Source organism: Arvicola amphibius, chromosome 17, assembly GCF_903992535.2.
Source record: "Arvicola amphibius chromosome 17, mArvAmp1.2, whole genome shotgun sequence".
Lineage (NCBI taxonomy): Eukaryota > Metazoa > Chordata > Mammalia > Rodentia > Cricetidae > Arvicola > Arvicola amphibius.
Genome location: NC_052063.2, coordinates 42,390,372 through 42,534,550, shown reverse-complemented (window position 1 = coordinate 42,534,550; position 144,179 = coordinate 42,390,372). Strand labels below are relative to the sequence as shown.

The following is a 144,179-nucleotide window of genomic DNA, read 5'->3' as shown; positions in this document are numbered from 1 at the left end:
TGCATTTGAAGAAAATGAAATCTAAAAACAGATAAACAGTATTTCACTTCTAAAAATGATAAAGATAACTGAACACTTAGTTATACTGACTTTGAAACAGAGTAGGTTTCTCCTGGTAGGGAGAATGCCATTAATAAGAGAATGCATGACTTTGTCCCATGTAAAATGTTAACTGCTGAGTGCTCTAAGCTGACACATGGAGTTACAGTCAATAGCCTGTGTCTCAAACATCTGAGCTGATTAACTGTGTCAACCAAGACTGAACATATCTGCATGGGAGAGTTCACTAATTGGAAAATGGATACTTAGAAGTTCAAGTTCTCCTCCCTAAACTATACACCCACTGGTGTCTGTCTTCATTCACATGAAAGAAAATAATGTATGATGGGAAATTATACAGAAATTCACACACTGTGCCCCAACAGGTCCTTCTTTGTTATGGAAACCACTGCAGTCCATGGTATTAAACTTCAGTCTAATATCTAGCTATTGTCCAGTGTGTTTAACCCTGCAGTGTACACAGTACATTGTTCCTACTCTTCTGGTCTGAGGGAGAAGCCTTGCTCCACACACAAATCCTTTTATTGTTATGCCAATGGATGCCCCACGATATGGCTCAAATTGGTAATTTCAGAGCTCTGTGGTGCAGCAAGGGTAATGCCCTGTGGGGCTACAGACAGGGTACAAGTCCACATCAATCAGTATAGGGGACATTGACTCTAAATTGCTTTTCTAAGAGCTGAAAAATGGAGCTGTTCTAAAATTATTATACTTTCATGGCACACAGATTGTGACCCTGTAATGGCAACTTCAGCAGCATATTAAAGGTCTTTGATGGGGAAGTGGGTCTTTTGGCTGGTTGTAAATCATGGTTGTCTCATTTGTTATAAAAATGTACCTTAATGGCTGATTAATACTTGTGAACAAACACTTGAATCTCATTTTGCATAATACTTATCTTTGGGGTATCTGGGATGATGTCCTTACTTAAATTCTACTTTGTGTGACTTAATGTCTCCTAAAAACTGGTAAATCCTTATACCACTAATTATATAATCAATCATTATACCATTAATTCTACATCACAGGTTAGCAGCAGAGTGATAATCTACACAGAAGAAACCTTTTAAAAGCTCACCAAAATTAACTACAGATGGATCCTAAACCTAAATGTTGAAAGTGCAGAACTTCTGAAGACCGAGAAGAGACCAGTAGTCTCCGAGTATGGAATATTTGGTGATCTCTCCACAGGCGACAACATAAGCAATACAGGCACCAACATTTGCGGCTCCCAAAGCTCTGCTCTGTGCAGACACAGCACGGGCCTTGAAGTTAATCAGAGGCTGCCAGCAATGATCACTTAGAACTACTTAGGATGAGGCAGGACGATGCAGGAACACAATAAACACTGTGTCTGTACACCGGCTCCCACCCAGGCAGGAGAGGACCCACCACACCAGCCGTGAGCCTCAGCAGGCTGCTCCATCTAGTTTCAGGACAGTGACCCCTTACCCACCAAGCCCAGGCACTCCTCTGCACGTGGGGACAGCAACCCCACCCCCACTCCCGCATACAAAGGCGGGCCACTCCTCCCCGCCTGGAGACATTGGTCCCTTATTCACCTTGGCCCACCATTACTCCTGTCTGTGGAGAGCAAACCCTCACTCACCATGGAGAAGCTACCGAGCTGACATGCTCTCTCCCAACTGCCCATGGCGCAGTGTAGAAGCGAAACTGATTTCTTCCAGAAGCTCTAAATTGAAGCGCTAAACCGGAAGCACTAAGCCGGAAGCCTGGCTCACAGATGAACCCTCCCATTTGGCTGGTGGGTCTGCTAGAGGCTCTGATTGGATAGTGAGGTCTGAATGACAGAACCTAGTGAGCTGAAGGGACACAGCACAGCATTCCCAGCACTGGCTACTAATTATAATTCAACAGCAAGTCTCTTGCTAATGTAAATCGATTTTAAAAGGAAGTATACAAATTTAGAAAGAGCCTAATTAGACAATGTTCCACAAGTGGAGCGTTGGGTAACTCAAGCACATCATAAACGATGTCCACAGTTGTGTTGTAACTGATAACCACAGTTTCCGCCCTTCTGTGAAAATTCCTAGGATCTGAGGATAGGAAACAACCCTTTCCCAAAGGCCCTGGCCCTACACATTTACCAGCTATCCCATGCGTATTCCCAAGATTAGAGACAGAGCTGTTATTGCTCTATACATCAGGGCCTTGGAGAAACCTCCCAAAGCCTAGGCAGGTTGCCAAAGTCAGAGAAGCCTGGTAGCAAGTGTCTTCTAGAAGTTCTGCACTTAGCATTTGATGTTTAGGTGTAAGATCCGTTGGGAGTTAATTTGTGGAAGTTGTAAATGGCATCTCATGTACTGCATAGTACTACAATACTCAGTCGCAATGTACAAGAGTACAATTGGTGATATTAAGGATTGACCAATGCTTAGGAGAGAGTAAGTCACACAGAGTAGAATTTAGCTGAGGGAGTGCTGCCTCTGAAATACCCCAGAACACAAGGAGTATGCTAATCAGGACTATTAGACATTTGGATGCTAAGATGTAAATGTTTATTTACCCTTTGTGTATACATGTATATAGTGATAACAGCAAATGAGATGCTCACCCATAGAAAGGATAGAGTCTACCTGTGTAACTCTCTAGAATAAGCTGGAGCATCATCGTTTTAAGAGGGATTTCTTAGTTGTGTTGTACTGGATGCTGTAAATATCAATTCCATGATATTTTGTTATGCATTTGCTGTTTCTTGGTATCAACTACATACATTAAAACCCAAAAGAATGATTATAGTAGTGATGCCATGTATCATATAAATAATGTCTTGTGTTTTATGTAAAGTTTAGTTGAACAGTTTATACCTAGGAAATACTAATTTATTACATTATTATATACAGTTTCTATTCAGTTTTCTTTTATTTGTAGTTGCTCAGCACTACCTGAAGGCAAACAATTGGTACCTTCGTGTGATAACCTGGGACTGCTTTCAAAGGATGACCACCACCAGGTTTGCTGACTGTTAATATTCATCATGAAAGAAAGTATCCCCTCCATCAGAGTACACAGCCTCTTTTCCAGGCAACTGTATGCAATTCATCCCTAATGACATGTGACCTTGTGGTTTTAGGAATGAGGTAGAGTACATAGCCTGGGAAAGACTTGGCAGGCTGTACATTCTGTGTATGCAGCTATGAGAAAGCTATCTTTAAAAGTGGGAATTTACCTTGAGTGCTATCAGGCTGACATACTATGTCCACTGAGAACTGTACTGTAATGGAGAGTATATGGGCAGTGGAAGTGTAGAGAGAAGGTAAGCTCCACATATGCATTGTATATACTGGATGGAGACATGCCTGTGTGGCTGCTTTTGGGTATCTTACTTAGAGCTTCTATTGTTGTGAAAAGACACCATGACCACAGCAACACTTATAAAGGAAAACATTTGATTGAGGCTGACTTACAGCTTCAGAGGATTTAGTCCATTATCATCATGGCAGAAAGCATGGTGGATGCAAGCAGAAATGGTGCTGGAGAAAACGCTGAGAGTTCTACTTCCAGATCAGCAGGCAGCAGAAAGTGACTATGAAATACTTCAACAAGTCCACACCTCCTAATAATGCCACTCTCCACGGGACATTGGGGGACATTTTGATTCAAACAACCACAGAATCAAAACCCTTATAAATACCTTTTCAACCAGGCTCAATAAGTAACTCAATAAACTCACTGTTTCCTCAGAATGGATCTTGGTGAAATTGTACTTTGTATCTTTATTGGGGATTATTGTTATAGGATAGAAATTGCTTCCTCCTACTTCACAGGGGAGAAAATTCTCACAACAGATCATAAACATATTTGTTAATGTTCCTACTTATCATGGGATTAGAAAAAAAAGGAAGCAATACATAAAAAACATGTTAGAAGAATATAAATGTGTAAATGACCATAGTAAAAAAGGACTTAGATGTATGAACATGATTATGACTAGATGGCTACAGGAAAAGAAGACTGGAAAGGTTTTACAAGCTATGAAGATCTAAGTTGTTTAAGGTACATAAGAATGAGACTTAGGGATCATATATTTATTAAAGTTTGCAAGGTCAGATTCCAACTATGCCAAACAAAGTTTATTGAGTTGTGTCTGATTCTTGAAGTATTATAAAGTAGTTAAAAGTACAAAGCTAGTATAAAACTGATCTTCTAAGTGTTTAATAATCATTCTTAGAAGCTATTCTAATGTCACTAGGCAGAACAAAAGACGGAATATCTCTCATTTCTATACAAGAACTATACAAGCCTATAAACAAAGGCAATTTATTGATCATTTATTGTCCTGTTCATGGAGGACATGGATAACCCAATCAATGAATTTGATTCATTATCAAGTCTACAAAAGAAAGATCGATGTGGGAAAGATTTCTTCAAGGCTTCAAAGGAAGCCACAGTACATAAAGCAAAGCTTTTTTCTTATCCTCACATTGATGGACAACTCATGATAGAGAGACTTGAAGAATCTGAGATTCCTTCCAAGCACAAGTGATCTCTAAAGACTAGCTGCTCAACTTGCCTTGACAACACAGAAAGAAAGATTAATTTTTGCCACCTGCATTGGTCTTCAGTACTTAAAAAGAAATTGTAATCAAAGTATAAGTGGATTGGTAACAACACAAGGGTTCACACTCCACAGACATTAGATGTAAGTCTACATGAGATGTTAGTTAGATAGCAAATCTCAGTAATATTTTCTTGATAAAAAGATTCTGTACAAATGTGAGACATCAGACCTTGGCTCCTAGAGCACCTACACACAGGAAAGAAGGACAGACCCATAGTTGTTTTAACCTACAAATAAAATGATGATAAATACCTCTCCTCTCCCTATCCAGAAGCCACATGGGAAGGGCATCATGCTGACTTTTGGCTGATGAAACGGGTATAAAAGGGTGTGACAGTTGGTTGTGGAATCATCACTCTGGAGACCAACTCTAGAACTTTTAAGTTCCTTTTAAGGAAACTTCTAACAGATGGAAGCTACTTTGAGTCCATCAAGAATGTCTTACAGATTTTGGATATGTTAGTGCTTCCCAGACAAAAGTACATCTTTCCAGACAACTCTGTCTACATCTGAGAGTTTGGTCTTTACGAGAGGCCCAAATTCAGCTGAAATAAACCAGAACAGTCATTGCCCCAATCCCATAATAGTAGTTAGTGTTACCTCTTCAGAGGAAGGTGGGATAAGAACTGGAGGTAGAAATCAAATATACAATTTAGGAGAAAAAAACACAACTCTCATGGCTCCCTATTGGCTCCATCGTGACTCACAATCTACTTCCCACTGGTGTTCCTGATTGCTAGGCTTGCCCGGAGTACCTCAATAGCTAGAATTGCACAGCTGAGCATCAAGAAAGTAGCAGTTCCCCTACTAGATGAACAGAAATCAAATGACTAAGCCAACACAGCACTTCCCAGCTCTGCCATTCTACCCTAGGTGAACACAGGGCTCTAGTATGGAAAATTGGTATTTTAGTAGAAACTCTTTCAGTCTCTCAGAGCACTTCCTGTTCCCCTTCCAAAAAATGGCATCCCTTGCATGTGTGTTCCATTACTGAATCACTGATCAGTATTCCCTCATAGCTCAGATATTCTGAAGCCAAACCTAGGTCACATTAAACCAGCAAACCTTGATAAAGGAAAATACATGATTTTTCTGATTTCTGGAAAGTCTTAGAGGCAAGAAAGTGATGATGTAAATGATGTAATTATAATCCACAAAATTAATCTAAAAAAGTGGAATAGGTTTATGGTCATGTGCTCCAAAGTTTATTAAAGGTATCTGCCACCACACCTTCAATAGTAGATATTTATAAGCCTCTCAACTTGAGTGTTGGTATTTGAAATAAGAATATGAGGAATCACCTACAAAGACATTTTAGCCAATAAACAAAAAGTCTTTCACAGATTAACAGCAAGAAAAAAAAAACAAAACCTAAGTAAATAGAGAAGCAAATAACTAATTCTTGGAAACATTATGCTGTGTATAGTAAACTTGAAGCATAAAATGAATACAATTCAATGACAATTTTCAACAATTTGTAACAGAAAAGCTGATTACAAAGTTACATTCATAGTGGAAACACAAGGAGTGATCAATGACATTATGAAAAAATAATTATGAAAAATAATTTAATATCTGCTTGCTATCACAAGGATTGTATCAGAAGATACAGATTCTACCCTATCTACATCCCCAACACCATGAACACCTGAGAAACCTTGGTAGCTCCTTTTGTCCCTTAGAAATAAACATCACTGAATCATGTCATTGTGGCTGGTGAGAGCAGAAAGTTAGAAGCATTCTAACTATGTATTGCCAAAAGATAATAAACATCACCATAGTACTACCAGATTTTAAAATATCTGAAATATTTATAAGAAAAACTTAAAAGTGTAATGCAATATTCAGAAATTCTAAAAACCATATCATCAGTTTTCCAATCTGTCTTCCCACTACACACCAAAAGCATGCCCCTGCGTGTACACTGGACAAATGATATTACAAGCATAATATCCTACCATACTAGAGCTGCAGAGTCTCCCTCTTCCCAGGAAATACATACTCAGGGAGGCTCAGAGGACAAGGAGCACTGGCCAGGTCACTACACAGACCAACAGAACCATAGCCTGACTCATGGTCCATCAAGATCCCAGCAGAAATGACAGCTCAACAGACCTTCTCTGAACACCCTGTACTCACCATGGCATAGCTTGTGGTCTTCCTTACAAGTCATTACAAGAGAAGCAGAGAAGAATCCTGGAATGAACAACCTGTAAGCTAGCACACACTATTATTTCTGCTTGCTAGGCCTTCCCAGAGTCCCTCACTGGCTAATACTACCCTGCCGGGACTAAGAATATTATCAGCTCCCATAATGGGTGATCAGAGATCAAATTACTCAGATATCACAGAACTTTCTATTCTGCCCTTCAAGCCCAGTAGACAGGGCCTTAGTCCAGAAAGTTTGTATTTTAGTAGAGATTCCTCCACTTTCATAGAGCATATCTGTTACTCATCCAAAGCCCAGGGTCCTTTGTGTACACATGACATTACATACTCAATGTGCAGTGCAGCCAACACATCACCTTCATACATGGAAAATCCTGCAGCCAAACACAGGTCACATTCACAACTGTTGTTAAATTAAAGCGGGCAATGAATTAGAAGACACTGATGGGCCATGGTAGGGCTTGAGGACCGAAAAGAGAATGTAGATATGATATAGTTATAATCTCAAGAAATTATTTTGAAAAGTTGAAACAGTATTAATGGCCATGTGCTCCAGAAACTAGGGATTTGTATTAGAGCACATCAAAGATATCTCATACTTTTACCTCAGGGTATATATCTAAAACCAGTAAAATAACAGTCCTGTTAGGCAGGCCCACAACATTTCACTCTGATCTATTTTGGTTGAGCTATTGTAAGTATAGTTTCTTGATTGCCTTGTCTGTGGACACCAAGAAATGACCATCAAGACACTTATGGAGCATCTAAAATTGATTACCAAGTTCCACATTGCTAATCTCAGCTACTGTTGAAGTAGGAAAGTTCTCAACCAGTGTCCTATCTCTCCCTTTCTGCACTGTAATTCTAACAGCTTCAAGCTTTGGTTATGCACTCAATTCTTGCAGATCCCTCTTCATCTATAATCACACACTAAAAGTCAGAGAGACTGGAGGTCACTCATTAGCTGATTTATTTTTCCTTCTCATTAACCAGTCAAAGCCCAGTCCTGAAATCTACCCAGCACTGGGCAGCAGAGACAGGATTATGTGTTTAAAGAAATTCTCAAGTTACATAGCATGAGGAAGCAATATTACAAACTCATAGTCTCCCAAGCAAGGATGGCAGAGCCTACCCCACACTCAGCAAAGATAAGAGGCCAAGGGCCACTACCCAGGTCACCACAAAGAACAACAGAACCTATCTGGCTCATGGCTCATCCCTGTTGAAGCAGATCTGACAGCTCAGCCAACCTGTCTTTCCTGGTCTGAGGACAGTGGCTGTTACATTCACCATAGCTATCACCATACACAAAACTCAATTACAAATGGATTAAAGACCTCAATATAAATCCTCAACATAAATCCGACCACATTGAACAAGATAGATGTGGGAAGTAGATTGCAACACATGAGCACAGGAAACCACTTCCTACGTATAACCCCAGTAGCACAGACAACAAGAGCAACAGTGAATAAATGGGACATCATGAAGCTGAGAAGCTTCTGTAAAGCAAAGGACACTCTCATTAAGACAAAAAGGCCTCCTACTGAATGGGAGATCTTCACCAACCATGCATCAGAAAGAGGTCTGATCTCCCAAATAGATAAAGAACTCAAGAAACTGGACGTGAAAATTCTAGTTCTGGCCATGGCTTATGGTCATCCTTACAGCTCCTTAGAGCAAAACAAGAGAATCCTGAAAGAACCTGTAAAGTACCTCCTATTGGTGCTCCAGATTGCCAACCAGAGTCCCTCATTAGCTAGGACAACCCAGCTAGGATTCAAGACATTAGCAGTTACCCTACAGGATGAGCAGAGATCAAATGTCTCAGAAGGCAAAAATCTTCCGGGTTTGTCCTTCCACACTATGGTCAGACAAGATCATAATCATGGAATTTAAAGTTTAGTAAAATCTTCTATCTCCCAGAGCACTTTCTGTTCCTCCTCCAAACAAATGGGTCCTATCTGTACATATTCCATTATACACTCATGACCCCTTGAGCAGCATGTTAGAGGTCTTTGACTGGGAAGTGGGTGTTTTGGCTGGTTGTAAATCATGGTTGTCTCATTTGTTATAGGAATATACCTTAATGGCTTATTAATCCTGGTGAACAAACATTTGCAACTGATGATACTAATCTCTAACAGACATGTTTAGATTACTACTTATCTTTGGGGACTTTGGGATGCAGCCCTCCCTCACTTAAATTCTACTTGGTGTGACATAATGTCTCCTAAGAACTGGTAAATTCTTATACTATTAATTCTATTATCAATTATGCTCTCCTACTTCACAGTTTAGCAGTGGAGTGATACTCTACACAAGAGAAACCATTTACGAGCTCCACAAAATTAACTACAGAAGGATCCTAAAACTAAATGTTAAAAGTGCAGAATTTCTGAAGATACTGGAGAGACCTGTAGTCTCCAAGTTTGGAAAATTTGGTGATCTCTCTCCACATGCAACAACATAAGCACTACAGGCACCACCATTTGCAGCTCCCAACGCACTGCTCTGTGCAGAAACAGCCCAGGCAGTGAAGTTATTCAGAGGCTGCCAGCAGGGTGTTGCAAGGATCACTTAGGACTACTTAGGACAAGGCAGGAACACACTAACCTCTGTGTTAGTCCACTGGCTACAACCCAGTCAGGGGAGGATGTACCACACAGGCCACAAGCCTCAGCAGGCCACTCTACCTAGTTTGGGGTAGTGGACCCTCACCCATGAAGCCCAGCCACTGCTCTGCACGTGGGGAGAGCAGCCACGTGCACCAAGGCCGGCCACCCCTACCCACCCGAGGACATTGGCCCCTTACTCACCTTGACCCACAGCTCCTCCCATCTGTAGAGAGCAACCACTTATTCACCAAGGTGCAGCTGCCGTGCTGACAAACTCTCTCCACACAAGGGAGCCCAAGGTGCAGTGCATGAAAGAGACAGTGATTTCTTCAGGAAGCACTGAACCGGAAGCCTTGCTCCCGGATGAACCCTCCCATTTGACCGGTGGAGGCTCTGATTGGATATTGAGGTCTGAGTGTCAGAACCAGGTGAGCAGAAGAAATATAGCACAGTGTTCCCAGCACTGGCTGCTAATCTAAAGACAGACAAATCCCAGATTGGCTTGAGATATAAGTAAAATTCAACAGCAAGTGTCTTGCTAATGTAAATCAATGGGTTTGGTTTTAAAAGAAAGTATATAAATTCAGAAAGAGGCTAATCAGACAATGTTGCACAAGAGGAAATTTGGGTAAATCAAGAACATTATAAACAAAGTCCACAGTGGCGTTGCAACTGATAGCCACAGGTTTTTTTTTTTTTTTTTTTTTTTTTTTTTTTGGTTTTTCGAGACAGGGTTTCTTCTGTAGCTTTTGGAGATTGTCCCAGAACTAGCTCTTGTAGCCCAGGTTGGCCTCGAACTCACAGAGATCCGCCTGCCTCTGCCTCCCAAGTGCTGGGATTAAAGGCGTGTACCACCGCAGCACGGCTCTGATAACCACAGTTTTTACCCTTCTGTGAAAAGTCATGGATTCTGAGGATCTGAAACAACCCTTTTCCACAGGTCCTTGCCCCACATCTTTACAAGCTCTCCCAAGCATATTTCTGAGATTAGAGACAGAAATCTGTTGTTGCTCTATACATCAGGGCCTTAGAGAAACCTCCCAAAGCCTAGGCAGGTTGCCAAAGTCAGAGAGACATAGTTTCAAGTATTTCATAGAAGTTCTGCACTTAGCATTTGACATTTAGGTATAAGGTCCATTTGGAGTAATTTGTGGAAGTTGTAAATGGCATTTCATGTACCATGCAGTACTCATAGAATTGGTGACATAAAGGACTGACCAATGCTTAGGAGAGAGTAAAGCCACACCAAGTAGAATTTAACTGAGGGAGGGCTGCCTCTGAAATACCCCCAAAGACAAGTAGTATGTTAATCAGGACTATTAGAGATTTAGATGTTAACATGTAAATGTTTATTTACCTTTTGTGTATACATGTCTGTAGTGAAAACAGAAAATGAGATGCTCACCCATAGAAAGGATAGAGAGTCTGCCTGTGTTAATCTCTACAGAAAGCTGGAGCATCATAGTTTTAAGAGGGATTTCTTAGTTGTGTTGTACTGGATACTGTAAACATCAATTCCATGATATTTTGTTAGATATTTGCTGTTTCTTGGTATCAACTACATACTTACATTAAAATTCAAAAGCATGGTTATAGTAGTGATGCCATGTATCATATGAATAATGTCTTGTGTTTTATCTAAGGTTTAGTTGAACAGTTTGTACCTAGGAAATACTATTTTATTACATTATCTTATACAGTTTCTATTCAGTTTTGTTTTATTTGTTGTTGCTCACAATATCTTAAGAAAAACAATTGGCACTTTTCCATGATCACCAGTGGCTGCTTACAAAGGATGACCACCACCAGGTTTGCTGACTGTTGATATTCCATCATAAAAGAAAGTATCCCCTCCATCTGAGTACACAGCTTTTTTTCCAGGCAACTATATCCAATTCATCCCTAATGACATGTGACCTTGTGGTTTTAGGAATGAGCTAGAGTACATAGCCAGGAAAAGAATTGGGTAAATGTAAATTCTGTGTATGCAGCTATGAGAAAGCCATCTTTAAAAGTGGGAATTTACCTTGAGTGCTATCAGGCTTACATACTATGTCCACTGAGAAATGTATTGTAATGGAGAGTATATAAACAATCAGAGTGATCAATGAGATTATAAAAAAATATTATACAGATTGATATAAAAAGACTTCCTGCTGGAAAGTGGTGGTGTACATCTTTAATCCCAGCACTTGGGAGGCAGACACAGGCAGATCTCTGTGAGTTCAAAACCAGAAAAAAACCAAAACTAAAAAAAAATAACTTACAAAAAAGGTATAACAATCAAGAATGTGAACAATATTTAAGATAAATATTTAGAAAAATGGAATAATTTAAAATCTGCTTCCTGTCACAAGGATTATAGCAAAAGATATAGATTCTGCTGTATCTACCTGCCCAACACAATGCATACCTGCCCAACACCATTGAGGGTTATTTCCAGGTCCCAGCTGTTACAAATAATGCTGCTATGAACATAGTTGAACAAATGCTTTTGTATATGATTGGGCATCTCTTGGGTATATTCCCAAGAATTGTATTGCTGGATCCTGAGGTAGGTTGACTCCCAGTTTTCTGAGAAACAGTCATAATGATTTCCAAAGTGGTTGCACAAGTTTGCATTCCCATCAGCAATGGATGAGTGTTCCCCTTACTCCACATCCTCTCCAGCATAAGCTATCATTGATGTTTTTGATTTTAGCCATTCTGACAGGTATCTGATGGTATCTCAGAGTTGTTTTGATTTGCATTTCCCTGATAGCTAAGGAAGTTTAACGTGTCCTTAAGTACCTTTTGGCCATTTGAATTCTCTGTTTAGTTCAGTACCCCATTATTTAAATTGAGTTATTTAGAATTTTAATGTCCAGTTTCTTGAGTTCTTTATATATTTTGGAAATGAGTCCTTTGACTGATGTGAGGTTGGTGAAGATCTTCTCCCATTCTGTAGGTTGGGTTCTTGTCTTATTGACTGTGTCCTTTGCTTTACAGAAGCTTCTCAGTTTCAGGAGGTACCATTTATTCATTGTTGCAGCTTCCTTGGTTTTATAGGGCCTTTGGGAGGCCAGTCGTGGAAGAAGGGGTGCATCTCTAATGGCCTGAATCCTCGGGACCTATGCAGTCCTGTAGAAACCAGACTTGAAAGAGGGAGGTGACTGCCCTGTCATGACTCCCCAGGAACTGTCCAGCCCTGGTAAGGCCTGTCGTGGTAAGGGGGTATACCTTATCTGGCTTGGCCTGTCCTGGTGAGGCCAACTGTGTAACAGAGGGCACAGCTTCCAGGGGCTTGCATGCCCTATAGAGACCTGCTGTGGAAGAGGGGATTGAGCATTCATGAACTTGCAGCCCAGGGCATGGCTGGTCTAGGGAGTGCCGGCCATGGAAGAGGTGTGCAGCTTACCCCACCTGGCTTTCCAGGGCCTGTCCTGTCTTGGGGATGTCAGCTGCAGAAGAGGAAGCACACCTTCCCCAGCTTTGTGGGCCCCATGGAGACTTGCTGTGGAAGAGAGGGCAGCTTCAACTGACTTGCAGGCCCCAGGGCACAGTAATGGAAAATAGGTTTCAGAAAAATCATGGGAGAAGGGGAACAACTTACATGGCCTTGCACCCCAGGACATGGCTGGCCCAAAGGATGCTAACCATGGAAGATGGGGCACAGCTCACATGGTCTGGCTTCTTTGTTTAGGCTGGTACTTGGGAGGCCAGCCATGGTAGTATGGTTGTGGCTTAAATGGCCAGAGAACCCCACACAGAATTGCCAGGCCTGATGAGGCTGCGGATGCGGGGGAGACACAGCATCTACGGCCTGGTTCACCAGGGCCTGTCCTGTACTAGGGAATTCAGCCATAGAGGGGGCACAGATTCTGTAAACTGTCTCCTCAGGGTCTGTCCTGTCTCAGGAGAAAAGCCATAGAAGAGGTAGCACAGTTTCCCTCTCCTGGCAGGCACTGGGGAGGCTAGCCATGGAAGATGTGTTAGGCCAACCATGAAAAAGGGGGCAGCTTTCATTGCTTGGTACCCCAAGGAATGATTGGCCCGGGGAAGTCAGCCATGGAAGAAGGTCAAGAAGGTCACAACATTGCAGGCCTGGCTCCACAGGGCTTGTGCAGCATGTCAGAAGCCAGCTATAGAAGAGGGACTCAAGATGTCCCAGCCTAGTTCACGAGAATTTGCACAGCCCTCGGAAGGCCAGTTGTGGAAAAGGAGGCTATGGAAGAGATGGTGCAGCTTTCAAATGCCTGCAGGCTGTGAGGAGCTTAGTAGTGGAAGAGGGGGCTCAGGCCATTCATGGAAGAGCAGATGCAGATTCCATGGCATTGAAGCCCAGGGCATTGCCAGCAGAGGTGATGTCAGCCATGGAAAGGGTGGGAACAGCTGACCGAGCTTGGCTCCCAAGGTTTGTGTGACCCTGTGAAGGTCAACTGTGGTAGAGGGAAGCACAGATTTCCAAACCTGGTCCCCTAGTGCATGGCTGGCCCTGGGGAAGCCAGCAGAGGGAGAGGGATCACAGCTTAACTGGCCTAGAATTCCAGGGCACAGCTAGCCCTGGTGAGTCCATCCATGAAAGAGGAGTCCACAGCTTCCCCAACCTGGTTATCCAGAGCCTGTCCTGCCCCACAGAGGACAGCCATGGAAGAGTGGGGTGCAGCTTCTCCTGCCTGGCTCCCTAGTAACTGGCTTGTCCCGGGAGGTCAGCCATCAAAAAGAGGGCACAGTTTCTTGGACTTGCCAGGAGGCTACCTGTGGATGAAGAGGCACAGCTTCCCCAATTTTAAATTTCCTGATGATGCCAGTAATGGAAGAGGGGGTACAGGCCTGCCATGGAAGAGGAGTACAGCTGCCATGGCCTAGATACCCAAGGCTTGTCCAACCTTTCGGAGGTGAGCTGAGCAAGAGGGGGTGCATCTTCACTGGCCTAAATCCCCAGAGTCTGTGTGTCCTGTGTAGCTCATCTATGGAAGACAGGTCATAGATTTCCCAGCAGGACTTGCTAGGGACTGTCTGGTCCCGGGAAAACCATAGGGTGTGGTTCAGCTGATATGGCATGGTATCCCAGGGGTTGGTCGATCCAGGTAAGGCCAGCTGTGAAAGAGGTGGGCACAGTTTTCCCCTGTCTCACTCTCCAGGGCATGTCCTGTCTTAGGGAGGCCCACCATGGAAGAGGCCATGCACCTTCACCAGCTTGGCAGGCCCTGTGGAGGCAAGCATTGGAAGAAGGGGTGCAGTGTCCATGCCCTGTTCCCCAGGGATTTGTCTGGCCTTGTGAAGACCCGTCATGGAATGTGAAGTAAAGCTTCCCCCAAAGGGTTCCTCAGGGCCTCTCTGGACAGGCAGAGACTATCCTTGGAAGAGGCTGCGGCCTGATGCCCTGAAGAAGCTAGTCATGGAAGAGCAGGGTACAACATCCCTCGTCTGGCTTCCCAAGACCTGTCTTGCCCTGCTGACCCCAGACACAGTAGAGGGGGGTGCAGGTGCCCCAGCATGGCACCTCAGGGCCTGTTAGGCACTGCAGATTTGTCGACATTGGGGGCACAGTTTTCCCAGCCAGGCTCCCCATCACTGTCTGCTTTTGAGGAGAGCAGCTGTTGAAGAGGGTGGTACTGCTTCCCTGGCCTGAATCCCTACAGTCTGTTCAGTGCCACAGAGGCTATCCATGGTAGATCGGGCTGCAGCCTCACTGGCCTGGCTCTCCAGGGCCTGTCCTTTCCTGTGGAGGCCATCTGTAGATGAAGTGAGCCCAATGTTCCCAGCCTGGTTCCCCAGAGCCTGACTAATCCTGAGGAGGCCTGCCAAGGAAAAGCAGGGTAGAGCTCCCCCTGTTTGCCTCCACAGAGCTTGTCCAGGCCTGCTGAGGCCAGCCACAAAAGAGGGGCATGCAGCTTTTACAGCCTGGCACTACAGGCAGTGGCTGGCCCCTGGGGAGGCCATCCATGAAAGAGTGGCTCAGCTTCTCAGGCCTAGCACCCGAGGGCCTGCTGTTCTGGAGAGAACAGCCATGGAAGAGGGATGAAAATACACAGCCTGGCAGGCACTATGGAGGATAGACATGGACAGGTGGAGGCAGATTTACCAAGCTTGCAGATGCTGGCTTGGCCAGTTGTGGAAGAGGGGGCACAGGTCAGCCAAGGAAAAGGGAGTACAGCTTATACAGCCTGGCAGCCCAGGGCCTAGCCTGTCATGGGGAGGCCAGGACACAGCTTCTCCAGCATAGATCCCCAGGGCCTCTACAGTCTTTTAGGGGCCAGCTATGGAAGACGGTGGCACAGCTTTCTCTACCTGGCTCCCCATAGTGTGTGCCACTGCAGTAGCCAGCTGCGGAAGACGGTAGTGCAGCATCTGGATCCCTAGGGCCAATCCTGCCCTGAGAGGACCAGCTGAGGAAGAGGGGAGTACAGTGTCCCTAGCCTGGCTCCCCAGAGCATGGCTGGACCTGGGGAAGCCAGCTGGTAAGAAGGGTTGCTACGTACATGGCCTGGCCCCAGGCAATGGCCGGCCCTAATGGGGACAATGAGTAAAATGGAGACACAACTTCCCTGGCCTGGCTCCCCAGGGCCTGCACTTTCCTGGAGAGGCCAGTCATGGAAGAGGTTGGCACAGTCTTTGGGTTAGTTGCTATTAATTTCTCCCCAAAAATTAGCACAAATTCCCTGCCATTGTTTATTGTATTCCCACAACTTTTTTATTTCCTCAGTAGTAAAAGGCACTATAATTTCTGCTGAGTCTATACCTTCTATTTGACAAAGTCGCAGTTTACCTGTTATAATTAATTCAGAGACTTTTTCCACATAAGTTTTTAATTTTTACTAGGTTTATGAGGTATAAATATCCACTCTAAAATAACATCTTCCCTCTGCAGTAAAATCCCTGTAGGAGAAATTATGGAAGGTAGTATGACTAGAATGCAACTAAGATTTGGGTTCAACTTATCCACATGTGCCTCCTGTAATTTTTCCTCAATCATTGTCAGTACCTTGTTGACAGCTCTTACATCTGTCACCATTCTCCATTTACCAGATTTCTTTTTTACAACAAACATAGGAGAATTCCAAGGGCTGGTTGATTCTTCAATATGCTGAGCACCAAGTTGCTCTTGTACCAGCTGTTCTAATGCCTGTAATTTATCTTCAGCTAGATGCCTTTTCAGATGTCCTAATTTACCACAATTAAAATACCTGGCAGTTTGATGTCTCCTCATTGCTTTGGAAATTGCTTCTACCCAAGATTCATAATTATAGCTAAACATCTCAACATTCATTGTATGCTGAATCCATTCATCTATAGGTGCTGATCTAGAACTTAAAGGCCCAATTATCTTTTTGCATTCTATGTTTGCATTTTCAAATGCCAGATATTCAAGAAGTATTTGTCTAGCTTCTGGGTCTGTTACCTTTATATCTAGAGCCTTAATCTTTTCAAAAAAATCAGTAAAGGGGTCTCTCTGTCCCTGCCTAACCCTGGTATATGATTTGACCCTTCTTCCTGGATCTTGTATTCTATTCCAAGCATTCAAGGCTGCTTTGTGATGTACTTCTTCGTCATAAAGAGCTTGGACCTATAGAATGACATATGCTCCCACACAAAGAATTTGATCTTGAGAAACCTCCACACCTTTTGCTCTTCCTTCCCATTCCATATGTTTGGATTCTTCTCTGAAATAAATTCCAAATATCAAGGAAGGTCCATTGTCTAAAACTGCAGACACTAACTGAAAGAAATCATGGGGGTAAGCTCTGACATTAGAAGCCCAAGTCCTTATCATTTCCATAAAAATGCAGAATGCAAGCCATAAATAATGACAGCTTGCTTAATTTCTTTTAGATCATTCATTCCTACTGGCATCCATCTAGCTTCTTTGACTCCCTTTGAGCCTTTAGAAGTTGACGCTTTGTCAGAATAAATTATAGAGTATGTCATTAGAACACTGGGTAAGCCAGTTCTAATAGCTGGTGATGGCATTGTATCCTGTCCTTGTGCCTTTTTACTCTGCTCACCAGCTTCAATAATTTCTTCAATCATTTCAAATCTTTTTATCATTCTCTCTCTTAAATCCTGAATCTCCTTAGCTGCATATGTTTCTAGTGATTTCACTAAGGTATCAATTTTTTGGTTCCCATCCTGCATCTGTGATTCCAAGGCTTTAATTTTTTCCTTCAAAGATAGCATGTCTTCCTTAAACTTTGCTTGTATATCATGTAGATTCCCATCCTGGAGGGACATTCTTTGTGTTACCTTATAAAAACTTTGTGATAACGTCTGAATGTCAAATTCAACAGCCTGAACCCTTTCGAGTATCTTCCTAGTACCCTTGGTTATGGAGTCAGTTTTGTCTATCATAGTATCCACTTGTTCAGATAACCTCTGATTTTCAATCATCTTAATCCTTTCAGCTAGACGTTCATTATTAGTCTGTAAAGATTGTATCGTTCTTAGGAGTGCCATATTCTTCCTTAATGATAGAATATAGAAAAGAAAACCAAACCTAATAACCAGTAAATTGAGCTATCCTCATAGTCATATAAGCCTCGCATGATATAATCCATTGTATTAGTAAAGAAAGCAGTAAAAGTTGTGTTGGAAATGAAAACTGCCATATTACCTATTATCCAGCAGGTGGCGCTGTTGCAGAGTCATGACTAGAACCACTGCAAAGGTGATGGAAACGGGTCCTGTTTCAGTGTCTGCCTTAGTATTTGTTTAAAAATGGGAAATATGAGTTGCTCAACAAAGTAAATGTAATTAAATCAATTCCATACACAGAACCAGAAACCCAGAATCCAAGGGTAGAGAAGAGCAACTGGGAAGCTGTGTATGCCTCCACGTGACAGTCACCCCAAGGGGTTGCAGCTTTTGGCAACTGCTTGTACTCTAATTTGCACCACATAAGGGCTGCACTGCAGGGGAGATTTAAAAACGACCCAGAGAAGAGCACACCAGGCGGGCAGAGACTGTCCAGGCTTGTGGAGTCCGGGAGGTGTGGAGTTTAAATCCACGTGGGGAGGCAAATGATAGGGTGTATGGGGACTTGAAGCAAATCTGAGGCATGTAAAGAGAAAATATAAAGAATTGCAGAAAGAAAAGCCACTATGTGATAGTTTATATTGAACTGCTGGCTCCACGCACAGGGCACAGGCCGCAGCTGAGGGAGGGCTCGTGCCAAGCTGAGCTGGAGGCAGGCAGCCGACTGGGGAGAAGAAGGGGTCCTAAAACCAAACATTTGGGAGTCAGATGAAGGCATAAGTCGCAAACAATCCCATACCAGTTTAGAATTATGATTAATAGAATGGTTATTTATTTAAGTGGGAAAAACTTAAAGATCACTGTCCCAGAAGACAGCCCTCTGCGCAATCAGGAAGGGAGCCTAATTGGAAGTAGAGCCAGAAGCCAGAGAGCGAGTGAAGGGCAGTTGCTGCTTTTTTAAAGAGAGAGAGACCACACCCCAATGGGCTGGTATCTCAGCAGCTATTGGCTGAAGGAGCAGAAGGAGCTCCCGCAACAGTTCCCCAGTTGTCAGTCAAGAGCCAGTGAGCTACCACTATCTTGGGTCAACTATTTCTGTGGGTTTCTATAAATTCAAACATATACTTGGTAACAAAGCAAATCTCAACAGATTAAAAAAATTGAAATAACCACATGTCTTATCATGTGGTTATTTCAATTTTTCTTTTAGGTACTTTAGATAAGGATTTTTCTATATTGTTGATATTCTACAAAAAAGCAACTCTTTAAACCTTTGGTTTAAAGTTGGAATTCAACAATACTAATTGCAAAAATCCCACAAACTGGAAATTGAACAATTCTCAATAGAAATAAAGGAAGACTTCCTAGAATTTGATCAAAATGAATGCACAACATACCCAATTCTTTGAGATTCTTTGAAAGCAGTACTAACAGGAAAACTCTTAGCAATAAGTGCCTACATAAAGAACCTGAAAAATCTCACACTAGCATCTTAACAGCACACTAGAAAACTGTAGAATGAAAACAACAAACTCACACAGGAGAAGATGGCAGGGAATAATCAAATTGAGGACTGAAATCAAAAAATAGAAACAAAGAAAACAATATAAAGAGTCAGTGGGACAAAGAGTTGCTTTTTTGTAGAATATCAACAATATAGAAAAACCCTTATCTAAAGTACCTAAAAGAAAAATAGAGAATATCCCAATTAACAAAATCAGAAATGAGAAGGGGGACATAACATCAGACACTGAGGAAATCCAGAGAATCATCAGATCATACTTCAAAAACCTGTACTCCACAGAACTGGAAAATATAAAGGAAATGGACAATTTTCTTTTGTGTTATTTTTATTGATTTTTATTGAGCTCTAAATTTCTCTATGCTCCCCTCCTTGCCTCTCCCCTCCCCCTTTCAACTCTCCCCCAAGGTCCTCATGCTCCCAATTTACTCAGGAGATCTTGTCTTTTTCTACTTCCCATGTAGATTAGATCTATGTAAGTCTCTCTTAGTGTCCTCATTGTTGTCTAAATTCTCTGGGATTGTAGTTTGTAAGCTGGCTTTCTTTGCTTTATGGTTAAAAACCACCTAGGAGTGACTACATATGATAACTGTCTTTCTGTGGCTGGGTTACCTCACTCAAAATAATATTTTCTAGCTCCATCCATTTTCCTGCAAAATTCAAGATAAGGTTTAAAGCAAGTAAAAGAGCTAGTTCTGTTTGTAGACCTTACTTACACCACTTACCAATCTTCAATACAAATGGTTAAGAGCTAGCTAATTACCTTGAAGCATCTAAGTTCAACATTAGGAGAGACAGGGGCAGATTCGACATAATTATTACACCTAATGAAACCATTGGTAACTGTAATTTTAATATTGTCAGAACCAAACTCAAATGTTCTGTCTTTTAGGCCTAATCCAATTTGGTTTCTAAATTATTATTAGCTATTATGTAAGATCAAATTGAGTAATTGGTCAAGGGAAGTCTTAGCAGGGAGATAGATCTCAAGAGATTTTAATAAGCAGACATTCACTTGCCAGACATCTTCCAAGACTTCAGTGAAAATTCATTAGCATATTAAGTAACATGATTGATACAAATAGAATTTTTAGACTAATGCAGAATTTTTAGGCTGATACAGAAAGTCAGTGTTAACGTGATGAGTGTGGCGACCATGGAGTGTTGCCCTTGACGAGAAGGAAACAGCATCTTGGATATGCAAAGGATTAGAATACGAACCACAATATCACTAACAGAAATGAGATATTAGCATATTCTTGAGGCAATTAAAGCAAAACCTCAGTGGTTTCTATCCTTCAAAGATATGACTGAAATAAAAGCAGACATCACTTTTCTGAGGTTAGAATTGCATAAAACCATATTAACACATGAGTTCTCCAGAATCCATTATCTGGTAATTGCAGCATAATGAGCATAAAATCACCAACCTCACCTAGATAATGTCGGTTCCCTATGCTAACAGAATATTAAGTAGAAGTCTTCATGAAGAGGTACAGCCAGACATGCTGAGAAATGACACAGGTCCCAAAGGCACAAAGATGAAAAGAACAAACCTAAGAATAATTAGGGTAGAAGGAGAAGAAATACAACTCAAAGGCGCAGAAAACATATTCAACAAAATTATAGAAGAAAACTTTCCCAACCTAAAAAAGGATATTCCTATGAAGGTACAAGAAGCCTACAGAACAAAGAAAGAATATTAAGAGCTGCAAAAGAAAAAGGTCAAGTAACATATAAATGAATACCTATCAGAATTATAACTGAATTCACAATGGAAACCATGAAAGCCAGAAGGTCTTGGATAGATGTGCTGCAGACTACTGTACCCAGCAAAGCTTTCATTCACCATTGATGGAGAAAACATGATATTCAATGACAAAAACATATTTAAACAATATGTATCTACAAACCCAGCCTTACAGAAAGTACTAGAAGGAAAACTACAACTCAAGGAAGCTAACTATAGCCACAATAACACAGGTATCTGATAACACCTCACCAGAATAACCTAAGTAAGGGAAACACAGAAACACCACTACCAAAAGATAACCAGAGCTAACAACCACTGATCATTAATATCGCTTAATATCAATGGTCTTAATTCACCTATAAAAAGACATAGGCTAAGAGAATGGATACGTAAGCAGGATCCAGCATTCTGCTCTTTACAAGAAACACACCTCAACCTCAAAGACAGATACTACCTCAGAGTAGAGTTAGAAAAAGGTTTTATAATCAACTGGACCTAAACAACAAGCAGGTGTGACTATTCTAACACAATTGATTTCAAACTAAAATTAATCAGAAGAGATGGAGAAGGAAATTTTATTTTTTATTTATTTTTATTTTTTGTTTAGTAATTTTTAAAAAATTTTTATTAAAAATTTCCACCTCCCCCTTTTGTCCAGGTGGCATCCCTGGGCTGCCAGGAATCCCTGATCCTGTGCAGTGGAGTTCCATCTGGATTGGTAAGTGAGTGCGACCCTGGGGCAACTTGCCCTGGAAGAGAGCACAGACCCTCTCGCCCAGCTCCTGCTGCAGGCTTGTCTTTGTTTCTCCTGTACTAAGGCCATCCACCCAAAGGAATCAGACTCTGGCCTCCAGGCAGGTCTGAGGATTCCTGTAAGGGAGTGCGGGCTTCTTCAGATTGTGCCACAAGGAATAGCTCCTTCTCTGGCACTGAGGAGATCCAATCAGATTCAGTCACAGCAAAATTGGTCTAAGACACTAAGCACCTCCCTGCTCCATTTGAAGGAAGAGATGGGCAGGCGCCAATGCAAGAACTCCTCCAACAACATGAAAGGCAACATGACATCACCAGAATCCAGACATCCTGAAACAACAAGAATTGAACACCCTACTCCAGAAGATATAGAAGAAACCGACTTTAAACAGTACTTTATGACAATAAAAAAATAAAGCTTGTATGCCACAAAATTGGAAAATGTGAAAGAAATGAACTATTTTTAGATAAGTACCATATACCGAAATTAAATCAAGACTAGGAGAACAATTAAAATAGATCTGTAAGTAGAGAAGAATTAGAAGCTGTCATCAAAAACCTCCCTACCAAAAATAGCCCAGGACCAGATGGTTTCAATGCAGAATTCTAGCAGAACTTCCAAGAAGAGATAGTACCTATACTCCTTAATGTGTTTCACAAAATAGAAACAGAAGGGTCATTGTTAAACTCTTTTTATGAAGCTACAGTTACTCTGATACAAAAAACACACAATGCCTCAAACAAGAAAGAGAATTACAGACCAATCTCACTCATGAACATCGATGCAAAAATTCTCAATAAAATCCAAATACACAACAAAAAAACATTATCCATCATGATCAAGTAGGCTGCATCCCAGTGAGGCAGGGCTGGTTCTATATATGAAAATCTATCAATGTAATCCATCATATAAATAAACTGAAGGAAAAAACTGTATGATCATTTCATTAGATGCTCAAAAAGCATTTGACAAAATTCAACACTCCTTTATGATAAAGGTCTTAAGAGACTAGGGATACAAGGTTCATACCTAAATATAATAAAATCAATATACACCAAGCTGACAGCTAACATCAAATTAAATGGAGAGAAACTTAAAGCCATTCCACTAAAATCAGGAACAAGACAAGGCTGTCCACTGTCTCCATACCTCTTCAATATAGTGCTTGAAGTTCTAGCAATAGCAATAAGACAACATAAGGAAATCAAGAGGATTCGAATTGGAAAGGAAGGAGTCAAACTTTCGTTATTTGCAGATGATGTGATAGTGTACATAAGCGACCCCAAAAACTCTACCAAAGAACTCCTACAGCTGATAAACACCTTTAGTAATATGGCTGGATACAAGATCAACTCCAAAAAATCAGTTGTTCTCTTATACACAAAGAATAAAGAAGCAGAGAAGAAAATCAGAGAAACATCACCTTTCATGATAACCACAAATAGCATAAAGTATCTTGGGGCAACTCTAACCAAGGAAGTGAAAGATCTATTTGACAAGAACTTTAAGTCTTTGAAGAAAGAAGTTGAAGAGGACACCAGAAAATGGAAGGATCTCCCATGCTCTTGGATGGGTAGAATCAACATAGTAAAAATGGCAAATCTACCAAAGACAATCTATAGATTCAATATAATCCCCATCAAAATCCCAACAAAATTCTTCACAGACCTTGAGAGAACAATAATCAACTTCATATAGAAAAACAAAAAACCTAGGATAGCTAAAACAATCCTATATAATAAATGTACTTCCAGAGGCATTACCATCCCTGACTTCAAACTCTGTTACAGAGCTACAGTAATGAAAACAGCCTAGTATTGGCATAAAAACAGAGATGTTGACCAATGGAATTGAATTGAAGACCTGGACAATAATCCACAAACCTATGAATACCTGATTTTTGACAAAGGAGATAAAATTATACAATGAAAGAAAGAAAGCATCTTTAACAAGTGGTGCTGGCATAACTGGAGAAGAATGAAAATAGATCCATATCTATCACCATGCACAAAACTCAAGTACAAATGGGTTAAAGACCTCAATAAAAATCTGACCACACTGAACCTGATAGAAGGGAAAGTGGGAAATAGTCTACAACATATGGGCATAGGAGACCACTTCCTACATAGAACCCCAGTAGCACAGATAATAAGGGCAACATTGAATAAATGGTACAAACTGAGAAGCTTCTGTAAAGCAAAGGACTCTGTCATTAAGACAAAAAGGCAGCTTACTGAATGGGAGATCTTCACCAACCCTGCAACAGACAAAGGACTGACCTTCAAAATATATAAAGAACTCAAGAAACTAGACATTAAAACTCTAATTAACCCAATTAAAAAATGGGGTACTGAACTGAACAGAGAATTCTCAACAAAAGAAGTCCAAATGGCCAAAAGACACTTAAGGTCATGTTCAACCTCCTTAGCAATCAGGGAAATGCAAATCAAAACAACTTTGAGATACCATCTTACACCTGCCAGAATGGCTAAAATCAAAAACACCAATGATACCCTATACTGGAGAGGATGTGGAGTAAGAGGAATACTCATCCATTGTTGGTGGGAATGCAAACTTGTGCAACCACTTTGGAAAGCAGTGTGGCAGTTTCTCAGAAAACTGGGAGTCAACCTACCTCAGGATCCAGCAGTTACACTCTTGGGAATATACCAAAGAGATACTCAATCATACTATAAAAGCATTTGTTCAACTATGTTCATAGCAGCACTATTTGTAATAGCCAGAACCTGGAAACAACCTAGGTGACCCTCAATAGAAGAATGGATAAAGAAGGTGTTTCTACTCAGCAGTAAAAAACAGTGACATCTTGAATTTTGCATGCAAATGGATAGAAATAGAAAATACTTTACTGAGTGAGATAACCCAGACTTAAAAAGATGAATATGGTATGTAATGTACTCACTCATAAGTGGATTCTAGCCATAAACAAAGAACATTGAGCCTATAATTCGTGATCCTAGAGAAGCTAAATATGGTGAACCCAAAGAAAAACATATATTTATCCTTCTGGATATTGGAATAGACAAGATCGCAGGACAAAAGTGGGGAGCATGGTGGTGTGAGTGGAGTGAGGAGAAGGGGAGAAGGGGAGAGAAGGGGAAGGGGAGGATTGGGGAGGGCTTGGGAGAATGGGATGATTGAGATGGAGGAAGAGTGGATATGGGAGTAGGGAAGAAGATATCTTAATCAAGGGAGCCTTTTTAGGATTGACAAGAAACTTGGCTGTAGAGCAGTTTCCAGGTGTCCAAGGAGATGTTCCCAGCTAGGTCCTTGGGCAGCAGAGGGAGGGTGCCTGAACTGGCCTTCTCCCATAGCCACACTGATGGATATCTTGCATATCACCATAGAACCTTCATCCGGCAATGGATGGAGATGGAGACAGAGACCCACATTGGAGCACTGGACTGAGTTCCCAAGATCTATATGAAGAGCAGAAGGAGGGAGAACATGAGAAAGAAAGTCAGGACCGGGAGGGGTGCGTCCACCCACTGAGACGGTGGGCCTGATCTAATGGGAGCTCACCAAGGCCAGCCAGACTGGGACTAAACGAGCATGTGATCAGACTGGACTCTATGAATGTGGCTGACAATGAGGGCTGACTGAGAAGCCAATGATAATGGCACCGGTTTTTGATTCTACTGCATGTACTGGCTTTTTGGGAGCCTAGTCTGTTTGGATGCACACATTCCTTGACCTGGATGGAGGGGGGAGGGCCTTGGACTTCCCACAGGGCAGGGAACCCTGACTGCTCTTTGGACTGGAGAGGGAGGGGAAAGGGGAGAGTGGGAGGGAAATGGGAGGAGGGAAGAAGGTGGAAATTTTTAATAAATAAATAAATTTTAAAAAATAAAAAATAAACTTTGATGTTTCTAATGCACTTTAAAATGCCTCAGAAAACCATTATAGATACAGAGAGTGAGTGGGACAAATAGAAAGAAAGTGACGGCAGCAAATGCTTGAACAGCACACAGGGAATGGCTGTCACTGTAGCAATGGGTTCATGTCTGCATGATTGAAGGATGTCATCATATGAGAATTACTTGTCAAGGGTCTATTAGAGACAAGGCAGACTGATCAGCTTGCTTTTGAATTCCTGAAAATGTTCAGCTGGTTATGTATATAGATGAAGGCTATGTGTGTGTGTGAAGATGTAGGTATATGCCACGTATAGATGAGGATGTAGACAATGGCTATGTGTAGTTGATAGAAGTGCTGGCTGCGAATAGGTGAGACCATAAGCCCTAGTAAGAGTACCACGTTGATTTTCCCAATACATAAACAATTTTGCCACAGAGACAACATATGAGAGTAAACACAGACAAGATTTGCATTGAAATTGTTTAATGGGTATTTGTAATTTTTCACAATGCACTTAGTTTTGCCGATCCAAACTCATCAGTCTCAGAGTTAGCTGATATGCTTGAAGTTGCTTTAAGAAAGTTAAGAGCTAGCACAGTAACTAATCTGTCTGGAAGACCTCATGATCAGCAAGAGGAATGGGAACATTCTCTCAAGAATTAAAACAGACCGACACATGAGTTGAGAACTTACTTTTAAGCAGTATAAGTGGCCAAATCTAAGAAAATGTTTTTGAAAGGTCACACATTTCATTACAATTTTCTGAGCTGAGGCAGTCTCAGCTCTATCCACACAGAGTTCTGTTCCCTTAAAAACCCACCTTGCCACACACTGTGGTTGTTCTAGCTGTCTGGGTGCTGAGATCACACACAAGCCTGGGAACTCACGCAGCTGCCATTTCACCCAAGATCAACTTGTCTCCTTAAGATTTGTTGTGTGTGAATCCAACAAGGGAGAGATGAAGATTAAGTTAGAAGAAACTACATGTGAGTGACTTCATCTGTGAAGAACTGATAAAGATGTGTATGACTATTGAAGTGTTAGACCACTGTCACCAGCATCTGCTGCATTGGTTAATGAAAAAAATGGAGGTTTTTATTAAAACAGTGAACACATTAGTCAGCATTAAGCCTCTTGGGAAACAGTCTCCATTTTGCTCTTGATTCTTTTCAAAGGCTGCTTATATGAGGGGAAACCAAGAAAGTGTGACCTTTCCTGTAACTACTTCTAGAGCAAGAAAGAGACAGAATGAGCTGAAGTGGAAGCACACGGCAGTTACAATCTGCAGTTCCGAAGATACTGGGTGAGATCTCGGTTTCGACAGTAGTTTTTCCATGCCACCCTGTGGAGGAAAGTGAGACGGGAGAATGGTTAAACTTGTCTCCTCTGTCATACATATTCTTAAAACTTGGGGGGAGAAATAGTGTAAAAGTGTCACTAATGGAGATTGGGTGCTGGACCAAGATCTGGTATGAAACACAGGCTACAGCTACACCAAAAACTGCTGGTGGAGCTATGTCTACATGAAAGTGTGATCCTCTCCAAGCCCTGAGCAGAGCCCAGTGTCCTCACTGTCAATGTAATATCATGTGCAAAAAGCAGTTAACTGATCTACAAATAGTCGGAGGCCTAACAAGGATATTGTCATCTGTGGAATTCTCACAATCTGGAGAAATTCCCTAATACTAATGATGTAGAGAAAGACCCCAGCTGTACCTGCAGTGCTCAGAATGACACTTGGGTCTCAGAAAGACTCGCTGCATAGAACAACAGAACCAGCAGTTTCCCCTTCCAAAGTTCCTACATACCATGCTCTAATGCCTTGTGGATCTCTCACAACCCTCTTTGCACATTGTATGGCTTGAGTGATGTCATCCTGGAGCAAAGCTGAAAGACAAGGGTAAGGAATGACAAGAACTGTTATAGAACCCATTTTAGTTCAGATCCATCCAGCTTTCTTCTGTGACAAGGAGCAGTGAATACAAGGAATTGATTTCCAAGTGTTCATGCATCTGTGATTACTGGGGACAGATTCTCTTGATTCTATTCTGTTGAAATGGTGTAAGTTATTTTATTTCTCATTTATGAAGTCCCTCGGGGTTGGGATATACTTGAGAGGTAAAGTGTTCTTGGGATTCCAGCACTGATAAAAAGTAGAGAACACATTGTAGTAATGAGCATGAATTGACACGGAGGCTGTGGTACTTCAGCTAACGTGAGAGAAGTTCCTCTTCCTTCTCACACTGAAAAAAAAACCTCACTGGAACTGTCACCTAGGCATACCAGTGAAAATTTATCCTAAAAAAAAACAGAGGCTGGCTCAGTGACTAAGAGTCTGGATGCTCTTCCAGACGACTTGATTCCCAGCACACACATGGCAGCTCTCTGGTGTCTGTAACTCCAGTTCCAGGAAATGGGAGCCCTCTTCTGGCTTCCACAAGTACTGGGCACACAAGTGGTACACAATCATATATGCAGGCAAAACACACACTCACATAAATGAATACTTTAAGAAAGGAAACAATGCACAAGCTTTGTGTGAATAAAGCTCTTCCTAGGGATTTATAACCAGTAAAATAAAAGGAGCCAGGTGTTCTAAGACTCAAGACTAAAGTGTGTTTTCAACATAGAGAATATTGCTACTGCAATTTTGTTTGCAGTTTAAGATGAGAATTCAGGCCAGTACTTGTTACCATGGATGTAGTTTGAGTAATAACCATTTTATGAAGCTAGACAAGTATAATTTAATTTGTTTCAAAAAATGTAAAAATCTGTCTGTATTTTTGTGTGAATACATATGTGCACAATATAACTTCACTTGCACCTACAGCACAGACCTGTAGTCTAGAAGAGTGTTGTCCAAAGGTTTCCAGTTACATCAACTCTCTAAACACTTAAGTGGGGAATGATATTCTAGTCCCTTTCAATGACTGTAGATGAGTGGACAAATGCCTTTAAAAGTAGGCAAAAGCCGGGCGGTGGTGGCACACTCCTTTAATCCCAGCACTCGAGAGGCAGAGGCAGGCGGATCTCTGTGAGTTCGAGACCAGCCTGGTCTACAAGAGCTAGTTCCAGGACAGGCTCCAAAGCCACAGAGAAACCCTGTCTCGAAAAACCAAAAAAAAAATAAAAAAATAAAAAAAATAAAAGTAGGCAAAATAGGCTACAAAAATGTTCCACAATCTCTTTTCTCTTGAAAATGTTAACAACCAGGTTTAACAAAGTAGGAATTAATAGATCATCGCTTAGAGTGCTTGACTAAAATGTAACAAGTCTTGAGTTCACTCACCTCACTGGAACAACACAGCAACATCAACCAATTTTATTCATGCACTAAAAATTGCATATTACTTCTATCATGATATGAGTTCAAGTCCTACCATCCCAGACTTCAATCCTGATATGAACCTTGTTTGTTCATTTTTTGAAAAAATAAGTTTCAAGCTTGCTCCAATACTGAGGGGACCTGGGAGCCAGCCAGCAGGGAGTTTTCCTGTGGCTGGGCTACCCCTCAACCCACCCGGCCCCCACACCCTCCTGTTGGCCTGCAAGCTCAGTGGAACCCTGAAACACAGCTTGCTCCAATGCTGAGGGGACCCGGGAGGTATGTCAATAGCCACAGGGCTGGACAGCCAGATGTTCCTTGCTCTGGGACCTCTTGAGTGAAACGAAACCCAGGGGTCCCTTCCCAACTCCCTCGGCTTTTCTAGCCAGCCAGCAGGGAGTTTTCCTGCGCCTGAGCTACCTCTCAACCCACCCGGCCCCCACACCTGCCTGTTGGCCTGCAAGCTCAGTGGAACCCTGAAACACAGCTTGCTCCAATACTGAGGGGACCTAAGAGACAGCCCAGCAAGGATTGGACCAAGAGGCCAAGACACTGCTGGTCACATTTGAAGGAAGAGATAGGCAGGTTCCAATGCAAGAAATCCTCCAACATCCTAAAAAGCAACATGGTAACACCAGAACCCAGCAGGCACACAAAGGAAGACTTGATCATCCTAACACAGAAGTATAAGAAAATGACTTTAAACATAACTTTATGAAAATGATGGAGACCTTTAAAGAGGAAGTGAAAAACTACCTTAAAGAAATGGAAGAAAAGACAAACAAAAAGTTGGAAGAAATAAATAAATTCCTCAAAAAAAAAAAAAAAGAAAAAGAAAAAACAATGAACCAGATGAAGGAAACAGTTCAAGACATGAAGACTGAAATAGAGGTAATGAAGAAAACACAGATTGAGGGAAATCTAGATACAAAAAATCTGGGTAAATAAACAGGAACTACAGAGACAAGTAAAACCTACAGAATACAAGAGATAGAAGAAAGAATCTCGGGCGCTGAAGATATTATAGAGGAAACAGACTCATTGATTAAATAAAACATTAAAACCTACAAATTCTTAACACAAAACTTTCAGGAAATCTGGGACACCATGAAAAGACCAAACCTAAGAATAACAGGAGCAGAAGAAGGAAAAAAATTACAGCTCAAAGGAACAAAAATTATATTCAACAAAATTATAGAATAAAACTTTCCCAACCTAAAGAAGGATATTCCTATGAAGGTACAGGAAACTTACAGAACACCAAATAGACTGGACCAAAAAAAAAAATCCCTCACCATATAATAATCAAAACACAAAACATACAGAATAAAGAAAGAATATTAAGAGCTGCAAAGGAAAAAGGTCAAGAAACATATAAAGGTAAACCTATCAGAATTACACCTGACTTCTCAGTGGAAACCATGAAAGCCAGAAGGTCCTGGATAGATGTGCAGCATACACTAAGAAACTACAGATGCAAACCCAGACTACTATACCCAGCAAACGTTTTATTTACCATCGATGGAGAAAACAAGATATTCCATGGAAAAAATAGATTTAAACAATACCTATCCACAAATCCAGCCTTACAGAAAGTACTAGAATGAAAACCCCTAACCCAAGGAAGCTAACTACACCCATAATAACACAGACTTCTGATAAACCCCCCAATCAACATAACCCAAAGAAAAGAAACACACAAACACTACTACTGAAAAATAACCGGAGTTAACAACTACTGGTCATGAATATCACTTAATATCAATGGACTCAATTCACCTATAAAAAGACACAGGCTAAGAGAATGGATATGAAAACAGGATCCAGCCTTCTGCTGTTTACAAGAAACACACCTCAACCTCAAAGATAGACACTACCTCAGAGTAAAGAATTGGGAAAGAGCCGGGCGGTGGTGGCGCACGCCTTTAATCCCAGCACTCGGGAGGCAGAGGCAGGCGGATCTCTGTGAGTTCGAGACCAGCCTGGTCTACAAGAGCTAGTTCCAGGACAGGCTCCAAAGCCACAAAGAGACCCTGTCTCGAAAAAACCAAAAAAAAAAAAAAAAAAAAAAAAAAAAAAAAAAAAAAAAAAAAGAATTGGGAAAGATTTTCAAATCAAATGGACCTAAGAAACAAGCCAGTGTGGCTATTATAATCTCTAAAAGAAAATTGATTTCAAACTAAAATAAATCAGAAGAGATGGAGAAGGACACTTTATGCTCATAACAGGAACAATTCATCAAGATGAAGTCTCAATCCGGAACATCTATGCCCCTAATACATGAGCAACCACATATGTAAAAGAAACATTACTAAAACTTAAATCATTCATCAAACCCCACACACTAATAGTAAAATGTTTCAACACTTCTCTCTCACCAATAGACAGGTTGACTATACAGAAACCTAACAGAGAAATAAGAGAACTAACAGATGTAATGAATCAAATGGACTTAACAGACATCTATAAAACATTCCACCCAAAAAGAAAAGAATATACCTTCTTCTCAGCATCTCATGGAACCTTCTCTAAAATTGATCACATACTCAGTAACAAAGCAAACCTCCAGAGATAGCAAAAAAAAATTGGATTATTAACCCCCCCGCCCGTGTCTTATCAGATCACCATGGGAGTAAAGTTGAATTTAACACAATACTACTCCCAGAAAGCCGACAAATCGCATGGAAACTGGATCAAGAAAAAGAAAGAAAGAAATAAAGAAATAAGAAGAAGACGAAAAGAAAGAGAAGAAGAGAGAGAGAGAGCGAGAGAGAAGAAGAGAGTAAGGCATAATGAAGAACAGAAAGAAAGAATGTCCGTAAATGTCCTGACACGGCATGAAGGAACTACGGACGGAATGAAGAAAGACCGAAACTAAAAGAAAGAAAGAAAGAAAGAAAGAAATTAAAGTCTTCCATGAATACAACGAAAATGAATGCACAACATATCTAAACCTAAGGGACACTATGGAAGCAGTGATAAGAGGAAAGTTCATAGCACTAAGTGCCCACATAAAGGAAAAAGAGAAAGCTCACATTAGCAACTTAACAGCACACCTGAAAACTCTAGAAAAAAATAGAAGCAGACTCACGCAGGAGGAGTAGAAGACAGGAAATAATCAAATTGAGGGCTAAAATCAACAATATAGAAACACAGAAAACAATGCAAAGAATCAATGAAACAAAGAGCTGGTTCTTTGAAAAAAAATCAACAAGAGTGATAATCCCCTATCCAAACTAATCAAAAGGCCAAGCAGTTTCTTTATTAATTAACCAGTGAAAGTAACACATAGACACTCCTCCATCATATTAGAGTAATACTTTCATGTGTATATGTTAGAAATGTTTATAATAAAATTTATTCTGTCAACAATGACTTACAACAATATCTATAACTACTCCTAAGTAAACAGTCAGAAAGGAAATATTCGGGACAAACACCAATAAAGCCACTTACAATTAATGAGTACATATTTCAGAAACTTTCATTAGTTACAAAATGACAACTTTTGTGTGTTTATTTTTATTAATTTTAATTATGTGTCTGTTTACTGGTGAGTGCATGTGAGAGTACAGGTCAAACAACTCCCATCCATTTTTAATGATGCCAACTCTTTATTTTTTAATTTTTTATTAATTTAACATGTGTGTCTCTGTGTGGTGATATATGTGCCAGTGAACCTGTACATGTGTGTATGTGTATGTAGAAGTCAGAGTAAAGTCCCAGGAACTGTTCCCTAGACAGTCCACATTGTTTCTGAGATAGAATCTGCCCTTGGAACTGGCTTATGCTAGTTGGCCAGTGAGCCCCATGGTTCTGCCTGTCTTGGACTCCCCAGGCCTGGTCTTACAAATGCATGTCATCAAACTCAGCTTTTATTTGGGTGCTGAGGGTTAAACCTAGGCTTAGGGGACTCTTCTGTCTAAGCTGTCTTCCCAGGCACTATGTATTTTGTTTATTCATTCAGTGATTTTGGAGGCAGAACCCAGGGCCCTCTGAGTGGTAGGCACGGTATTCTATCACCAAGCTATGCCCTAAGACTAATGTCTTCCTTGGCTAATCTTTATATGCACAGAGGGCTGTGGAGGTATACAGCAGGTGACAACTAGTTTTCAGCAGGTTGACCCACCAGATGAATGACTCTCTGATGGGGAGTGCCACCTGGTAAGACCATGGAATTACTGACTGTAAATGACCACTTGTTCCTGTCTGTAAGTTCTCTCATGTGCCACTTCATTTCTTCCCTAACAACTGCTACGGATGTTTTCCCACTGCTTGTGTTTATCTCATGTAAATATTCCATCTATTGGGCACACATATAGCTGTGTATGGTTTTATCTCAGGAAGATAATTTCTGCTTAAACTGTATAGTTCTGATGAATAGAAGTAACACTAGGATAGTTTCCATTATTCATACTGACATAGGAGAGAAATGTGGAAGATGAAGATGAAGCCTGAGGAAGTGTGAGGGAGTGGAGAGTGGGTGAATGATGTAGAAGTGTGTGTGTGTGTGTGTGTGTGTGTGTGTGTGTGTGTGTGTGAACGCCAGAAAGAGCTGTGTGGAAGAGCTGTGTCTGGGAGCTGTGTAAAGTGCTGCCTGTTGAGAAGTATGGCCATGTAGGAGAGAGATGTATGATGTATATATGTATGTATGTAAAGAGATATGTAGCTATATGTAAAAAATGTAGCTCTATGAAGAGAATTATTTAAGATGAAGCAAAAGAGAAAGCTGCCATCAGAAAGCATATGCTTCCTTATTTACCCCTCATCTAGAAAAGTCTAGCCCTTGACACATACATGAATTTTTGCATACCCTGGGTGCTGACCAGAGGCTGGATCCCCCAGTTAGCAATAGATGTGCTTAACAATGACTTTCTAACAGTCAAGACAGTCTCCCAGGCTCCTGATGTTTCCATCAGTGTGTCTCCTGCACAGAATCTCTGCTCTTGCACATAAGAGCAGGTGGGTTGTTCCCTATCCCCCTAACCCTGCCCTGTCTTACCACTGCAGGGTATCCCACAGGCGTTCACTGCTCTCGGGGTTTTGCCATCATTGCACCAGTATCGGCTATTGATCTGAAATATCCCATAGTCAGTGCTTTGGTCTTTGGGGTTGTAGTTTGTAGCTCGTGTGTTATAGTTACTCTCATGCTGAGCCAGGCACACCCCTAAGGGAAAAAAAAGAATATTGATCAATAAGCAACAACAGCAAATGATTCATATTGGATACCAAAATTAGCTCCTTGAGATGGCTGTATTTTACAAGTGATTTATTTTATAAATAAAATCATATGATTAAGTTATAAACCATGCTACCACTAGTTCAGGCCAGGTCTGGCTGTATTACTCACGGTAGTCTCTGGCTTCAAGTTATTGTTACGCCTCTGCATTTCAAGTAGGTGTAACTGCTATACCTAGTCAGCATGTGATTTTCAAGTATCCCAAAGAGAATCTCTTTGAGGACAAATCAATTTGCACTGAGAATAAACAGGATAAGTACTTTTAAAATATCCAAACGGATGAAGCAGTCACAGTGGTGTTCACTTTTATTCCCAGCAGTTGGTAGTCAGAGTTGAGTCTATGTGAGATTGACACCAGCCTGGTTTACATAGCAAGATCTGACTATGCTCCCTGCTCCCCAAAATAAAATAGCTACTTCTTTCACTGCTTTTCCCTCCCCCATCTTTCAATACACCTCTGCCTCAAATAAAAACACAAATAGTAGTTAGGTGGATTTCATAGATTAATATAGTTATAATTAACATGTTTATAATTAATATATTTATATGATTAATTCTAAATTAGTATTAATGTTCATATTAAATTATAAATTATAAATTAATATTCATATTAAATTATAAATTAAGCCGGGCGGTGGTGGCACACGCCTTTAATCCCAGCACTCGGGAGGCAGAGGCAGGCGGATCTCTGTGAGTTTGAGGCCAGCCTGGTCTACAAGACCTAGTTCCAGGACAGGCTCCAAAGCCACAGAGAAACCCTGTCTCGAAAAACCAAAAAAAATTATAAATTAATATTAAATATATAAGCTATTAGAAAAATGAGGATTTCCTCAGAGAGATGTTCTAATAACAAGGTGAATTTCATGTTAAGATAGAATTCTTTTTTTCTTTCTGTGTCACTAAGTATCCTACTTTTGCACAGAACAAGCAATCTCCTGCCTCAGTGTCCCATTGCTTGGACTCCAGGAGTGTGTATCTTCACAAATGGCTGGTGAGAATATTGAAAGCAAGAGCATTAGACTAGGAAGGGTTATTCTGCAATTCCATCCATCCATCCACCCATTCATTCACACATACATACATCCACTCATACATCTGTCTGTTCACTTGTTCAGGGACAATTAGTTATTGAGTAGCAGCTGCCTTAATTGAATCTGAAAAGCACTCTCATTACAATGATGTAGAGGGAGTAAGTCATGAACAACTTTTCCTCATCTCTGTCTTCCATTGTACAGAATGAAAGGCCATCCCATAATGAAGAAGCATATTAAGTCATTTATGTTCTGATTCATCAGACCTCATTTCAGCAGCAACTAGGAAATCAGATCCTCTGCCCTATAAAGGAAGTTCAAAATTTTTGAAAAGTTTTCTTTCAAAAGGTTCATACCATAGTAAGAGCAATGAAGACAGATACCAGTCACCCCAGGCTCTGAGAACTCAAGTTCTGAATGAGCGAGTCCTCCCACCTTTTCTCAGCCCCCTGTGCACTATTGAGTCTGTAGCAACTGGAAAACCCAGTGTCACTCCAAGAGCACCTCAGGTCCTATCACCTTAGCCTAGCACAGGTGTCCCTTGCATGTCCTCACCCCAGTATCTCTGATGAAAATGACAAACACTTTAGTTTTTAATCAAACCAAGTCAAATACACAAGATTCTAAAAGCTTATGGGCTCCAGTTCCCACTCTGCCCACTCATTGCTTCCTTATACCTGTTCTGTAGGGGTTGCTTATCTAAGAAGAAACTTACAGTTTGCCAGGCTAACTCCCCTGTAGCCATCCATTCCATTTCTTTTCAGAGTTCTAGCGAACTCACAGCGTTCATAGACCTTAGCCTGGACAGTGACAGAAAGCAAGAGGAACCCCAGGGTGAGGAGAGTCTTCATGTTGACCTAGAAGCTGGATCTGCTGCAGGCTGACTAAAGAAAGCAAGCCTGGTATTTAAGCATCCTCCAGGTTCCTCCTTTCTCCTGCAGCTGTGGTCTCTAACTTTTGAGCTATGTGTAAAGCAGGAAGTTCCTACAATTCTGCCAGTTTCAGTATTTGACCTTCTTTTCCCACAAGTTTGATAAGAGATGTTCTGGGGGCCTAGGAATAAGTGCACAGTACTTATTTTAAAGTGCTTAAATTTGTAGCTCTTTAAGGTTAAAGAGGTAGTTCTGCTTCTGAATGAGGACTTTTTCTTCAATTTTATTATGAAGCTACACAACAAAAAGAAAAAAGACACAACTAATATTTACAGTTAAAAACCAGCAACTACTTTTCACTAACATTCCATCATATCAAATTATAGTTTGTGCATCCACCATTCTGCATGTTTACTTGAGTCATTTTATTTGTATGTTTCCCCCAAATGGACCTGCTTCCTGTAGCTGTTCTCTAGAAAGCTACATCATGTGACATCGCATTGCTTAGCCAGTTTCTACTCTAGAATGTTTTCATTGATGTTGTTCATTTTGTGTTACTATTATAGGTGAGGCTCCTATTAACATTGTTCCTAGCTCCTTTTACACCATGCCTCTCCTCTCCATGTTAAATCATAAAGGGTCACCATAAGCAATAGCACTTCAAAACTCAAGTGGAGGGGCTGGAGAGATGGCTCAGAGGTTAAGAGCACTGACTGTTCTTCCAGAGGTCCTGAGTTCAATTCCCAGCAAGCACATGGTAGCTCACAGCCATCTGTAATGAGATCTGGTGCCCTCTTCTGGCATGCAAGCATACATGGAAGGAATGTTGTATACATAATAAATAAATAAAATATTAAAAAAAAAACTCAAGTGGAACCAAACACATAAATCTAATGGCTTGTAACCTTTAAATGAGATCATCTGGGGAGACTGCTGGTATTTTTCAAATGTTTTATTTGCTGTTACAGAAAAGACAACAATAAAAATTTTCCCATCTTTAATTATTATTTTTATTTTATATGTATATTTATTTTTACCTGCATGCATGTCTGTATACTCCAAGTGTGTCTGGTCTTATGGAGGCCAGAAAAGGATGTCAGATCCCTGGAGTGGAGTTACAGTGAAGTTACAGACAGTCGTGGGCCACCATATGGGTTCTGGAAATTAAACCTGGATCCTCTGAAAGATCCAGTTACTGATCTTACTGAGTTATTTCTCCAGACTCTTTGGGCATCCTTAAATATGACACTATCAGAAAGCAAACACATTGGGCCCTGGATATGTACTGGAGAACAGATTCCGTGTCACACACAGTCATCCTAATTTTCATCAGTGGCAATTACTGTGCTGGACATGCAGAGAGCCCCTTATTATGTGTTTGTTATCCTTAGCCAAAGCGAATGTCCTGATCTAATGTGTCTATTACAAAGGGAAGTGGTTTCCTAAATATAACACCAGTAGCACAGACACTGAGAGAAAAAATTAATAAATGGGACCTCCTGAAACGGAAAAGCTTCTGTAAAGCAAAGGACACAGTCAACAAGACAAAATGACAGCCTACAGAATGGGAAAATATCTTCACCAACCCCACATCAGGCAGAGGTCTGATCTCCAAAATATACAAAGAACTCAAGAAATTGGTTATCAAAAGAACAAATAATCCAAAAAAAAGAACAAATAATCCAATAAAAAAATGGAGTACAGACCTAAACATAGAACTCTCAACAGAAAAATCTAAAATGGCTGAAAGACACTTAAGGAGATGCTCAATATCATCAGAGAAATGCAAATCAAAACAACTCTGAGATCCCATCTTACACCTGTAAGAATGGCCAAGATCAAAAACACTGATGACAACTTATGCTGGAGAGGTTGTGGGGTAAAGGGAACACTCCTGCATTACTGGTGAGAGTGCAAGCTTGTACAGCCCCTTTGGATGTCAGTGTGGCGATTTCTCAGAAAATTAGGAAACAACCTTCCTCAAGACCCAGTAATACCACTTTTGGGTATATATCCAAAGAATGCTCAATCGTGCCATAAGGACATGTGCTCAACTATGTTCATAGCAGCACTTTTTGTCATAGCCAGAACCTGGAAACAACCTAAATGCCCCTTGACCAACGAATGGATAAGGAAAATGTGGTACATTTACACAATGGAGTACTACACAGCAGAAAAAAATGACATCTTGAAATTTGCAAGCAAATGGATGGAACTAGAAAATATCATTTTGAGTGAGGTAACCCAGAGCCAGAAAGACAAATATCATATGTACTCACTCATGAGTGGATTTTAAACATAAAGCAAAGAAAACCAGCCTACAAATCATAATCCCAGAGAACCTAGACAACGATGAGGACTCTAAGATATATGGATCTAATCTACAAGGGAGGTAGAAAAAGACAAGATCTGAGTAAATTGGGAGCATGGGGACCTTGGGAGAGGACTGAAGGGGAGGGAAGAGGCAGGGAGGGGAGAAGAGAAAAATGTAGAGCTCAAAAAAATCAATAAAAAAAGAAAGGGAAGTTGTGGTGTTAAAGTATTTGTCCTGTGCTAGGAGATATGGATAGTGACAAGATTTAATCTTACCGTATTATTCCCTTAAGATAATAGGCTGAGCGAGAAATTTAAAAATAAAATAGCAAACAAAATAGCATAATTTCTGGGCAGGATTTGTTCTTAGAGAAATTTGATGTATACTACATGTTTTATTCAGTAAGCTATATAAATTTTGTCATCTTAAACAGGTGGCAATAGTTCCCAGGTTTTTGTCATATTGCAATGAACTATTACTTACTTATTTCTTTTTTGTTAGGTTTGTTTGTTTGTTTGTTTGTTTGTTTGTTTTAGAGAAGGCCATGTTGTGTAGTCCTGGTTGACTGAGTTTGTAGGAATACTCTTGCCTCTGTCTCTAAGTACTGAGATTATGAACATTTCCACAACACCCAACACAGCTTCCTTTTGCTTATCCTTGGCTCACAATCTATTTAGCTTTCTTGTGATCAAAAGTAGAAGAAAATTAATCCCTTATGCCAAGTGAGGGTGGGGATGGGGGACTTCAGGCCTAGAAAAAGGAATCCATGAGATTCTCTCTAACTTTTGACTGATGTCTAAAATGCAAATCAACTGTAAAATGCAAGAATTTGCCACAATTTATGATGTTTCTAAAGAATGTCCAGGGGGTGGGAGGATGGAAACACAGTTCTGACTTGCCCTCTTGCAAATTCCATTGAATGTTGACTAAAGATTCTTTAAAGCATACGACAGGTGGAGCCAACTTCTTTCTCTACCACATACTTTTGATGCTGAGGTGGGAATTTATTGGAGCACAGGCATTGGAGAGCAGCCTCAGAACCACAGTGAGACACCTTCTCAAAAAACAAACAAAGAGGCTGGAGAAAAGGCTCGTCAGTCAAAAACATTGACTGTTCTTATAGATGTCCCAGGTTCAGTTCCTAACACCCATATAGTGACTCAGAACCATATCGAACTCCAGTGCAGGGGATCTGACACCTTCTTCTGGCCTCCACAAGACCAGGTACACACGTGGTTCACAGACACACATGTAGGCAAAACATCCATACACACAAAAAATGAAAAAATATTTTTAAGTCTGTAAGTCAACAAGGGCAATGGAAGCAGAGAAGGTAAGAGCACAGATGAGGGAAAAGCTCAACAGTTTGTATCAAGATAGAAAGATGGTAGTCTAGAAGGCAGGGAAGCTGACACCCAAGTGTGCGGAAAGGGGAGTCACAGAAAATCAAGGCTGGTTGGCAGTCTCTATGCAGAGCAGTTAAACCTGCAGGAGAGCGGATCGTTGACTCTTCAGTCTGCAGAGATAGGCAGGAAGTCATCCTTTGAGATGATGAGCTGTGGTCTAAAATGTAAACTGGTAATACAGTACTGCCTGGTATTTGGGAGGTATTTTTTTTCAACCCAAGCACTTACAAAGAAAAGGAGAAGAAATAGAAAAGGGGAGGGAGGTGAGTCACAAGAAAAAGGCAGATGCTAAGTGAGGAAATTAAATAAAAGTCTACATTCTAGGCCCAAATCATTCTCTCACCCACTTCCTTGGAACTGAGACAAGTCTTCACTCCAACCCAAGTTATTCTGGAACTCACTATGCAGTTCACTCTAGGTACCTCAGCCCCACCTGTCCTGGGATTACACGTGAGCCAAGCCCCTCACACTGAATCAACCCTTTCTGAGTTTCAGGCACCTTGATTTCTGTCTGACACAATGATCTCCTAGGCAGAAACCTGTAGGATCTGAAGAAGCACAAAAGACCTGCTGTTGCTAACATTCAGGCACATAATGAAATAGCAGGTTGGGCACACCCCGGCTACAAACTGTTTACAGTCTACAGAACTCATCAGTGGATGGAAGCCAGAGCCTGAAAGAACAAAGCAGAAAAGAGAGACTAAATAGCGGTTCTCAACCCATGAGTTGTGACCCCTTTGGGGGGGCGGGTCATATATCAGATATCCTGCATATCAGATATTTACATTACAATCCATAACAGAAGCAAAATTACAGCTATTAAGTAGTAGCAAAATAATTTATGGTTGCAGTCATCACAATATGAGGAACTGTATTAAAGGGTCACAGCATTGGAAAGGCTGAGAACCACTGGAAGAGGCACAAAATAAAATAAAATAGGAATTACAATGAATGCTTCGACGATCAGAGAAAACATCACATGCATGGAACAAGCAAAGGTGATGTAATAAAGAAATAATCAGAAAATGAAATATAAATTACATATCTGATCATATTTAGAATGAGATTTGAACTGGAAGGGAATCCCGTGAATAAACTGCTTCTCTGCAAATCACATTCTGGTTCTATAACTAGGTTCCCAATGCCCTACCAACAATGCTAGGTGTTTGAGTATCTTGTAACACTGTTTCCTCAATCTTATTTTGTACTAGCAGCAAATAATTAAAATTTCTTTGGACCACTACATAAGGACATGGGGGAAAAAACTATGGACATGAGGAAAAAGCTACACAAAAAGCAAACAACTTTTTTAAATCCTTGATGTGGTAAATCAAGATCACCTGTGATGCAGAGTGTAGACTTTGGTACACATTTGTCAAAAGAGCAGAAACAATGTCACAGAGCTACATCCATTAGTTGCTGAGGTGCTCAAGAGACCACAGGTGGGCAGCTGCATAGGTGGATGGATGCTAAAAGGTCCTTTCTCCATTGAAGACCTATCCTTCCTCTGACTGAACAACAGTTTGTGACACAGCACCCCTACTCTCTTTGGGTCAGATTTGCTTCCTGCCTCATCAAAGCTTGACCACAGCCCATATACGGCATTTAAATGGCATCATGAGTTACATGGGTAGAGAGGAAATGGCACTCAATCCAGATCTCTGTATTTTTATTAAAAGATTAATGATCACTTTCTGACTTTCTAGTCATCAATAATTGCAATTGAAACTGCTCTCACTGAAAGTTAGATGAAGATGCTGGAGAGCCAGGTCCTCTAATGCAGATTGTGGGCATCACTACATTTAATGCTGGCTGTCATCTGGATGGTGTTGCCTTTTGAATCAGGCTCGCTGTGACTCTGAAGAAAGTACATTATTCAACATATTCTAGAGGACCAAACAAAGAAAGAGAAGTGATTATCCTGCACTGCTAATGCTGAGCTACAGTTTTGAGCTCGGAAGCTGTTGTGTGGAAGCACCATGCTTGGTCAGTTAGCCTGAAAAAAGAGCAGTAGCCTAGTAAGATTCTACTGTGCACCGAACCCCCAGACCTCAGAATTTATTGTTGTCACTGCAGCTGCCACTGCTGTCTCGCGCTCTCTGCCCATTTTCTCATTTCCTATGCTCTTCCATGCCTGCTCTGCTGAGGACAACAATTAGCAGTTTGAAGCTCACCCACATGCCCTCAGAATGAAGTGTCCTTTCCTATTCTCTTCAGCAGCATTTTGAGTGTTTTTATTGCATTTTTGCCTGTAACTGTCTTTCTTACTGGTCTTAAGAGAGTACAAGTCACGCATGTTCCTGCGGAGCTGTGGCTGGGTGGTCAGTGTTGTGAAAGGAGCCATGTGGAAAAGGCAGGGAGGAGATGGCATGCACATCTAAAGGAACCACCAAAATCAGTTTCAAAAGAAAAGGCATTTCTGTGCAAGAGATACGGGATGTTAAGACACTTCTGTAGATATGTTTGAAACGGGAAAACAGTCTTGGGAAAAGTGACCTTGGTTTTAAGCTCTTAACTAGCTTTTAACAGTCTTCTATATTGGGTGTCTTTGCGTGTTTGCAGTCTAACACCCTCAGTTGGCAATGTTGGTCCCAAGGTGTTTAACCAGCAACTCCAATTGCCTAGGCAAGCCATTTACTTGTTCCTCAGAAACCAGGAAGGTTTTGCCTTTGTAGAGTTTATAGGATAATGATGTGGTGTAAACAGCTCTCATGTGTGAATTGTCCAGTTAGCTCCAGTGTCTGTTTGGGAATGGACAGAATGATACTCTGGTGGGGGAAGTTCCCTCTACGACCTACATAACAAGTACCCCAATGAGAGACATGTGGAAATTTAGGTAGACTGGGACTGAAGGACAGTGGAAGGACTGGAGAACATGGGGTTTGATTCCTACCACCCACATGGTCTCTCACAGCCATCTGTAGTTCCTGTCCCACAGGATTCGATGCCCTATTCTGTGTGCACATGCTTCACATACATACATACATTCACACAGGCAATACATTCATACACATAAAAAAGACCATGGCAAGAGAAGGCTGGGGAAGGCATTGAAAGCAGTACAGGGTAGCTATTGAACAGCAAGGAAGATGATATTGAAGGGCAGGCCCAGACCTAAGTGCTTAACCACCAAAGCAATGGAATCTACAATTTAACCCCAAAGACAAGCAGGAACTATTTATGAGTACTAGCCTGGAGAGTAACAGACTCAAAATCTTTTTCTAAAACCCATGTTAGATTGGGCCCTAAGAGAGCTGCTGTACATGCACCATATCTGGGTGCCAGAGCATACTGGGTGTCTGGGTAGGAGTAAGAAGCCGCAAGAGGTATTTCTGAGAGTGTAGATTCAAGAGTTGGTCACTGTCTAGACTGTGTAGCTATAAATGAAAAAGAAATAATGTTCACTTTTACTTATCAAATGTTCCAAGCTTTAAAGTTCTCACAAAAGTCATAGGCATGAATATCCACTTTACAGATGAATAACAGATGTACTGCATGGCAAAGTAGGTAGCCAGGAAAACGCAGTAAGTGGCTTGGATTTAGAGTCAGGCAAGTTCATTCCTCTTTTATATCCACTACAGTACCTTGTAAAATTTAATTAAAAGGAGAATAAAGTCTTTCTGGACTCAATTCTAACCCTTGACACATTGTAAGGTGTCCGTCTATCCACTCCAATTCTCACCCTACACACTGTAAGGTGTCCGTCTATCTACCCCAGTTCTCACTCTACACACTGTAAGGTATCCGTCTATCCACCCCAATTCTCACTCTACACACTGTAAGGTATCCGTCTATCCACCCCAGTTCTCACCCTACACACTGTAAGGTGTCCATCTATCTACCCCAGTTCTCACCCTACACACTGTAAGGTGTCCGTCTATCCACCCCAGTTCTCACCCTACACACTGTAAGGTGTCCGTCTATCTACCCCAATTCTCACTCTACACACTGTAAGGTATCCGTCTATCCACCCCAGTTCTCACCCTACACACTGTAAGGTGTCCATCTATCCACCCCAATTCTCACTCTACACACTGTAAGGTATCCGTCTATCCACCCCAGTTCTCACCCTACACACTGTAAGGTGTCCGTCTATCCACCCCAGTTCTCACCCTACATACTGTAAAGTGTCCGTCTATACACCCCAGTTCTCACCCAACACACGCACACACACACACACACACACACACACACACACATATACATATATATATATATATATGCAGAACTTATGCTCATATGTATATGAACATGAGTTTTCAGGCTGAAAAGCTGGCTCTGTAGTTAAGTGTAATTGCCTCTTTTGCATAAGAACAGGGTTCAATTCTCTAATTCAATTCCCTAATGCTCCTAAGAATCTGCAGCGCAGCTGTGAACAGGCATCCCAGCTGCTGGTCAGCCTTTTGTACGAACACTTTCCCAGTTCTCATTGTTTCTGTTATCTTAAGCTTTCAGGACCAATGTACATAGAAGGCTTCCTCTTTGTACATTATAAGCAGATGTTTTCTTCCTACTTTAGCTATAAAATCGCGCCCTGGGTTTACACAATGACTGGGGATTCCACATTAAGAAATATAATTGGGAAATTATACTGCAATCTCTTAAGTACGTTTTCAAACATGTTATGAAATTCAGTCTTGTTCCCATTTTTGCTTCCTGTTTTCAAGGTTTCATTTCTGTATTAAGCGTGATCTTTGCATTTGAGGTTCCATAAACTGTTTCCATTTGTGTCTATGCAACAGCATACTTGTTAAATTCGCTTTCACTTAACTAGAGATTGTTTATTTCAACTTCTGAGCTGTAATAACAGTACAGACTGTTGGGAAGGTTGAACAAACTGTCACAAACTTAACAACAAACTGCTTTAATAGCTTTTCTTTTCTCCTTTCCTTGGTCCTGGGGATCAAATCCAGGGTTTTTGGATCCCTGTTCTACCACAGAGCCTCAGCCCAAATATGTATGTATTCATATAACAGAAAATGGCCCCCTCCTCCCTTTCTACAACACTCTTACTTTGAACAATAGTAATGGTAATTTAAGGTTGCCTTTGTTTTCAAGTCCCCATACATGCAGGTGTATTTCCCTTTGCTCTCATCCCTCAGTCCTTTGTTGGCAAGCAATCTCCCATTGCCCTCTACCCTCACTTCTAAGATATACAGATGGTCACTCTAGACCACCTTACTCCTCTCTCTCTGTCTCTCCTCTAGCTCTTGGAGGTGTCTGGATGTTGTCATGGGACACTCTACCTCTTAGTCAAGTAGAAATTGAACTCTGGAACACAGCACCATTTATACATGAAAAATGTATTTTGGAAGACAAAATGGTTTTTATTAGAGGTAAGGAAATACATATAGCAGGCATACAGAGAGAAAAAACCCTCTGGAAAACAAAGTGGGAATTTGGGAAGCCAAAGCCCATCCTCTTCTTGAGAGCTGTTTTGTTTGTTTGGTTTTTTTTTGTTTGTTTTAAGTCTTTGAGGGGATTTAACCCTAAGTTAGAGTTAGTTGGTTAGAAGAAAGTCCATAAGGTCTTTGTTTCAAGCTACTGGTTTTTGTCTCGGGTCAGAAGAGGAAGGAAGAAATCAGTCATCTTGAAAGTTCACCATCTTTATTACCTAGTCATGGCCCCTTTCCCTATCTGTCTGTCTATCAGGGAATCTGTCTAACTTATTTTCTCCTCTCAGAGGTCAACCTAACCATTGAAGGTGTGGGGTAGCTCTAGTTGTTTCCAAGCTGGCAAAGATGGTGATATACAAGGGGTAGCAGTTAGAATGCCTCAGAGGATAGCCAATCTAATGAGCAACAAAAAAGATAAAATTTAACAGATGGCAAAGATCCAGGATGTGAGATCACCCTGTGATGGTAACATGGATCCTTGAAGTAGGTTATGTGAGGTAGGAAGTATCTGTAACCCACAAAAAATGAGGCTCTTAGCACTTCTATAATTTCTGCTGAGAGTGTAGAAAATAGATGTGGCAGTTTGGGCCTTATCAGAGGAAAAGAACAAGCAAGAAAACCATCCAAGGAGCTCTCGGCAGGCTTTGTCACTGCTGCCTTCGCTCTACACCCTGAAGGAGACCATTTGACATGGGATTCCCCTCTGTATGCTGTGAATACCATTGGTTAATAAAGAAACTTTCTTGAGCCTATAGCAAAGCAGGGCAGAACAGAGCTAGGCAGGAAAAACTAAACTAAATGCTGAGAGAAGGAAGGTGGAGTTTGGAGAAGCCATGTAGCCACGCCAGAGACAGATGTTGGAATTTTATCTGGTAAGCCACAACCATGTGGTGATACACAGATTAATAGAAATGGGTTAAATTAAGATGTAAGAGTTAGCCAATAAGAATCTAAAGCTAATGGGCCAACCAGTAATTTAAATAATATAGTTTCTATGTGATTATTTTGGGAGTCTGGGCGGCCAGGAAACAAACAAACAGCCTTCCTCACAACAGCCGTTAGTTTGGCTACAGAGCGTAAGACTTTTCACTGGCCAGTGTAAGTTCAGTTGACCACAGACTCTCCTCCATCACAACCTCAGGGGGAACATAAAGAGATGAAGACAGTGAGAAAAACTCTTCAACGTGTTGATTAACATAAGTCCTATTTAAGGTGATGTGTAACCATATTGCTGGCTGGACCATAACCAGAACTCTGTAGAAGTATAAGGTCAGAGAAATGGGTGTTTAAGTTTTGGGTGACATAAGTTTTGTTTGTTAAGTCAGACTGTAACTGTGAAAATAGCTGTTTGTTAGATCAGAGTCATGTACATAGAGCAAATGAGCCCCCTGGTTATAGTGCCTCTGCCTGTGTAGCAGACACAATGCCCAGTGAGGGTGAACACTAGGGCAGACCTGGTGAAGTCCAGATTCTATTCACTGAGGTCACAACCAGACAACACAAAACTAAAACAGAAAACAAACCCATAAGATTTTTCATCAGTTTCTCAGAGATACCACTCAGGTAATCCTGAATAATTTTCCCAAGTCTGTGAGTTTGACACCGAGTGTCTGGCAGCCCCCTTAAATCAGGCAATGAACACAGACAGTTAGGATTCAGGTCACATTACACATTACTCTTCCAGCAAAAGAGTAATTCAGAGTTTATAAAATATATTTTTTTAGTCAAGAATGAATTCATAGCCGGGCGGTGGTGGCGCACGCCTTTAATCCCAGCACTCGGGAGGCAGAGACAGGCGGATCTCTGAGTTCGAGGCCAGCCTGGTCTACAAGAGCTAGTTCCAGGACAGGCTCTAGAAACTACAGGGAAACCCTGTCTCGAAAAACCAAAAAAAAAAAAAAAAAAAAAAAAAAAAAAAAAAAAAAAAAAAAAAAAAGAATGAATTCATTAGTGGGAAATAATTTTTCAATACCATCTTACATGGTTAAGTATAATGTCTGAGCACTCCAGTCCTTGAACCGAGAAAAGAAATTGTATTGATCATTTTAACCCTGACTATACTTTCCTACTGGCTGTTTAAGACCATGTAGTGACCATAAGCAATAACTTTCTTTTCTGTGTCAAACAAGCTTAAGATGGAATAATCAGAGGTTATGGGCTTGGGAGGAACCTCTGATTCCTCTGCCCTCTTCTGACAAGGGCCTTGCTTAACCATTGCTTCCTTACCCTTTTCAGCGTGCGCGCGTGTGTGCGCGCGCGCGCGCGCGAGTGGGTGTGTGTGTGTGTGTGTGTGGGTGTGGGTGTGTGTGTGTGTGTGTGTGTATTATTTTGTCCCCCAAGACAGGGTTTCTCTGTGTAGTCCTGGCTGTCCTGGAACTCGCCGTGTAGACCAGGCTGGCCTCAAACTCAGAGATCTGACTGTCTCTGCCTCCGGAGTACTGGGATTAAAGGTGAGCACCACCACTGCCAAGCCTAGACTACATATCTTATTTTTTCCTCAGGACTATACAGCCACATGCAACTAGTGCAGAATTGCATACTAGCTGGGAGGAATGTGGGTGGACACTCTGGCAGAGATCCACTGACCTCTCCTATGAAAGAACACTTGGAGTCAGCAAGCTCAGCTGAACAGATGTTTTTGAAAGTAGGTGCTCATGAAAATGGCAGCTGCTCAGCTTGGGAGGTGGTGCTGTGCCAAACCTTCTTAATAAGATAAAGTTGAATCCAAGCTACATATAGAGTTAAAAAAATTAGGATTACATATATTTTTAATTATGAGACCTTTTGTTATAAGTCTCAAGTACCCCAATGCCCCTTGATGGTACTTTTACATCTCTTTTTTTTTTTTTTTTTGCTTGTGGTTTCACAAGACCTCAGAATTAAAAAAAAAAATAGAAAGTGTTTGGCACATTATCAAATTTCCTCGAAGGAATACTGCAAATAAGAAAAGGCAGAAAAGAAAACACATACATAGAACGAAAAATCATTACATATTTATCTTGTACTCACAGTTTTAGATAATATAAAACACCCCTCTTTGTTTTAACTATGATAGATTAGTGTACAGACCATGGTTAGAAAAGTCATTTTCTTCCCTTTTACTGCGATCTTGAAATCTATCAAGGGTGGAACCCAAAACAAGAATTGCTGACTCCCCTAATTCTCAAAGATTGAGAAATAATTTATTTTACATTTTATGGTTTGTACTGCCTGTGGAAAAATCTACTGCAGCCATGCTTTGGTCTGCTCATGGCATGATCTATTGTAGCCATGTTTTTGCTTTGAATGGGGATAGAGAAAAACAGCCGATCTACATGTACAAGCTCCACTAGAAACCAACTCAAGAAGCCTGTTTGAACTATTACATCAGAATTACTGGCTGAGGGCCTTTTAGGCAGAAACTCCTCTCCAAGGATGAGCTCCTATTAGCCATTTTATTGTTGTTGCTGTTGTTTTTTGTTTGTTTGTTTTTACCATAGACATTTTTATATCATTTTTATATATGAGAAAAGCAATAGTATACTGTGTTGGAATAGCTCAATTACCACTCGCTGTCCTTGAGGGTACAATGACTTTACCCTTGGGGTGTTTTGTTCTCCTTTTCCTTGCCACAGAGTCAGGGGCCAGCCTGACCCAGGACAGGAATTTTGAGGATGTTTTGAGACAAACATGCTTGAGATTGAAGTGGGAGGCCCAAATCCCATCTCAGAACCAGAGCCAGCTTCGGTGAGTTTAAACAGCACAGGAAAATTTGCCAATATAACACAAGAAAATATTTGCTTCTCTGTAAATCTGAAGTCAGTCACTTATGCCCGACAGGAAACTTGTGTTGCGTGCTATAACAAGTGGCTGTATTCACCAGCATGGAATTTTCCCATGAGTCTTACCTGCGGGGTCTCGCTTTGGAAAAGGAAATTGACAAGAGACACAACAGCACTTTGTTTTCTTTTAGAGTACTATAGTAAGCATTTATTTTAAAAGGCTATCCTGTGGTTTCTTCAAACTTGGTAAGGACATGGGTGTATGGCAGTCTGCCCTCATGAACAAACTGACAGAGGTATCTGCCTTTACCAGGGTCTAACTTGGGATCCCTTCCTGACTAGTCTGGAAAATCAACTGCTTGAAAACCTATTCTCACAAACATTGTGTGTTTGCGAATAGAGGCAGACATCCAAAATCTGGAAAGTACAGTCCCTCTACACAAAAGGGGGTGGTGCTTTGTTTTTATTTCCTTGGAGTAAGAAGAGCAAGGGTATTCAGAGCGCCAAAGCTTTTGAGAGTCCCAGAGATCAGATTACATTCTCAGGGATTCCTGTAGTCAAAATTTTTAAGGACATGATTTTTTTTAATTTGGCATCAGCGTTTGTTGGATCCTATATATTCATCCTGCAGTTTTTTTTTTTTTTTTTTTTTTTTTTTTTTTTTTTTTTTTTTTTTTAGCACATTCTGGATGGTCTTGAGGGTAAAGAAAAATTGAGACATAAGGATTTTCCCTCTTGGTTACAGAAAGGCTTCATGGGTTGAGAAAAAGCCTAAAGTTTTCTTCCTAAATTTTTAGGGGTTTAACTTGCTCCATCTGTCCAAGAGACAAGCCAGCAGGGACTCTGAAGAAAGCTTCTCTACCTATCTGTAATGCAAAACCAAAGGTGCAGCCAGTATTCAGAGCAGGTGTCTCCTAGGTAACCTAAGAGGTTGTCGGATTGTCCCAAACACCATAGCATCAGTTTCCAGTGTGGGACTAATTTGTGCTTACCCATGCCTGCAGGCCAGGAATATATTGAACATATATTAGCTCCCTCTTAACATAAGGTTAAGATCATAGTGAGAAGCGCCTGCAGATAGAACTTCTCCTTTTCCTGGAAGCAACACAGTGGCTCAAGGTCCTGTTTGTGGTGATTTAACTAAAGTACCTCCTGCCTCATGCAGAGGGGTACAGGAGGACATCAGCATATCCCAGAGCTTGAACAAGTGATAGACAAGGAGAGCCTCCAGGGCCAACGTGAGCCCTGAAAGCCTCTGGATGGAATATAAGGATGGTAGGGTTCCTCCAGGTGAAATAGAAAGGGGGAAAGCTCCTCTGCCTAAGGGTTTCCCTGATCATTTGTTTGTTCTTAATCCATAGCTCTGTATTATGCCTTGTTGTTATTGTTCAGACAGGAAGAGAGCATGATACACACCTGTGGTCATTTTTTTTATTTAAAGAGGGCTATAGATTCTAGATTGAGAGCTCTCTCTGCAATTCACCACATGTAGACTGGGTTTAAATCCCTGGAATCTAGAGAACAGTAAACATAGAAAGCAACATTTAAAGCTCCCTCTGTAGTTGGTTTTTTTTCCCTTACTTTTTGCTGTTTGGGAAGGTGTGGGGAGCACCACCCACCTACCAAATAAACACATGGAGACTTATCATTACTTACAAATGCCTGGCTGTTGCTAGACAGCTTTTTAAAAAATTATCCCTTCTACCTTTGCCTCTAGACTTTTATCTTTCTTTATTCTACATACCTTTCTTTACTTCTTACTCCATGGCTAGCTGTGTTGCTGGTGGCTAGACCCTAGAGTCCTCCTCTCCTCCTTTTCTCCCTCCTCACTCTTCTCTCTTCCCTATTTATTCGTTTCTGTTCTCTCTGCCCACCAGCCCTGCCTATTTCTCTTTCCTACCTAGTTATTGGTTGTTCTGCTCTTTATTAGAACAAGCAGGTATTTCAGGCAGGCAAAGTAATACAGCTTCACAGAGTTAAACAGATGTAACATAAAAGAATACAATACATTTTGCATCATTAAACAAATATTCCACAGCATAAACAAATGTAACACATCTTCAACTAATATTTCACAACATCCCTCTGTTACTGTAACTGCAAGGCAAAAGCAAGGGTACCCTGAATGCCAAGGGACTGGGGCAAAGGATTATGGCGGCAGGGGAGGGATAATTTTCTTTCTCAGGTAGAGGCACCAGGTAGAAAGAACATGCACTAAGACCTAGCAGAAATTTTTACCCAGCCTCTTACCCAAGCAGGCTGATCCTGTCTTAGCTACAACAGTCCCCATTGGGATCTACGCCTTACCAACAGTCATGCCTGGGCCACCACAGATCTCAAAGGATTAGTTCCCTTTGTTAGTAGGCCAGTGTTGGTGGCACATGACTGGGAAAACCCTCAGATCTGTCTCCTCTAAAAACCAGAAAATATAGCATATAAAACAATGTGTCAAAATTAAAACACAACTAAAAAATTGAAAGAAAAAACACCTTGGACATCTTGCGTTGCCTCCTTAGTCTAATATAAAAAAGGGTACAGTAATCCCCAGAAGACTCAGTGGGACCTGAATGATTTTGTCTGCTTATTTGTTTGGTTTTTTGTTTTTTGTCTGTTTGTTTGTTTTTCAAGACAGGGTTTCTCTGTACAACAGTCCTGGCTGTCCTAAAACTCGCTTTATAGACTAGGCTGGCCTCAAATTCACTGAGATCCACCTGCCTCTGCCTTCTAAGTGCTGGGATTAAAGGTATGCACTGACATTTTTTTTCATAATGCAGGCAAATGGATGGAGCTAGAAAACATCATATTGATGGTCAGGAGATCTTGTCTTTTTTTTACTTCCCATGTAGATTAGCTCTATGTAAGTCTCTCTTGGGGTCCTCATTGTTGTCTAGGTTCTCTGGGATTGTGATTTGTAGGCTGGTTTTCTTTGCTTTATGTCTAAGAGCCACTCATGAGTGAGTACATGTAATATTTGTCTTTCTGGGTCTGGGTTACCTCACTTAATATAATGTTTTCTAGCTCCATCCATTTGCCTGAAAATTTCAAGATGTCATTATTTTTTCTTCTGTGTAGTACTCCATTGTGTAAATGTACCACATTTTCCTTATCCATTCTTTGGTTGAGGGGCATTTAAGTTGTTTCCAGGTTCTGGCTATGACAAACAATGCTTCTATGAATATAGTTAAGCACATGTCCTTGTGGTACAATCCTTTCGGTATGCTCTATTGGGTCTTGAGGTAGGTTGTTTCCTAATTTTCTGAGAATTCACCATACTGATATCCAAAGGGGCTGTACCAGTTTGCACTCCCACCAGCAATGGAGAAGTGTTCCCTTTACCCCACATCCTCTCTAGCATAAATTGTCATCAAAACTAACTTTTAATACAGAGAAAGGGATAAACAAGATTCGGTAGGCAGATTGGTGTCTTAATAATAGTGCAATGCAGGAAACTATGATGATCAGGGAGCCCTCTGCATCTGAACTGCTTTCATCGGGAAAGACTTTTAAACAAGGAATGAAAGCCCATCCCAGCCTGACTTATGAGACTGTGGGATACAAGAACATCTGAGATCAGTCTGCACATTGTGGAACCAGAGAACTTAAGTAATAAAACTACTCATTCCTTCTTAAGACAAAGGTTTGTCATAGCCTGAGGTAATATAATCCCATTATGGACACTTGGTTATGATCAGCTAAGAGCCCCATGAATATCAAGATCAGAAGATAAGACAAAGAAAAGTTCAAGAAAAGGGTGTGAGAAAGTTGGTGTTTGACATCCAGTTCACCCAGGAGACTTAAGAAAGGCAGATGCAGGGCTGGAGAGATGGCTCAGTGGTTAAGAGCACTGACTGTTCTTCCAGAGGACCTGAGTTCAATTCCCAGCAACCATATGGTGGCTCACAACCATCTGTAATGAGATCTGGCGCCCTCTTCTGGCATGCAGGCACACATGCAGTCAGAATATTGTATACATAATAAATAAAGAAAAGAAAAGAAAGGAAAAGAAAAGAAAAGAAAGGCAGATGCAGCAAGAACCTTGGGACCAGTGCAGGGGTGTAATGGCTTTGCTGAACCCCACACTGGGTGTGATATTACAAGACAGGAGCAGCTTTGGTGGATCCAAACTACTTAGACTAGCATATAAATTGGGGTTTCAAAGTGCAACATCACTCAAGAGAAGGTGAACAAAAGAAAAAGAAGATGGCTCCTATTCAAGTCACCAGAAAGGAAAAGCAGCAAGATCTGTGCTGAGCTAAAGCTCTTCAGGAAAATTTTTAACAAAAAACCAGAATGGTGTGGGACCATCGTCTATATTCTGTCAATTATATTTTAAATAAACGCTGATTGGCCAGCAACCAGACAGGAAGTAGAGGCAGGTCAAGGAGGAGACTTCCCGAAAGAGGGAAGCCCGTTCCTCTGCAGTCCTGACCAGCCACAGAAGAAGCAAGATGTGACTGCCTTGTACTGAGCCATGTGGCTAACATAGACAAAAATAATGGGATAATATACATTATAAGAGCAAAACGAAGCCTGAGCTAATGGGCCAATCAGTTTATATTTAATGTAGACCTCTGTGTGATTTTCTTTGGGACTTAATGGCTGTGGAAACCGGGCAGGACAGAAATCTCAGTCAACACCAGAGTACTAGTGAGCTTGAAAATCTGAGCAACAATTCACAGATGGTACAGATAAAACTACAAATGAGTGAGAAAAGGCTTGTCTACACATGGGCAGTTATTTCCCCAGCTAAAGAGAATACTACAGAGTATACCCTGTACCTTTTCTCTTGAATGAAAGTATGCTGGGGCTGCACATTGTCCGACCTAGGGCCCTTTCAGCTGTTGCATGTGATTGGCAGAAATGGCCATGATGCCTTCAACTGAGAAGTCAGCTCCAGGGGGAGGCACAGCCAGTGAGAGTGTAGCCTTGCTTTTCCTTGGGTCTGAGCCAGGGTGAGCATTGCAAACCAGCCCCTGCTAAGACCACTAGGGTGGAGAAATGCACCGTGGCCTCACAGCAGCAGCAGCAGCAGCAGCAGCAGCAGCAGCAGCAGCAGCAGCAGCAGCAGCAGCAGCAGCACTCCAGGATGAGGGTAGAGACTCACAGAGGATGACTAGACTACAGAGGGCTGTATGGTGCAGTGTTTTCTCTAAGCATACCACTGTACCCAACAGTGCTCTTTTGAGGAAACAACTGATAGACATGATGGGACTTTTTTTATGCTGTATGAATTTGCTAACATGTTTTTTTTAGTATCCCCTTAACCACCCAAGATCAATTAAAATGTACTGTAATGGATGAGGATGGACCTTTGGAAATTCTGTATGGTTTCATTACAGAGTGCTAAATCTAGAGTGTCTTGCAAATTAGAAAATGCATCTTGAAGAATGGTAAAATGTTAAGGAATTTAGATACATCTCCCCCCACGTGTGTGTTTGCATGAGTATCTCTCTCTCTCTCTCTCTCTCTCTGTGTGTGTGTGTGTGTGTATGTGTGTGTGTGTGTGTGTGTGTGTGTGTGTGTATTAATGCATTTCCAGGAAGCATAAGGTTGCTGGGCGATAACCTCATTATTTCCCTATGAGTTGTTGGCCAGGGAGCCTTTTGAGACCACATAAACCACAAGGCCCACTGCAACTGCTGTTGGTAAACCAGAACTAGATAACCCTGGAGACACTGCATGCTTTGGCTACAGGTCAGGGGAAACTCAGGCTGGCTCAGTTGGAGGTTCTCTCCTGTTGGTCACTTTCATAGTGTTGGAAGGCACTATGTTGCTGGTGAGGATAGTCACCAGCAGTCCTGCTTGGCTATGTGCTACAGTACCAAGAAGCTGGACAAGAGCTGTTAAGGGTACAACCAACTGCTTTCCAATTAGACTTAAGGCCTACCACACAGGAGGAAATTAACAGTCTAGGGCTGTGGAAGTCATGGGCCCTAATGGGGAAGTAACTGGATATAATGTGGATGCAATGTGGCTGTCAAATTGTCTTCTAAAACATGTGTGCTTACTCCCAGTTTCACTCTTGGTCATGTAGGGAAACTTCCCTTCTGCAGCGAGTAGTGTACTGAAGAGGCTCATTAGACTATTACAATGGCATAATGTTGTAATGTTCAGCTGTAAGAGGAAGAAATTACCCTCCGTGGCTCAGAAAACATTACAGAAGAGGGAATGGAAAGGATGTAAATGAATGTGTTGTGCTTTTCCTCTCCTGCAGGGACACTCACAAGGATCACTAAGTGAAGGAAACATACAAGGATCAGGAAGCTCTTGAAACTGGTAAGATTCACGAGGCTGCTCACCAGTGCTATAAAAACAATGTCTAGGGAAAGAATTCTCGAGCTAACCAAGCTGCCAGCAAGATGTGGTCCAGGATGAAACTTTCCTAAATTGTCGCCCATGCTGATGTGGGCTTTCTGGTGATGCAACAGCCCTTTGAGTCACCTGCTCCTGTAAGAAATCCCTCACTTGCCCCAGCCCTTAGAAGGCAGAGGCAAGAAGTTCTCAGTGAGTTAGTTGCCAGCCTGGTTTGCAAGTTTCCGAACAGCTAGGGATGCACAGAGGGAACCCTGGCCCCAAACAAAAGAGAAGAGAGAGAGAGAGAGGAGAGAGAGGAGAGAGAGAGAGGGAGGAGAGAAGGGAGAGAGAGGAAGAAGAGGAAGGGAGAGAGAGAAGAGAGAGAAACCCTCCTGTGTGATCCATAATAAATCCAATAAAATCACTAGTTTACTGAGATAGACGTGGGTAGAAGTGCTTGACGGTCTCTCCTTCAGTGTCTCTGAGGTGAAAGGAACAATTTGTTGGTATCTTTCCAGGAAAAAAAGGCACTAATAATACTTCGTTCAGATACTATCGATTGCCTATAGCTACGTGTGTTTGTAAACTCATTTTAAATGGTATTGGCATAACAAAGACAAAATTGTTCTTTGTTCAATTTCTCAGAACATGTTCCTAATCTTAAGTGATGGTAGTTGGAGTTATTTATCTATCCAATTAAGCTACAATTTTTAAATATTATATAAATATTAGTATTTAGCTCAATTTACTTTTGAGTAGGTAGTGACAGGGAAGGATTTACTATTGTCATTGTAAGTCTTGTAACTTCTTTGTCTTTTGTTTTGGTTTTTGTAATGACAAATTTTAATTCCCCACTTGTTTCTGTATATCCATTGAAGGTACTTTCTTTGTGGTTAGCAGACCAAATACATAAAATGCCTTGAAGGTAAAACAATCTATTTAAAACTGATACCAACTTCATATATAAATTACTGTTCTTATAAGGCATACCTATTAACATAAACTCCTAATTACTTCTTATTCTTTTAAGACTCTAGTGGATCACAAAATTATGTGCTGTGATGGCTAATCTTCAATATCAACATGACACACTTGGTAAGAGGCAACTTTCTTCATCAGAGTGTCCTGTAGGAGTTTCTTTGGGACATTTTTGTTAGCTGTTGTACAAAGTGCCTCACCATGGCAGAACCATGCCTAAGCAAGAAGGCCTGGACTATATTAGAAAGGCAATTGAAACTGAGCCAGGGAACAAGCCACTGAGCAGCTTTCTTCCACAGTTCCTCCCTGACTTCCCTCCATGATGTACCTGCAAGTGTAAGCCAAAGGAACCCTTTTCTCCTCAGGTTTTTGGACATGGTGTTCATCAGAGCAACAGAAAGAAAACCAGAATAAGATTAGCTACATGTTTGGGGTTGGTAAGATGGCTCTGTATAAAGGTACTACCTGGAACCCACATGGTGAAAGGTAGGAGAAAAGATTTATTTATTATGTATACAACATTCCTCCTGCACGTACACCTGCATACCACAAGAGAGCACCAGATCTCAATACAGATGGTATGTGTTTGCTTGGATTTGAACTCAGCAAGAACAGCCAGTACTCTTAACTGCTGAGCCATCTCTCCAGCCTCCAAAAAGTGATTTCTTAAATTGTCCACTGATTTCCGAAGCAGACATATATGCTTGCCTGCACATGTGAGCACATACACATGTACATTGTAACAATAAGAAGACTTGAGGCGGAGAGATGGCTCAGAGATCAAGAGCACTTGTTGCTTTGCAGAGGACTCGGGTTCAGTTCCCAGCAACCACATGATGGTTCACACCATCCAGTTCCAGGGGATATGCCTCATCTGACCTCCATGGGCACCAAGTATGGGCACACACATGCAGTCAAACACACATACATATAAATTTGATTCGTGATCTTAAAAACAATTAAAAACAAGACTGGTTTATATAACTATAGTGGTATTTGGGTGATGAGTTCCCATGTGAGTACCAACAGTCAATGAATATGTAAACCACTTAAGAACGTTCCTTTAGTAGCTTATATGTGATGATAGAGCAGTTAAAATTTTGTTTATCTAGGTCTCCCTACATAGCTTTAGTTTCTCAACAACAATTTTTTGCAACTATAGTATTCTTGGCTGCAGTATGTTATAGTTCCTATTCTTTTCCTGTATACAAGGTTTCTGAGAAATCTCATAATAGCACCTCTCTTGTACATGTTTCTCTTGATAACATTCAAGATGCTCTCTGTGGTTTCTGGCAGTCTGATGTGACTTAGCCCTGTGAGTTATTTGAAGCTTCTTTCTGTGTATGTTCATTTCTCTCTGACCTTCAAGGTTCTCGGCCTTGTTGGGGTTGGAAACGTCACCCCAACCCCTGGAATTCACCCTTAGGGCACCAATGGAGCAGAGCTCCATTTCAAGTTCCTTCCACTGGGAGTTCCCTTGTCCAGACTCAGCCTCCAGGAAAGCCCGCCAAGCAGTGACCCCTCCTCAGGGAAAGTCAGACCACTCCCACAGACGATTTAGGCTGCAGTCCAGAAAAGGAAACACCTGGTCTGTGGGGTTTTTGCGTGGTCTCCCCTGCTCTCTTCCCCTCACCAATGCTCCCCGGGCCACCCGGGAGTGCGGCACTAAAGACGGGCATTGATTTGGTCTGATTTTGGTCCGGTGGAATTATTCTGCATTGGTGGAGAGGCACTTTCTAAGAATAGACCCCAACAGGCCTCTTTCCTCTAATTCTAAGCCAGTAACGTGCTTAGTATCAGGCTCCTTAGTGCCACAAGACCCTCATTCCCCCCCCCTCTACCTCATAATTTCAAAAACAGTTGCCTGTTAGGTTTGCTGATTCTTTTGTTTATGGAGGCAGAGTCTCACTATGCAGGCCTGGTTGTCCTGGAACTCACTCTGTACACCAGGCTGGCCTCGAAGTAAGAGAGGTTCCCCTGCCTCTGCCTTCTAACTGCTGGGATTAAAAGTGTGCATCACCACCACCTGGTGGGTTCACTGATTCTCTGCCTTGCTATGGTTTGGAAAAGTGTCCACCAAAAAATGAGTATGTTTAGGACATGGTTCCTATGGAAAAGCAGGAGAAATTGAGAAGAGATGACCTATGGGAAGTTAATTCCTTAGCTCTGAAAAGGGAATTCAGGATCCAGTTGGTCCTCTCTCTACTTGCATGGCTTGTGGTATATTTTGCTTCAACATGTACACCCCAGCACAGCCATTCAGTGATCAATATCAGAAACCCAAAGCAACAGAGCTATCTAACCTTGAGTTGAAACCTTGAAAACTGTGAGCTAAAATTTAAAAGTACTGCTGTCTGTATTTAGTTTATAGTTATATAAAGCTAATGCATACCTGTTCACATCAACTACTCAATCGCTATGGCAAGATTTCAACACAGGCATAGTATTCTTTAGCTTCATAACTGCTTACTCTTTGTTACAGTTTATATCTTTGTTGATATTTTCAGTTTCTTCATTCATAAATTTTCCTGATTTTGCTTAGTGGTCTATGCTTTTAATTTGCAAAGCATCCTTCTTGTGATCATTTTGAATTTTTTGGCAATCATTTCATTTATTTCAAGTTGGCCTTTTGGAAAACTCTGTGTGTGCTAGTGTGTGTGCATGTGTGCCCTACACCTTACCTTTCACTGAACCAAATGTTCAATGACTACCTACAGGGGCTGGCCAGCAAGCTCTCGGGACCCACGTCTTCTACCCTTCACCCCACCCCTGTGCTAAGATTAACAAACACACCACCACTAAACACACACCACCACCACACACCACATCCACCACATACCACCATACATATACCACCACCACACACACACAACACCAGTACACACACATACACACCATTACCACCACACCCTCACACCACTACACACCCACATACACACCATCACCACCACCACCACACAATACCCCACCCACTGCCAGTACTGGTTTGCTTGAATGGTAGTGCTGGGGTCTAAATTCAAGTCTTTATGTTTGTACAGAAGGCACTTTATCACCCAAAGCATCTTCTAATCCCATCTTCTTTAATGAGTGGTCTTACTTGTTCTATGGCTGCAGCACAATATCCTGACAAAACTTAGGAGTGGAAGCATTTCCCTTTGGCTCACGGTCCATCGTGGAGAAGTAGCAGGTGTCTAAATATGATCATGTTGCATTCAGTCAGAAAGCAGATGGGATGTCTGTGCTCAGCTGCCTTGCTTTTGATGCAGAATGGGACCACAAACCCATGGGACAGTGCTTCCTTCAAGCCTTCCTACCCCAACTAAGCCTGAGTTAAGCTAAACCCTCAAAGACATGCCCAAAGTTCTGTCTCCAGAGAGCTGGATATCAAGTAGACAACTGAGATAACCATCACAAGCCATTGTCCACTTTTGTCTTAATAAATTTTGTTGAGATTTCAGCATTGAAGAAATCAACTATCTTTCCCAGATTGTAGGGTCTACTTTTAGACTGCAAACTGCCTATAGCCTTTAAAGAATCGGAATGTTTCTCAAGCCTTTCTGGGAAGGTGCCCTCTCTGGGGTTTGTATGTGGGTTGGGTTTTTGGTTGGTTGGTTGGTTGGTTGGTTGGTTGGTTTTCCAAGACAAGGTTTCTCTGTGTAACAGTCCTAGCTGTCCTGGAACTAGCTCTGTAGACCAAGCTGGTCTTGAACTCACAAAGATCTCTGCCTGTCCTCTGCCTCCCTAGTGCTGGGATTAAAGGCGTGTGCCACCATCACCCCAACTATATGCGTTTTTTAACTGAAAAAAAATCTTGTTAAGATTTCAATTTGGAAATTCCTTCTGTGCCACTGTGGTTACTTTATTCTAAGTAATCACAGCACCAGGGCTCCACCTAGTGTCTGCCATGTGGTACTTGCTGAGTTTGGGTGTCGTTTCCTTTTCTTATTATGACAGTGCTTAGACTCAAAATAAGTTATTGGAAAAGGGGGAAGGGGCTCGTGAGAAAAGCAGAAAAAAAACTCTGGCACAGGAAGATTATGGTCAGGCAGATAGAAGAAAGGTCCACCAGTGTCTCCTCAAGGAGAATACACAGCAGTATGCTTCAGGAGAGGCAATCAACAAGACATGTTTAGGTTCCAAAAGAATGAATACTTGCACCTCTGTGAAACATTGCAGGGAATTGGATGTTTTGGATTTGTCACGAGCCTAAAAACACTATCACCTTAGCTGTGTTCTCCTACCCTCAGCCTAGCACTGGGATCTGCTCCACCCACAGCTATGTTCAAAATAACTTTAGGGTGACTCAGAAAAACAGCATCAAAATCTCACTCCTAAGATATATGGGTGGTGATGGTGCATGCCTTTAATCCCAGCATTTGGGAGGCCAAGGGAGGCAGATCTCTGAGTTTGTGGCCAGCCTAGTCTACAGAGTAAGTCCCAGAACAGCAAAGGTTACAGAGAAACCCTGTCTAGGAAACAAAAAACCCTAAATTCTCATAAGCATCTGTGGAAAGCTAGAAATTTCTCTAGCATATACATCTCAAGGAGATGCTAGGCCATTTTCCCAACATGGTCGGTCCAGTCTGCATTCCCAACACCAGTATTTTCCACTTAACATATCTAAGCCAAAATGTATATCCACCAGCATTTTCCCTAATCTTACAATTGCAAAACAGCACTTTGTGATCTTAATATACATTTCCTTGATTTCTAATGAGTATATTTAGCATTTATAGGCTGTTTCTCTGAAGTGTCAGTTCACACCTATTCCCTCTGAACCAACCACACACACCCAGTATTGCATAGCCCAGTCTCGATTTGAACTCATGCTCCTCCACTCTCAGCCTTCAATACACTAGGGCGTATAGTTGGGCACCACCTCATCTGGTTTGTTATTTTCAGTTGGATTTTGCATATTATAATAGATCTGACCAAACCTAAGTCATTGTGTACACAAATACACTATTATCGCTATAGCCTCCTCAGTCCTGTTACTAGTCTTTAATGAATTGTTTGAAGTATCCTTCTCCCAGTATAGAACTTCTCTTTCACTTTAAATTATCATTAGTTCTTAATGTATTCAATATTCAGTCTTTTCCTTTTACTATTCTATATATAAAAAAAAAACAACTCTGCACCAGGTGTGGTGGTATGGTGGCTCACGAATGTCAGTTCCAGGACTGCCAGGAATTAAAAGGTTACTTACGCATGAGTTTCAAGACAGCCTGGACTACAATGTAAGACCTGTCTGAATAAGCAAATACCACAAACTTATGCATTCCAACATCCTCAAGTTCTTTAAAGTAGTCAACATTTGCCTCTAACATTGAATACTTCTTTTTCCATTTTGTCCTGTTTTTCAAGACGGTTTCTTCTCAGTAGCTTTGGAGTCTATCCTGGAACTCACTCTGTAGACCAGACTGGCCTGAAACTCAGAGATCCACCTGCCTCTGCCTCCCAAGTGTTGGGATTAAAGGCAGGCACAACCACCACACCCAGTTCATTTAATACTTATCTAGCCCGCCCAGAATTGATATATAATGAGGGAAACACCCTGTTGTAACATCCGCATCTCAGGATAGTCTGCAGAAACGCCCATTCTATTCTATTTCAAAGTTTTACACACATGGTTTCTATCTCTCCCTATTGTTTCATGGAATCTGCACACTGAAGGACTGTCTATACTATCCCACTTGTTATGAACAAATCCTACCACTTCTCTCCATTTTCAGCATTCATTTGCTTCTCAACTCCCATACAAAGTTTAGAACCCAACTTACACTCAGTAACAAAATCTCTTTGGGATTTTAATTCTGTTTGCATTGATTCTAAAAATTAATTTAGGAGAAATTATAGAAAACTATTTCTCCCTAAAATAGCACATGCACTGATTTCATTTATTTTAATGTTTTCCAATTAAGGTTTAATACTTTTAAGGCAAAAGAATTTTGCATGACTAAATTTAATATAAGCTACATTGGTTTCTATATTCCTATATTCATTGAGTATGCTCAACTATAATTTATCTGAAGATTCCATCACATTGTATATTGTATAGTTCCTAAAAAATAATCCATCATATTCTCCCTTGATTCCAAGATAAAACAAGTAAACTACTATATTCCCCAAACTGAGGAACCACAATGAATTTTAATGTAGCTATGCAATAGCACTGTCACATTGGCCAGTATGTATAACCTCTTATTTTTTTTTAAAATTTGGGACAGGCCCAATGTTTCTTTCCTTTATTATTATGTATACAACATTCTGCCTCCATGTATGCCCACACGCGAGAGGAGGGTGCCAGATCTCATTACAGATGGTTGTGAGCCACCATGTGGTTGCTGGGAATTGAACTCAGGACCTTTGGAAGAGCAGCCAGTGCTCTTAACCACTGAGCCATCTCTCCAGCCCCAGCCCAATGTTTCTTAAAAATGGCCAGTATGTGTTATCCTTTACCTCCTTTCTTAGACAGCCAGTTTTCCTTTAAATGCTCAAGCATACTGGCACATCATTTTTGTCACTGGGAGAAGTGACACACACAAAAAAAAATCTGACCAAACAACTTAAGTGTTTACTTTTGCCTTAGATTAAGGGGAATCCCAAAATGGTGTGAAAACATGGACGGAGGCATATGAAGCTATTAGTCAAAGTGCATCCCCAGTCAGGAAGATTAAGTGCCAGTACCAAAGTCAGTTCACTTTTTCCTTTTAGAATGCAGCTCATGATATGGTACCACCCAGTTAACTTACTCATCTAGATAACACTCAAAGGTTTGCCCAGAGGTGTGCCTTCCACATGATTCTGTATTCTGCCAAGTTACAATCAATATTAACAAATACTATCTATCATAGGCTCTTCTTTGTTGTCCAGAGATAAGGTCTCACTGTGCAGTCCTGGATTGTCTTGAAACTCACTATATAGACCACAGCAGTCTTGAACTCCTATTATCCAAGTGCTGACTGAGATTTAAAAACACCATGCCCAGCAGAGTATGAAACTCTTTAATGAAATGTTTTCCCAATGAAAAATTATCATGGAATTCCCTTTTACAAATTACACGATTTACAAAATTTACACAAAATCAGAACATGGCAGTACCACTACTGATATATACGTTATAGGCCCAGTTGGTAGTGCTTGCCTGGTATTGAAAAGACATAGACTGGATAGATCTCTAACATTACAAAGCAAACAGATGACTATAAAAACCAAAAGTATGTAAAAATAACTTTTCCATCACTATAAAAACAAGAAAGTATCTCTCAAATTGAAATTAAAAGCACTCAAGATTCAAAGGATGGGGAATTTTACATAGAATTAGGAAGCAATTTACTGTGTTCAAAACTCTCAACTGTTTATTTTCAAATATTTGGAAAAATTCTACACTAAGATGCTTATTACAGTGATATTAACAAAAAAGGGAGAAATAACCCTAAGAGCCATTGATAAGAACTGGTTGGAATTATGGCGAAATACATTTGTTATCACATGGGCAGGGTGGCTCAGGTCTGTAATTGCTGCAGTTGGAAGGCAGACACAGAATTCTATGTTCAAAGGCAGTCTGAATGAGGCCTATCTTAAAGACTGCAGCTTACTACAGAAATAGGTAGCCACTGCTGGATATTGAGAATACTGTCGTCTGTGCTATAGAGACTGTATGAGGTAGCAAGGGCAGGAAGCAGGAATGCTGCTGGGAATTCACTGATGGTAGATGAACTCATAATGTATTGGATGTGAAATGTGATGAAAGTTTTAGAACAAAGCAACTAAAATGAAGGAACTGATGTTGGCTCTAAGAGGGGACTGAGTGGAATTTGTAGAAGTGAACATTTACAAATACATTCCTAATTACAGTTCAGGTATTATCATGGCTTAAAAGAACTTAAGGCCTTGGAACTGGCTAGATAGGAATGGACAAATAACTGAAAATTTAGAATCCCAAGAGCATTTTCTAACCTCCAATCACTTCTGCTGTCAGAACTCCTCAGAGCTTCCAATGTAAAATCTATGTAGTGTGACTAAGATTTGAAAGGCTATAAGTACAAAACCCATTAAGTAACATATCCTCAAATAGGGAGGCCGTGGGAAAATGGCATTTTGTGGCAAGGTTCGTAGCAACTAGAAGAGGACAGTCTTCATCCATAGCTGTTTGTATCCATCTACCTTCTAGAAATCAGATGCATGTAAATGAACTGCCACCAATAAAATGGAGTCTAAACTTAGATGCACTTAACAAGTCTTCTGTTTTGTTTTAAAGTAACTTATTTTATGTGCACTAGTGTTTTGCCTGAATGTTTGCCTGATCTTGGAGTTACAGACAGTTGTTAGCCACCATGTGGGTGCTAGGAATTGAACAGTCAGTGCTCTTAACTGCTGAGCCATCTCTCCAGCCCCCACTTACCACTAGATAAAGCTAAGGATTAACCTTACTTCTCCAGAGTGTAAGCCACACCTTGTATTCTCAATTTCTACTCCAAAATAGGCCACTAAATATGAATATTGCAAACATAAGCACAAATCCATGGCCTTCCAAAAAGCATTTCATATTAGCGTAAGCCCGTATTTTTACAATGTATGGCAACCAGAATCCCAGGCCAGTTTACACCTGACGCACAGGAGGTGATCACCTAGCTGTCAGGATGTAATTTGTAATTTGGAGGATGCCTGAAAAGAGATGTTAATTCGGCCGACGTGACAGAGCTGGCATACAAAGCAGGAAGACGAGACAGAGCAGGCATAGGTAGATGTGGACGTGACCACCATTCACTTGGTTACCTAGGAAACAGAATGCTAATTAATCTCCCCCAGTTTATGTTTTGGTAAATAAGGCTGTTAGGAAAATAAACGGAGGAATTTTCGGGATGTGAACTCAGGATTTCATGAGTTTACTCATGAAATTTACTGAGAATCTCACTCCTGATAAAGTCATTTGAGTTGTCTCAATAATTCCCACACCTCGCCTCTGGTCCGGAAAAATAATTTTAGGGTCCAGACTGGCACCAGACCCTGACATACTTAATGAGAATTTTTTGGTTTTGAGACAGGATTTCTCTGTGTAACAGTCCTGGCTGTCCTGGAACTTGCTTTATAGACCAAGCTGGCCTTATTTAATTCACAAGACCTGCCTCTGCCTCCCGAGTGCTGGGATTAAAGGTGTATGCCACCACTGCCCGGCTCAATGGTACCTTCAGTCTGCTTTCTAAACAAAAAGTGTATCAACCAGACTCTTCCCATTCCTTTACGACTGGCCAAGTTCTTACCACGTTTGTTTTTTTTTTTTTCTCCATCTTAACTGTAATTAAAGGTTACCTAACTTAAGACTTAAACTCCAGTTCTCAACTTCAGAATCATATAGCTACATGATTACCATTTCTTGGACAGCGGATACTAATTAGTCTTGAATATCTAAGGCTCCTCCATCTTTTCGCCTTGTCTCTAGTCCACTGGCCCTGTATGCTACCCTTTTTTACTCCATCTCCTGATAAAGTTATGAAATTCGCTGGCCTACCTACCACGTTTCCCCCAGCTTACTCTGCCAACAAAGATGTTGTGAAATACTGAATTGTGCCATTCTTACACATTAGTCAATCGGTGATACTTGAGATTTTTTAAACTACAAGTGTGTGTGTGGGGGGGGGGAAGATAATGTGTGCCACTGTACTTATGTACAGTTGTCAATTCTCTCCTTAGACCATGTGGTCTTAGAGATGGAACTCGGGTCTTAGGACCGGCTGAGCCAATTCACTCACTGACTCTTATGACTTACAAGCCTTAGGCTCCAGCATTAATAAATCCCGTAGCTCTCGTATTTCTTACTACATGCTTCAGACAAACAAGCATTCTTTAAAATTCCTACTACACTGAACGCTCCTGCCAAAGGACTTTTTCATAAGACCCTCCCTCCCCCAGAAAGCAGGTGTATCCCTCTACCAGGTCTTAGTCTTTCAGGTTTCAGCATACTGTTAGGGAAATAAGCCAACGCTTTCCAATGAAGCTCATTTCATGTAAGGTCTGATTGGACAGACATGAAGGACTTAGCAGGTAAAGTCACTCACCACAAAAGCCGAAATGACAAGATTCCCTCCTAAAATCCCAAGTTTAAAAAAAAAAAACAAAACAAATTTTAGGATTGGCTACTGGCACTGGGTTTTGATCCTACTGCATGTACTGGCTTTGAGGGGGGACCTAGCCTGTTTGGATGCTCACCTACCTAGACCTGGATGGAGGGGTGGGAGGACCTTGGACTCCCACAGGGCAGGGAACCCTTACTGCTCTTCGGACTGGAAGGAAGGGGAGGGAAGTGGGGGAGGAGAGGGGAGTGGGAGGGAAATGGGAGGCAGGGAGGCGGAGATTTTTAATAAAAAAATTTTTAAAGATGACAAAACACACACACACACAGAAAAAGGTGCTGCAAGTTTTTCTATCCTCAGGATTTTTACCGTGATTCAAAATTACTAATAGGAGACTCGCCCATCTAATCACCAAGCCACAAAGAATGAAGGAGAAAGCCGGGCGGTGGTGGCGCACGCCTTTAATCCCATCACTTGGGAGGCAGAGGCAGGCGGATCTCTGTGAGTTCGAGACCAGCCTGGTCTACAAGAGCTAGTTCCAGGACAGGCTCTAAAGCTGCAGAGAAACCCTGTCTCAAAAAACCAAAAAAAAAAAAAAAAAAGAAAGAAAAAGAAAAAGAAAAGAAATGAAGGAGATGCTATCTCAAGATGCAATCCAAGAACTAACCCTCTGTTATCTTCTGGTCTGATAAGCAAGAGCCTACACAACAGAAACAGAATAGGGCTAACTGGTAACTTAGGCTAGCCTCAGACTAGAGATTCTTCTACCTCTATTTCTAAATGTTAGTAATGTACAGGCACACAGTACCACACCTGGCTCACTATACTTTTTTGAAGTATGTATCTGTCATCTGATCAGAACCAATGTCAGCACACAAATTCCTAAGAACTTTGCTAATGAAAGATGAGAAAAGGCCCACAGTAATGTTAGAAAATAGTCCTATTTCGTGATTAGGGTTAGGAAACAAGTAGAAAGAGGAGAATCTTAAGTCCTTTGTTGGGGGGTAGGACGGACACTTTGCCAGGTTGGAACTGTAAGGTAGAGTGTCTAGCTATGCAGGAAACCTTCAGTTTGGATGTAAAACACAGCAGAAACCGTTCTCAGTGCTTTTCACAGCTTAAAAGCAAACCTCTCTATTGTTAACATAGGCGTTTGGGGAAGTGTAAACAGAAGTTCCTAACCAGGAGCCAACTTTTCTAAGCATACCAAATTCAACACCATTTTCAACTATACCCTAAGTTTGAGGCAATGCAGGAGAGCCTAAATTATCTACTAATAATGCCACTTGGAAAAGCATAAACAGTAACAAGATACCTCACACCACATTAGTGCTGATGGTAACACGTTTTACCTTGCTTAGCGTTGTCACCATCAACACAGAACTTTGTAGCTAATAAACCTGAATAGAATTAAACATTTGGTACCGGTCTTTTTTTTTTTTTTTTTTGGTGTTTCTGTAGCTTTGGAACCTGTTCTAGAACTAGCTCTATAAACCAGGCTGGCCTCAAACTCAGAGATCCACCTATCTCTGCCTCCGAGTGTTGGGTTTAAACACATGGACCACAGCTTTTCTTCTTTTTAAAAGTGTACTCTCTATAGTCCAGGATGTCCTGAATCTCATGAGATGAGGATAAATCTGAACTTCAGATCCTGATGTTCCAACACTGTAGCTAGTTTTATGTAATATTTTTTTTTTTTTTGGTTTTTCAGACTGGGTTTCTCTGGTGGCTCTGGAGCCTGTCCTGGAACTAGCGCTTGTAGACCAGGCTGGCCTCAAACTCGAGATCCATCTGCCTCTGCCTCCCAAGTGCTGGGATTAAAGGCGTGCGCCACCACCACCCAGCTGTAATGCTATCTTTAAATCAAACCCAGGCTTCCTGCATGCTATGCAACTACCCTAGCAAATGAGTTACAAGCTCCAGAGCCAATGGATCAGATATCTGAAGAACAAATCTGTTACTATTTAAAAGTATGTCTTACTATGTCCCCAAGTGGTAGTGGTATTTTGTGACCCAACAGATAAAGCTTGCCTGAAGATCATAGTGCATGAGCTAAGTCACTAGTTAGCCATAGAACCAGGCAGTGTTGGCACATAGCTTTTCCACTAGGGAGGTGGAAGACAGAAGTCATATGGCTGGGCACAGAGAATAATAGTAAGGCGGGAGGAGACAGGAGCTCAGATTCAATCTGAGGTTTCACAGAAACAGGATACCTACCCCCATTCGGTCTGAGCACTGGTTAGAAGTAAGAACTCTTAATGGTTGGCTGCTCTGCTTCTCTGATCTTCAGCATTAACCCCTACATCTGATTATTATTATGAACAGTTAGAATCCATGTTACACCCAAGTCAGCTAGTAAACCACTGCTGTGACCTAAAAGTTTTACTTCTAAAGATTTATTTAATGTATACAAGTGTTCTTCTACATATACAACTTTATACCAGAAGGAGGGCACCAGATCTTATTACAGATGGTTGTGAGCCACCAAATGGTTGCTGGGAATTGAAACTCGGGAATTCTGGACAAGCAAACAGTGCTCAAAGGAGCTGAGCCATTCCTTACTCTAGGCCAGGTTTTCACTTCAAAAGGACTGGTGAGGTTTCATAATCTCCCGAAGACGAAGCAATCATAATTGTATCCAGATGGCTCAGCAAAGATGACACTACCCAACCCCAGCAAACTGTCCCCCATCCTCCACCACAGACCATGGCATGCACATGCACACACAGAATATGAATGTAATTAAAACTTTAAGAATATGCCAAAAGAAATAACCACTCTCGAGGAGGTTGGCTTAGACAAAATACAGGTAACATCTAATTTGTTAGTATTGTATTTCCCCAGATATTACCCAAAGTGAAACAAATAAACTGCAAGTAAAAACAAAAAGGACAAACTGCAAAGTATTATCAAAACTTTTTATTTTCAATACAGATAAATACCATGCTTGTTACTAGCGCAGTTTAAGGCCAACAATGACCATACAGCAAACTGCTCAACAGTCACCTAAATGCTAAAGAAAGAAAAGACAAAGTAAACATTAAACACAAAATTGCAAGTACAAACATTTTAATGAAATGGGAATGAGCCTTTTGAAAGAAGCTAATATGGAAGTCTAGTTTTCATGGACATCAAAATAATGCCTATTTGAATGGAATATTACCTACCTTTTGCACAGAAATCTATGAAGTCACCACACCACACTTCAATAGCTAAAATTTCAAGACTTTTCTTTGGCCTTCTGATATTAGACAGCTTATTTACAAAGAATGATTATTCAATAACTCATGAGTATTGTAATATGATACAATTTTTTGTTGTTAAGGGCTTTCCATTAAAAATTGTAAAACAACTTCGTAAGGCTGTTCTGGACTGTAAACTTACTTTGCTAATACACCACGGGATGCAAAGGAAAAATACTAGACCCTCTCTAAGGCTAAAGTCATAAATGTTATAGATGCAGTCCTCAAAACACATTATGATTCACCCCAAAGGGTCATTTCCCATTAAATACCACCTGAGTACAATATCCAAAGGAAAAAAAAATAAACAAACATGAATTCACCGCGTATTTTAAAATAATTTGCATACAGAAAATGATAAGTGTTACGCAGTAACAGTGTGGCAAAAAATACACCCTTCAAAATGAAATATTCTATTAAAAGGGTCTCTCCAATTATGAAATGAATGTAATTTACTCCCATGGTGGAGTGTTCAGGTACTCCAAATGAAAAAACTGCTCGTAGTATTTACTATCCACAGATACCATTTAAGTCAAAATTAATGTGACTTCAATTAAATTTTACCTAATATTTTAAAAGCCTCCCATTACAATATTAATTAATGTGACGGGACATCTTTAAAAAACCCTGAAATCTGGCCATACGTAACCAACAGTTCATCCATCCCATACAAAGCCACAGTGCTGTATAGTCAGAGAAGGCCGACAACCTGCAGCTTAAAAAAACACTGGGTTAAGACAAACCTAAACCAATCTGAACATAACACAGTAGACTGAATAGTTCAAATATCCATAAATCATATTGCTGTCTTTCTAATGCCAAGAAAGAAGAGTATAAGAACTTCCTCCCAGAAGCCTAGACACTTAATACATTTTCTACTTTGACTTAATAAAACAATCTTAAATCTTGATTTAAATAATAATCTAAATTTAAAAAACAAATCACATTATGAACACAAGAAAATACCATATCTAAGGCCACATCTCAATAAATTTATAATTTTTGGTTGAATATTTAAAAATTAGTCTAAGGCTTCTAGGAGTCAAGTGCTAAAAAATAATACACCGAGTTTTAATTGAAGATTAAAGTTAACACATATATTATAGAACATAAAAATAGAATGCTTTGCTACAAAAATCCTACTTAATATATTTTAGCACAAAAAATGACTATATGTACAGTGGAGAAGCGTGCATTTGGTAAGTAACATACCACTGGGGGAAAACATTTACAGAGGGCTAGGGATGCAAATGAGTAAAATTTAAAAATCAGTTATCTGTGCAATAGCAAGAATATCAATACTGTATTCTTCAGTAAAGAATCAGAACATAAACCTCCTCTTAAAATAACCTAAGCTAAAACTTAAGACCCAACTCTGGGGCTTGTGATAACAAACAATGCAATAACCATCTGCATACAGACCTGGAACGTCAAGAGCACTCAGCAGAGCCTTGCACTAGCATCTCATTGTATGAAACAGAAAAGTACTTACTTGGCACATTTCAACACACAGGGAAAGAAACTCTTACCCTTTTCAACAATTTCCCTTCACTACAAATGCTATAATGCTCATTAAAACCTCCATGTTTATTTTTTGAATTGACTTTAAACTAGTAAAAACAAAAGAAACATTCTCCATAGGAGAATCAAATGAAAATATCTTAGCTACACGTTATTTGTGAATTCCAAACTGTAGTTAATCTGGCTTAAGAATATCTAGGTAAAAGAGCCATTAAATGGGCTAACATATGATCAATAGCTATGGTAAGTTACTCAAAATCTTGCTGGAAACTGACAAAACAACATAAACACTTGTAATTTACACTGAAATATGTTTCGACAAACATATTTCCTTTACCTCCCAGCAGGTTAATGAACTCAGGGTTGCTGCTCCAGGAGAAACACCATGTTGGGTCTTTCCCACGCACCTAGAACTTTACTACTAGTTGCAAGGAATGTGGCTGCGCAGCACAGGCAATGCTAGGATTCAGAATACACTCAAGCTTGTTTTCATCACCAATATATGAACGATAATTTTAACCCCCTATCACTTTTTTTTCCTAGTTCTCTCTATGTATTTATTTATTTGGTGTGTTTTGCAAAGATTTATCTCTTTGGATTTGCTTTTACACATTAAAAACAAGTTTTCAATAACACTGGCTCCTAAACAAATGATTTTGACAAAAAAAAAAAAAATAACCAAGATTTGCACATTTTTACTTTTACTGCTATACATTCATGTGTTATCAGGTAGGAGACTGGCAAATTTAGTCAAACCAAAGTTATTTTATTTCTTCCTGACAACTTAAAATAAATTGACCACCAGCAGCAAACAACTGCTATACACTTACACTGTCTGCAACCAAAAGTCACTTAATGCAATAAGCCAAGCAAGGAGAAGGTGACAGAAAGGCATTAAAGGGTTCCACTGATTAAAAAAAGAAAGAAAAGGTATGAAGAATTAAAATTAGTACAAATCTCCAGTTTTTCATTTCAAGTATATGTATTTGTGATTCCATTTTAAAAGTGTTCAGAGGAAGGAACTGATCTCATGGACATTTTACTTACCTTTTAATCAAACTTATTAACTAATTTCCTGGGAAACATATGTATGTCCAAGCATCTTCACATTAGGATATTGTAATTAAACTATTAAAAAAGCTAAGAAATGACAAAAACTTACAATACCTATACCAAAAGAAAACAGATTTTGATACATCCTCAAATTAAAAGGCAACTTGCGTTTTAACAAGATTAAACACTTAAGAAAAAATCATTTCTTAACAAGATTAAACACTTAAGAAAAATCATTTCTGAGAGCTAACATTCTGATAAACACCAATGACTTTTTTGCAAAAATACTCTGCTCACAAAATGTTTTTTAAACGAACTGGCAGTGGTAAGGTTATTTTGAAACTAATTGTTGAGTCCTTTAAAAGCAGACAAGAAACTGAAGAACAGCAGTGCAAACCTCTCGAGCTGCACATTATCTCTATCTGCAGTAAATACCCGAAGCACTGCCCTTAAATTTTAGACAAGCTTTAAAAGTCAATGCCTACTATCCAAAGAGTCTCTTAAGTAATAAGATCTTTAAAATATATTTAAAAACAAATTATCTTAAGGATTTTATCTCAAATTTCTTTAGTACTATCAGATTTTTAACTTCCTATAAAAATAAGTAAGTTGACAGACTGTCTCTGCTAATTTTGGCAGAGCACATGCTAGCCAGGTGCCTTTAATACAAAGCCTTTGGGCTTGGGTTAAAAAAAAAATTAACTGAGTCACTAATTTTAATCAAGCATAAATCAAGAGGGTTTACATGATTATACACAGAATTCTTTGAATCATAAAGACAGGGTGTAACTGTAATCTCCCATTACTCACATGGGAAGAATAAAACCCAATTAATAAACATGACACCTCTTCAGAATTTCTACCCAGAAGAACAGTAGGACTTTCTTTACTCACATTTATCTGCTGTATTGACTATATTTACACTGCCTATAGAACCATCAGCAAGAAAAAGTAAACTACCATATCAAATCAGAATTACGCAAAATCTCTCTTAAAGCTAGCACTTCACAATTAATTATTTTAGTTTATCTCGGGTGTGATTAAGCTGGCACTACTGTAGCAATACATGAGTCTTTAACCAAAAAGTTACATCCTCAAATTTTTGACCCCTAACACATTGACTGGATTGCTATATCTGCCAATTTCAATTTTACAAGTTTACATACCATTCCAGCAAAATCACAAGCTAACTAGGTAAACAGCTTAAAAAGCAGAATATAGAAATATTAAATATCCATGTAATCACTTATTCTAATATCAAAATCAAGGGCAAGAGACACTTAATTGGTTATGTTTAATTCACTGAACGCAAGATTAGATTGATGCATATCCAAACACCCTATTGCAATGCTTTTTTTAAAGGACAGTAAAAATGTTGTCATAGTAACATTATCTTTAGATATTGCTGAACACAAGACTTTCCCTGAGGTGTAAACATCAAATAACTTTACACATCAGCCCCATTAAACAGTTTATTACAACACTACATCTATTGTAATCCAAAGTGGTGCTGTTTACAGACATTATCATATGAACATTTTTAACAAGAACAAACTACTATAAAAACAAGCATTTACTTGAATTTTTTCCAATTGCTTGCACATTATAATAGCCAAATATATATAACCAGTAATAAAGTTGCAAAAGCTATTAACTTTTTAATCACACAGATTTCCTTCAATAAAACAGTTAAGCAACATAAAAAATAAAAGTAGAGCTACTGGTTACCATTTATGCAGATTTGCTTATTCAGATCTATTCCTGTTTCCGTTTTATCCATGAATCCTTACAGGTTCAGTTCAATCACAAGAAGCAAACTGCTGACAAGCGTCACTTTTCCCTCATGAAGACTGTTTTGTCTTGGAAGTGTGTTTCCTCTTCCTTCAGCTGTAATGTGTCAAATTTGTGATGTTAGATTTTGCTATTCCCCAGAATACACAGGAAAATGTTGGCCTTAGCTATAACATATACAAGGTCGTGGCATCTTACTCTTATGCATTCTAACACAAATAAAAGTAACTCTCAAACAGTAGCTGCTTGCATGGTGGCAGAAATGCTCCAAATTTACAAATCAAAATGAGAAATTCCCATTTAATTCTTTTATACATTACTACCTTTGAAGTTCAGTGATTATCATTTGAAGACCAATATTTTGTACAATATATATAAATTTTTAAGAGAAAAAAATTCAAGTAAAAGAAATACAGCAGCTACTGTTTCCTGATGATGAGAACAGTCCTATAATCATTCCTAAAATACGCACCACAAAATAAAGGGGTGCTGGGGTCTGAACGTAGTTAGTTCTCACTCATCCACACAATTTATTAAACAAATGCTGAAACCGAATATAAAATGCAATGAAATTTACAAATTAAACCGTATTTGAATCATACACGAAATTCTGCCAATCTGTTATAAATCAATGGTGTTCCATGTTACAAAATTTATAAATAAATACCTCCGCATGGACATTAAATATGACATCCACATACAAATCTTTAGACATAATACAAATTTGAAGACGTTACTTTTCATTCTATTTCACCTATATCCACTAACCAAACAGAAAATAATGGGAATCTACAAGATAAACTTCATTGAAAACTTACATAAAGAGGGAAAGGGAAACTAACAGTAAAATTGATACTATAGTTTCAGGAATATATACATATATATACATAATATATATGTAAATCCAAAAAGAACATTAATTTAAAAAATGATGACGATAAGAACTATTTAAAATAGAAATACTAAAGAGGTAGTTTAATATTTTTCAAAAGCACATAAAGGTTAGTGGCATCCTGTCATAAAAAATTTTAAAGATCCTATGCTATGTATAGTTAATGGTAGTTTCAGTGACAACCATAGTTTTTGTGTTCAATTATCTTAAGGAGAATCTTAAGAATAATTAGAATATAGACACATATTCATACTTCCTAATAAAAAACATAAACCTTAAAAGTACAAAAGGGTCTTTCTCATCTAAATGCTTTCTATACGTCTGTACTTTTTAAACATTAAGCTATTTATAGTGTCACCTTTTGTCCTTCCACTTTCGTTGTCAGTTTGATGAGGCTTACATAGAGGAACTATTTAATAGAAAAAAATGTGTGCTGTCAATTTGAAATATTCTATTTTACAGGTTACAATTCTAGTGGGACTAGAATTTCTATTTCTGGACTTGATACTAAGAATTAATCAAGGACTTCGCGCATGCCCATGACCCTACAAAACAGTACACTTCCCCAGCACTAGTGAATTTAAAAACAGTAAGGCATTAGAAAAAGGACAAAGCACAGTGTTAAGCTGCTAAACAGATTGCAGGAAAATTCATAATTCCTACTAAAAAGGGAATGCTATCTCCCCTAATATTCTGTTGTGTTACGAAGAATTAAGAATGGATCGCTGAGAGACAATCATTTAAAATCACAGTTGTGGGATAGGGAAAAAAAGAAAATCAATCTTTCAAAAAGCCACAGGACGGGGTAGTGGTGGTGCACATATCTTCAATCCAGCACTTGGAGGCAGAACAGGTGTATCTCTGTGAGTTCAAGGCTGGCCTGGTCGACAGAGAAAATTCCAGGACTATAAGGTAGAGAAGGCTGTCTTGAAAAACCAAAGGAAAAAAGCCAAAAGTGGGGCCTAGAGATATGGCCTCAGTGATTAAGAGCACTGGCTGCATTCAGTTTCCCAGAGATCCGGAGTTCAATTCCCAGCAGCCACATAGAGGCTCACAACTATCTAATGAGATCTAGTGCCTTCTTCTGGCCTTAGGAATAGATGCAGGGCAGAACACTGTATACAACATGATAGATTAAAAAAAAAAAAAAAAAAACAGGGTACATTATTAATATTACCATGACCCTAATTTACTATTTTTATACAGGAAATCTTGTTTGTGATGTCACAATACACATCTTTATGCAGGACTAATGAACTCATCTTTGCTACGTATCTTTACGTAAGTCTTCACTAATTAATAAATCTTAAAATTTTACCATACAGACATAAAATTTTAGGGAGTGTTCTAGAAACTTTTATTTCTAGTTCTAAACACTTTACATAAACACAAATTTTACAATCTCAAAACGGAAGCAAACTTTGAAGGCAATACACCAACCCAATTTCCAATAACCCAATTCCATATTATAATCTCAAAGTCTAATTAGACATCTGTATAACAAAGATAATCAAAAAAGCTTAAAAATGACAAATACATTCAATTCCCGTATGTTTCAAAATAGCATTTATCAACTCTGTACTGTCAAGTCGCACAATTACTTGCTCTAGCTGTCAGTATAAAAGGGAACCTATGTAAACAACAGCGTTTAATGAACCAAGGTGAAACTACAGCTTCAAAATCTGCAAGCTAAAGCAAGTAGTATAACTTTAAATACAGAGCGACAATACCTACATTTTGATGTGATTCAAAACCATTATTAAAAACTCAAATTGAGTGTTCATCACTTATATACAAATTTGGCACTATTTGTATTTTAAAATTCAAGAAAAATAATTTATCTTTTAAAATAAAGCAGTTGAATATTTATTTTATAGGATTCTCCCAAGTTTTTATACTGCATGTTTGTTTTTACTTCTGAAACAGGATCTTAGTATAGAGGCCTGGCAAGCCTAAAACTCCACAGTGTAAAGCAGGCTGGCCTGGAGCTCACAGTATCTTCCTGCAGTCTCTAGGTGTTGGTTGAGGTCAAGGTGTGCACTACCACACCCAGCTCTTACAAGTTTTCATATGATATGTTGAATCAGAAAGGATCCTCATATAATTTTAGAAATTCAATGCTTTAATAAATAAAATTTAACCTCTATATCTGAAAATTTCTCCTTAATGAGGACTGGGGATGAAGTAGGCAACAGAAGCATCTAAACATTTAATTCTTAGTTTCTTCTTATATGGGACTAGAACACAGTGCATAAAAGCAATTCTGTTTATTGCTGGTGCTCACAAAAGTTTCTAGCTACCAAGAGTTTATATTGTTCTGTTTTTCTCTAAACATCATACTTACCCTTTCAACTAAAGCAATTAGTTACTCTATAAAATACACATTAGGTGTTTCTATGCAACTGACCCATGGTAGAAAATAAGCATCACAAAAAGAAAAAGATATACACTTTGTATCAAAAGAATCAACCCAAAGACATGGAGATTTCAAAGAAGCTGTTTGTTACTTAAAATTCACCCTACATCAAGAGGTAGATAGAACTTTCTTCTAAACCACAGAAAGCAAAAAACATTAATTTGGATTAACATGAATGGCACTTCTCTTACTGGTTAGTAGTTTCCTTTAAACAATGCTAACTGAATATTCATTAAAAAAAAAAAGAAAGATACTTATTCAAAAACAATCCAACTATACAAAACTAAACAATGTAGGAAATTTCACACTGAGATGAAGGTGAGAGCAAGGTGACTCACATTGGCATCCAAACTTTTTTAAGACAGAGAAACATCATTATTTATAAAACAAGACTATATTCTTAAACCACAGTGAGCAAAAATACATCCGGGGGTCATTTCCCCTACTCTTTCTTGTCACCTCAATTTAAGACACTGTGTAATCAGACAGATTTTTCAATACTAAAAATATCAGAAATAAGAGGAGAAATGAGAACCAGCATAGTAAGATAAAGCACAGCAATTGAGACAGATTGGACACAAGGCTGGGGAGGAATACTAGTCGTAACAAATGACCTAGGAGTTGTGAAATAATTAAGATCTTGTTATCAGTTATTGGTTCATCAAGCAATGAAAAGAATTTTCCACAAAAGCCTCAACATAACACTCCTTAAGGAGATGAAACATATTAATTTGGGCTTTCCCTCCAAATTAACACAAAGCTCTAGTAACCTAAGTAAGCAATACAAAGTATCCTAAAGTAATTAATAAGTTCATGACATTTATGCTAGAAGTAATCACATGGCCACACTCTTATAGCTACTAAACCCAAACTCCAAACACTACTTAGTAAAGAATATAATCACTTGAGAAAATGTAAATTTCATAAACTAGAAAGAGAAGCCTGAATAAAAAGCATCTTGAAAGAGAATTTGCTTTCATTTATTCTCCAGTACACAAACTCAGTTGTTAACAGAAACTTCTGAGCTGAGCAGGGTTGTTCTAAACAAGAAGTCAGGTGACACAATCTAAGGAACTCAACTGTAACTGTAACATTTCTTTATGAACACAATCTTACACCTTTTATTTTGCTCAGAGTGGTCTGAGAATAGAGGCAAAAATTACAGAATATGAAGCACAATGCATTTACACACTTAAATTTACAAAGCTTATTTTTCTCATTGAAGTATTATTACCTATTTGAACTTGGATATGAAATGCTTTTAGAAAAACTAATACAGTTTTCAAATGAGAATGTAATTAACATTACCCAACAGTTCAAACACAAAAAAAAAAAACTTAGGATGGGACAGACATTAACAGCTGCCAACCAACATCAAGTTTCCAGAACCTGCCCTTTGCCCACCTCAACACTTGATAGTGTATTACATTTTTAACTTATACAAAGACTGATATTTACTTTATTGTTGAAGCACTTCTTAATCCATTTAAGATTTACATGAAAATTCAAAAGGACTCATATTCAAAAACTTCTAAAGAGGTCAACAGACCTTATAATAATAAAATTTGCAAATAGGTTTGCACTTGAATATATATATTTATTTAATCCCAGCCCCTACCCACTTACATCTACTTACAATAAATATTGCTTGGCATATAGCAAAGGTACAATAATCCAGGAAAACATCTCCCCCACTCCTCATTGGAAAGGCTTTCTTTCGTAAAATTTTGGTTGGATGAAGGCACACAACAATATTACAACTCAATTCTGATTAATGTACAAACAAAACATGGGATTTGGGATATGGTACATCACTGATTGCAAAAACATCAACAGCTTGACACTAGGAAATTGAAGTTCATGTCTGAAAGACATGGAACTCAATCCCGATTCTATTTAGGTGTATACGCTTGACTGGAGTGTATATCCAAAGTATGTAAAATTAACAATGAATTTTCAAAAGGAACATAACCTGCTTTACTGAATTAATTTTATAAAGACTCATGAGAAAACTGCTACTTATTAACTACATATGAACTGTTTTAGAGGCCCCTTGATGGGCACACTGAATAAATGAAAATGTATCCACGTTTCACTGTCATTATCTTTGTAACTGTAAGATAGTTGATAAACTGTAACGTCTAAAGTAAATAATTATAAAACACAATATGTAGAACCTGTACCTTATCAAATGACAGAGAATTAGACATTTCAAGTAATAACCTAGTCAGAATTCACCATAAGGGATTTTTACTTGGAATAAAAAAACTTCATTTAAAATTTAGTTTAGTTTTATATGGTACAATGTTCAATTTTTATATTCAAACATCAACTTTAGAAATTTTAAAACTAGTAGATAAATGTTTTGAGAATTAAAAATTTTAATTCAACATAACTAATAAAAAAGTCTTAATATTCAAGGGCATATTCAAAATATAAAACAATGTATTAAAATCATCTTTCTCATTTCAAAAATCCATGAAATGCAAGAGTGGTTAGCTCTTATGTTTCATAAAAATTAGACAGATGCCGGGCGGTGGTGGCGCACGCCTTTAATCCCAGCACTCGGGAGGCAGAGGCAGGCAGATCTCTGTGAGTTTGAGGCCAGCCTGGTCTACAAGAGCTAGTTCCAGGACAGGCTCCAAAGCCACAGAGAAACTCTGTCTTGAAAAAAACAAAAACAAAAACAAAAAAAAAAAAAATTAGACAGACATCCTTTTTCCTCGTGTGTGTGTGTCTGTGTGTGTGTGTAAGAGAAAAAGAGAGGTGATTAAAGAAACTGCTGTCACAAATTATATACATGATAAAGCCAATTACATTTAAATATTAACAACTTTCAAGACTGGATTACCAGTAAGTTTCCTTGAAATATGTACATATAGAGGATTTGTTTTAAGCCTTATCTAACTCAAATATGCCATCAATATATGGAACAAAGATGTTAATAACCTGTCACATGCAAGATTCACAGTGCTCTTTCCCCATTCTTCATGAAACACTGTTCACAAATATAAAATAAAATTACATGTAAAAATGAAGCATAAACAGACAACTCATTCTACTTTATGAAAAAAGTACACAAAATTTTAAAATACAGAAAAAAGACAATGATATGGCTTATGAATGAAACAAGGAAAATTATTTCCAGTTATTTCTAACTTGGGATGTATGGCTTAGCACAATTTAACGCTTTAAGATTATGTACCCTGAACCCACTTTATACCTTCTGTGCAATTAAAAAGATAATGCTCCTTAAAAAACAACAAAAAAAAATCAATGCCAGAATTTTTTTCTAAAAAGTAATCTTTTTAATGGGAAAAACTCTTTCAATGCTGGAAAAACAACTTTTTGTATTATAAACTATTATAAAGTTAGATGTTCTTAAAAAGTTTCAGGGACAAATGAAGTTAGTTTAAGGGAGAAAGGACAGAAACTTTATTTTTAAAATCCAAGCACATAATATTCAAATCGAAAACAATTCCCTGTTGTTTATAAATATTTTAAATCATATGTAAACAATAAATGTGATTACAAGAATCCAAATTTTTAAATTTTAGAAGTACACAATGAGTCCCTCTTGATTATTATTTTTTTTTTGCTTTAAGACCATAACAATCTGAACTCTAAGTCACAGAACACTTGCAGAATTCAAGGAAAAAAAGGTCAAGATTTTTTACCTGTGATGGCTTACCTGCTTTCATATGTTTTCAGAAGATTAAATCAGAACAAGTACTTGGACCACTTAAAATGTTTACTGTATAAACAACAGCCTTGGAGTTATAATTACTGTTAATAGCACGCGCGCGCGCGCGCGCGCGCACACACACACACACACACACACACAAACACACTAAAGAATAAAAAGTAATGCCCACCTTCTAACGATGACGGTATTCTCGCTCTCGGTCACGCTCCCGGTCACGGTCCCTATCCCGATCCCTGTGTCTCTCCCTCCTCTGTGCTTCTCTCTCTGTAATAATCATCATGACGATCTCTACTCCGAGATTTATGACGCCGACTCTTTTCCCGCGATCTACTATGGTCCCTTTCTCTTGATCGTTCACGTCTTCTAAAAGAAATTACTGAATTAATGCTCTCCATAGCTGGGAAACTTCAAAAGACATTCAATATAGTTGTCTTTTTTAAATCACTAGTTTCATTTTCCATGGTTTCAGTTACTAGATAACCAGTCTGAAAATATTAAACGTAAAATTTCAGAAATAAAATATTTTTATACCATTCTGATTAGCTGTAGGAGTGGAGGAAGCCAGAGGTAAATGAAGTTCTAAACGAATGTACACTGACTGTGGGAGCTCCAAGGCTCCTAATCCTCCCATGTAACATTGGCAAAAAAGGTTCCCATAAAGGCAGGCTCAAGAGGGGGTAGCAAGCTCCCATCAGGAGTCTGGGTATGAGTGTTTATGAAGTGTGTGCAAAGACTAACAAAGGCAGCTTCTCTGGGATGTCTTTAGAATACAACTTCTACTCTACAGATATCTACCTAGATAGCTAGTCCATCCAATAATTGCAGCTAATATATGCACAGAAGTTCCAAGTTTCAGGTTGCAGCTGTAGCAGAACCTTCCTGATCCTGACACTACTGAAGTGTGTCTGTCCCTTCGGGTGCAGCCCCTAGTAAGGGCTCCAAAACCCAAGGACATGTAGACTGTGGCAACCATCATGAGGAAATCTTTTTTACCGTCTTACTTCTTCCTGCCAGTACTGTGAAACCATCCCTCTGCCCAGTGTATCCACACCCTATGCTGCGTCTCAAGGATCACAGTAACACAGTGCTTACGCTTGTATAATCCTTAGATTTATTTTAGTAATAGCCCCAAGCTGTAGAGAGTAGTGATGCTTAACAGGTAATCTGGACATCGTTCATTTAAGGGAAAAGGTGAAAATGAAAGTCATGCTAAAGTTGCTAAGGTTTACATTGAAACTCTGAAATAATGAAGAAAAAAGAAATCTATGCTAATTTTGCCATCACATCTAAAAACCCAATCATAGCCGAAGCTCATGATAATTCCATTAGGCTAAGAATTCTTTACCAGGCAAGTAGTCAAGTGTTAAGCTGTTTGATCAAACCAGATGTCCTCACAAAGCAGACAGGCATAATATGGTCTCCGGTTATGACAAATTTGTTCAAATATGCACATACTTAAATGGAGCCCAAAAGGTAATAACAAAGGAAAGACGGAGTCCAATATAAACTACTACCTCCAGAAAAAGCATACTAAGGACAAAGTATCATACAGGTAACTGAGAGCTAGCCCAGGAATTAAAAACACTGGCTGCTCTTCCAGAGGACCCAGGTTCAATTTTCAGCACCCATATAGTGTGCTGAAACCATCACAACCACCTCTAACATTAGTTCTGGAAAATCCAGGGCCCCCTTTTTCACCTATGTGGGCGCCCAGCATGCATGGTGCACAGCCATACATGCAGGAAAAAACACACACATAAAACCAATATATTAAAAATGTAGCTGAGTGTGAAATCACAATAATCAGAATGTAAAGGCAGGCTGATTTCTGTAAGTTCAAGGCCAGCCTGGTCTACAAAGAGAGTGTCTCAAAAGAAGCAACATCATGTGAACACTAAACATTTACCTCCCAAAATACATAAAATTTCAAGATTAGTAAAAGTGCTTTAAAAGTAACCTTTTAAAAACTGTATCTATTACAAAAGCTGAAAAGATGGCCGAGTAGTTGTTCTTACAGAGGACCAGGGTTTGATTCCCAGTACCTACATGATGGTTCACAGCCATCACAGCCATCCTAACTCTAGATACCTCAGTCACTAGCACATATGTGCAGTACATGCATCCAGCAAAACATTCATACACATAAAATAATCCAAAATAAAACTATCTGTTACAAAATAGACTACACACATTCACCTATTTATTAATCCCCTCTTTCAAAAACATCCTTTACCAAGCAATGTTTAATAGCTAAGGCCCCTGTCAAACATTCAACATGTGTTCAGTAAGAAATAAGCATCAATAATAAAGACTAGATGGCTACAGTAAATACTACAAAAGAAATAAAATATGACACACTAGATTAAGTTGAAACATGAAAAATGAAGGCAAATGTATAGGGGAAAGAAAAACAAAAGAACAAATAAATGGTTCCAAGGAGGAATAGCAATGCTTGCTGTGTCCACAGAAAGGGAGACCCATTTGGCTAGAACAGTGGAGTATTCAAGCTGTCAGAGCCAAAGTAGAGATTACATCTGCTTGTGTGCAGTTAGTCTAAGAGTAACAGAAACCATACAGTTCCTTGCATATAATTTTATTCTAAGTAAGTTATGCCTTAAAGGACTTCAGGAAGCACCAAAATGCCATTTAGAGTTATCAAAAAAAAAAAAAAATCCACTCAGACTGCTGGGTACACATTAAATAAAATCAGAATCCCTTTTTAGATTTATTTATTTGTTATGTATACAGTATTCTGCCTGCATGTATCCCTATGGGCCAGAAGAGAGCACCAGATGTCATTACAGATGGTTGTGAGCCACCCATGTGGTTGCTAGGAATTGAACTCAGGACCTCTGGAAGAGCAGCCAGTGCTCTTAACCACTGAGCCATCTCCCCCAGCCCCAAGTCCGATTTTTTTTTAAGTTCCACTTTGTCGTGTTGTTGTTAACTATTTTAAAAAATACATGAGACAGGAAAGTTTTACCTTGATCCAGAGCCATAGGACTTGGACTCAATTCCATGAAGGCAATCTTGCAAAGAACTAATAAGAAACTTTGCAACGATCATCTTGCAGATACTTTGGACTGTTTAATAAAGAAATTGCTGTTACCAATGTTTCAATAGCACTCCCCTAATCACCTGCAGGGAAAAGAAAAAGTTAATAGCAAACAAACTGTTTCCAAATTTATCATCAAACCAACTATTTGGAATAAGAATGATGAAGCAATTTTTTTAGAAGTGTCTTTTAAGATGACCATAAATAATGACTTTTGTTCAGTGTCTTGAAATATTTAAGATTCTTGTGTTCATGAAGCTAGTGACTGTTGTTTCATGCAGAGGGACAGTTATTTTGCAAATGAGAATAAATGAGCTGTTTTTAGAACTCTGAACTACTATATCAAAGTTAATATTTAATCCTTATATGTATACATGTTTTTGCCTACATATGTCTCAGCATTACAAGCAAGACTGGTTGGTGCCCATGGAGGCCAAAAGAGAATATCAGATCCCTTGGAACTAGAGTTCTTTTTAAAATAGACTTAATACATTTTTCTTGTATATAAATCCTTATGTGGTGGCCACAGCTGGGTCCTCTGAACAGAGACTCTGGTGTGGGTTTTCACAAGATGGTCAGTGAATTCCTGATAAGAAGACTTGGAGAACACAGACTCCTGCTAGAGGTCGGGGGCCAAGTAGCTATACATTAGAGATGGCATCAAAGGTGGCCTCTGGCAAAGTTGCCCATGGCGGCGGCAGTGCAGCCCCTGGCTGATGAGCAGCAGTCATCAATACCAGCCGTCATTGGTAACTTCTGGGAACAGGGATGAGATGTACCAACACAGAGCCACAGTGGCCTGTCACCTTGCAGAGAACTGTGAGGCTTGCCAAACTTGTTCCCCCAATTGCCTCTCCCCACAGGGACGATGGAAAGCTTGGCCAAGATGATGACCCCTTGGATGGCAGTGGCTACCTCCTTGGAGCACTTAACACCAAGACCAACATCACCAGTTTTCTTTCCCAATAGCCCCCACTTCAACAAAAGCCACAGCCTCAACCATGACCCGTTGCCCCCTGTAATTGCAACCAGCGTCAATCAGCCATTTGGTGTTCCCCCAGAGAAGCTATATATGGTTCTGATCCACCACACAGGCATTAGGAAAAGCAATCCTGGATCCTCTGGAGGACAGGCAGCACTGTTAACTCCTAAGCTCTCTCTTCAATCCCAAAGTTAGTTATTTTTTAAATTTTATTTTATGTGTATGAATGTTTTGCTTGCATGTACATCTGTGCGCCATGAGTGTTTGGTACCACGTGAGGAAAGAGAGGGATACTGATCCCAGCACTACGACAGCCCAGTGCTCTTACTCAGAGCCATCTCTCCAACCGCCAATTAGTATTTAAATCTAAATATAGTAACTTAAAATGGTGGTCTTTCCACTACATTGACATGCATCTTCCTTCAACACTTTAAATTAAATGATAATGATTTGGGAGAATACAGATTACATAGAGAGTAAGAGAACTAACTTTATAAACTTCATTTTAGCTTTGGGTTTCGATTTTTAATTTTTTAATTTTATTTATGTGTATGGGTGTTTTGAATGCATGTGTGTCTGTCTATTTACTACAAGCATGCCTGGAAGAAGCCAGAAAAGGGCCTTAGATCCTCAGGAACTGGAGTTAACGATCGCTGTGCATTAAACCAGGGTCTTCTACAAGAGCAGCTAGTTCTTAACAACTGAGCCATCTCTCCAGCTCCTGGGTTTGGGGTTATTCTTAATATAAATAGCCATGTTAAGAATGAACACTAAACAAATATACAAACCAGCACTGGCATCAGACACAGCTCTTGAAATAGCACTGCTTGAGATGGCCCGATTTCTATTCATGATTTCTTCAAACTCAGCTTCACTCAATGGAGTTCTTGCAGTATCTATTTCCCTACAAAAGACAAATAAATGTTAAATTGTTGCTTGACAAAAGTTCTCAAGTTAGTAACAATGTAAACAGCTCTACACTAACAAGTTTTGGCGTTTGCCTAGGAGACAGTTGTTACTTTTCCTAATTCAAGAATGCTATTTTTTCTACCAGATCAAGCCTAAGCAAAATTCCCTTTATCATTGTCTTTTGGCTGAAATAAAACTGGCAGCATAGAAATCATCTTCCTGCAGGACAGAAATTGTTTACATGTCTACAATGTAATGTAAGAGACTTCCAGTCACAGTTCTTTATCTTTTCCTGACTATGCATTTAACTCACCTCCCAGGAGGACCATAGTCACCCCTATCGTAGGGTGGAGGTCTGCCATAGGGGTCTGTGGGCGGTGGCCCACGACTATCCGACGTTGGCATGCCACTATTAGTTGGTGGAGGGAAAAAAAGCAGGATTCACATGTGGAGCTGGTGGTGGGGCACCTGGAGGTGGTCCCGGAAGGTGTGGAGGAGGAGCAAGTGTGAGGGGAGGCCCAAGTGGACCTGGTGGTCGAGGTGGAAAGGGGCCTGGAGGTGGAGGCGGTCCCTGCTGTGGAGGCGGTGGGCCAGGAGGAGGGCCGTAGCCTGGAACTGGAGGCGGCGGCCCAGGAGGAAGTGGACCCAACGGAGGTTGCCCAAAAGGTTGTCCAGGAAAAAGAACTGGTGGTGGAGGGCGGTCTCCTCGATTGGGAGGTCCTGCCAGAGGAGGTGGCAGGACCTGACCAGGAGGTGGAGGACCTGGTGGACCAGGTGGGCCTGGAGGACCCAATGGTGGACGTGGTGGAGTCTGTCCGGCTACAAAATAAAGGAGAAAAAAGGAGAAAAACAGTTCAATAAAGATATTAACTATTATATGCCAAGATTTTACTTCTAAAGCAGAATTCATAAACCATGAGTCTCTCTTTAAATGAAACCCATATGGTAGATATGGTAATAATCTAACAACTACAAAGGTGAAGAATATCCTCACAAATTCAACTAGTTCAAATTATAATTAAGAAAAACCACTAAAACAAAAACTTGAACAAATTTTAACACCTAAAGATACTTTCCATCTCTCAGCATACACACTTCTTACAGTGACATCACCCACCTTATATTCTACTCTGATGCCAAGCTAGAAAGTTGAAACAAGGAAAAAATGTCTTGAAAGGATTTTTAAGAGGTAAGAAAATAAGACGGATGTAAATATTCTATATATAAGTCAAGCAAGTTTTGAGAAAAATAAAGACCTTTTTAGGCCAAAATGGGGTATTCCTCTATGCTGTGCCCCATATGCCATGAATCCTAGGTGTTTCCAGGAACAAAGCCGAGTTCCTTTAACAAGATGCTTGATCAAATTTCCTGGGTTCCAAAAATAGCATAACAAGGAGAGTAAGTCACATTAATAATACATTACTTGAAAAAGAGAGAAAAGGAAAAGAGGTATTAAGCCAGACATAATTTCTCCATGATAAATTTAGGAAAGTTTTACCTGGGAAAGGTGGAGGGGCCCCTCCTGGTTCCTGCTGGCCCAGGAAATCTGTCCCCACCGGGAATCAGCCCCTGGGAAAACGGCCCCGTCCTCTACCACTTGTGGAAATGCCTGCACGTTTGAACTGCCTCCTGGAGGACCAGCTTTACCTTCCCCCAGACATTTGTTCCTGATTGTGTAGCTGCAAACACCCCAAATACTCATAAATAGCACTATTAAAACAGTTCTCTGAATTGTAAACCGTGTTATTAGAAACTACTTCAAAGTTCATTTATACTATTTTTTTAATTTGTAGATGCCTATGCAAAGTACGTGGCTAGGAAAACCTTCACATTATTTACATAATACTTTCTTAAAAGTCTTGAAATATTTAAGTTTACTGTACTTCCACTGAATAGATAACATGTAGCTTTTAAAATACAGGTTGCCTTTTAAAGTAATCTACTACAGCAGCCAAGACTTCAGAAATTCAGCAAAACCTTAATTCTCAATAGCAGATTATTTATCTTATGCTATGTAACATATTCTTAACTCTTAAATGCTAAAAAAAATTAAAACAAAAAAACCATCTGAATTTCTATTAATTATATGAGTCATTCATCTTATCTATTTGTCATATTTTATTTATTTTTGGTTTTTCAAGAAAGGGTTTCTCTGTAGATTGGAGCCGTGCCCTGGAAACTAGCTCTTGTAGTCCAGGCTAGCCTAGAACTCATCTTATCTCTTTAAAAAAAAAAAAAGTAATAACAAATCTCTTCTACATTATTTTACCAAGTAGCAAAGGTTTTGGTGCCAAGCAGAAAAAAACATGTCAGTAACTATTTCCCTAGTTATCATTGGCCTCTCTATTCCTCATCAAACACATCCATATAGCATATAGCATTCCTCCTCTCCAATGTGAATGACAGGACAAGAATAGCGGCACTATAAAGCTCTCAACCTGTTGCTACATGCGGTTGGATCTGTGACATCTAGAAAAACAGGAATGGGAGTCGGTTTCCAGTTATATTAGCCCATACTCATAATCAATGATTAAATCAAGTTCACCAATAAACTAAACAGTAAGCACAATATTTAAAAAAAAATACCAGCCACCGCTTAAAATACATTTAAAAAAAAAGGCTGCTGAGAGATTTGCTTACTTTTCCTGGACTGCATCTCAAACTGACTCAGGAACTGCTTATTGCACGGAGTCACGACAGGATTCTGACCATGAAGTTCTCTTTTAGGCAACAGATCCATTAACTTTTTGGAAGATGCTTCAGATCCAACACCAACAAGGGCAAATCTAAAGATGTTAAAGGGGGGTGGGAATAAAAGGGAGGAACTGAGATTGTTACTGTTGATTAAAAAAAAGAAATGTTCTCAATTTACTCAAGAGTCAAAATTACTTAAGAGTCAAAAACAGACTCTTAAGGTTACACACATTTACACTATCTTTTATAATGTACTACAAAATTCACTCACTTAAATTTTTTACTATATTCATGCGTTTTACAAACATCTCATGATGGTTCATTTCATAACACTATTCATTATCAAAAGAAAATCCACAACCTCTACCACCATCCCTATTTACTCTCCCCCCTTAAACACAAGAAACCCTAACTATTTTGTTTTCTATGGATCTGCCTCACTTAGAATTTCAAACAAATAAAATATGTAGTTCTTTACAACCAGCTTCACTTAGTGTTCAAAGCCTAGTCATGACAGAACGTGCATCACTAATTCATTTCTTTCAGTGGCTGAGTCATTTTCCACTGCAGACAATCATTTTCTGGTTTTGCTTTAAATCCACCCATCAGTCAACAGGCTGTTTTCACTTTTTACTGCTACAAAAAAATGTTCCATATAGGGGCTGGAGAGATGGCTCAGTGGTTAACAGCACTGTAACCCCCTCTTGGCGGGTCAGCTATTCAGGGTCCTCTGAAGGGGCGCTAACCTGCAAGACAGGGCTGAAGAAGAGGAAGGAGACCAAGCAAGATTCTATTGTCAAGGTCTCCTTTTATTGGGGTGAAAGTTACAGCTTATATACCCTTGAATGGGGTGGAGGTAGGGGTAGGCAGGAACTCTGCTGGGGTAACTGAAGGTCATCAGCCAGCATCTGGTGTAAGCCGAAGCATGTGATCCATTAGCACTGGAGTAAGGGGTGGGTTCGGTTAACGGATAGCTCTCAAGATAGTTTGGGATGAGGGGTGGGATCTCCGTAAACATCCTTAGGGCAATGACCTCTGCTATCCCTGTAAGGACGATGGTCCCAGACAAATCTATCCTTTAGGAAAATGGTCCCTGACACAGCACTGATTCTTCTTCCAGGACTCAGGTTCAATTCCCAGCTACCACTGGTTCAATTCCTAGCACCCAATTCACAACCATTCATAACTACAGTTCCAGGGGATCCAATTCCCTCTTCTGGTCTCCATGGGCATTAGGCACACATAGTGTGCACAGACATACATGCAGCCAGAACACCTATACACATAAAATAAATAATTTTTGAAAGATGCTTAGTACCATTAGCCATCAAGGTACAAATCAAAACCATACTGAGATGTAATTCCCACCATAATCAAAATGACAACTATTCAGTGCTGGTGTAAATAATAAGAAACTATAACCCTTCTGCACTAATGTTGACTATGCAATCCAGTAGCTTCTCAAAATGTTAAGCATTACTATATACCACACTAATTCCACTCCTAGGTATATGCCCAAACAAGCAAACTGTATGTTCCCACAAAACAACCTAATATTCTTAGAGACATTCTCCTTAATAACTAAAAGTATAAATCACCCAAACATCGATTGTGGATTCTTCCTTTAGTGCTACCCCCATTATATGGAACTATTACTGAGGCATAAAAGAAATCCTGATGCAGCTACACAAACCTTGAAAACATTATACTAGGTAAAAGTCAACACAGAGAACATCATTTTTATTTTGTTTCCATGAAATACCCAGAAGAGGCAAATTCTGAGGTAGAAAGTACATGAACGATTGTCAGCAAAGGAGACACAGGCAATCAGGGTGATGCTAATGCACCCAGGTTTCTCTGGTGATGGAGATGATGAGATGCTCTGAAACTAGAGAACTACAATGGTTGCTTAACTTCGTAAATATACTTTTGAAGCACTGTATTGTGCTCATACACATAAATTAATGTAAAAATTTCAATAATGTGCCTACTTATTTATAATAGACACAAGTGGAAACAACCACAATATCAAAAGAAAAGTAATATATATTTAATCACTATTTCTTCTGCTCTTTTCAATAAAACATGACAAAGTGTGAATTATGATTACTATTTTTAGGGGAAAATGTGGAAGCACATTTATAAAGTGATTATCTGAAAATGGTGGAATTGTAGTAATTTAATTTCTTACTTTTAAATATCTGCATTACATAATAATCCTATCCATTATATATGTGATTGCAGATTAGAGAAATAAACGTAACACAGATTACATTTTATTCTTCAGTTACCCATCATTCTTCATCATTTTTATTTTTATGGTGCTGGAATCAAGCCCAGAGGTTTTCCACATTGTGCAAGCAGCTCTATCACTGAGCTACATACTCAGCTCTCCCTCCTCTCTAATCACACGAATAGCGCTCTTGGCACTAGCACTTCAACCTTCCTTAGGAGGAGTGTGCTCATTAGATTAAGAACCAGGCCTAGTCTGCCCAGTCACAACCTCAACCAGCTTCAGTGCATTTTTTAAAACAAACACATAAAATTTAAGTATGAACCCCTACCTAAGATCATCCTTTTAGTGTATATGTTCATGTGGGGTGCCTAGGAACTAACTCAGTGTCAGGTTTGTGCAGCAAGTATATTTAGTAGCTAAGCCATTTGTCAGTGCTTATGTGTTCATGCGTTTCTACATGTGTATAATCAGCAATAAACTTAACAAAAACTTAATTTGTAAACTGTAATCACTATCAGTTTATATTAGGGAAAAAAACTAATTCTTACCCTTTTGATTGTCCATTTGCCCGATTCTCAAAAAATTTTATCTCCAAAATATCATTTACTCCCAAAGAATGAACTGCCATTCAGTTAAGTCCTCATCTGTTGTCCACTGCAAGACATTTCCCCCTTATTAGCCATTAAAATATTCAGGTTTTTATTGTCTGAATTTAACTTTTAAAGAAAAAGAAATGATAAGACAAAATTATTGTTTACTGTAAATCTAAGTATAGTTACTGCCTGTCACCCTTCAATTTTTAAACAGCAGAAAAACGCCTTGCATGTCTAACTCCATTTCCTGATAGGAATTCTCGAAGTGATAAAGTACATTCCCTTGGAGACAGACAGAGTTTTACTTCAAGAGTTTCTGGTTTCTAGCCAGGTGTGGGGGTGCATGTCTTTAATCCTAGTACTCAAGAGGCAAAGGCAGGCAGATCTGAGTTTGAGGCCAGCCTGGTCTACAGAACGAGTTTCTGGACAGATTCCATGGAGAAATCCTGTATGGGGAAAAAATAAAACAAAAAAAAAAAACAGTTTTTGGTTTCTACCAGCTTTAAACTCCTATGATTTTAAATTCTCAATAAAACCAATCTCACTTGTAACTTCCTCCCTTTAAAAAAAAGTATCTTGTGAAACAAACAGGTTTATTTTGACTATACCATGGAGAAACTAATATGAATATCTACAATATACCTTTTTATCAAATACTTAAAGCTTACCTAAGTCCAACCTCATTTTCATAAGACGCAATAGGATAAACAGCTTGTTCAAAGTCACAAAACACAGATACATATCAACTCCTATTTAGCAACTGCAGTCTCATTGTTTCCAAGACTGTAAAGATTGTTCAGACTGAATGCCAAGAGACTCATAAATAGAGAAAGAGTCAAGGCTTGAGAGATGCCTCATGGACCCTAGGTTCAACCCCCAACACCCACATGATGGTTCACAACCATTTAAAACTCCAGTGCCGGGGAATATGATGCTCTCTTCTGGCCTCTAAGGGACTGCATGTCTGTGGTACAAATACCTATACACATAAAATAAAATGAAAATAACACAAAAGCAACGTGAAGTAAAATATTTTTTAATAAAATGCTATAAATAGAACAAAGGGGGTACCAAAATTTTGCTATAGCTTTTAAATTTTCAATATAATAGCTGAGAAAAAATTTTCATAGGACCACTTTAGTGATTATTTCAGATTTGATGTTAATAACATTAAGAGGGCTGGAGAGATGGCTCTGAGTAAAAGCACTGGCTGTTCTTCTAAAAGTCCTAAATTCAGGTCCCAGCAAACATATGGTGGTCACAACCCTCTATGAGATTTAGTACCCTTTTCTGGCATATAGGCATACATGTCAGAATACTATATATATAATAATTTTTTAATTAGTAAATAAACTAGATATACAGTTCATGAAGCATTCAAACAAATAATCTTGGTCTTATGAAAAACACAATAAAAATATAACGTATATCTAGGCACTGTGGCATTATAAACTTAGCACTCAAGGGTGGAAGCAGAAGAGTTGACAGGAGTTCAAAGTCAGTCTGGACTACAATGTATATCAGGCCAGCCAAATTACATAACAAGAGCCATCTCAAAAAACAGCAGACAAACACAAATATTACAAAATATATAACAGCTTCTAACAGGTTAATTTCAAATTTAGAACAAAATGAGCCGGGCGGTGGGGGCGCACGCCTTTAATCCCAGCACTACGGGAGAGGCAGAGGTAGGCGGACCCCTAATTTGAGACCCCCTTCGAACATTTTTCTTAGTGAAAACTTGTAGGAATGTAAAAAGAGTAAAGAAAAATGGCAAACAAGGGACTGAGAGATGACTCAGTGGTGAAGAGTACTGGCTGCTCTTCCAGAGGAAAACGGGTTCAATTCCCAGCACCCCCATCTGGCAAGCTAACAACTGTCTGTAACTCAAAGATCTGACACCCTCATACTACATGCAGGCAAATACCAATGCAATAAAATAAGTTTAAAAAAAAAAAAGAAAATGCAAACTCCATTGAGTGTATACCTAACCCCAAACTATAAAATTCAAACTTAGAGCAAGGAGAATGGCATTTTAAAAGAACTGTGCTTTTGTCCTTCTTATCACACATACACAAGAGAAAAACAAACCCAGGAGCATCGTTTTCTTTTTAAACTGGGCAGAAAAAAAAAAAAAAAAGCCATGGACTGCTAGAGCAGTTCAAATGAGCTGCCAATAATCTGTTAACTTACCTACCCATGTAGATTTCCAATATATAATGCAATTCTCTTTCCAGTGTACGTATAGACAACGTTTGGTGCTGCTCCTTTCCCCACATCATCACCAACAGTCGGTGGAGAGTATCCATGTAGTCCCGGTCTTCTGGGGCATCGCCATTATTTGCAGACGGAGAGGATGACATCATCGTACCAAATCTATCTGATCATGTCCACCATATTTCTGCCCTCCTAAAGCATAGATATAATGTTCCAGATTATATGGCATCATAATACTAAAGTAAATTTTTAATACAAATTAATTCAATTTTCTTATTTTTAAAAATCTGGTACAAGACAGAAAAAGACCCGAAGATCCTGGTATTAAATCTCTTCTCACTTTATTTAATATATGTTCTTTAATGGTGACTCTTACTCGAAAAATATTCTTAGAAGTAACAACACACATTAATGCAAACGGATGTTTCAAAAGAATATTTGTCATAAGACTGTCACAAACAAAAACCAGGGGTGCTATAAGTCTTCAATATGAGACCACAGGCGAAAACCCTAGTATTTTTTCTGGTAGTCAGATACTATTTACTTACTTTAGAAAACTACTGTTTTATAAGCAAGGCAATAAAATGGGGGGTGGAGGGGGCTGGAGAGATGGACTCAGAGGTTAAGAGCATTGGCTGCTCTTCCAAAGGTCCTGAGTTCAATTCCCAGCAACCACATGGTAAGCTCACAACCATCTGTAATGGGGTCTGGTGCCCTCTTCTGGCCTGCAGGCATACAGACAGACAGAATATTGTATACATAATAAATAAATAAATATTAAAAAATGGGGGGTGGGGAAATGGACACATACATGTTTGTGTCTTATTTAGTGAAACAAAACATAAGTAAAACCTATTCAAACTAATATCTTGCAATAACTGTATTATTATTCTCAGTGGAAACAGAGCTATTGCTTAACTGACTTAAAATCTAGGCAAGAACACGAGCAAGTGAAAAGCAATCCACACAGGATTTAGTAAAACTATGGCACTGTCACAGCAGGATTAAAGCAATGCTAGGATGTCACTTACATGCCTAAGTGATAAGCCAGGAAGAGAGAAAAGGATGTGAGAGGAAAAAAAGAGGTAATTAATTGTAAATATCCATCTTTTTAAGACTGTGTAAGTATCAATGTCAATGATCCTACCCTTCTAGGGAAAATTTGAGATAAATTAAGGTACATATAACTAGTCATAATTCAAATTCTCTCATGTATTCAATTCTCTAAAACTGTCATAAATGGCATAAAAGAGTTTTGTTTTTTAGGACTACAACACAATAATGATCAAGAAAAAAAACTGTTAATAACAATATACGATAGTAAATAGATCAGTAAAATAATACTGACAGCAAAACAGATCAGTAAAATACTATAGGCACCAGCATGGCTATTGTTCCCAATTATTTCACTAAAAAGCCAGAATAAGACTTGTAATTCTTTTAAATAGCCTGAATTAATAATGAATTATCTAAGCTTTTCAAAATTTATCAAGATGCCAGGCGAGTGGTGGCAGGACACCTTTAATCCCAGCAGTACTCAGGAGGCAGGAGGATCTCTGTAAGTCGAGGACAGCCTGGTCTACAAGAGTTAGTTTCAGGGCAGTTACACAGAGAAACCCTGTGAAAGAGAGAAAGAGAGAAAGAGGATGGAAGGGAGGGAGGGACGGGGGAAGAGATAAAAAAAAAATCAAGATATTACATACCAACTTTTAATTACGACGGCCAGGGGTTGTCTGCCAGACTTAAGAGACCTAGGATACCAAAGCAAATCAAAGAACAAAAAGCCACCTTCAGCAGAAGGCAGAAACCAAGAACAACAAGTCACTGAATAGTGCCGTTGATTTTAATGAACAATGCCAAAATAATAGCTAATTAATGAGTTAACCAAAGCACACACAAACTGTACTGACAGTAAAAATCACCAAAAGGGGGTAAGCTAGTGGCTGAAACTTCTGATAATGTGCCTGGTAACAGTGGCTTCCATACACTCTGTAGACAGTAAAAGATTCCCATCAAAGGGTTAGTGGGTATTTTCAAACTCTATTGCCAATCCAGTTCTGTGCACCAAGTAAAATTATTATAATACCCAAAAGGAGCTATGTTTCCATCCTCAACATAAACTAATCACAGATACAGTTGGAGGAAGAGTAAAAGAGAATACAAAGTTACTGAATACAAAAACTCTTTCACTTGTAGGAAAAGATTAAGATATAATTTTTCATTAATTTTAAATGTATGAAAATGTTTAAGTAGATAATACTAATTGGAAGTGTATTACAATCACTGTTTCTTACGCCCATGACTTCCCCATGACTTCCTATGGTGACACTAACCATATTTTCCATATTCATATTATTCTACCAGTATTTAGGCCCAGCCATTTTGTCTGGTAGTTGGACTGTTTCCAATCCACCTTGAAATGATGCTAATTAAGACCATGGTCCTGGGGTTTGATCTCCATGTGGACTAGTTAGCTTCACTCTACTCCAAGCCTGTATTCTTAACCCCAAAGGTATACATTGGACTAGGGAGGGAGAGAGGGAGGGAGGAAGGAAGGAAGGGAGGAAGGAGGGAGGGAGGGAGGGAGGGAGGGAGGGAGGGAGGGAGGGGAGGGGAGGGAGGGAGGGAGGGAGGAATCCTCTCAAGATTTTACATAATAGCACTGTTTCCTCCTACAAGATACACAAAAATGTTACCTAGTCAGAGAAACACACTTAAAAAGTATGATGGACAGAAAAAAATACTAACCTGGCATTCATTTTCTTAGGCAATGATTTAATCTTTTTCATTTGTACTACCTCCCTTCAAGTTGTTTTTTGACAATTTTCCCCTTAATCCACACCCTATACATTTTTTAATACCACAAATAAGTTATAATAATATATACCATTACTGGGATTATCCTATTGGCCCAATACTGTTTTTGGTGTTCCTTGAATCACAGTTAATACATTTGTGCATTGTTGGATTTTACCTGGAAAGGACAGTACCTATTTCAAATACCCCTATATTTAAAGAGTCATTCCATTTAAAGAACTATAAGGGGTAGGGGGAGTTATAGTCTTCTGCATTACAAAATGTGTTCAATACCATGTAAGAGAAAATTAGCACAAAAATCCAGTAGCAAGAGACTGGTTCCAACATATGCCCAACCCACTCAAGAATACCAAAACCAACCAGCAGATGTTTAAGTCTCTTATATAAAGTGCTGCAGTATTTACATATAAACTATAGATCCCTGTAGTGATTGCTTCATTTGTATTCTAATAAATAAAGCTTGCCTGAAGTTCCCAGAGTAAAACAGCCACAGTGATCAATTTTACAGACCAGGCAATGGTGACACACACCTTTAATCCCAGTAGCCACACTAGTTTGCCATAGAAACCAGGCATTGGTGGCGCTCGCCTATAATTGCAGCACTTGGGAGGCGGAGGCAGAGGCAGGTGAATCTCTCTGAGTCCAGGCCAGCCTGGTCTACAAGAGCTAGTTCCAGGACAGGCTCCAAAACTACAGAGAAACCCTGTCTCGAAAACCCAAAAAGAAAAAGCATTATACTATATTGGTTCTGGGAATAATGGTAAGAAGTCTGTACATATTTAATATATGTACAATGTCACCCAGCCAATATTTAGATCCCAGTTGAATTCTTGGATACAGAACATGCGAATTCGTGGAGCTGGAAAGATGGCTAGGGGGGTTAAGAGGGCTGTTTTTCCAAAGGTCCTCAGTTCAATTCCCAGCAACCAACCACATGGTGACTCACAACCATCTATAATGAGATCTGGTACCCTCGTTTGGCCTGCAGGCATATGTGCAGGCAGAAAATTGCATACACGATAAATAAATAAATCTTCTAAAAAAGTGGATTCTTTTTTTTTTCAGAAAACATTATTTTCTGAATATACTATGTATATTAATGTTATAATTTCTGTAAAATGTTAAATTAGATCTTAACCACTGTGCCATCTCTCCAGCCCTATTGATTATCTTTCAACTATTTTCATTAAGCATATCAAAATAAGGTTCCACAGGATAAACAGTTGCTTTGCCATAAATATATAATAACTAAGTATAAATTTAAAAGGATTCAAAAAAAATTGACAAGGAGGACATCTAAATCCTTAATTCCAAACTGACTGTACCCCAGGCATTACTTCTATTTACTTTTAAAGTGAGCAGACTAAGTCAGTTTGCTGTCAATAACCCACAGTCTGACAGAGCAGACACTCAGAGTCTACATTAGCAACTTTTTGACCCCTAGATAAACAAAACACAAACAAAATTATTTGGATTGTAGAATAACTTGAGCATACCCAATTAATTTTTTTTAAAGCCCTAAAGGTTTTTGAGCACCAACATAATACCCAAAGTTTTGGACTTTGGGGCTTGAGAGATGGCTTAAGGTTTGGCTTAAGGGGCTTGAGCACTGGCTGCGAACCTGGGTTTAGTTCCTAGCACGCATATGGTGGCTCACAATCACCTGTAACTCCAGTTCCAGAGGATCTGATGCCCTCCTCTAACCTCCACAAGCACCAGGAATGCATATGGTACACATACATACATGCAGGCAAAAACACTCATCCACAGAAAAGAATAAATCTAGGGGGGAGAAGAGATTCTGCTTTCTGCTTAACTCCAAAGTCAGTACAAGTAACACACAGATTCAGAAGTAATTCAAATTTTTCTTCCACTGAGCAACTATTCTCCATTTGGCCACATCCAAAAGCTTTTAAGATCTAAGCTGCCCATGTGTTTCTGTGTCTTTTCATCTTCGTTCTCCATCCTTAAAATCACCTAATATAGAAAGTAAATTAATTTAGTCTCATCCCACCCCAAATTAAAGTTTTTATACTCAATGTCTCATACTATCTGCAATATTGTACTTTACCAAAATACAAAACAAGTTTTATAAAACTGCCTATTTTAAATAGTAAATGGAAAATGAAGACTGGTGACTACACAGAATTTCAGAGAATAAAAGTACAATTAAAACTGCAGCTCACAACAGAGAACAAAAGATGTGTTTGGAGGCTGGAGAGGTGGCCCTCTTGTTAGAGCACAGGCTGCTCTTCCAGAGGACCCAGGTTTAATTCCCAGCACCCACGTGGCTGCTCACAAACTCTCTGTAAATCCAGTTCCAGAGAATCTAACTCCCTCTTTTGGCCTCCGAGAGTACCAGGTGCCCACAGTTCACAGACATATAATGCAGGCAAAACATCCATACACATTTTTAAAAAGGAAGGAAAGAAGGGAAGGAGGGTTGGAGGGAGAAAGGGAGGGAGGGGGAAAAAGGTTTAAAAAAGAAAAACCTAACATTTGTAGATATTTAAACACCAAAATAATTAAAAATTGCTAATGATTCTGACTACAATCAAATAATCATATTAGTTACTATAGCAGCTGGTAGAAATAAGGTTACCTACCACCTAGGAAGAGAGAACAGATTCATAGGAACATAGCAAAGGAGTAAAGTGTTTGCCTAGCATGAGGGAAAAGGACCAACTGAGTCTGATGGGTTGTGATCCCAGCACTGGGGAGGCTGAGGCAGCAGGTGAACCACACATTAAAAAGTCAGTCTGGAATAAACAGTAAGTTCTGGGACAACCTGAGCAACAGGACAGAAAGAAAAACAAGCAAAAGAGAAATTAAGTCAATAAATAATTTTGTTGCTTCTAATTCTGGAAGGATCTCATAAAAAGACTTCAATGATAGTAACATTTATAGGAAACATGACAAATCTCAAAGTAACTGGCAATCTTTTTGTGGCTACTTTTTTTTTGATCAATTCAGAGCAAGCAAATCACATAAACCAATTATATGCAAACAGCAACAAGTAATGCCCCTGGAGGATACACACATAGCTCAGTGGTAGAGCGCTTACCTATATGTGCAAGGTCCTGGGTTCAGTACCCAGAGCTGCAAACCAGAGGTTTTGGGAAAAGCCTCTACTTAATCTCCCAATTAATCTATTTAAACCTACAAAGACTTTACTTGCATAATTGCATAACAGTGTATCAATACAATGCTCAAGTGCAAGTCAATGAAAAGCTACATTTATAAAAAAGCAGGCCTACAAAGTAGTTCCTCAATGGAGTCCAAAAAGTCTAATCTCTTCTTGACCTCTTGCTAGTACTAGTTAATGCAGAGGTAAAGAAGCCATCAAGCAGTTATGTGCCTAAGTATACTGTCCCTCCCAAATAAATTATTTTTTTTTTTGTAGACCAGGCTGGCCTCGAACTCACAGATCGCCTGTGCTCTACCCACTGAACCACCTCTCCAGGACCTAAACACATCTATTATAAGCTGCAGATTTAATTGTACTTTGTATTCTCTGAAATTCTGTATAGGCATGTCTCGTTTTCCACTATTTGATATAGGCATACTTTTATAAAGGTTGTTTTGCATATTGGTAAAGCACAATTTTGGGTGCTGGGATTTAAGGCTTATGCCACTACGACTAGTGAAGAAAACTTAATCTCTAAAACTGTATCCCAATTCATCCTTACTGTGAGCACAAAAACAAAACAGTATGTTCTCTTAATGAAAAAGCTAATGAAGACTGTCTCAAACTGTTTTTTCCCTTTAGCCGAAGTTATGACAGTGTTTCAGATATGTTACTTGTCTTGGTAGATCCAAGGGAAATGATTTCGAGGTCTTAGTCTACTGACCTTATTTAAAAGCACTAGAATCTGTGTAGCATCCAAAAAAAAAAATTCTAAGTCATGATTGACACAACTCAGATACGAGAAAGAAGATTTTCACACTTAACGTTTTATTGCAACGGTTAATTACATTTAAAATTATCTAGTTTCTAAGTCAGTAGTTGGAAGTTAAATCCTATCAAAATTTGCTTTTCTAATATTAAAACAAAAGGTACAATGTCATTTTTTGAAAAACAAAGCATAAGGGTTTAAGAGTTTCCATTCTTTTTTTTTTTTAATCTTGCATACCTAGTCATAAATACGATTAGTAGAAGGTAACACCATACTAATCAATGGCATCTTATTAAGCTTCTCATCCGAATCTGGGAATTTTTAATATAGAATTATTTTTCAAAAAAGGAAAAAAAATTTAAAAACATACAGCTTTCAGTAGCACTATGGTTGGGTGCAACCTAGGGGGGGAAAAACACTAATAAATGAAATTAAATTAAAAAAAAATAGGAAGAGGGGAGTAAGAGGCTACACGTTACTGACTCTGGTAGCCAGAGCTCTCCAAGGATGTTCATCACCAGACATCACAGCTAGTTCCAGGCTACCGTAGCCGGTGAGACCGGAAAACCTTGCACGTCTCACTTTCTCCAGCCTTTCAAAAGAGCCCCACGGGGCAAACACTTCACTTTAAAAATACAGTCACATTCACAACGGCTTGTAAGCAACCACACACTGTGAGAATTTCGGGTGCACGTTCTCCGTTTCGGCCTCTCGGACGTTAGCGAGGGCCCACCATCTTTTTTGTTCTATCCAACCACCGCGCATCCAAGTCTTTGGCGCAAGCCATTAATCTTCCCGGATTATTCTTCTTCACAAAGGCCAAGGACTGGGCCTCAAAGGCACCGCAAGCCCTCGATGGCCAAGGCGAGCCAACGCATCGACTTTTAAAATGAGCTCAGTGCAAAAGTCAGATGACTTGTTGCAGACCCAAGCCGCCGAGCGGGACCCCGGGCACCACGCCGAAACCTGTCGCCAACGCGAGCAAGGGAGCCCAGGAGACCCGGCGCGCGGGATACAAAAGGCTGTGAACGCGGCCTTCCATGAGGGCGACCGTGCGCGGGCAAGAAGACACAAAATGGAGCGACGGGAGGAATCGGAACCCAAGCGGCAGGGCCGGGATGGAGGAGGTGGCGGACAGGCGCGCGCCCCGCCATCAGGGCTTCGCCCCCCCCATCAGGCGGGCGCCGGGGGAGGGGGCGCGGCGGCCCTGTTCTCCCCGCCCCGCACACGCGGCCTAGCTCGGCGGGAAGCGCCCGCCACCGTAGCCAACAATGGGGCGTGAGGCCGCCTTGAGGAAGGGACGGGCGAGCGGGCGGGCGGCGGCTGCACAGCGACCCGGCCCCGCGCTCCACGGCCCGCAGAAACGACGCGCGAGAACAAGGGGTGAGGGGGACGCGGCACACACAGCGGCGCGGCCCAGAGGCTCCAGGCTCACGGTCTGCAGCCGAGCCCGGCTCGCGGCCCGCGGCGACCCCGGTGAGCGTCCAGGCCGCCGCACCGTCCGCGCCGGCTGCGGAGCCCAGACCCAGACCCTCACCTACCTGGTTGAACTCTTCGCCCACATCCGCGTAAATGTCTATGTGGTCCACACCGTCCGCCATCTTCCCTCGGCCTCGGCCGCCGCCGCCGCCGCCGCCTCCTGCAGGTCGGCCCGCCTGGCAGCAGCAGCGGATCTGGCGGAGGGGGCGGGGCGCGATACGTCACTTCCGAGGGGCGGAGACGAGGACGCAGCGGCCCAGTGGGGGCTGAATGGGGCTGCGGCGGAGGGGACTTTGCGGCTCCGAGGGCTCTAACTAGTTCTTTTGTGTGCAGGGTTAAGCGGCAGGATGGCGGGGAGGCACAGGAAATTACCATCCCGCCTGCCCGGGGAACCCTCTGGTTTCCGGAGACGATCTTTTCAAACTGTTTCCTACACTTTCTTTTTAAAAATATTTTTACGTTTTCAGTTTTCCCTCCTTTTTTTTTCTTTTTGCTTCCAGACGTGGAAGCACAATTATGTGTGCACAATTAAAAACAAATGTGGTGTCCAGGGCAATGTCTTATTTCTGCTTCTTCAGACAACCGAATTTTGTTGTGGCCTTGAGTTATTTGTATATTTCATGCTTGCATCCCTCATCTTTATGTAGTTGTAAGCATCTTTTCTCTACTTCCCTCGTCCTTCTTCCTCTCCCAGTGCTCTTGCTTTCTTCCCTCTTTATGACAGCAGGACGTTTTCTCCGGCAATTCTTCCAAGGCTTCTAACTTCATTTTAGAGGTCATACAACCAAGTAAATGTATCTTAAATCTAGGAATTCCTGGATTTAGAATGCTGAACTAGAAGGTGTCCTTGGGTCCAAACATCCCATTTTACAGATAGAGAACTAAGGCCTAATAGAACATAAGCAATTTAACTAGAATTACATGCCTCATAAAGGTTCACTTCTTTTGACACCAGATTCAGATCCATTTCTAATGGACCAACCCATTTCTTTCCTTCCCATTGAAAAACTCACCAGGTCCTGGCTGTGAAGCCAGATAAATTCAGTCCCTAGCTCTCTGACTGAGAAAAGAGAAAACCAACTCTAGTTAAATAGTCCTCCACGTAGCACCTCTGGCTATCACCACCTCCACTCCCAGCCCTTCCGACAAATAAATAAATATTACTTATTTATTTAAAAGGGAAGGCACCAGATGCAGATTGGTCTGAAATCATCAATAAACCAAGTAACATCTGTTCTTGTTATGGCTGTTAAAGCTTGGTTGCTGCTGGGTGGTGGTGGCATGTGCCTTTAATACCTGCTTCAAACTCTTGTGAGTTTGAAGCCAGCCTGCTCTACAAAGTGAGTTCCAGGACAGCCAGGGCCACACAGAGAAACGCTGTCTCAAAAAAAAAAAAAAAAAAAAAAAAAGGAGCCAGGCGGTGGTGGCACACGCCTTTTTTTTTTTTTTTTAAATTTTAGATTTACTTATTTATTTATTGATTGATTGATTGTGTATACAGTATTCTGCCTACATTCATGCCTGCAGGTCAGAAGAGGGTACCAGATCTCATTACAGATGGTTGTAAACCACCATGTGGTTGCTGGGAATTGAACTCAGGACCTTTAGATGAAGGGATGGTGCTCTTAACCGCTGAGCCATCTCTCCAGCCCCTGTGGCGCACGCCTTTAATCCCAGCACTGGGGAGGCAGAGGCAGGCGGATCTCTGAGTTCGAGGCCAGCCTGCATTACAAGAGCTAGTTTCAGGACAGGCTCTAGAAACTACAGGGAAACCCTGTCTGTCTCAAAAAACCAAAAAAAAAAAAAAAAAAAAAAAAAAAAAAGGACTTTGAGGATTGTTCAAATGTAACTTCAGAGTACTTTCTTGACAATTTTCAAAATTTGGAAGACTAGTGTAAACTAGAAAGAAAGAAAAAAGCTCTTATTTATAGGTTTACTCATTTGCTTATTTTGGGTGTGCACATGTTTGTGGATAGATCCATTCCATGGCTCATGTATAAAAGACAGCTTTGGAACAGTGGTGACACACGCACCTTTAATTCCAGCACTCAGGAGGTAGAGGCAGGCGAATCTCTGTGAGTTCAAGGCCAGCCTGGTCTACAAGACCTAGTTCCAGCTGGGCGGTAGTGGCCCATGCCTTTAATCCCAGCACTCGAAAGGCAGAGGCAGACAGATCTCTGAGTTCGAGGCCAGCCTGGTCTATAAGAGCTAGTTCCAGGACAGGCTCTAGAAACTACAGGGAAACCCTGTCTCGAAAAAAACCACAAAAAAAAAGACCTAGTTCCAGGACAGGCTCCAAAGCTACAAAGAAACCCTGTCTCGAAAAACCAAAAATAAAAAATAAAAAAGAAGATAGCTTTGGGAGTCATTTCTCTCCTTCCACTGCATGGATCCTGGGAATCAAACTTAGGTAAAGGCTGCCCCGGGTGGCTTTACCTACTGAGCAATCTCATGGTCCCTCTAGCACTTATTTAGCATCTTCTGCATAGCAGCCTTTTTATTAGACATTTAACGGTCACTATGTCTGTAGATGAAAGATTGGATGGAGACTTGGGTTTTTGTCATGGCTCAATACTGAGTAGCCAGATAACCCTTAGACAAGTCTTTGATCTCCAATTTTCTTTTCTGTTTGTTTTATTTTGGGGAACAGGGTTTCTGTGTAGCCCTGGTTGTCCTGGAACTCCTTCTGTAGACCAAATAGGCCTCACTCAGAGATCTGAGAGACTCTGCCTCCCTAGTGCTAGGATTAAAGGAGCATGCTACCATGCCCAACTCTCATCATAATTTCTTGATGGAAGTTCTAAAATCTTTTTGTCTCAAGTCTACAAGAACAGAAAGTCCAAATGTCTTTAGGAGAAATTCAACAATCGCGAGTTGCATGTTGCACACAAAACTGCCTTTTATCTCCCTGTGCTAGTTTCTTCTTTCTACTGTAACAACTTAGTAACAATGTCAAGGGCCTGAAACAACACAGATTTATCATCCTACAGTTCTAGAGGTCAGAAGTCCAATATAGGTTTTACTAAGCTCTTCCAATTACCTTTTTTGTTGCTATAATAAAACACTCTGACCAAAAGCCACTCAGGGAACCAAGGGTATTAGTGTTCTCTAGAGTAACATAACTGATAGAAATATATATTTTTATTGATATTTTTTGAGCTCTATATTTTTCTCTGCTCACCTCCCTGCCTCTCCCTGCCCCACTTCAACCCTCCCCCAAGGTTCTCATGCTCCCAATTTACTCAGGATATCTTGTCTTTTTCTACTTTCTACTTCCCATGTAGATTAGATCTATGTAAGTCTCTCTTAATATCCTCATTGTTGTCTAAATTCTCTGGGATTGTGGTTTGTAGGCTGGCTTTCTTTGCTTTGTGTTTAAAAACAACCTATGAGTGAGTACATGTGATAATTGTCTTTCTGTGTCTGGGTTACCTCACTCAAAATAATGTTTTTCTAGCTCCATCCATTGGCCTGGAAAATTCAAGATGTCATTTTTTCTGCTGTGTAGTACTCCATTGTGTAAATGTGCCACATTTTCCTTATCCATTCTTCAATCGAGGGGCATTTAGGTTGTTTCCAGTTTCTGGCTATGACAAACAAAGCTGCTATGAACATAGTTGAGCATATGTCCTTGTGGCACGATTGAGCATCCTTTGGTTATATACCCAAAAGTGGTATTACTGGGTCTTGAGAAAGGTTGTTTCCTAATTTTCTAAGAAATCACCACACTGATATCAAAAAGGGACTGTACTAGCTTGCATTCCCACCAGCAATGCAGAAGTGTTCCCTTTTCCCCACAACCTCTCCAGCATAAATTGTCATCAGTGTTTTTGATCTTGGCCATTCTTACAGGTGTAAGATGGAATCTCAGAGTTGTTTTTGATTTGCATTTCTCTGATGACTAAGGATGTTGAACATTTCCTTAACTGTCTTTTAACCATTTTAGATTAGAGAGTTCTCTGTATAGATCTGTACTTCACTTTTTTTTATTGGATTATGTGTTCTTTTGGTGACCAATTCCTTGAGTTCTTTGTATATTTTGGAGATCAGACCTCTGTCTGATATGAGGCTGGAGAAGATCTTTTCCCATTCTGTAGGCTGTCGCTTGGTCTTGTTGACTGTGTCCTTTGCTTTACAGAAGCTTTTCAGTTTCAGGAGGTCCCACTTATTAATTGTTTCTCTCAGTGTCTGTGCTGCTGGGGTTATATTTAGGAAGTGGTCTCCAGTGCCAATGCATTCAAGTGTATTTCCCACTTTCTAGTCTACAAGGTTCAGTGTAGCTGGCTTTATGTTGAGGTCTTTGATCCATTTGGACTTGAGTTTTATGCATGGTGATAGATGTGGGTCTATTTTCATTTTTCTGCATGTTGATATCCAGTTATGCCAGCAATATGAAGAATTTTTAATAATTAAATATTTAAGTGTCATATTCCCCAGATCTCTGAGCAGTTGAGGGTTATTTATTAGATATAACTACAGTATAGAATCTCCCTGGAGAGTTGGGTCCAAGCTTGACTCTACTGGCTCAACTTAACAGGTAAAAAGACAGAAAGAAGAAAAACTGCTTACAGTAGAAGGCTAATGGCAGAACTGACAATAGTAGAGAAAAGTTTGATCTATTTTAAATCAGGGTTGGATTAAATATATAGTATTTTATGTAAGAGACTTATGGCTTTCAAGTCTGGAATGAGATACAATGAACAGACAGTTATAACATTTAACAGTAAACATAGGTGTATTTAAATTACATGTATGCACACATACACACACACATAGTGAACATGAATTGGACAAAGTGTATGCTTTGGTGGGCCCTATGAAAGGCATGCCACTACACAAAACAAACATGCAACAGAGTCAGCACTAGGGAACCAGGCAGGGAATACCTCTGTAAAGATAGCAGGACTTGGTCACCTGACCAGGCTCTCAGTTAGGATGGTAGTGAAGTCACCTGACCTCAGTTAAAAATGGAGGTAAGATCACCTGACCTCAGTTAAGAAGGCAGTAAGGTCACCTGACCTCAGTCAGAATGGCGGTGGTAACAAGTTGTATGGAAAAGTCACATTTGTTTAGCCACGAGAGTTTTAACAAGAGAAACCTAGTTGGAAATACTTGTCTCTGTAGTTTCTGTTCGTTTACTCAGAATTTCCATTTCCAGTCTTCCCTCAGAGTGTGTTTTCTTCATTACCTCCATTTCATTTTTCAGGTCTTGTACTGTTTCCCTTACCTGTTTGATTGCTTTTTCTTGTTTTTCTTGGGTATCTTTGAGAGATTTATTTATTTCGTCTACCTTTTTGTTTGTCATCTCCATTTCTTTCTGGCAGTTTTTTACTTCCTGTTTAAGGTCCTCTATTATTTTCATAAAGTACTGTTTAAGGTCGATTTCTTCTATTTCCTCTGGAGTAGGGTGTACAATTCTTGTTGTTTCAGGAAGCCTGGATTCTGGTGATGTCATATTGCCTTTCAGGTTGTTGGGCTAGATCTTGCATTGGCGCCTGCCCATCTCTTTCTTCAAATGGAGCTAGGATAGACTTGGTGTCTTGGTCCAATCTTTGCTGTGACTGAATCTGGGTGGCTCTCCTCAGAGCCAGAGCAGGAGCTATTCCTTGCAGCACAATCTGAAGGAGCCAGCACTCCCTTGCCGGAATCCTCAAACCTGCCTAGAGGGCAGCCTATCTCACCTCTGTGTGGGTGGCCTTGGTACAGGAGCAGGACACTTGAATACACTAGGGTAGTCTTGGTACCAAAGACACCCCTGCACCAGGCTCTGGGGGAGGGGGGGTGTGCTCTCTTCCAGGACAGGTCGCCCCAGGATAGCACACACTCACCCGTCCAGATGGAACTCCACAGCACTGAATCAGAGATTCCTGAAAGCCTAGGGACACTGCAGGGGCCAAAGGGCAAAGGTGGGGGCAGGGTGGAATGGAGTATCCCACAGCGAACCTTGCAGCACAATCCTCCACTGGTTCTTCAGTTTCAGGCTAATGGCTCCTTGCTGGGCAGGTATCTCAGACAAAGGCCCAGCTTGCCAGCGGCAAGCTGAGTGAGATAAAGGAACTCCCCACCTCACCACTGACTCCCGGCCTGGGTACCGGCCAGGCAGGGCGGATTTGTGGCCCCTAAGGAGTGGAGCGGTGCTTTAGGGTTGCTGGGATGGGATAGGAATAGAAGAAGAGAAGGCCTGGGGAGAAACCCCTGCAGAATGACCAGAAAGATTCAGGGGTCAAGGAATGTCTGCAGAGACACACTCACCCTCCGCTGGGTCTTCTGTTTCCATAATCATAAGCTTTTAATATGTCTAAAATTTATTTCTTTTGAAACATTTTTCATAAGTTCCAGGGAGTCAATTGGACCTGCCTAAATGGACAAGTCTCGCCCAGAAAAGTATCGTTTAATTCTTCCCTTATCATTCCTGGTCTCAGGAACCTCTGGGAAATTCCCTCCTCCATCCCCCCAAAAAGAACCCTCCTTTATCTTCCATCTTGGGACTCTCCTCCCTTATAACTAGGATCTAAAAATTTTCCAGACATAATTTTCTGCATTTCAAGCATCTTGCAAAGTCCAAGCTGCCAGCCAGCCAGTTCCACAGAGCCTGGAAAAACACAACAGTAATCAGCCACCTCAGGGTGAGGTCAAACATCTCAACTCTCCACATGTGTGGTTACATCCACTATGACTCAGCTAAGTCCTTGTGCACATGCGTGAGCCTGTCATCTGTGTATGACGTAGTCACTCCCATACCCTGTGTGCACGCACCAGGCAGCTTTTAAAAAGCTGGATGCCCCATCTTTCTCTCTCTCTTTCTGCACATCAATTCCCCAGGCCTGTACACTCTCCGTCTAATAAACTCCTAAGCGGGTTTGTTGCATGTTCCATGTTCCATGTTTATGAGAGAATTCTAAAACAATTCAAATGTCTTGGTGTAGAAACTAAAGATGAGGCCTTGGGAGGAGTGAGATGGCAGGAAACCTTGTTCTTTGTGGCATGGTATGGTTAGTATTGTATTTCTAAGCTTCTTACAGCTCGCCCTCACTCTGGGCCTTTGAGTGATGTGAACCCCAAGTCAAAATTTGCCTTGGTTAAATTATTTTCTACAGCCGGGTGGTGGTGGCACACACATTTAATCCCAGGACTCTGGAGGCAGAGGCAGGCAGATCTCTGTGAGTTCGAGGGCAGCCTGGTCTACAGAGTAAGTTCCAAGACAGGCACCAAAGCTACAGAGAAACCCTGTCTTGGAAAACCAAAATGAACGAGTGAATGAATGAATAAAAATTAAAAAAATATTTTCTATAAAAGAAAAACAGCTACATGATGTTTCCCCAATTAAATATATTTTCATGGTCCCCATTAGCAAAAACAAACAAACAAACAAACAAAAACAAACAAAAAAAAACAGAAAAAGCCACATACTTTTTGACAGGATTCTAGCAGGCGTTCCATTAAAAACATATTTCTACCAGTTCTGTCCTGTCCTGAAAGCAATGCCGGTGTTTGAAGATATAACAAAATAAGGAAATCAGTTTCTGTGAAAGTGAGTATTTTGGGTAAAGATGTACGGTGTGTTGTGTGTAAGACCTGTTTTGACTCTGGGATAGCTGGTCTGAACAAATTTTTTCTATCTATCTATCTATCTATCTATCTATCTATCTATCCAGCTATCTATCTGTCGTTCTGTCTGTCTGTCTGTCTATCTATCTATCTGCTCATTCATTCATTCATTCATTCATTCATTTGGTTTTTCGAGACAGGATTTCTCTGTAGCTTTGGAGCCTGTCCTGGAACTAACCCTTGTGGTCCAGGCTGACCTTGAACTCAGAGATCTGCCTGCCTCTGCCTCCCTAGTACTGGGATTAAAGGAGTGCACCACCACCCAGCTCTGAATAGTTTTTAAAGGTGAGTATTTTTGTTGAGGGAAGGAAGATAGATGGTGTTGATGGAGGGCTAAAGCAAATGATGGAGATCTTAGTATATTGCCTTCAGGGTTGCATTGAAGTCGTGGACTAGCACTGCTTGTACTTGGGTTTCAAGCATCTTTTTTGTTATCTAGATTCCAAAGTAACACGGGTAGTCATCACATTTACCAGGAATGTTACCAGTGAGGAATGAACACTCTAAAAACAATTTTAAAAAAATAGCCCATGAAGGAGGAGGCATTCCTGGCAACAGATATACAGAGCCCCCTGCTGGCAAAGACTAGCAAAGGCCAGCACAAACAGTGCAGAAAATAGATGCAATCAGGAGGATGGAAGGGACCGGTGGAAGTATCATTATAATTGGCAGGAGGGAAAGCTGAGAGTTACCAGGTTGGAGGGTCTAGCATGCGCCAAGGACAGCTGTGAAAGCTGGTTTGCATGAAGACTGCAGGTGACTCGAATAAGAAGCAAAGAATGAATATGAAAGGAAAGCTAGCAGCCAAATCACAAACCAAAGAGGTACACATGCCAGCAGGAAGAGCAGTGGTTCTCAACCTTCCTAATGCTGTGATACTTTATTTGACACAGTTCCTCATGTTGTGGTGACCCCCAACCATAAAATTATTTTCATTGCTGCTTCATAACTGTAATCTTGCTACTGTTATGAATCACAAAGTAAATACCTGATATATAGATGGTCTTAGGTGACCCCTGTGACTCCTGTGAAAGGGTCAATCACCTCCCAAAGGAGAACCACTGATGGCAGAGGCTAAATGAATTCTCAGCATGGGAACAGCAAAGAAACTCCAAGGGACAAGCTTTACCAACATTTTCTCCAAAACTCAGAGGGACTTTCAAGTGTTTCAGAAGTTTGAACTAAACAAATTTTAAACTTGTAGAGAGTTTCTTTTTTGTTTTTCGAGACAGGGTTTCTCTGTAGCTTTGAAGCCTGTCCTCCTGCAACTAGCAACTAGCTCTTTTGTGTGTGTGTGGTTTTTCTAGACAGGGTTTTTCTGTGGCTTTGGAGCCTGTCCTGGTACTAGCTGTTGTAGACCAGGCTGGCCTCAAACTCTCAGAGATCCGCCTGACTCTGCCTCCTGAGTGCTGGGATTAATGGCGTGCGCCACCACCGCCCAGCTCTGCAACTAGCTCTTATAGACCTGGCTGGCCTCAAACTCACAGAGATCTGCCTGCCTCTGCTTCCCAAGTTCTGGGATTGTAGATAAGTTTCTGGCTAGGAGCCTAAAGAATGTGTATATTCACCTCATAGCTCTCATCTTCCTGGCTCATTTACGAAAAGATCGGGAGAGTTGGCTTCTTGACAACCACGGACCCTCAGAGATGTCGCTATTTTAAATTGGCTGCTGCTACCGGACCTCAAGCTTTGAGACAACACTCAGGCACTGTGTTTTTGCTACAGGCAAAGACAATGAGTCCAAGTGTTATTTCAGTTGTGAAGGAAATAAATTGCCTAGATATAATAGATGCTTAATCCATGTTTGGAAACAAATGAATGAATCATTAAATCAGGCTTATAGGAGGCCTATAATTTGGCAAGGTCTCAGAAGAGTAATTTGCTTATATATTCATCCACTTCTTGCCTTATAATTATTATGTCTTCCTCCCTGGGGATTTCAGAGAGCTTGTGATAAAACATGCACCCAAATAAAAAATATAAATAATAAATAAAGCCATCATCCCGGCAAACATGAGTGGGTGGAATGAACTGAGATATACAAGTAATAACACAGCACCTAATTATCTAAGCCAAGTTACAAATACATACTGGATTGTCTACTGAAAGAAATGAAAGCCAAGCATCATTATCTTGTCTACAAAGGCAAATGATTCTGGTTTCTTGCATCTTGTAGGAAATTAGCTGCAAGGTAGAGTTTTATTCTTGGAACACGATGGAGATGGGGTAAGCAGATGCCTGATACTGTTCTACAGCACAGGCTATGGCGTTTCCTGCAGCCACACGCTGTAGTAGGTATGAGCCTCTAGTATTATGAACCTCCAGTGTGACCTGCACAGTATAGCTTACTGAAAGCAATTCACCAAGGAAATACTGCTCAGCTGGAAGCTTTCTAAATGTGAATGAAATCAAAGAATACGAAATCGAGGGAAGCACACAGGCCCTTCAAGAGTCCTCTGCCGGCATCGTTTCCTCGAACCAGATGCGGAACAAGGGTGGAGAACAGATCATTGGCTTTGTATTCTCTGCTAAGGCCTGAAGCATGGTTGTTCTACACTGTTGCTAGTTGGGAACATTGCTTTAGTTATCAAATAAAATTTCTTCTAGAAGTTTTTATGGAAAAGTGAAGTAGGCATCTGACCAAAATCCTCTTCAGGATGGATAACTAGCTAAAACTTCCTGACTTAGAATGTTGTGTTATTATTATGGGTTCTTGTGGCTATTGGGGTCTATGGGTTTCAGCAAAGTAGTTCATGCTCAGGATTGCTTGTGCAGCTGCAGTTAGACAATGGTTAGGCTGGAATCATCCAAACTGGAAGCAACTACTCACGCACATGCCTCCTGACAGAACAGGCAGATTCTGTCAGCAGGAGATTGGAATGGGGGAGGCTTAAATATCTAAAACAAGGTGGACTTACCAGTGGCTCAGGACTCTGAGCTCTAAATGCATGAGCACACACACACACACACACACACACACACACACAGAGAGAGAGAGAGAGAGAGAGAGAGAGAGAGAGAGAGAGAGAGAGAGAGAGAGAACCAAAGGGGTCATGCTACCTTTTAATGACAAATCTGTCATACAGTGTCACTTCTACAGTCTGTTCACTGAGACATGCACAAACTCCTGCCCAGGCTCAAGGAGAGGATGTATCTGGGAACCTGGCACTGATGGAGAAGTGACGAGGCTTGGAACAGTATGTGCGATCAGAAACATTGTTGCAATCATTTTTGTAACGCACAGTCTGCATGTCCCTCTCATTTTAAAGGTATCCCAAGGAAGTATTTTCTAGGAGAAAGGTCGTTACTATGGGTTTCCTGGAGGAGAGGGAGACGAGGCTAGAGTATCTACCTGGCCTAGAATTTAGTGATGACAAGAAAGGTCTGAAGGTGTCCTGCACAGCATTGCAACTGTGCGTAACACTAGGGAGTTGTTCGTGTATCAAAACGGCAAATTCAGATACACACACACACACACACACATACACACCCTCTCTCACACACACTCACACACTCACACACATATTCTCTCTCACATACACACTAACTCTGTCACACACACACATACACACACATATACACACACTTACTCTTACTCTCATCCATACACACACTCATCCTCATACACTCACACACTTTCTCTCTCACATGTACACACTCTCTCACACACTCTCTCACACGCTCACACTTCACACACATATACACACTCACACTCTTATATACACCCATTCGCTCTCTCACACACACAACTCTGTCATATATACACTCACATATACACATGCTCTCTCACACAATACGCAATACACTCACACACTCTCTCATATACATACATACACATACACAATCTCATACACTTACACACATTCTCTCTCACACACACAATGCACACACTTCACTCTCAGACACATGCTTTCTCTCTGTCTCTCTCTGTCTCTGTCTCTGTCTCTCTCTCTCACACACACACAAACACACACACACTCTGAGCCACTGATGAGAAGTCCATCTGTACTGAAGAGACCCTCGTTGAGATGATATAGATATTGAATGGCCCTATAAGCACCCTATTGTGTCCAGTTTGGAGGCCGCTTGTTTGTTCCCGGATGCCCAGAACTGAAATAATCACACAGAAACCATATTATTTGCAATACTGTTTGGCCAATAGCTTAAGTGTATTTCTGGCTAACTCATATCTAAAATTAGCCCATCTCTATTAAACAGTGCATCAACCCAAGATCGTGACCTACCAGCAAAGTTTCAGCGTGTTTGTCTCCTGCAGCAGCTTCGTGGCTTTTCTCTCATTCCATCTTCTTTCTCCCAGCATACAGCTCAGTTTTTCCCACCGATTTGTACTCTGTCCTATCATCAACAGGCCAAAACAGTTTCTTTATTCACCAATGATAGTCACAGCATACAGAGGGAAATCCCACATCAAACCAGTCTGTGTGCATTGTTAGGGGGAGACATAGTCCTGTTTCAGGATCCTTAGTCAAGGTGCCTGGTTTACAAGGAGACAGATCTGTAAGAATACAGACACTGACTTTCTTAGTGTTAGGACCACGTCGTCTCTGAAGCAGTCCCCCAAAATGGCAGTACTGGTGATAACATCCTAAACAGAAGGACTATTTGACTGGGCTAACAGAAGACTTTTATTAGGTAAACAGAGACCTAAAGGTGGGCTTCTGTCCACCAGGCACCTCCCTTAAACCACCAGGAATATCCCTTAATCCACCCCCAAAGTCAACTGTGTTAGTCAAGGGCATCTAGTTCCAGTCAATTCGTGCAGCCTGTATCAGCTAAAAGACCCCACCTGTCCTATAAAATCTGCCTGCTTTCCCACCGTTTTGCTCTTCTTTCTGGCACACACACCTAGAGATGGCTTTGGCAGTTTCATCCCCAGGGAACCTTTTTCTTCACATGGAGCCATCTAGTTCAGAGGTTTCACAGTCTCCTCACAGAGATCCACATTTTGGAGGAATTTATTTAGGGCAGATGTTGAGCAGTGGTAGTATCAGAGAGGCTTCACCTGCTGCTTCATTTAAACTGAGACTCCCCAATAAATGAAAAGCTTTCTGAGTGCTCTGGGCCCCACCTCCAGCTGAGAACCCCAGGGTCACAAATCTCAATGCAGTTTGAGGATGGCAGCAGCAGGAAAGGCCTCCCATTTGTCTGTCCCAGTCTAGAGTCTTTGTGCTCACACAGTTAATTCACCCCAGATTTTCATTACTGATTACTGTAATAAAAACTCCAACTCTGTGTCATGCCCATGAAATTGAATTTTAGACAGTAACTTTCAGTCTGAGGAGTTCTGAGTCTTCACTGTTCCTTTATATGCCCCCAAAGGATGTACTAATGATCAGAGAGTTTGGCAGAATTCTGCGCTCCCAGAACCCTGGCTCCATCAGCCTTTCAGACTTACATTCTGGGATTAAACAATAGTAACTTCTGTTGGAAATGGTCTATGTTCTAGATATTTTCGAGGATAAAACGTTATTGGGGCTTTTGTTAATTTATTCATTCGATTGTTTGTTTTTTTGAGCCAGGGTCTCATTATACAGCCCTGGCTCACCTGGAACTCACTGTGTAGACCAGATTGACCCCAACCTCACAGAAATCTGCCCAGCTCTGCCTTCTGAGTTCTGGGATATAGGTGGATAGCCCCATAGCTGGATAATACATTTTTACTCCTACACTGTTCTTTTCTACTCTCCCTATAAGAGTGCCTGTGGTGGAAAAGAAAGACTAGGAGTTCAGCCATCCATGCAACACTCATTTGTGGAGAGAAACCTCAACCAGGAACTCTAGGCGACTGCCTCAACTTTTGCAGGACGTTGTGAACACCTGATCTGATGATGTCATTTCAATGATGCCTATCGGCTCTTTTACTTGAAAGCATTACAAGCCGGGCGGTGGTGGCGCACGCCTTTAATCCTAGCACTCGGGAGGCAGAGGCAGGCGGATCTCTGTGAGTTCGAGACCAGCCTGGTCTACAAGAGCTAGCTCCAGGACAGGCTCTAAAGCTGCAGAGAAACCCTGTCTCGAAACCCCCCCCCCCCCAAAAAAAAACTTGAAAGCATTACACAATGGGGCACTCTACTTTGCTGGGGACTCTGGCAGAAACTGCAGTTGACTTTCTCAGTTGATTTATGCTAATTGTTTTATGTGTATGTGTGTTGGGTTTGCATGTATGCCTGTGCACCATGTGCATTCAGTGCCCTTGGAGGCTAGACAAATGCTGGGATTCAAACCTTGGGTCATTTGGTAGAGCAGCCAGTGCTCTTGACCACTGAGCTATCTCTCCAGCCCCTGCTAAATATTTTGAATACCCAATCTGATGATTCTTTGCTGTCTGATAGTCTAGCACCTGCTACTTATTCTTTTACTTTAGCTTGTTATATTCTTAATAAACCCACTCATTTAAAGTAGAAATATGGCTATATATATTCTCTGGACCGTGAAGAATACGGGGTTTTGTGCACCGAGGTTCATCTTAAACTTGCTATGTAGCCAAGGATGACCTCCACCTCCCAGGTGCTGGGCTCAAAGGTGTGTGTTGTCAGCCCAGGTCATCACAGATTAGTTTTGTTCATTCTTGAACTTTGTAAAAGTATTGAATGATATCTAAGTATAGATTCTTTTAAATTTGGTTTATTTTATTCAACTTAGTATCAATGCGATCTACGTTACTTGTACGAATCTTTTGTTGTTGTTTTCCTGCTTTATTGCTGTGTCCTATCCCAATTTTGTGACTTTACCAATATATTTGGCTATTCATCTGTGGAGAGGCATGTGGTTCTTCTGTTGCTTTTGTTTTGTTTTGTTTCTGTTTTCTGGCAGATAGGAATGAAACCCTGATGGACCTGTTCTTAGCTGCCAGATCCACTCCACCTTTTGCTGAGGTTTGTCTTTGGGGTGTTTATCCCTTTGTATTTGTGGAATATCCTGCCCATATCCTGCAAGTTCAGAAAACAACTCAGTGAGCCAGTGTAGGTGGGCACTCTCAGTAAACTTAGGACTGGCACACTTTCTCTGATCTTAAAGGTAAACTGAGATGTGTCAAAACACCTTCTCATCTCTTTGTCTTTGGAGTGAGGGTTTTGCCCTAATTAAGTCATTAGATCTAGCTGTGAGTTCCCCAAGTTGGGAATCTAGAATTTGATCAAAGGTAACCCATGACTGCTAACTGCAGATCAACCCTGGGAACTTCCCTTTTAATGTGCAAAACAATCCCACACCAGTTTGGATTTAAAGGGGTATTTATTTTAGGGGTAAAACTTACAAAACATCAACAACAGTCAGGAAAGGAGTCTAGTCGCTGGAGCAAGAGCCAGAACCAAGCGGTGGAACCAAGAGAGCCAGCCAAGGCGTGCCGCTCTTTTTTAAAAGAGCAATAGACCACGCCCCAGTGGGCTGGTATTTCAGCGGCTATTGACTGAAGGAGCGGAAGGTCCTTCCGCAGCACCCTCTCTTGTAGAGAATACAGGGGCCCATATTTCCCGGCCTTTCTTGTAGATTAGTGTGGTCAAGTGATTGAGTTTTTATCATTGAAGGCAGAAGTGCATGGCCTTGTGGGAGAGCCTTGTAATGATCGTCTTCTGGGTAGTATCTTGTGTTCTCTCTTTTCCTGTCTTCTTGATGCTGGTTTTCAGGTGACCTTCATAACCACAGCTAAAGATGGCAAAGCCTACCGACCTTGGCTCTGAAGTGTCAATGTAGAAAAGGCAGTTTCCCTCCCTCCTCCCATTTCTCCACCCCCGCCCCCTGTCTCACCACCTAGAACTGTCTTGCTCTGAAAGTGAAAAATAAATATCTATAGTTTTGGGGCCATTAGACGTTTTGGGGTTAATTGATTATAGCTACTAGCCAACCTTAACTAGCGCACCTATAGCTTGCTTTCTCCTTACAGGTCTCCAGCGTCTATGAGATATATCACTTATAAAAGAGTTAAAAAGTTAAAGATATAATAGTAAAATTAACATATATACACATGCAAAAAATGAATAGTTTGTGACAGTCTAAAGTGCAATTGTAAGTCTTCTGCTTCCCTTATTGCCCAATTGGTAGCTAGCTATGCACTTACTACTCTAATTTTTAGCTATATCTTAATTTTCTTGCTATCTCTATATAATATTCTCTATTTATAGTTTTTTATTTCTTTAATCTAGTAGCTTCATACAATGAATAGTGAATATTTGCCGAGGCATCTTTGTGTGTGTGTGTGTGTGTGTGTGTGTGTGTGCACACGCGCGTGCGTGTGTGAATATGTGCATGAATGCAGGTTCCTGTGGAAGCTAAAAGACCGAGGGATCTCCTGGAGTTAGAGTTATAGGCAGCTGTGTGCCATCTGATGTGTGTACCTGAAAGGATGCACTCAACCACTGAGCCATGTAAAAATTCTTTAGAAACCAAAGAAAGAGGAGTAGATTTTAAAGTAGCTACAGTTGCCAGGCCTGATGGTACAGAACTGCAGTCTCTGCCACTAGTGAGGTTATGTCAGATCAGAAGTTCAAGGCCTAACTGGACAATCTGAATAGGTAAGACAGAAAAAGTCAAATTCAACCCTAACCTATACTCTTGAAAGTATTTTTTTCCTGAGGCTTTTTTCCTACATTTTTTATTTTTTTTATTGATATTTATTGAGCTCTACATTTTTCTCTGCTCCCTCCCTGCCTCTTCCCTTCCCCCTTCAACCCTCCTCCAAGGTTCCCAGGCTCACAATTTACCCAGGAGATCTTGTCTTTTTCTACTTTCTACTTCCCATATAGATTAGATCTATGTAAGTCTCTCTTAGTGTCCTCATTGTTGTCTAAATTCTCTGGGATTGTGATTTTTAGGCTGGCTTTCCTTGCTTTATGTTTAAAAACCACCTATGAGTAAGTACATGTGGTAATTGTTTTTCTGTGTCTGGGTTGCCTCACTCAAAATAATATTTTCTAACTCCATCCATTTTCCTGCAAAATTCAAGCTGTCGTTATTTTTTTCTGCTGTGTACTCCATTGTGTAAATGTACCACATTTTCCTTATCCATTCTTCGATCAAAGGGCATTTAGGTTGTTTCCAGGTTCCGGCTATGACAAACAAAGCTGTTATGAACATAGTTGAGCCCATGTCCTTGTGGCACGATTGAGCATCCTTTGGATATATACCCAAAAGTGGTATTACTGGGTCTTGAGAAGGGTTGTTTCCTAATTTTCTGAGAAATTGCCACACTGATATCCAAAGGGGCTGTACTAGCTTGCATTCCCACCAGCAATGCACAAGTGTTTCCTTTTCCCCACAACCTCTCCAGCATAGGTTTTCATCAGTGTTTTTGATCTTGGCCATTCTTACAGGTGTAAGATGGAATCTCAGAGTTGTTTTGATTTGCATTTCTCTGATGACTAAGGATGTTGGACATTCCCTTAACTGTCTTTCAGCCATTTTAAATTCCTCTGTTGAGAGTTCTCTGTTTAGGTCTGTACTCCATTTTTTTTATTGGATTATGTGATCTTTTGGTGTCCAATTTCTTGATTCTTTGTATATTTTGGAGATCAGACCTCTGTCTGATATGGGGTTGGTGAAGATCTTTTCCCATTCTGTAGGCTGTTGTTTTGTCTTTTTGACCATGTCCTTTGCTTTACAGAAGGTTTTCAGTTTCAGAAGGTCCCATTTATTGTTTCTCTCAGTGTCTGTGCTGCTGGGGTTATATTTAGGAAGTGGTCTCCAGTGCCAATGTGTTCAAGTGTACTTCCCACTTTCTCTTCTATAAGGTTCAGTGTGGCTGGCTTTGTGTTGAGGTCTTTGATCCATTTGGACTTGAGCTTTGTGCATGGTGATAGATATGGGTCTGTTTTCATTTTTCTGCATGTTGATATCCAGTTATGCCAGAACCATTTGTTAAATATGCTTTCTTTTTCCATTTGATATGTTTTTCTTCTTTATCAAATATCAGGTGTTCGAAGATGTGTGGATTGATATCTGGGTCTTCTATTTGGTTCCATTGGTTCTCCTGTCTGTTCTTATGCCAGTACCAGGCTGTTTTCAGTACTGTATCTCTGTAGAAGAATTTGAAGTCAGGGATTGTGATGCCTCCAGAAGTTTTTTTATTGCCCAGGATTGTTTTGGCTATCTTGGTTTTTTTTTGCTTTTCCAAATTAAGTTGAGTACTGTTCTTTCGAGGTCTTTGAAGAATTTTGCTGGGGTTTTGATGGGCATTGCATTGAATCTGTAGATTGCTTTTGGTAAGATTGCCATTTTTTACTATATTAATTCTGCCTACCCAAGAGCATGGGAGGTCTTTCCACTTTCTGGTGTCTTCTTCAATTTCTTTCTTCAAAGATTTAAAGTTCTTGTCATACAAGTCTTCCACTTACCAAGGCATCTTTAACCTAGTGTTTGTTCAGGTTATTATAACAAACTAGTATGGACAGAGTAGTTTAGATGGGAAGCATTTAATTCTTAGAGTTCTGGAACCTTAACAGCCACGATGAAGGTGCAGGAAGTTTCAGTGTCAAATGGGGGCTTCCTATGCACAGATTGTCATTGTCTCTATATAGTGTTTTGGTGGAAATAGAGGTAGCATTGATGTCCTTGGTAAGGCTCTATGTTTACAAACTAACCACTTCTCTAGGGTTCCTTTTTTAGCTCTGTCACACCAAGGCTTAAGGGCCAACATATGAATTTTAGCAGCATGGACACAGATCTTCAATCCATTGTCCTAAGAAAGTATTAGGCAGAGGAAACAAGGTGATGTCAGAAGGCTATCACACTTCATAATTACACCAAGGAGAAGAGTTTGGTGTGGAATGAGCAAAATCTGGACTCAAAATTGTGTGAATGTTCACTTTGCACTGTCTTTGAGAGGCTAGCACATTGCTGAGATGGAGTGAAGCTTCTTCAAGCATCTTCCCATGGCTTCACCTCTAGAAACATTTTCAGGAGTGTACGAGACAGCAGGAGTAAGGGTAGAGAGGAAATATGGCATTGTTAAATACCTATCTCTCTTGGAAACTGTCGGATGCTTTATAGATATGATTCCATCCTTTTCTGCAGTGACCCAGACATGTGGGTTATGAAAGGACAAAATTTGATAACTTGTTGTCTTTGTTTTTTTTCTCTGTTGCTCTTACCCCCTGGGATAAACAATTTAGGAAGGAAGGGCTTATTCTGTGCCACTCTCCCATGTCCATCATCGTAGGGAAGTCATAGGCTCTTGGTCACATTGCATCTGCACAAGGAAGCAGAGAAGGATGGTATGAATATACTCGGGGCCTTTTTCCTTTTTATGTCTGGAACCCAAGTCAGGGAATGGTGCTACCCACTTCTAGTGTAGGTCTTCCTACCACCGTTAATGTGAGCAACATATTCATCAAAGCATGCCTAAGACTTCAAATAATCCCTTACATGTGTGCCTGGAGGTTTAGCTCCCAAGTGGTTCCAGACCCCATCATGTTGACAGTTAATAGATCACAGTTGCTTCAGGTCTCAGAGATGCAATATGTCATCTTCATACACCACTACCTGTGATGGTAGATGGTAATTAATCTTTTGTCTGCAAAAACCGATATTCAATTTGTGAGCTAGTTAAGGTCAAACCACTCCGTGGGGTGACTTGGGAGAGCAAAGTGTCTCACACATCTAACTCTGTAAACACATCTTCGGTTGCCAATTGAGCAGTCCCACCTGAGCCAGCGTATCTTGCGCGCGACAGAGTGCTTCTGCTTCTAGAGAGCCCGAAGTCACGCTTAGGAACTGTATCAAAACTGCATTTGAACTGCTGTTAGTTTACCACAGCACTGGTCTGAAGCCAAAACGTGAGTAATGGATCAATACAAAACAACTTCAAATATAACCCCCCAGAGTCCTTGACAAAGTAATCCAAAGTTTGTATTAATTTAGGAATAATCTTTGTAATACTGTGCAGCCATCAGGTATTAGGCCTGAGAAGATTGTGGTCTTGTGGGGACAGACAGTTCTTATATAATTCTCTGCATAATGTCCAAGCTGATCTTTGGGCTGAGTCATGAAGTCAATGACATCATCAAACTCACTGACATCACCAAACTCACTATCACCAAACCCACTGACATCACCAAACCCACTGACATCACCAAACCCACTGACATCACCAAACTCACTGACATCACCAAACCCACTGACATCACCAAACTCACTGACATCATCAAACCCACTACTATATGTTCTTTACTGAATCATTCTCCTGTTAATATTCCCACCATTGAAATTTTTTCAGACATAAATAAAAACAGAAACTCCTATTTGGTGGTGACAATTGTCTTGGCTCCTTCACTGATATGGCTAAATCAAGTAACTCTGTCTTCTACTGGATATGTTACCACTGGTCAAGAGTTAGGTAACATTTTCACACCAGGAAAAAATCCCACTGCTACTTGGTCTTGGACCCAATTCACCAGCTGTGTGGACTATAGAGGGTTATATAGGTTATAAATGTAAAGAAGGTAGACAGTAAATATACCAGATCATCTTTATTTGACGTAAACCTACCAGACTACCAGCTGGGAGCCTCATTTAAAACAGAAATCAATGCTAGTAAGTGTGCTGTTGTATACATTCAATTGCAGAACTTGGCAGGCAGAGGCAGACAGATCTATATGAGTTCCAGGTCAGCCTGGTCTTCAGTGATTTCTAGGTCAACCAGAGCAACAAAGTGAGACCCTTATTTAAACACATTATTAGTAATTAACTAGGTGGTGGTGCACGTCTACAGATGTAATTCCAGTACTGCAGAGGGGGCTAACAATAGCTTGGGCTATACAGTGAGTTTAGGGTCAACCTAGGCTACATAGTGAGATCCTGTCTTTTAAAAGTAGGTATTTACTGGGCTGGAGAGATGGCTCAGAGGTTTAAAAGCACTAATTGCTCTTCCAGAGGCTCTGAGTTCAATTCCCAGCAATCACATGGTGGTTCACAACTATCTATAATGCAATCTGGTGCACTCTTCTGGCATGCAGGCATACATGCAGGCAAAACACTATATACATAATAAATAAATAAGTATCTTTTTAAAAAGTAGGTATTCATGCTGGGCAGCATGTCTTTAGTCCCTACACTTGAGAGGCAGAGGTAGGCATATCTCTGTGAGTTTGGAGCCAGCTCTGATCTACAGAGCAAGTTCCAGGACAGATAGGGCAACACAGAGAAATCTTGTTTCGAAAAAGTCTGTGTTCATCTGCTCCCTTCAGCAGCACATATACTAAAATTGGAATGATACAGAAATTAGCATGGTCCCTACACAAAGATGACATGCAAGTTCTTGAAACATTCCATATTATTTAATTTAAAAAGTGGATATTCATTTCTAGTTTTACTTGGCTTAAAGGTGTGTACCATTTCCTCTGGGTGAGCATGCTGGTTTTGTTCCATCTCTTTTCCTTCTCTCCCCCTCCTTCTGACACCCCCATGATGTTTTTCAAAGACAGTCTCAGTAAGTACATCCCAGCTGGTCTCAAACTTGCAATTCTCCTACTTCAGCTTCCTGAATACTAGAATTAAATGTCTGTACCATCACATTTGACAACCTGAGAAAATTTAAAATAAAGCAACACACACAGCATTCTAAGTGGTTAGGCCTCCATCAATTAAGTCTTAAATCAGAAATTATGACGTGAGAGTCTGACAACATGGGTTTTTTTTATGTTGTTTAATCTCGGCAGAGCAAGGTGACATAAACCTCTAATCCCAGCACCTGGCAGCAGAGGCAGGTGGCTCTCTGTGAGTTCAAGACCAGACCAGTCTACATACCAGAACCATGTCTGCCTGAGTGCTACCATGCTTCCCACCACAATAATAATAAACTGAACCTCTGAGCTGTAAGCCACCTTAATTAAATGTTTTTCTTGTAAGCGTTACCATGGTCATGGTGTCTTCCCAACAATAGAAATCCTAAGACACTAATACAAACCACTGTATGAAGCCGGCTCCAAAAGAAAGATTGTTCTTTCTTTAAGAACAGAGGTGGGAGGTGGGGTTAGAGAGATGGCTCAGAGGTTAGGAGCACTGGCTGCTCTTCCAGAGGTTCCAGCAACCATATGGTGGCTCACAGCCATCTATAGTGAGATCTGCTGCCCTCCAGGACACACGATTCACAGATGTGCTTTGCAGTAAAATGCTCATACACATAAAATAAAAGAAATACATCTAAAAATTTAAAAAATAATAATAAGAGGAGGAGCAGGAGGAAGAGGAAGAAGAAAGAGAGAGAGAGAGAGAGAGAGGAAGGGAGGGAGGGAGGGAGGGAGGGAGGAAGGAGGAGGAAGGGGAGGAGAAGGAGAAAAGAAAAAGAAGAAGAAGAAGAGGAAGAAGAAGAAGAGGGAGGAGGAGGAGGAGGAGGAGAAGAAGAAGAAAGAAGAAGAAGAAGAAGAAGAAGAGGAGGAGGAGGAGGAGGAGGAGGAGGAGGAGGAGGAGGAGCACTTGCTCTTCAAGATCAAGAGGAGCCAGGTTTGCTTCCTAGCACCCACATGGCAGCTGGCAACGGTTAGTATAATTCCAGGGGATCCGTTGTTCTCTTTTGGCCTCCTCAAGCACGAACACATGTGCACACATGTGGTGCACAGACATACACACAAGCAATATACCCATACACATGAAGAACAACAAAAGATGGAGAGAGGGGGCCTCTCTATGCTTTGTTTAATACTTAACAAAAGAATTGAAGTAGTTTCATCAGGGGGTAAATCCTTTAGCCGACGTCATTAGTCTATGACAGTAATTCTCTGTTTCTCAGAAGCTGGAAATGAGAGGCTTTTAGTGAAAGTGTCTCTCCCATCATAACTGTCTTTGTATTGGAGCGAGAAGGACTCAGCAGAGTCTCATGAGGGGAAGGTAAGGAGGTTAAGTCTCATGAAGAGAGGACAGGAGTGCTTAGCGAGGAGCCCCTGACCCTGTGGTTGTATCAGGTGCCTGGGATGCTGGGGACAACCTCCTCCCACCCCCATTGATCAGTACTGAGGATGCTGGGAGTCCCCACTGGGTGGGTCAGTTACTGGGGGCTAGTCTGGTTGGATCTCCAGATATCACAGTCTTTCCTAATTGGTACCCTTGAGCTTTCAGGAGGCTCTAGTTTAGACCCGAGGCTGCAAACGAGAGAACCAAGACCCAGACTGGAACTGTGGAATTGTTATACCCAGATCCGCAAAGTCCCCCCAAAAACCAACAAGGAGATGTATGTAAAAGCAAAGAGCCTTTATTTTATACAAGTTTGCAAACTTGGTGTCTCTGTGTGTCCAATGTATTGGAATAATCGGAGAGCCCTCAACTCAGTTAGAGTTGGATTTTTATAGTAGTAAAGGTAGGGGTGAGGGATTTCTAAGGTTCAGAACCCCTGATTGGCTGACATTTGTGTAGGGGTGTCCTGGTGAGTGTATGCTGGCAGGTGATCCTATCTACAACGGTTGGAATCTGAGGAATTTCCTTTGGATGGTCTGTTCTTGGATGGTGCTTGGGCAGTCTCAGTTTATGGTCCTTCGGGCAACCAGGTGTTGCTTCAGGGTAAACTACCGAGACTCAGGCCTCCATTAAACTTATCGGTGGCTGAGTCCTACACTGGCAGGTGATAATGGTTGGAAGTTAAGAACTTCCTTTGGATGGTCTGTTTCTATTAAGCTTTCCATGGCTGGCTGAGTCCTACATAAATGCGTGTCCATTTCTTTTTTCAAAGAAGTCCCCACAGATATACTCTGAAATCTAGGCAAAGGCCTAGTTAGCATTGTGGTGCAATCCCTAAGCCTCTAACCTGGGATTCAAGGGGGCAGGGCTTGTCTGAAAAGGCCCCGGAGACTACAGGTATTTTAGAACTTCTGCTTGTCTGCTCAGAGAACTGTAGTTCCATCGCATGAACGCTGTTTCACTGTCCGTCCTCACAAGCTACACTGGGTAGAGACTGAGTCCATCTTGCTAGCCTGTCGCTGCAGCACTCAGCTTGGCTCTGCTGAGCACACTGCTCATGCGCCCAGTCCCCTGGGCCCTTTACCTGGACCACAGGCAGCAGCCTCCTGCCTTTTCCTCATTTCTACGCCTTCACAAAGGCAACGTGCTCTCCGCACACGCGCAGGGTGAGGCGTGGCACCTGGAGAGGGAGTGGTGGTGTGGGTGTGTTTAAAGTGCAAGCCCACTTTTGTTATCTACGACCTTTCAGTGATTTCTCGTTCCACTACCCTGTAGCCCAAATCTTCACACACACACACACACACACACACACACACACACACACACACACCAAATAGTCTCTGCACTAATCGGGTCCTCAGGCTTTCTCTCAGTTCCCTGTGCCACCCTTTGCTACCTCTTTCCCAACCTCACTTTATCTACTTAATTCCTCATCTATAGCTTTAGGCTTCGGGGTCATTTCCTCACAAACGCCCTTCTGGAACCCCTGGTCTCCATGGTGATCACTCCAGATGGGCTGGCGTTTCTTTTCCATAGCATTTTCCTCAAGCTTATTTATCGGTGGTGTTATTGATAATCCGTTTCTCTAATTTGACTTGTAAATTTCATGAGCCTGAGGAGCACGCCACTTCACTCGCACTGAGAGCTTAATAGCAACCCAGAATGCGTGTTATGATTGCTTTCAACAGATGGTGTGCTAGCCCAGTGATGAGAAACACAACTAGGGGAGGGCTTGGGGCATAAAGGAACCCAGGAAGAATTCATGACAATGGATTTGCCATGGCCTGACATGAAGTCCCCAAAAGAGGACCAGGAAAGGTGAAACACTCCCTTTTCAGCTTCATGCATGGGATGGGAGTGCCTTTATCTTTCCCTGCAAATGTGGATCCAGATCAGAGAAAGTGAATACACTCTGTTGGGAAACAGACAGATTCAAGCCAGCTCTATGCTTAGGCATCTCCTTATGTCAAACGGCTTTTCTCATAGGTAGGAACCACCTAGGTGCAGACTTCCACTTACCAGGGTCTTTGTGCTGCCCCAGCCTGTCTGACCTGAGATCAGCAGCATCTGTATTTTCCATTTGTTCTTCAGCCCATACTGGAGTCTGCACTGTAATGGCTATCACTGGAGGTGTGTGCAGATCGCTCTTATTCTGTCCTTTGCTGTTGGAATCTTTCTTTCACTGGTTACTGTAGGGTGTCATGTTGAGAATACTGATGGAGCTGCCTTTGGGAATCCAATCGGAGCTCAGGGCAGGGATACAGGTGATGGCAATGGAGCCAGGAGATGGCTATTCCTGTCTGAGCAAAGGCTTTAGATAGCTGCAAGAGAGCAAGGTCAAAGAAATGCAAGGGATGCAGTGTGATGTTTCAGGTTACATGACACCCTGCACACTGGTGAAAACAATGCCAACCACATTCACAGCACACTAGAGATCCTGTTAGTAGAAAGAAATACTCTGTGTGGTGTGTGTGTGTGCGTGTGTGTGTGTGTGTGTGTGGTGTTAGAGAGAGGGGGAGTGTGGAAGGATTTTAAAGAGTTGGAAACAAATCATTGCCAGTACATGTTCTACTGATCAAGAGAAAAACAACTCCTCGTAGCCTTGTTGATTGGCTTCATTGATCCGTATCTTTAATTTTAATTGTTTTGGAAAGACATAATTGACTCAATGAAAACGTCTTTTTTTTTTTTAAAGATTTATTTATTTATTATGTATACAATATTCTGTCTGTGTGTATGCCTGCAGGCCAGAAGAGGGTACCAGACCCCATTACAGATGGTTGTGAGCCACCATGTGGTTGCTGGGAATTGAACTCAGGACCTTTGGAAGAGCAGTCACTGCTCTTAACCTCTGAGCCATCTCTCCAGCCCCTGAAAACGTCTTTTTATTTTCCTTTTCTTCTTTGCGTCTTTTTGTTTTGTTTTGTTTTTCTTTTCTTTTTTTTTTTTTTTTTTTGGTTTTTCGAGACAAGGTTTCTCTGTGGCTTTGGAGCCTGTCCTGGAACTAGCTCTTGTAGACCAGGCTGGTCTCGAACTCACAGAGATCCGCCTGCCTCTGCCTCCCGAGTGCTGGGATTAAAGGCATGTGCCACCACCACCCGGCTTTTCTTTGCGTCTTTTGAGAGATGGTCTCACCACGTAGCCCTGGTTATCCTGAATCTCACTGTGCAGACCAGGTTGATCTTAAACTTGCAAAGATCCAACTGCCTCTGCTGCCTCCTGAGTGCTGGGATTAGAGGTGTGCACTACCATACCAAAGAGAATTGGAGTCATTCAGAAAATTGCAAAATCTTAACCTTGCTTCAATTCCATGATATTAAAAATACAAAATGAAACCCTGTCTTGAACCCCCCCCCCAAATACAAAATGTATGATGAAGGTCTCAAAGAATAATCCTTGCTCATGTTGAAAAGTACACCCCAAATTCTTATTCCTAGATATTTATGCAAAAAATGAGTTTTCAGATGAGCAGTGGCTGCACACACTTTTAATCCCAACTCTTGGGAGGCAGAGGCAGGTGGTTCTCTGTGAGTTCAAGGCCAGCCTGGTCTGCAGAGCTAGTTCCAGGACTGTTAAACAGAGAAACCCTGTCTCACAAAAATAAATAAATAATAAAAAGGGTTTTCATATTTTTGTCCATTTTCAAACAATTATAAAGGCTTTATTTCATTGCTAGTTTCTTTTATTTCCAAGGCTTTGTGCTAAATGACCCAACTCGGGCACATGCCTTTAATGAAAGAAGCACATGGACATATGGAGAGAGAGAAAAACAGCCCCTCCCTGACTGTGCAGGCTGCAGTGTGCTCTTCATGTGTCCTTGGCATCCCTTTGTGTGATTCGGGCTTTGAATCTAGTTAGTGGATCTCTGCAGTGGTACGTGCACGTGTTTAGAATCAACCTTGGAGATGTCAAACACTATCATATTAAATCAATCATGCATCTACACTGACTATCACGGACTAAATCAGCCATGCATCTGAGTCGTTTTAGAAATGAAGGTTATTTAACACACCTATCCCTCCATATCTAATTTTGAAGCTGTAATACACTTGAGATGGATTTTAAATAAAGTGTTGTACTTATGTATTTTAAGCCATTTATCCCCAACCGTGTGTTAACCCTCCCTCTCCTTTCCTCCTTCCTCTCCTCCCTCTCCCCTCCCCTTCCCTCACCTCCTCCTTCCCTTCTTTCTTTCCTTCCTTTCTCATTTTCATTTTCTTTACATTTTGAGACCAGATCTTACTGTGTAGCCTTGGCGTATCCCAAACTGGCTATTCTTCTGCCTCAACCTCTTACCATTCCTGCCTTGAAGTGAAGAACTCTCAAATATATCATCACATCACTTATTCCAGGCTTTGCTGCTGCTGTTTGTGAAATCTTGTACTTTCTTTCTCCCTCTTTCTTGTCCCGAAAGTTACTATTTAGTAAATGTTAAAATGTCAGCCATAGATTCTCAGGAATCAAAATCTACGTTGGGACTGGTCTGGACAAAGCAGATGCCCTTAAGCATTCCTCCTGTTCAGGAACTTGGCCTTCGGCCTCAGGGAAAAGCTCTTCTTGGTTTTATGGTGGGAGAATGGGAGATGTTCATACTTTCTGGACAGACTTCCTATGCAGCTAAAATTGTATCTTTCTTTTCCTTTTCTTTCTTTTTTTCTTCCTTTCTTTTCTTTTTTTCTTTTTCTCTCAAGACAGGGTTTCTCTGTATAGCTCTGACAGTACTGGAACTTGCTCTGTAGATCAGGCTGGCCTCAAACTCAGAGATCCACCTGCCTCTGCCTCCTGAGTGCTGGGATTAAATGCACGAGCCACCACCGCCCAGCAAAAATTGTATATTTCTTATTTTTCACTGATGTGTAGGATTTGAAGCTTCAGGTTTTTTCTTGTTTCCCAGCTGAATGTCTGGGATGGATGAGAAGTGAGGGAGGTATGTATTTTATTGATCTTTGATCTAGTCAGCCATACCCTTGCTCCATCAGGAAAAACCATTTGTTCTCTGAGTGGTATTATATACACCTATAAACACACATATGTGGATGTGTATATATAAGTGTGTGCTTGTTATAATAAAAGTTAATATTTGATTTTTGTCAATCTCTCTTCTTTCTTTCTTTCTTTCTTTTTTTTTTTTCTTTGAGACAGGGTTTCTCTGTGTAGCCCTGGAACTTGTTCTGTTGACCAGGCTACCTTGAACCTGGGGATCTGCTTGCCTCTGCCTCACAATTGCTGGGATTAAAAGCATGGGCCACCACTGCCCAGCTGTTTCTTTGTAGGTTACCAAGATGACTAGTATTTGAGGCCCCAGATAGCTTTCAGGACTTCTGATCAGAACCTTTGACCTGGGTACTGTCAGCAGACCTACATCACTCTGCTGATGAGAGAAGAGAAGCAAGAGTTGGGAGTTTATTGCCGAGCTCCATACCCTGTCCCTCTGATATCGTGCCCCGTGAATGCCTTCCACTTTGCTGTTTCTTGCATTGAATCTTTTGAAACAAACCTGCCCCAGAAAGTCTCTAATTGTCAGTCCTGGGAAGCTTTGGCTTTGCAGCCAACTTAGAAGTAACCAGGGGAATAGGTGTTTATCATAGGCATCCACCCACAGTGAGGGCAATTTATGGAACTGAGCTCTGGAACTTACAGTTAACTAAATGCTAACACTGAAGAGCCAGCATCAGAATTGAAGTACTGCAGTCTCGGGTGATGTTGGAAAAGCAGAGAAGATGGTATGAGAGGGAGAAAGTCTTTCTGTTCCCACCATCTAATCAAGGGATACTGGCTTATGACATATATGTATACATGTTTGTATGTATATGAATACACACTTTCTTTCTTCCTTCCTTCTTTTTCTCTGTTTCTCTTTTTTTTCTCCCCCCACCCCCTGCCACTTTGCTTCTCTCTGGTGCTGGGGTCCAACTGAGCCCAGGTCCTCACATATGTTAGGCAATCACTGTACCCCCAAGTCAAATTCCCATGCTTCACTGAACAAGTAGTCAACACCAGGCACTATGCTTAGAGCTGGTATAAAGCAAGAAAGCATCCAACTTGTCAGGAAGGAACTCAAATACATGCATAAGTAATTAGTGAGTAGGAGGGTGACTCAACCTGACATGGTGGTACATGCCAGTAGTTCCAGCTACTAGGCAGGGTCATTTTCATGTAGGGATTTGAAGCCAGCCTAGTGAATCCCAATCTATTTTTTTTATATTTATTTATTTATTATGTATACAATATTCTGTCTGTGTGTATGCCTGCAGGCCAGAAGAGGGCACCAGACCCCATTACAGATGGTTGTGAGCCACCATGTGGTTGCTGGGAATTGAACTCAGGACCTTTGGAAGAGCAGTCACTGCTCTTAACCTCTAAGCCATCTCTCCAGACCCCCAATCTATTTTTTTTTATTTATTTATTATGTATACAGTATTCTGTCTGTGTGTATGCCTGCAGGCCAGAAGAGGGCACCAGACCTCATTACAGATGGTTGTGAGCCACCATGTGGTTGCTGGGAATTGAACTCAGGACCTCTGGAAGAGCAGGCAATGCTCTTAACCTCTGAGCCAGCTCTCCAGCCCCCCAATCTATTTTTTAAAGATTTATTATGTATACAAAGTTCTGCCTGCATGTATACATGCCCGCATGCCAGAGGAAGGCACCAGATTTCATTACAGATGACATGAGCCACCATGTGGTTGCTGGGAATTGAACTCAGGACCTCTGGAAGAGCAGTCACTCTTAAAACACTGAGCCATCTCTCCAGCCTCTGAATCCCAATCTTAAAATACTTTCCTTATCTCTGCATGTAGATGGTGATCCAGCCTGCTGTTGGTGGAGGCCACTAGTTAGTTCCCAGCTGCTCAACCCCAAAATAATCACACTGCTTGGCCCATTAGCTCTAGCTTCTTATTGGATAACTCTTACATATTAATTTAACCCATCTCCATTAATCTATAAATTGCCATGTGGCAGTAGCTTACCGGCAAAGTTTCGGCATGTCTGACTCTGGCCGCAGCTCCATGGCGTCTCCTAACTCCACCTTTCTTTTTCCATGCTATAGGCCAAGCCAGTTTTCTTTTACTCATTAACCAATAAAAGCAAGACACAGACAGAGTGACCTCCCACACCATTTCCCCTTTTCTGTTTAAACAAAAGGAAGAATTTATCATAGTAAAATTAGATATAGCAAAACAGGTATCAAGCAAGAATTACAGTTACAATATTTCTATCTACTTTACAGTTACAATATTTCTATCTACTTTATCTTTTAACATAACTAAGGAAAACTATAACTGTAACTATTTATCTTCAACTCCATCAAAGACTCCAGAAGGATATAATATTATCTAAGTAAACAGGAAGTACATAGTAAGCAACTTCCAAAACTCTAGAATTGACAGAGACATCTCCCTGCCTGGACAGTCACCCAAAGTTCTTCTATACCATTGGGGCATCCATCTTCAGCCTACAGGCCCATAGTATCCAGCAGACTTTTCCAAGAAGCAGAAAATTTCAAAGACAGTTCTACCTATATTGGCAGTTTGCCAGTCATTTTCTTTTGTGTCCTGAAGACTCTTTCATGAAGCAGGAACCCCAAAGGACCATCTCACCTTTAGGCAACTTCAGCAGTCATTTCTCTGTGGATCCTTGAAGCCGCAAAACAATCCCATACCAGTTAAGAATTATGAATAATAAAAAGGGTTATTTATTTGAGGGAAAAAACTTACAGATCACTGTCCTAAACAACAGTCCTGTCATCACAAACAGGAAACAGAGAGTCTAGCAGCTGGAATGGGAGCCGGAATCAAGAGAGAAAGAACACGGTTCCTGCTGCTTTTTAAACTATAAGAGACCATGCCCCAGTGGGCTGGTATCTTAAAGGCTATTGGCTAAAGGAGCAGAATGTGCCCCCACAGCAGATCCTGCATGTCCAGTTTATGCAGCATACCATAAAGCAGTCCAGGCAAGAGCAATTTCTTGCCCAAATGGCTAACCAACTCCATAAGGAGCCTCTTCGATGCCCATCTTCCTCTCTAAGTAATTGGTGCTTCCAGGAGCAGATGTGTCTCATTGTCATGAAAAGTCCTAAGTTATTAAAACATTTTAAATGCCATATTCTGAATGTCTCTGAAAGATTCAAAGAAGATGTTTCTAACTGAAATATATCTCTATATATCTAGAAAACCTAACATGACTACAATCTTGACTATCATAGATGACTATCTATTAGCCTATATTTCTTAATTATACATTACATTTTTAAATGAACTACACAAACACAATACCTTAATCAAGAGCAAAAATATATATACACAGTATAACAAAATTGACCTTGCCGGGCGGTGGTGGCGCACGCCTTTAATCCTAGCACTCGGGAGGCAGAGGCAGGCGGATCTCTGTGAGTTCGAGACCAGCCTGGTCTACAAGAGCTAGTTCCAGGACAGGCTCCAAAACCACAGAGAAACCCTGTCTCGAAAAATCAAAAAAAAAAAATTGACCTTAAATTTGTATCAATAAACCAAGATCCATACCAATGCAAATCTCTATAGCATATCCCCCTTTAAATGTAAAGAAACATTTATAAACAATATTTGGGAATATGGGTGTAGTTCTGTCCAAATTTTTTCCTGCTGTTTATTGGCTAGGTATTTTCTTTGTGAGGGTGTTTTCAGCAACCTTTCAGGGGGGTCTTGTTTCATCAAACCATATTGGTCTGGAAACAATCCACAGGTTCTCATCTTCTGTGAAAACAAAAGAAGAACCTCTTTTCCAAAACAACATATCCTTAGACTCAAATTTTGAAATCAAGATACCTTTATGTTGGTTTAACTTAGCAGTCCATACAATGATATGTCTCTTTGTACTTAGCTACTTTATAGTCAAAACAATAATATACATAATCCAGACTCTATGTGAATTTTCCATCTTTATGTGGCTTGTTTTATCTTTATTTCCTTTAATCTATGACTGTCTATACTCTGTGTCTTTAAAGACTTTGTTATAATTTTTATACTCTTTTTCTTTTTTCCCACAACCCTATGCACATTTATCCAACACTGTGAGTCATTTAGAGTTATTTTCCATCTGGATTTGTCTTTGGCGCATATCTGTAACTCTTTACTGTCCAGGAGCACTTTTTAAAATGCTGTGCCATCACTAGGGTACATATGGTACTTCCTGCCTGCCCTGCCCAGTCCAGCATGGCGGAGCTGCTCGCACCTCTGATCTGCATGCACTGCCCCATTCTCAGGTGCACAGCCAGTCCATGCTGCCAGTAAGTAAGCTGCAGCAGTCTGCCCACAAACCCTAGTCAAATGCTCCATAGCTGGACCTCCAAAGAAAGAGTTAGAGTTTGCGCTGGCCATGTGGCCCAGAAAGCCATCATTTAAAATGGCACAGCTTTTCTTTCTTTTGCTACCACTGTATTATTTAAATCACTGCTTGGTGCATTAGCTCTAGCTTCTTATTGGCTAACTCTTACATATTAATTTAACCCATCTCCATTAATCTGTGTATTGCCACATGGCAGTGGCTTACCAGTTAAAGTTCCAGCATGTCTATCTCTGGTGGCAGCTCCATGGCATCTCTCCGACTCTGCCTTCTTCCTCCCAGCATTCAATCCAGTTTTCCCTGCCTATCTACGTTTTTCCCTATCAACAGGTCAAGGCAGTTTCTTTATTCATTAACCAATAAAAGCAACACATAGACAGAAGGACCTCCCACACCAACCTGCCTGGTAAGAGAGTGGAGGAAGGGAGGGCATAAAAGCAACTGAGTTATTTTCATCCACAGTCTTAACCCAGCCGTTCTCAGCCAGAGCTGCATGAAGAACCTCCTGGGTTCTTTAAGAGACATACACCCTGGGGCTACACCTCAAGAGAATCTGATACAATTTGTCTGGGCATCAACATTTTCTCAAGAGCTCCTATGCAAGCAGGTTGGGTGAAAAGCTCCAGCTAGAAGCTCAAATACTGGTACTTTCAAATGTAGCGCATCAGTCAGAAAGCATCTAACTCACATTGGAAGCAATACTTTCTTGTTTTTCTTTACTCGTGTACACAAAGTAATAAATACACATGATGAAATATTTTTAAATCGGTGATTTCAAAGTTCCTATCCTTATCATGCTAAGAGATCTTTCTTACTCTGGCTTGCGGAAACTGGGCCACTTCTTGAAGGACTGCTGTGAATTCCAGGTTTTTCTTTATTTTTAGAAAACTGGCTAATTTCAAAGTTCATTTTCATTGGCCATTTGCCCCGGTTTATTCTAGTCTGGCTTACTCCATCCTGTTGGGCCTTTGTGCAAGAGTCAGTCAGAAACAATTGCCTCCCATGAATTTGACAGGGATAATTTACCAGCGAACACACTGAAGGCCAAACTTTTGTACTGCTCAAATGCTTTTTCTTTGTTCTTTCTTTCTTTTTTTGGTTTTTCAAGACAGGGTTTCTCTGTAGCTTTGAAAAAGCCTATCCTGGTACTAGGTCTTGTAGACCAGGCTGGCTTTGAACTCACAGAAATCCGCCTGCCTCTGCTGGGATTAAAGGCAGGCGCCACCACCACTGTCAATTTTTTTAAAGGAGTGTAACCATATTATTAAACATTTTAAAAAGTTATTTACATTATTTCATATGCACGACACCATGTGGGTACCTGGTATAATAGGAGTCCAAATGGGGGGTCTTGGACCCCTGAAAATGAAGTTATGGACAGTTTTGAGCTGTTATGTGTTGGGGCAGCTGGCCCAATCCCTGCGTTCAGGGGCGTGGCTGCTCCAGCAGGGTAGCATTCCCCTTAAATAGGATTGGGGCGCCGGAAGGCGCCCCGTTCTTGGCGCTCCCCCGCGCTCACCTTCTGCTCCGCTGGACCCTTGGTTCTGTAAGTTCCCTTATCTCCCCTTGTATTAAAATTGAGTAATTATAAAAGGACTATCGTGGTTATTTCGCAACCCCTCCGACAGCTGGCAGCCGGCACAGTTATGTCAGTTCTGAGAACTGAACCCAAGGTCTCCACAAGAGAACAGGTATCTTTTTTTTTTTTTTTTATGTATACAGTATCCTGTCTGCATAAGCCTGCAGGCTAGAACAGGCTGCCAGATCTCATTATAGATGGTTGTGAGCCACCATGTGGTTGCTTGGGAATTGAACTCAGGACCTCTGGAAGAACAGTCTGTGCTCTTAAGCACTGAGCCATCTCTCCAGCTGAGAAATAGGTGTTCTAAACCACTGAGTCATCATGTGGCTGGCTCCCACACTGCCTGCTGATCTCCATTAGCCTGCTGGGCCACCTATTTCTCATGGGATCTCTTCTTGTACAGGGATTCCAGGATAGCTGCGCTAACCCAATGGTTGGTGATGTCAACCTACAATTCTTCCCACTCTCAATGGAAAGCTGAAGATCAACTGCTTTTCTCTTCATCTTCTGCTGTGGTCTGAATGTTTGTGTGCTTTCAAACTTTGTATGTCAAAGGGCCAAGAAGATGGCTCAGTGGGTAAAACTGTATGCTGCGCAAGCATGAGGACCCAGACTTGAATCCCCAGAACCCACGTAAAAATCTGGCATGTCTGCGCATGCCTGTACAACCCTAGCATTGTGGGGAGGAAGCGGTAGAGATAAGCTCACCGGTCAGCCTACCTAGTCAAAATGGTGAGTCTGGTTAAATGAAGAACCTTGTCTCAAGGCAATTGTGGTGGTTTGAATGTAATTGGCCCGCACAGGCTCATAGGGAATGGTACAATTAGGAGGTGTGGCCTTGTTGGAGGAAGCCTTCTGGGGGGCGGGGGGGCTTTTAAGACTTAGTGTTTTCTTCTTCCTGCTGTCTCCAGATCCAGTTGTAGAACTCTGCTCCTCTCCAGCACCACGTCTGCCTGCACACTGCCATGCTTCCCACCATGACGATAATGGTCTAAACTTCTGAGCTCTAAACCAGCCCCAATTAAATTCTTTGCTTTGTAAGAGTTGCCATGGTCATGGTGTCTCTCCACAGCAATAGAACACTGACTAAGACAGCAATAAAGAGGGGAGAGATAGAGAAAATGCCGGATGTCTTCCTCTGGCCTTACATTCACAGGCACAGGTATGTATACCTGCAAATTCACATGGATAAAATACACGCACACATAAACACACAGAATTGGGGGAGGATAAGAAAAGAAATTTGTATATTGAAATCTAATGTAGAATGTCTTGAGATTAGGAGGTAGGAACTTCTGGAGGTGACAAGGTCATGAGGGTGAAAGCCTTGTGAATGAAATTAGTGCCCTTATTTATTTTAGATGTATTTTTTATTATGGAGGTTCTTTGTCTGCATGCATGCCTGAAGACCAGAAGACAGCATCAGATTGTGAGCTGCCATGTGGGTGCTGAGAATTGAACTTGGGACCTCTGGAAGAACAGCCAGTGCTCTTAACTGCTGAGTCACCTCCCCAGCCCTGAGATAAGAGCCTTATAAAAGCAGCCCAGGGGGTCTGGTTTGCCTCTTTTCCTGTCCCTTCCTCTATTCAAGAATACATAGAAGCCCTGAAGAGTAGGCTCATATCAGACACTGATCTCCTGGGACCTTGTTTATCTTCTTTTCAGCCTCCAGGCTTCAATTTCTGTTGTTTATGAAAATAAATATGTATTATAACAATATAAACAAACTCCTACTCTTTATACATCCTTAGCAGCAGAAATAGAACAAGATATTCCATGCTCATCGCATAACTCATTTTTGCACCTATGTCTCTGCTCTTTAATGACTACCGACACTGGGTTCAGACCCCAAGGCCTTGGCAGGTTTAGGAATTAAGGTTAGGACTGAAAATAGAGCTAGAAACTTTGTTTTAGTGGAGGACTAAAAATACAACCAGAAAACAAGATTAACTTACTCCATTAATAAGAAAACTAATCTAATTATAAAGATTATGGGGGCCGGGCTGTGGTGGCGCATGCCTTTAATTCCAGCACTCGGGAGGCAGAGGCAGACGGATCTCTGTGAGTTCGAGGCCAGCCTGGTCTACAAGAGCTAGTTCCAGGACAGGCTCCAAAGCCACAGAGAAACCCTGTCTGGAAAAACAACAACAACAACAACAACAACAAAGATTATGGGGGAGGGATGGAAAGGGTTATATAACCATGCATGGCTCTGAACGTCAACAATTCTCCACAATCAAGAAATGTCCTTGGAAGGACAACCTGGCTACACAGTGAAAACCTGTCTCAAAGTAAGGTGGTGAGAAGAAAGGAAGTCTTCATTGATTTCATGACTTAAGTTATGTATAATTTCTTAAATATACAATATATTAGTTGCACTACTATAATTCATTATATATCATAAATTTGTTTCTTTTTTTCAAATAATCAAGAATTTGGAGACTTTTTTGGCCGGTCCATTTTCCTTTTGACAGTCTCCTCTCCTCCCATGTGGGTCATATATTAATTCCTTTCTTTGGTGTCTTCTAAAGGATGAAACCAAGAAGGCAAATTCAGGGCAGTGAAGTTCTCTTTATCTTGAGACACAAATATGCTCAAAAGATGGAGGTATGCCGGGCGGTGGTGGCGCACGCCTTTAATCCCAGCACTCGGGAGGCAGAGGCAGGCGGATCTCTGTGAGTTCGAGACCAGCCTGGTCTACAAGAGCTAGTTCCAGGACAGGCTCTAAAAAAAAAAAAAAAAAAGCTGCAGAGAAACCCTGTCTCGAAAAACAAAAACAAAAACAAAAACAAAAACAAAAAAAAGATGGAGGTATGCGACAAGGGGCAGTGCGACTTAGGGAGCTGTCAAAATAAAGAGAATGTTCCAACAACAGGCAAACTGGTTCCAATTAGACAGACTGAAAAACCCTCCTTTAAAAAATCCATTTTTCATATCCTTTCCTATTTCTAACTATAAATTGTTATTAATAATTGTGATAAACAATAACACATCATTTAATTTCTTGCCAGCTGAGGTCTGCAGAGTTGAAGCACGCTGGACCTCGGGAGTATTCAGTTTTGGAAGCAAATAACTAGCTCGTGATGGTGGAGTGGAGGTTACCATGGCAACCCGATCTCACAGCTCTGTCCGTGTTTGGGTGGCAGAAGCTGGTGGCTGTGATTTATACTCCCTGCAACGTTGAGGTACAGACAGGAAGTTTTCCTTGTGAAAGTTGGAAACTGGTAGGTCCTTTGAGACCCACAGAGGAAGATTGTGTGATTCTTTCTTCAGGGCCATGACAAAACATTCATTGCCGGCAGTAGCAGTAGCTCATAACAAAGCCTTCGGTTTGGCCAAAACAATCTTGAAATTGCAATCTCTGCAAGAATGATTGCATAGAAATGTAAAGAATGGTTAAAACAGATTGTATTTAGTTCTCATTCGTTCCATGATGCTGGTTAAGGTGTCTCCTTTCAGAGAGCAGAACATTGCTTCCTGGTCTGCCCTTGTAGTCACAAAGTACACTAGATGCCATAAATAATTTATTTATTACAGAATCCAGAACCTGGACCAGAGTCTAGTACACAGGGGGTTCCACCCTCAGCACCCTCACGCCAATAACAATACTAATTAAACCCCATCATCTATTAGACTCTGTTCTACGTTCTGAATTCAGTGACCAAAATAGGCACACTCTGTAGTAAATAAATTACTTCTGGTATCTAGTGTAGTCGAATAGTCTCACAAATCTGTAACTTTAACCACAAGGGAAGCTGAGGCAGATGACTTGCAAGTTTGAGGCCTGCCAGAGCCATGGAGTGAGTTGAAAACGAGCCTGGGCAAGTTAATGAGCTCTTGTCCACAAACTCAGATACTGATATGGTGGTCATGTGGCTCAGTGGTACGATCTAAAGTGTGTCTGTTTGATCCCAACGGAATAAGAAGGGAATGAAGGAAGGAAAGAAGGAAGATATTTGTGCGGTCAAAAAGTGAAAAGAGGTGAGCCATGTAGACATATGATTTTCATGTTCAAAGAGCAACTAGAGCACAGCCCCGGAAGGCACTAAAGCAACGGTGAAATTGGAATGATAGTACAAGATCATTCGGGGCTCTTTTAGTTTGGGTCTAGAATTTTCACTAGGGGGCCTATGTGTCCCACTGAGTTATCTTGTCAGCCTTAAAGCTATATTTGTCTTAAAAATTGTTTGCTTTTATTATTTTTAATTGTGTACCCATGTGCGCGCGCACACACATAGGCCCAGAGATATAGGATCCCCCTGGAGCTGGAGTTACAAGCAATTGTGAGCCACCAGATTTGGGTGCTGGGGACCAAACTCATGGCCTCTACAAGAACACTTTTAAAGTTGGGTGGTGGTGGTACATGTCTTTAATCCCAGCACTCAGAAGGCTGGCCTGGTCTACAAAGAGAGTTCCAGGACATGTAAGACTATTCACAGAGAAATTCTGTTTTGAGAAAACCAATAAAACAAAATAAAACACCAACCAAAACCAAATCACTTCTAAGTGTTGAGCCATCTCTCTACCCCCTAGCTATGCTTTTCTTGAGTTGGCATTTTAGCTTGCTTGAGTTGTTTGGATGCCTCTCTGGACCTCTGATATTGTGGTGGGAACCAGGAAAGAAGTTCATAAGAACTTGCTGGGCTATGAAGCAGCAATGAAAGTCATAGTGAGAGAAGAGTCAAACTGTGGGCTGGACCAGAAAACTCCACCACATTGGACAGGTCACACCTGTTGTGCTGCAGATGAGAAAAGTAAGAAATGAAGCAAAAAGAAAGAAGAGTTGAGAAGTGGGCTGTGGAGATGGCTCAGCAGTAAAAGTGCCTGCTGCCCAAATCTGGTACGCCCAGTTCCATTCCAGATCACACTGTGGAAGGAAGACAAGGAGAGACGGACTTCCACGAGTTGTCTCCTCCACGTGGGTAACATGACACACACATGTCCCCCACACCTCTCCTTCTCCCTCTACACAGACACACACACACACACACACACACAGAGGAGCGGGGGAGGGAAGGAGGGAGGGAGGGAGGGAGACAGAGAGAGAGAGAGAGAGAGAATAAAATTTAAGATTTTTTTGTTTTGTTTTTTGAGACAGGGTTTCTCTGTGAGACAGTCCTGGCTGTCCTAGAACTCACTCTGTAGACAAGGCTGGCCACAAACTCACTGAGATTCTCCTGCCTCTGTCTCCCAAGTGCTGGGATTAAAGATGTGTGCCATCATCACCTGCCTAAAATGTAAGAATCTTGCTAAGGGTTTTTACAAGAGTAGAGGTGCGAGCTGAGCAGTGGCTCCATGTGTTAAGCGTGGACCTTGCAAATCCCAAGGTCCAGGGTTCGATTCCCGGGACCGATTCCTGTCACAACAGAGCAGCCTGATTCTGTCACAGAGCAGACGTGTGTGCCGTCTGTGTCCCGAGTGTGCCTGACATTCCACACCCTCTCGTGGCAGGGGGAAAAAAAGGACTGGAGAGATGGCTCAGAGGTTAAGAGCACTGACTGATCTTCCAGAGGTCCTGAGTTCAATTCCCAGTGGCTCATCTGTGATGAGTTCTGGTGCCCTCTTCTGGCCTGTAGCAGACATGCAGACAGAATACTGTATACATAATTAATAAATAAATCTTTAAGAAAAAAGAGGAGCTTACATTCAAGGTTTGCATTGGTAACTTAGAGCTATTTCTGTGTGGGTCCTGAAACATGCCGTGAGATAGACTGTTTTTCAAGGAGCTAAATTATTGTAACATAGGCATCTTCCTGTAATTTATAGTGTAGTCTTGTCAAGTGACAAAGTCTTTTATTTTATAGATTGGCCATCCATCTAGAATCACTTATTGTTACAAAATGCTCGTGTATATTTTAAAAAGAAGGTCCATTTACTGTAACTGATAATTCTAATTATTCTAATTATTCACTATATAGACAAAGTCTCACTATGTAGCCTTTGCTGAATTGGAACTGACTGTCTAGACCTGGCTGGCCTCAAACTTGTAGGGGTCCACCTGCCTCTATCTCCTGAGTTCTGGGCTTAAAGGAGTTCATCACCATGTCTGGCCCTTTAAAATTAATTCCCTTGTCTGAGAGCCCAGGTTGTCTCTGGAAGGTGTCCTTTGACAAGCACATTTATATTTTTTTCTTCTTTTGCCTTCCAGATAGTTTGTCCATTATTAGGCTTTTAAAGAATACTTAGTAAATTACACTGTGGGCAAACAAAAATCAATAAAATACTATTCCTGTCAAGGATTAGCAGTCTCCAGGGAGAAAGAAACATTGAAACATCAAAGACACAAAGTCAGAAGCAGCAAGCTCTGAGAACCTCGGAAATAGCCATTGACTCTGGGACAAAGGTAACAATTGGATTAAGACAAACAGCGTCAGGATTGTTAAGTAAGGTTACGCTGAGAACAAAACGGTAGGAATCAATCCACAGAGGCTAAGATTAGCCACCCGGAAAAGCATCCAATGCGTTGCCTTTAAGTATGTTAAAGTGCTTACACTCTTTAATTTCTGCTATCCACAATGAAAATTCAAACTTGCCATGACCTTCCATTATTCCCGCATAGATTTCCAGCTTTTCCTCGGGTTAGTGGTTAATTAGCTTTTTAAAAATTGAAAATCACATGGGATACGACATGAATACTCAGCAAAGAGTCTCCACCTGAACCAATTCTGGTTTTCTCTCAATCAAGCCTTGTGGTCTTGCTCCCTGTGAGACTCTGCCCCGAGGGGGCGCTTGAGAGAGGCTGAAGGGATCAGAGCGGCTGCTGATCCTGCCTGCAGCTTTGTCCTGGAAGCCTCAGTCTCTTTTCTAGTAGCAATGGAGTCTGGTGTGCAGTTTTGGCAACACCTGCTGAATTGGCTTCACTGTGCCCAGTGCAGAGAGTTTGAAATTTAAGCAGTTCAGGCCCTTTTGTCTCTCTCCTCTCCCAGCCCTCTGGGTGATAGCTGCTCCCTCCCTTTATGATAACTTTAAGGAAGATACCTTTGCAAAAAGCTGGAGAGATGTTTGTCACAACTCAGAGTGGGCAAGAGAACATTGCCTGCACCTGTTGGGTTGAGGGCGGGGATGCTTCGAAATAAACATCCTATCACATACAGGCCCCACAAAGGATTCCACTCAATTTAGCACCAGAAGCAGGGCTGGGAAACCCCATTTTCTTGTTTTTACCCCTTCAGTTAAGGATGTATTGTACTACTGAAGACTATGCACAGTTAAAACACCTTTAGAAAGAGAGAGAAACTAGATAGATTGTGGCAAAGACCTTTAATCCCAGCACTTGGGAAGTAGAGGCAGGACTAGCCTGGTCTACAGAGAGTTCCAGGACTGCTTAGAGAGACCCTGTCTCAAAAGAAAATGGATACAGTACATAAATAAGGAATAGTGATATTATTTAGGGCAATATGACATTGGGGTAGAGCCTGGGACAGAAGTGGTGACTCTCACTGCAAGTTCATCAACATTATTTTATACACTCTATATTCACTTATTCTTTTAAAATATCCTATGAAAAATCTTGCTATATAATATACTGCTCTATAAACGTTATACAACAGAAGCCTCAGGCTGGCAGTGGCAGGAATATTTTATTTGGTCTTCTTTGTTTGACTAATGTTGCAAAAATGCACTATTTTGCATAGAAGTCAGATCAGTGCAGACAAAACCTCGTTTGCATATGGTGACAGGCAGCTATGCTCAGACACAGCTAGACAAGATGGATGTCCCCACCATCGTTCTGAGTACTCTTATCCAGACTGATGTAAGCAAGGCTGACTTTGTTCCTCTAGGCACTGCCTTCTGGGGCTCCAGGCGGATGGTAGGAGACAAGCGTTGGCATCTCTTTTGCCATGCTATAACCAACCCCCAAAACAGCAAAAGCATTTCCCCAAGAGTCCCAGGTTCAGGAGTGGCATGAGCCTGGAGCCAATGACTTTACATGGAGTTTTGTTCCTCATGTCTCAGGCACTGTTCCAGGCAACCTATACACATGACTTTTCTAACCCCTGTAACAGTGTAATGAAGTAAGGAATTGCTAATGTAATTCCACATTGAAGGAACCAAGCAGGACTCAGGAGCAGTCTGATGGAGTGCTTACTGGGCATGGGCAAAGCCCTCAATTCAATCCCCTACACTCCAGAAAACCAGGTGTGGGTGGCACATGCCTGTAATCCCAGCAGGCAGGAGTATCCAAAGAGATCCAGGCCATCATGAGCTATATAGAGAGTTCAAGGCCAGCCTTGGGTGAGCCAATACAAATATATATATATATATATATATATATATATATATATATATATATATATATAGAGCTCTGGCTGTTCTGGAACCCACTCTGTAGACCAGGCTAGTCTCAAACTCACAAAGATCCACCTGCCTCTGACTTCTTGAGTGCTAGGATTAAAGTTGTGCACCACCGCCTTCCAGCTATAACTTTTTTAAAGAAAATAAAAGCAAGATTTAGAATGGTCAAGGGGCTTGTATACACTATCAATCAAGAATTTCAACAAACTATCTAAATTGAGGCATAATGTTTTAAACTAATATTTAAGAATAACCCACAGTTTGTTCAGATGTCTCTTATAGCAGCCGGGACTTTCTGCTTGAAGAGCCAGTTCAAACCAGCCTTGAAACAGAACATTTTCAAATGTAAACCATCTGGTTCACACAGTCAAACCACCGGATACCTGCATTAGCGCGGGCCGACTGCTTGACTGCACCGGCCTCCTCTGATTTCCGCTTCCCTTTGTGTGTTGACTTCATTCTCTCAAATTCCTCTGGGTGGCGGTGTCTCAGG

The 144,179-nt window shown here is 40.8% G+C and overlaps 2 protein-coding genes and 1 non-coding gene across 3 annotated transcripts; 1 reads left to right on the top strand and 2 right to left on the bottom strand.

Annotated features, from left to right (window-relative positions):
• Positions 1-26,257: 26,257 nt before the first annotated feature.
• On the bottom strand, positions 26,258-36,310 carry LOC119803685 (lysozyme C-2). The gene is made up of 4 exons (XM_038315104.1): positions 36,102-36,310; positions 34,119-34,283; positions 27,600-27,678; positions 26,258-27,133 (listed from the first exon to the last, which is right to left on the bottom strand). The coding sequence occupies exons 1-4, from the start codon at positions 36,235-36,237 to the stop codon at positions 27,067-27,069; spliced, it is 447 nt and encodes a 148-aa protein (XP_038171032.1). The 5' UTR covers positions 36,238-36,310; the 3' UTR covers positions 26,258-27,066.
• A 44,963-nt stretch (positions 36,311-81,273) lies between these two features.
• Positions 81,274-123,005, bottom strand: Cpsf6 (cleavage and polyadenylation specific factor 6). The gene is given in 22 exon segments (XM_042054248.1): positions 81,274-81,348; positions 81,350-81,464; positions 84,085-84,149; positions 84,151-84,239; positions 85,927-86,042; positions 86,361-86,479; positions 86,481-86,866; positions 87,546-87,573; positions 87,575-87,616; positions 87,619-87,644; positions 87,647-87,710; positions 87,713-87,726; positions 88,688-88,833; positions 91,526-91,602; positions 91,605-91,631; positions 93,764-93,870; positions 93,873-93,924; positions 93,926-93,940; positions 93,942-93,979; positions 117,277-117,373; positions 121,480-121,735; positions 122,932-123,005. Coding segments are annotated over 22 exon segments (2,028 nt in total).
• Positions 122,774-122,877, top strand: LOC119803750. Its single transcript, XR_005283710.1, has one exon. It is a non-coding gene; the product is annotated as a U6 spliceosomal RNA (small nuclear RNA).
• Positions 123,006-144,179: the final 21,174 nt, after the last annotated feature.

Coding starts and splice junctions, on each gene's coding strand:
- LOC119803685 (XM_038315104.1), bottom strand. CDS start 36,237: ATGAAGACTCTCCTCACCCTGGGGTTCCTCTTGCTTTCTGTCACTGTC. Junction 34,284..36,101: donor GGGAGTTAGCCTGGCAAACT/GTAAGTTTCTTC, acceptor TTTTTCCCTTAG/GGGTGTGCCTGGCTCAGCAT. Junction 27,134..27,599: donor CCACAAGGCATTAGAGCATG/GTATGTAGGAAC, acceptor TTTCCTCCACAG/GGTGGCATGGAAAAACTACT.